The 133,484-nt window shown below is 48.5% G+C and overlaps 12 protein-coding genes, 2 long non-coding RNA genes and 2 other non-coding genes across 50 annotated transcripts; 11 read left to right on the top strand and 5 right to left on the bottom strand.

The window, feature by feature from the left end:
* Positions 1-433: 433 nt before the first annotated feature.
* On the bottom strand, positions 434-1,505 carry LOC119116760. The gene is made up of 3 exons (XR_005096349.1): positions 1,484-1,505; positions 954-972; positions 434-852 (listed from the first exon to the last, which is right to left on the bottom strand). It is a non-coding gene; the product is annotated as an uncharacterized LOC119116760 (long non-coding RNA).
* A 33,737-nt stretch (positions 1,506-35,242) lies between these two features.
* baz1a (bromodomain adjacent to zinc finger domain, 1A) lies at positions 35,243-51,968 on the top strand. Of its 8 annotated transcripts, XM_037242288.1 has the most exons (29): positions 35,243-35,667; positions 35,879-36,005; positions 39,723-40,001; positions 40,125-40,277; positions 40,631-40,732; positions 40,808-40,895; positions 40,956-41,072; positions 41,329-41,529; positions 42,955-43,050; positions 43,133-43,271; positions 43,360-43,491; positions 43,637-43,957; positions 44,021-44,186; positions 44,250-44,350; positions 44,526-44,656; positions 44,835-45,076; positions 45,383-45,603; positions 45,733-45,863; positions 45,938-46,053; positions 46,280-46,377; positions 47,052-47,219; positions 48,215-48,402; positions 48,484-48,665; positions 48,848-48,940; positions 49,715-49,848; positions 50,233-50,420; positions 50,491-50,578; positions 51,083-51,299; positions 51,601-51,968. In XM_037242288.1, the coding sequence occupies exons 2-28, from the start codon at positions 35,893-35,895 to the stop codon at positions 51,262-51,264; spliced, it is 4,170 nt and encodes a 1,389-aa protein (XP_037098183.1). In that variant the 5' UTR covers positions 35,243-35,667; positions 35,879-35,892; the 3' UTR covers positions 51,265-51,299; positions 51,601-51,968. The 8 variants fall into 8 exon arrangements, with proteins under 8 accessions (XP_037098183.1, XP_037098187.1, XP_037098186.1 ...); XM_037242292.1 differs by having other exon boundaries at positions 41,350-41,529; positions 51,083-51,968; XM_037242291.1 differs by having other exon boundaries at positions 42,967-43,050; positions 51,083-51,968.
* LOC119116756 lies at positions 49,964-57,100 on the bottom strand. 3 transcript variants are annotated; one of them, XR_005096345.1, is made up of 3 exons: positions 57,001-57,100; positions 50,569-50,631; positions 49,964-50,480 (listed from the first exon to the last, which is right to left on the bottom strand). It is a non-coding gene; the product is annotated as an uncharacterized LOC119116756 (long non-coding RNA). The 3 variants fall into 3 exon arrangements; XR_005096344.1 differs by having other exon boundaries at positions 49,964-50,631; XR_005096343.1 differs by lacking the exon at positions 57,001-57,100 and adding an exon at positions 54,468-54,588 and having other exon boundaries at positions 49,964-50,631.
* On the top strand, positions 52,826-56,536 carry LOC119116741 (cofilin-2). Its single transcript, XM_037242437.1, has 4 exons — positions 52,826-52,984; positions 54,501-54,811; positions 55,477-55,553; positions 55,788-56,536. The coding sequence occupies exons 1-4, from the start codon at positions 52,982-52,984 to the stop codon at positions 55,898-55,900; spliced, it is 504 nt and encodes a 167-aa protein (XP_037098332.1). The 5' UTR covers positions 52,826-52,981; the 3' UTR covers positions 55,901-56,536.
* Positions 57,101-66,018: 8,918 nt separating the features above from the next.
* Positions 66,019-68,587, bottom strand: LOC119116437 (cofilin-2-like). The gene is made up of 4 exons (XM_037241794.1): positions 68,302-68,587; positions 66,917-67,185; positions 66,332-66,408; positions 66,019-66,231 (listed from the first exon to the last, which is right to left on the bottom strand). Exons 1-4 carry the CDS (start codon positions 68,302-68,304, stop codon positions 66,128-66,130), a joined length of 453 nt encoding a protein of 150 aa, XP_037097689.1. The 5' UTR covers positions 68,305-68,587; the 3' UTR covers positions 66,019-66,127.
* Positions 68,588-71,408: 2,821 nt separating this feature from the next.
* snx6 (sorting nexin 6) lies at positions 71,409-76,260 on the top strand. 4 transcript variants are annotated; one of them, XM_037242004.1, is made up of 14 exons: positions 71,409-71,497; positions 71,655-71,705; positions 72,421-72,525; positions 72,600-72,710; positions 73,220-73,341; positions 73,552-73,675; positions 73,888-73,983; positions 74,053-74,158; positions 74,343-74,418; positions 74,494-74,533; positions 74,616-74,702; positions 74,782-74,941; positions 75,059-75,144; positions 75,207-76,260. In XM_037242004.1, exons 1-14 carry the CDS (start codon positions 71,492-71,494, stop codon positions 75,258-75,260), a joined length of 1,224 nt encoding a protein of 407 aa, XP_037097899.1. In that variant the 5' UTR covers positions 71,409-71,491; the 3' UTR covers positions 75,261-76,260. The 4 variants fall into 4 exon arrangements, with proteins under 4 accessions (XP_037097899.1, XP_037097901.1, XP_037097900.1 ...); XM_037242006.1 differs by having other exon boundaries at positions 71,411-71,497; positions 72,581-72,710; XM_037242005.1 differs by having other exon boundaries at positions 71,467-71,497; positions 71,658-71,705.
* A 334-nt stretch (positions 76,261-76,594) lies between these two features.
* On the top strand, positions 76,595-80,610 carry psma3 (proteasome 20S subunit alpha 3). Of its 2 annotated transcripts, none has more exons than XM_037242009.1 (11): positions 76,595-76,731; positions 78,307-78,389; positions 78,493-78,616; positions 78,699-78,800; positions 79,049-79,122; positions 79,190-79,262; positions 79,691-79,756; positions 79,846-79,892; positions 80,084-80,151; positions 80,358-80,422; positions 80,485-80,610. In XM_037242009.1, the coding sequence occupies exons 1-11, from the start codon at positions 76,711-76,713 to the stop codon at positions 80,527-80,529; spliced, it is 768 nt and encodes a 255-aa protein (XP_037097904.1). In that variant the 5' UTR covers positions 76,595-76,710; the 3' UTR covers positions 80,530-80,610. The 2 variants fall into 2 exon arrangements, with proteins under 2 accessions (XP_037097904.1, XP_037097905.1); XM_037242010.1 differs by lacking the exon at positions 76,595-76,731 and adding an exon at positions 77,463-77,569.
* LOC119116827 lies at positions 79,541-79,622 on the top strand. Its single transcript, XR_005096378.1, has one exon. It is a non-coding gene; the product is annotated as a small nucleolar RNA SNORD53/SNORD92 (small nucleolar RNA).
* On the top strand, positions 80,206-80,285 carry LOC119116828. The gene has a single exon (XR_005096379.1). It is a non-coding gene; the product is annotated as a small nucleolar RNA SNORD53/SNORD92 (small nucleolar RNA).
* Positions 80,611-81,753: 1,143 nt separating the features above from the next.
* On the top strand, positions 81,754-93,090 carry arid4a (AT rich interactive domain 4A (RBP1-like)). 4 transcript variants are annotated; one of them, XM_037241996.1, is made up of 25 exons: positions 81,754-81,876; positions 83,454-83,506; positions 83,599-83,709; positions 84,085-84,150; positions 84,220-84,310; positions 84,373-84,452; positions 84,829-84,923; positions 84,998-85,130; positions 85,205-85,284; positions 85,352-85,428; positions 85,500-85,681; positions 85,826-85,898; positions 85,975-86,069; positions 86,265-86,362; positions 86,439-86,634; positions 86,719-86,936; positions 87,018-87,179; positions 88,516-88,597; positions 88,662-88,881; positions 89,633-89,698; positions 89,877-91,130; positions 91,208-91,312; positions 91,531-91,680; positions 91,782-91,928; positions 91,995-93,090. In XM_037241996.1, exons 2-25 carry the CDS (start codon positions 83,501-83,503, stop codon positions 92,096-92,098), a joined length of 3,891 nt encoding a protein of 1,296 aa, XP_037097891.1. In that variant the 5' UTR covers positions 81,754-81,876; positions 83,454-83,500; the 3' UTR covers positions 92,099-93,090. The 4 variants fall into 4 exon arrangements, with proteins under 4 accessions (XP_037097891.1, XP_037097890.1, XP_037097888.1 ...); XM_037241995.1 differs by having other exon boundaries at positions 81,757-81,876; positions 88,516-88,591; positions 91,974-93,090; XM_037241993.1 differs by having other exon boundaries at positions 81,758-81,876; positions 91,974-93,090.
* A 126-nt stretch (positions 93,091-93,216) lies between these two features.
* Positions 93,217-95,143, bottom strand: timm9 (translocase of inner mitochondrial membrane 9 homolog). 4 transcript variants are annotated; one of them, XM_037242014.1, is made up of 4 exons: positions 94,669-94,730; positions 93,674-93,755; positions 93,511-93,606; positions 93,218-93,432 (listed from the first exon to the last, which is right to left on the bottom strand). In XM_037242014.1, exons 2-4 carry the CDS (start codon positions 93,710-93,712, stop codon positions 93,298-93,300), a joined length of 270 nt encoding a protein of 89 aa, XP_037097909.1. In that variant the 5' UTR covers positions 93,713-93,755; positions 94,669-94,730; the 3' UTR covers positions 93,218-93,297. The 4 variants fall into 4 exon arrangements, with proteins under 4 accessions (XP_037097906.1, XP_037097909.1, XP_037097908.1 ...); XM_037242013.1 differs by lacking the exon at positions 94,669-94,730 and adding an exon at positions 95,012-95,143 and having other exon boundaries at positions 93,219-93,432; XM_037242012.1 differs by lacking the exon at positions 94,669-94,730 and adding an exon at positions 94,062-94,430 and having other exon boundaries at positions 93,219-93,432.
* Positions 94,773-106,973, top strand: kiaa0586 (KIAA0586 ortholog). Of its 5 annotated transcripts, none has more exons than XM_037242000.1 (24): positions 94,774-95,261; positions 95,455-95,524; positions 95,606-95,771; positions 95,869-95,915; positions 96,028-96,097; positions 96,157-96,247; positions 96,533-96,611; positions 100,180-100,276; positions 100,679-100,836; positions 101,618-101,690; positions 101,917-102,042; positions 102,122-102,377; positions 102,448-102,719; positions 102,871-102,957; positions 103,140-103,327; positions 103,400-103,515; positions 103,595-103,951; positions 104,384-104,761; positions 104,827-104,861; positions 105,305-105,373; positions 105,432-105,507; positions 105,619-105,716; positions 105,801-105,834; positions 106,694-106,973. In XM_037242000.1, the coding sequence occupies exons 1-24, from the start codon at positions 95,024-95,026 to the stop codon at positions 106,741-106,743; spliced, it is 3,231 nt and encodes a 1,076-aa protein (XP_037097895.1). In that variant the 5' UTR covers positions 94,774-95,023; the 3' UTR covers positions 106,744-106,973. The 5 variants fall into 5 exon arrangements, with proteins under 5 accessions (XP_037097896.1, XP_037097895.1, XP_037097893.1 ...); XM_037241998.1 differs by having other exon boundaries at positions 102,871-103,035; XM_037241999.1 differs by lacking the exon at positions 105,305-105,373 and having other exon boundaries at positions 94,775-95,261; positions 102,871-103,035.
* Positions 96,650-99,845, top strand: irf2bpl (interferon regulatory factor 2 binding protein-like). The gene has a single exon (XM_037242003.1). The coding sequence runs from the start codon at positions 97,150-97,152 to the stop codon at positions 98,875-98,877; it is 1,728 nt and encodes a 575-aa protein (XP_037097898.1). The 5' UTR covers positions 96,650-97,149; the 3' UTR covers positions 98,878-99,845.
* A 4,721-nt stretch (positions 106,974-111,694) lies between the features above and the next one.
* On the top strand, positions 111,695-114,105 carry lgals3b (lectin, galactoside binding soluble 3b). 3 transcript variants are annotated; one of them, XM_037240732.1, is made up of 8 exons: positions 111,695-111,790; positions 112,189-112,222; positions 112,422-112,521; positions 112,598-112,717; positions 112,853-113,022; positions 113,110-113,198; positions 113,557-113,725; positions 113,882-114,105. In XM_037240732.1, the coding sequence occupies exons 2-8, from the start codon at positions 112,217-112,219 to the stop codon at positions 114,029-114,031; spliced, it is 804 nt and encodes a 267-aa protein (XP_037096627.1). In that variant the 5' UTR covers positions 111,695-111,790; positions 112,189-112,216; the 3' UTR covers positions 114,032-114,105. The 3 variants fall into 3 exon arrangements, with proteins under 3 accessions (XP_037096627.1, XP_037096625.1, XP_037096626.1); XM_037240730.1 differs by having other exon boundaries at positions 111,696-111,790; positions 112,598-113,022; XM_037240731.1 differs by lacking the exon at positions 111,695-111,790 and having other exon boundaries at positions 112,170-112,222; positions 112,598-113,022.
* Positions 114,106-114,682: 577 nt separating this feature from the next.
* Positions 114,683-124,763, top strand: fbxo34 (F-box protein 34). Of its 8 annotated transcripts, none has more exons than XM_037240721.1 (6): positions 114,704-115,052; positions 121,362-121,488; positions 123,171-123,306; positions 123,388-123,656; positions 123,811-123,996; positions 124,071-124,763. In XM_037240721.1, the coding sequence occupies exons 2-6, from the start codon at positions 121,405-121,407 to the stop codon at positions 124,110-124,112; spliced, it is 717 nt and encodes a 238-aa protein (XP_037096616.1). In that variant the 5' UTR covers positions 114,704-115,052; positions 121,362-121,404; the 3' UTR covers positions 124,113-124,763. The 8 variants fall into 8 exon arrangements, with proteins under 8 accessions (XP_037096613.1, XP_037096616.1, XP_037096614.1 ...); XM_037240720.1 differs by lacking the exon at positions 114,704-115,052 and adding an exon at positions 120,693-120,847; XM_037240722.1 differs by lacking the exon at positions 114,704-115,052 and adding an exon at positions 120,701-120,847 and having other exon boundaries at positions 121,334-121,488.
* Positions 117,512-120,479, bottom strand: jmjd7 (jumonji domain containing 7). 3 transcript variants are annotated; one of them, XM_037240728.1, is made up of 9 exons: positions 120,334-120,479; positions 119,528-119,681; positions 119,327-119,465; positions 118,897-119,011; positions 118,749-118,805; positions 118,587-118,682; positions 118,138-118,214; positions 117,906-118,065; positions 117,512-117,775 (listed from the first exon to the last, which is right to left on the bottom strand). In XM_037240728.1, the coding sequence occupies exons 1-9, from the start codon at positions 120,389-120,391 to the stop codon at positions 117,609-117,611; spliced, it is 1,023 nt and encodes a 340-aa protein (XP_037096623.1). In that variant the 5' UTR covers positions 120,392-120,479; the 3' UTR covers positions 117,512-117,608. The 3 variants fall into 3 exon arrangements, with proteins under 3 accessions (XP_037096623.1, XP_037096621.1, XP_037096622.1); XM_037240726.1 differs by having other exon boundaries at positions 117,906-118,214; XM_037240727.1 differs by having other exon boundaries at positions 117,906-118,214; positions 118,897-118,981.
* Positions 124,764-133,484: the final 8,721 nt, after the last annotated feature.

The raw sequence follows: 133,484 nt of genomic DNA, 5'->3' as shown, positions 1-133,484 counted from the left end.
TCAAGCAGCGCTAGAGAGACCGCGAGAGGGCATTGGCAGCAGCAGCAGCACTTGTCAATATTTCCCAGTCTGTCCCTTGTGAAAATGATCAACTACCCGCTGGTGAAGATGTGATGTTGCTTGGCCCCTGGACTCTTCTTCAACCGCAGATATCTGAAAAACATTTTAATAAAAATTGTTTTCACTATGATTAGATAATTTGTAACAGGTTGGAGAACAATAAATTACTTATGATATATATATTAATTACTAAGTGCGAAAAAAATACAAACCTGCTCTCTGGTAATGGAATGTAACTTTTCCAGCTCTGACCGGCATTTTAGTGCAAGTTCATCTGGGCTGAGTTTCATATTGCCAGAATCGTACAGCTGTGAGAGAGGTACAGGAAGCTTTCGCTTCACTGCCCTTGGCACAAAGTTGTCAGCAATAGTCAGGGACAATGCTCAAAATTGCTGGTCTTCCACCGCATTCAGACAAAGCCTTGTAAAAGGCAGCTTTCTGCTCTTCAGTTGGTGGAGGAACATTCAGCAGTTTTCTCGCAGCACTTTCCTCAGGAGTTGAAACTTCTGACTTTCGTTTCTGGGCTGGACGGGCAAAATCGATATTGCATCCTTCAGCATATTCTATGTGCGATGCTGATGGTTTCAGCCACTGACAAGGTAGTGATGTGCATGAAGTGGCCGTCTTCATACGTATTAATGTCTCCAGGGCGAACAGGGATGCTGCTGAATGTGAACATGTTTCACCCAATCCAGCCATGCAGGTACAGTGGCAGCACGGGATCTGACCATCTTTCGCTATTGCTACCCAAGGTCTGAGGGGAGGATCATTCATCCGTTGAGAGTGTTTTACCTGAAACAGATAATATGACATACCTTATATTATTATCAGTCCCTAATGTGGATATAATATACAAGGCTAGACCTCTTACTGTCCATTTATGCATATTTTACCTGGCATTTGGTAAATTTTCTCATGAATCATTCATTAAATTAGCTTGAAAATTTAAACCTGGTTCATTTTGAGCAAGAGACCAAAAGGAATTATCAAGCATGAATTCTAAAAAGTATTTTTGTAGAAATTGTTGCATAAGCTCTATATTGAATAGTTGGAAATTATGTAATGTTTTATTGTAGGAATTAATTTCTCAGATTTCAATATGATATTTTCCTTACCTTGGTCATGAGAAGAAATCGATTCTGTTTGGAATCTGCCATATCAGCCCATCATGCACAAAACCTGCTGTAAAATACTTGTAGGCGTCCAGACTCTTGTATGCCTTAAGGTCCTTTCCAGTGTACGGAGATGGTGAATCGACGAGGTAATTATAAATATCTGGATATGAGAGATCAGGCAGGTCGGCTGTTGCAAAATGCTCAGGTGATTTTAGCATGCTTCTCGGTAAAAGGTATGGATCCGTTGTGCCAACAAGGTTCAACTTCTCTCGGTAACGTTTCTTGGATTCTTCATCCAAATGCCCAACTTCATTGGATAGCAAATCAGCCATAATTCGGATGAAATCGGTGAAAATGTAGCGCAGAAATCAAACTGAATCTGTACGAACACGTAGGAACGAGCTGACCGGTTGACCGCCAAGATGGCGGCATAACACAAAATCACGTGATAAAACCACGTGACTGCAAAGCCTCTATTGGCAGAGCGGAGAAGTGCGCACCCTTGGCATCCGTAGCTGTGTGAATGAATGTGGGAGAAATACCGGCTGGGTCTGGGACCAAGAGTGCCGAAGAGAATGAAGCGCGCAGACCACGTTATTTGGGCATTGATCAGATTAGGAGTGTGTGTGGGTTGCGGAGTTCCACCGGCTGACCGCTGGGCGTTAGCCTCTTAGAGATACTCTTTGGGCAACTTACCGCGGGTGAACTGGTGCGCTGCGGTCATACCCAAGTCGACACGGTTCGATTCCGATTGTCGAGGCGCACTGTAAAGCATACACACCTGTCAAAGTCTGATGAAATTTACGGCTTGCAGCAGACCGCAATTGGCAGAGCGGAGGAGTGCGCAGCCGGTAGAAATTGGAAAATGTGGGAAAAGAGGCCTCAGGGGGTTTAATATTGGTATACCATGTAAGAAAAGTAATTTGTGTGCACACTAAAGTTAGAAATCTGCAGTATAAGGGGGAAAAACAATGCGCTTTTAGAGAAACAGACGAAGTGCACAGGGCATGTTTGTAAGTGCGCATGCGCACGGGAAACAGCCGCTGTCATGACCAGATTGCATAGAAGCGGTTGGAAAGAATTGAAACGGGGATCCGATTTGGATCCCTTTTTGTGCTGTTCCCTATGTGTTTGTGCTAATCTCTGTGAGATATGTATGTCAGTCTGTTGTCATTCTGTTGTGAGTGCTCAGGGGATCCCCATGTGTGTGTGCTTGTGCGTTTGCGTCGGCGTGTGTGTGTGTTCTGTGAGTCACAACGGCACTGAAGGCGGATGAAGGCTGCAACAGAGTGTGGTCTCCAATCGTCATGGACTCCATGCCATTGGATCCCGGCCCCTTTCTGCCAAGGACCGTGTGGTGGCTGCAGGCGCATCAGTCTCCCCACGCTAAAAGACGTCACGCGCAGGCGTCCTCCTGAAGGGAACCTATTCCATTTTACATCCTGGACAACAAAGTCCTGTGGCGATCAGGAAGTGGTAACGGGGGCAGGACAGTGAGGTCTGGCAGCCCCTAGCCACAACCTGGCACACAGGCGGTGGGTGTTAGATTCAGTCGTTAAGTTCTTGGACTGAGGCAGAAGAGCTTCTCGGCAGCTGCACCCATGACTGAGCAGCCCTATTCAGGATCCACTCTGCTCACCCCATTAGGGGAGGGGGTTAGAAAAGGTACCCTAAACATAGCCTGCCTCACAAAATCCTGTCTGGAATACCGCATCCAGAGGTATTACCACCACGCGGTCAGAAACAAAAACATGTACACATTGGAGCCTGGAACGTGCGGACCCTAACGGACAACCCAGCGATCGACCTGAAAGGCAAACTGCCATCATCGCCAGAGAGCTAAGGAAGTTCCAGATCGATATCGCAGCACTCTCCGAGGCCCGACTGGCAGATGAAGGGCAGCTGAAGGAGGAAAAAGGTGGATATACTTTCTTTTGGAAAGGAAAGCCTGCAACTGAGCCAAGAATTCACGGTGTGGGTTTTGCTATCAAGAACCGCCTCATAAACCACCTCCATGAACTCCCTGTGGGCATTAACGAGCGCTTAATGACCATACGCCTGATGCTTGCCAACAATCAGATGGCCATGGTCATTAGTGCCTATGCACCAACACTTGATGCACAGGACAAAGTGAAGGAGGCCTTCTACGCTGACCTAGACAAAGTCCTATCGGAGGTCCCCAAGGAGGATAAGCTAATCCTGCTTGGAAACTTCAACGCCAGAGTGGGACGAAACCACCACCTATGGAGGGGTACGATGGGGACAGAAGGGGTTGGAAACAAAAACTCTAATGGCACATTACTACTAACCAAGTGCTCAGAACACAACCTGGTCATCACCAACACACTTTTCCGTCAAAAAAACAAGTTCAAAACATCTTGGATGCATCCTCGCTCCAAACTGTGGCATCTCATCGACTATGTCATTGTCCGCTCTAAAGACCGCCGCGATGTCCTAAACACCAGAGCAATGACCAGTGCAGACGACTGCTGGACCGACCATCTCCTCATTCGTTCAATCATGTCCATCCGCCTAATGCGGAAAAGACGGATGCAGAAAAAACAGTGCCGGCCAAGAATTAACATCGAGCTGTTGAATGACACCGCCTACCAACAACAGCTGCAGGAGGCTCTTAGTGTAGCGCTGCCCAACCACTATCCAGAGGATATTGAAACACACTGGAGCACACTTTCGACTACCATAATGAACACTTGCAAAAAAATCCTCGGTCACAAAAAGCGGACGCATCAAGACTGGTTTGATGAGAATGACACTGAGATCCAGCAGCTAATTAACAACAAGCGGCAAGCTTTCATCACCTGGCGAAATGACATCCACTGCAAGGTGAAAAGAGTAGCCCATGCCAAAGCAAAGGCAGCCGTCCAAACACAGGTTAGGAAACTGAAGAACCAATGGTGGACAAAGAAGGCTCTGGAGATCGAGCAGCTTGCTGACTCCGGAGACACGAGAGGCTTCTTTGATGCCACAAGAGCGGTGTATGGTCCCAGCCACCACTGCCTAACCCCCCTTCACTCTAAGGATGGCCTGCTGCTGAAGGACAAGGAGGCAATTGCAAACAGGTGGAAAGAACACTACGAGGACCTCTTAGGGACACTATACCTGAGATGGAGGCTCTTGATCAACTACCACAACAGCCCACAGCTGAAAGCATGGGAGAGCCACCCAGCCTGAACGAGCTGCAGGATGCCATTAGGAAGATGAGGAACAACAAGGCTGCTGGGCCCGATGGAATTCCAGCAGAGGTCTTGAAGAAAGGCGGACCCGACCTTCTCAAGCACATCCATGCCCTGCTTCTTAAGATCTGGGAAGAAGAGGAAATCCCTGCGCAGCTCAGAGATGCCTTAATCGTCTCCGTATTCAAGAAAGGAGACAAGGCAGACTGCGGGAATTACCGTAGCATTTCTCTCCTCTCCACCATAGGGAAAGCCCTCGCTCGGGTTCTGGCCAACAGACTCACCCCCCTGTCAGAAAGCATCCTTCCTGAGTCTCAGAGTGGATTTCGCCCAAGTAGAGGCACCACAGATATGGTTTTCATTGCTCGACAACTGCAAGAAAAATGCCGGGAACAAAATCAACCACTATACATGGCCTTCATAGACCTCACCAAGGCCTTCAACTCAGTTTGCAGCAAACCTGACGAAGTGTCACATAAACCTTAAAACTTGGGAAGACAAGGCCACAGACAGGACGACGTGAAGAAATCTTGTCCGTGACAGCGCCGCTCAATATAACGTTGACCTCCACCATGCTGCTCAAGACAAAAGGCAGACGCAGAAAGGAGAGAGCCTCCACCAAGCAGGCCCAACCCAAACCCACCACTATTACATTCCCCTGTCCACACTGCACCAGCGTTATCGGGTCCAGGATCGGCCTCTTCGCCCACCTGAAGACCCACAAAGACCAGGAAGGAGGACTGTCATACTCGACTTCGAGTGACCGCCGATGATGATGATGGTGTGTGTGTGTGTGTGGAATAAGGTGGAAGTGGAGAATTTTTGAGCGGGGAGGGGACCGAGTAGGGAGCCCACGCTCGCTCCGGGGTGCGTGCCTGTGGGACGGGGGTGCTGAGTGCGCGCGGGAGGGGCCGGCGGAATGATAGCGTGGGTCTGGCCAGCCCGCGTTGTCAACATTGATGAGCCAGGCCCCCCTGCATTCGTTCAGGCTGCCCGCCCCGGGAATACGAACTGAGGAGTGGAGAGAGGCTGGGCCGGGTCCCCCGGAATAGGTCGAAATCGCGTGAAACTAACACCAACGGTAGATGACCAAATGCTGCTGGGCAAATAATGCATGAACCACATTGAATGGGTATTTTTGAAACTGCAACAGTACTAATGGTTAACAGTTTGCCAATAAGTGGGAGAGGGGCATGCTTGCACTAACTGTTACAATACTGATATATGTGTATTTGTGTGTGTCTTAAGTAGAAAGTTAAGCCACGACACCAATAATTTACGGCAGGAAGCCACAAAGGTGGCCTGGGACAGGGACCTTTGTGGCATGAGATAGAGGAAGGAAGTGAAGAAAAGGGGGGTCACTCGTAATTAATGAGGGACCCTGTCGGGAGCGGTCAACACCCCGCTAGGCCATCTGGCAACTGACATGGAGATGAGACATTACATTTGTAGAAGCGTTCCAATACTCAAATAGACATAGAGACAGACGCGTTAAAGAAATTAAACCAGTTAGTAATTGATTAAGACAAAATAAGTGAGAAGGAAGGAGTATTTGTTGATTGGGATTAAATTAGGGGTTACAGTAGGTCAATAGTTTGTGGTCAACAATGCATTACATAGAAAAAAGCGGAGGAGAGTTCAATGAGGAGATATTGGGAGTGGTCGGTTGGTCCTTTTTTAATACCCTTTAATTGGTTTCCTGGTGTAGATAGGTGAGCAACACGAGAGATTTAGAGGTTCAACACAAAGACATTTAAAAGAAAATAACATTTTTGATTTGGACAATTGCAGGCTAACAGGAGCATGAGAAAGAACAGCTGAGAAGCGGGATCAAATGGGATCGGGGAGATTGGAAATTCACAACACCATATTCTAAGTCACATTTTTGAGCAAGCATGACACAGGTAATAACGTTTGAGAGGTCGAGACGTAGATCAGGGCTAGATTTGGAACGCAGGCGCTTGATGAGTTAATTTTGAATACAGATTCAAGATTCAAGAGTTTTTATTCGCCATGTTTGAGCGTGCCAAACAAGGAATTTGACTTCGGTAAAACACACCTCTGTTCAACATTTAGGTGACTAACAACACTCAGGACATGTGAATAATGGCAAAAACAGTGTAGACAAATTCAAAAAGGTGTGAAGAGCAGGATGTTATTGCACAGTAATGACTCTGAGACTCTATGAGTGGTGTGAGTTCATCAGAGCAACAGCCTGGGGGAAGAAGCTGTCTCTGTGTCTGCTGGTTTTGGCGTACCGAGCTCTATAACGCCGTCCGGAGGGGAGTACCGTTTTTTTTCCATGTATAATGCGCAAAATTTAACTAATTTATTGTCCTAAAATCTGGGGTGCGCATTATACATGGGTACAAATTTTTTTAAATCTTTTTTTTTTTAATTGTTTTTTTTTTTTTTTTTTTTTTTTTAAGAAAATCATGGTACAACAAAACCAACAACAGGACTGACCGACAACAGTGTGTTTGTACTGTGCTCTGGTCATTTCGTCAAAGAAGGGATAATAGTCCTCTTCTCTTCTTGACTGACAATGAATGTGATAGTTTAATACAATCAGCAAATAACAAAATGCGTATTACAGGTAATATTTTATTTCACAACACTTTGCCTTGTTCCTTTCGTCTCTGCTGTTCACTTCAAACACGCTCCATACGAACGCAATGCTCTCGTATCAGACGCTTGCTCGATCACCTGCTCGTTTGCTGTCACAATGTACCCTACACAAATCCGAAACATTTGTTGCGGCTCCGAGTCACGACGAGGGGCAAGTTTTGGTTTCCAAGGGTGTTTTTATTCCTCTTCAACGTCTCTCCCATACAGAGCCGCCTTTTTCACATGTCCGCACGTCACTTTCCTCTCTTTTCATCTGATCGCGGTGGTGCCTTTACGGGCAGTCGGAGAAATCAACGGCAACAAAAAAAATACATCCAGCCTAGTTAAGACCATACCAAAGACTATAAAAATGGGACCCATTGCCTCCCTGCGTGTGTGACGATCATTGGGACTTAAAAAAAATAATAATTTAAAAAAAATAATAATAATAATTGGGTGCGTATTATACATGGGTACAGGCTTTTTTCCAGCATCAACATGCCATTTTTAGGGTGCGTATTATACATGGGGGCGCATTATACACGGAAGAAAACGGTATCCAACTTTCTGACCACCCAACCTCCACTATGGTGCAACGAACTTCTATCGTATTGAGTAGGTACATTGAGTGACCTAGCTTCCTCTTGACTGAATCCACTTTAGTCCAATATTTATCTAACTCAACTTGTACTTCTTAAGCCTGACGAGCCAAAATATCAGATCTCGCTCTTGTTTCCTACCGTTTTAGCCTATTTGTTTTATCCAAACCTGTTCAATCTCCGATTATGATGCTTTTCTCTGTAGCTCTCACATTATTCAATTTTTTATCAAATCTCCTCAGTTATGTCAAACTCGGTGCACAAGGAAGCTCCCGTCCACTTTGACCCAAGCTCCACCAAGTTTGGTCACGCCTCAGCAAGGAGTGCGATTTGGTTGTCGGACACTTCATGTCTCATGTGTCTTTTGCAGCACCTCACCCTCTCAAGTTGGTGTTCTTTTGTTGTTGCTTCAGAGCCAACCCATCCATCACTCTCGAATGAGTCCATTTTTTTTTTTTAATGAGTCCATTTTCAGCATTGTGAGTTCCTCCGCTTCTCAATGTCTTTTCTCGTCTCCAAGGATGTTGTCCTTCCTCCAGAGAGTCGGACAGGTACAAGTCTTGGATAGATAGGAGGTTGATTCCAATTATCTTTTCTGCAGTCCTGATTGTCCGTTGTAGTCTGTGCTTGTCTTGTTTGGAGGCCGATCCAAACCAGACAGTGATGGAGGTGCAGAGGACAGACTGGATGATGGCAGTGTAGAAGGTCTTCAGAAGCTCTCGCGGCAGGTTGAACTTCTTGAGCTGTCTCAGGAAGTACAGCCTCTGCTGGGCCTTCTTCCGGACAGAGTCTATGTGGCCGGTCCATTTCAGGTCCCGGGAGATTGTGGTTCCCAGGAACTTGAAGGTGTCTGCGGAGAGAATAGTATTACTGCGGATAGTGAGGGGTAAAAGTGGTGAAGGGTCACGCCTGAAGTCTACTGTCATCTCCACGGTCTTGAGCGGGTTCAACTCCAGGTGGTTTTGGCTGCACCAATGGACCAGCCGCTCTACTTCCTGTCTGTACACAGTCTCATCACCGTCCTGGATCAGTCCGATGAGAGTGGTGTCGTCTGCATACTTCAGGAGCTTCACAGGAGAGTCACCTGAGGAGAAATCGTTGGTGTAGAGAGAGAAGAGCAGAGGGGAGAGGACGCACCCCTGAGGGGCTCCAGTATTGGTGGTCCGGGTGTCAGATGTGATGTCCCTCAGCCTCACACGCTGTCTCCTGTTGGTCAGGAAGCTGGTGATCCACTGACAGGTGGAGGCAGGCACCGCAAGCTGAATGAGCTTCTGTTGGAGGATGTCAGGAGCGATGGTGTTGAACGCCGAGCTGAAGTCCACGAACAGGATCCTGGCGTACGTTCCTGGGGTGTCCAGGTGGTGCAGGATGTAGTGCAGTCCCGTGTTGACCGCATCATCCACCGACCTGTTTGCCCGGTAGGCAAACTGGAGGGGGTCAAGCAGGGGGCCCGTGACATCCTGTTCAGCACTAACCTCTCGAAAGATTTCATGACCACAGATGTCAGTGCGACAGGTCTATAGTCATTCAAACCTGTGATGGCGGACTTCTTGGCCACTGGAACAATGGTGGAGCTCTTGAAGCACGAGGGCACCTCACACAGCTCCAGAGAACGGTTGAAGATCCGTGCAAAGGTGGGCGCCAGCTGCTCAGCGCAGACTTTCAAGCAGGAAGGTGACACGCCGTCTGGGCCCGGTGCCTTCCTGGTCTTTTGTCTCCGGAACATCTGGCGCACTTCCTCCTCGCGGATCTGGAGTGCGGGCGCGGCCTCTGCAAGAGAGAGAGTGGGTGACAACGTTGATAGAGGTGTGGGCAGAGCAGTTGTGGGGAGAGGTGAGTATGTAGATTGTGCTGCAGGAAGTCCCGTTGTGTGTGAGGACCGATCAAACCTGCAGTAGAACCTGTTTAGCTGGTTAGCAAGCCTTGGGCTCTCCACAGGACGGGGGGTTCGTTTCTTGAAGCCCGTGATGCTCTGCAGACCTTTCCACACTGTTGAGGGATCAGGATTGGCAGAGTCTCTTCAGGCTCTCCCCGTAACACCTCCTGGCTTTCCTGACCTCTCGGTTCAGTGTGTTTCTGGTCTGCTTGAACAGGTCGCGGTCGCCGCTCCTGTAGGCCTCCTCCTTGACTTTGCGCAGCCACCTGAGGTTCGGTGAAAACCAAGGTTTGTCATTGTTGTACGTGCAGAAGGTCTTAGTCTGCACACACAGATCCTCACAAAAACTGATGTATGATGTGACAGTGTCAGTGAGTTCATGCAGGTCTGAAGTTGCAGCTTCGAAAACTCCCCAATCGGTGCAGTCAAAGCAGGCTTGGAGGTCCTGCCTTGACTCCACTGTCCACTTCCTCACAGTCCTCACCACAGGCTTAGAAGTTTTTAGTTTCTGCCTGTAGGCCGGGATCAGATGAACTAGACAGTGGTCCGAGAGTCCTAAAGCTGCACGAGCCACAGAGTAGTATGCATCCTTAATCACGGTGTAGCAGTGGTCCAGAGTCTGTGCCCCTCTGGTGGGACACGTTACGTGCTGTCTGTATCTGGGGAGTTCGTGTGCGAGGTTCGCCCTGTTAAGATCACCCAGAACAATGATTAGTGAGTTTGGTAGAAGTTTCTCCATGTCTGTTACCTGGTCAGCCAGCATCTGCGTGGCTTCACTCGCACGTGCGTGTGGTGGAATGTAAACAGCCGCCATGACGATCGAGGAGAACTCCCGTGGTGAATAGAACGGCCGGCAGTTTATGAAAAGTGTTTCTAGGAGAGGGCTGCAAAACTCTTTCAACACCGTGACATCAGTACACCAACGTTCATTAATGTAGAAACAGAGACCACCTCCCTTTGATTTTCCGGAGAGCTCCGCGCTGCGATCTGCCCGCGTTAGCCGAAACCCCGCTAACTCCACGGCGTGGTGGGGGGTTCGTTCGCTGAGCCACGTTTCAACAAAGCACAGCGCGGCGGATCTGCTGAAGTCCGTGTTCCTAGAAGTGAGGAGCAGCAGTTCGTCCATCTTGTTCGCCAGGGAGCGGACATTCGCCAGATGAATTGACGGTAGGGCAGAACGGAACCCCTCTCTGCCTCAGCTTTCCGAGAGCTCCGGCTCATTTTCCGCGCCGTCGTCGTCGCGCTAGCTTGTATAGCACCGCCGCTCCGGCTAGAATCTCCGACAAACAGTCTGAATCAGAGAGAACAGGAGAGAAAATACCAGAAGACTGTCCGATGTTTAACAGCGCTTCTCTGGTAAAAGTGATCCGGGATGGACAGCAGAGGACACAGAAAACACACAAAATAAGACAAAGAAACAGAGAGCGACTCACCGTGGCTGCCATCCGCGGCGCCATCATATGACGTCAGCTTACTTACGTTAGGGCTTTTACTTACTTGTCCCCTGGTTCGTTGCACTGCCGGATCCCGTCAATCCACCTCTGTCAGACGAAGGCAGACCTAAGATGCTGGCCCAGCGAAGAATGTCCTTCCCAGGTCTTTCTTTACCAGGTCCGGCTAATGGACCCTGGCCTGTCGACGGTGTACAGCGTGTCGTCCTCCGTCGGCCAGATGGCGGGTATGAGAGGATCCCGGGTTTCGGCACCAAAATGTTAGAGTGGTGCTCACTCTAACTTATTTTTGCAAGAACCACACGGGAGACAGTATGCCCTTTTTAAGCATTTGCAAATGGAGAGCCATTCGTCGCTGTGCGTACAGCAATGATCGAATGAGGTCTGACTCAGGCCTCTTGCAAGAGCATATTTATTGAGAACAAGCAGGGTGGGGGTGACATTGGACATGTTCGGTGGTCACCTCAGCAACTGGTTAATCAGTGCGGAGGGTCCCAGCTCATTGTTTTACAAGGTCGTGGAAACAGAAACTAGTGGAGCATTTTAGATGACTAACTAAGCAAGAATGTTTCCACACCATTTGGAAAGTTTCAACAACCGAATGGTTAAACCTTTCAGAGTCAAGGAAAGGTAAAAGGTTTAAACAAAGTTAATAATTCTAGTCTACATTCCAACATAATCATACGATCAAGATAATCTGTAAACCCTAACACTGTCTCAGTGGAATGATTAGCTCTAAAACCAGACTGAAAAGATTCATATCTATTATTGGCGACCATGTAATCAACAAGCTGCTGCGCTACTACTTTTTCAAGAAGTTTTGCTATGAATGGGAGGTTTGAAACTGGCCTATAATTACTGAGACAGTCCGGGTCAAGATTTGGTCGCTTAAGTAATGATTTAATGATAGCAGTTTTAAAGGCTGTTGGCACTATCCCAGAGGAGACAGACAGATTAATTATATTTAAGACGGACGGTCCTAAAATTTGAAATAATTCTTTAAGTAGTTTGGCTGGAAGCGGGTTGAGTAAACATGTTGTTTAGCCGCACTAACCAATTGTGTAAGCCTTTCAAGGGACACGCTTTTAAAATTTGAGAGGGTTATTGCATGATCGTCTCGCGGTCTCGACTGAGCGATTGGAATGGTCATCTTGATCTCATCCCGAATGGATTCAATCTTTCGAGCGAAAAATTTCATGAACTCGTCAGCTGAGTGGAAGGAGCTACCGGGGGTCGGCTGGCGTAGTGTTAGCTTTGCCACTGTATCAAATCGGTATTTAGGATTGTTTTTATTGAGATTAATGACTTGCGAAAAATAACGAGTTTTTGCTAAGATAAGCGTATCTTTATATTTCAGGAGGCTGTCACGCCATGCCTGATGGAAAACCTCAAGTTTGGTTAAACGCCATTTGCGCTCATGCTTTCAACATCATTGCTTAAGCGTACCTGTTTCATCTGTGAACCACAGAGTAGGCAATCTACGGCGAGTTTTCAGACGTAGCGGCGCCACAGAGTCGATGGCATTTAACAATGTCGCATTGAATTCATCCATCCATCCATCCATTTTCTGAACCGCTTAGTCCCCACGGGGGTCGCGGGAGTGCTGGAGCCTATCCCAGCCGTCAACGGGCAGTAGGCGGGGGACACCCTGAACCGGTTGCCAGCCGATCGCAGGGCACACAGAGACAAACAACCATTCGCACTCGCACTCACACCTAGGGACAATTTGGAGTCTTCAATCGGCCTACCAAGCATGTTTTTGGGATGTGGGAGGAAACCGGAGTGCCCGGAGAAAACCCACGCGGGCCCGGGGAGAACATGCAAACTCCACACAGGGAGGGCCGGAGGTGGAATCGAACCCGCACCCTCCTAACTGTGAGGCGGACGTGCTACCCAGTGCGCCACCGAGCCGCCGCATTGAATTCATTTGTAAGATTATCAATAGAGCCGATATATGCGGGAAATATGGCAGTTGCCGGTGACAGTAACTCAGATAGCGCAGTTGCAGTCATGGAGTTAATATTACGGCTGCTATAATTCTGATTGCTCTCTTGTCTTTGACAAAGAACTAAAATTTCTAATTTTATTAAGTAATGATCAGACAAAACAGTAGTGTATGGCAGTACTGTTATATTTGAGGGTGCCAGTCCTCGGGATAATACCAGATCTAAGGTATTTCCATTCTTATGCGTTGCTGCCTGTACGGCTTGCGTAAAACCAAACGTATCAGTTAAAGTCTGAAACGCCGACGTAAGTGGCTCTGACGGTAAATTCATGTGGATATTGAAATTGCCCATGATTATTATATTATCCGCATTTGTCACTAGATCAGCCACAAATTCTGAAAATTCCTCCAGGAAGTCAGAGTAAGCCCCGGGTGGACGGTAAATAACAGCAAGATAAAATGACACGTAAAGCGGTAGATCGGACAGTGAGAAATTCAAATGTTTTAAATACGTTAATCGAACGAGACCTAAATCTAAGATCGGAATTTGAGATGAGGGCGACACCCCCACCCTTTTTTCGAGGACGCACCACATGCGAGCTCACAAAATTTGGAGGCGAGGCCTCATTAAGCGGCAGCAGTTCATTAGGTTTTAACCAGGTCTCGCAAAAACCAAAAATTTTTGGATTATGTTCCGTGATGAGGTCATTAACGAGAACTGCTTTCGTATGAAGCGATCTAATATTCATAAAACCGAGTTTAAGTGTAATCGGTCGATCAGGGTTCGTATCTATCGAAGGATTTTTAAACAAAATGCGAGTAAGATTGTGTTCTCTCGGCCTGACATCACCTCTCAAATGTTTATTAGCGCGGTGGGACAATACGACCGTGGGAATTTGATAGTAAAGGTTAGGAAAGTGTGTTCACGTGTACTGTAGCACTATTCAAACTGTGACGCTCTGGTCGACACAAGGAGCTATGTGCATGCTGGAAGTCTAGCCTAGCGCTAGTTAACTTTAACTTAACAGACTCCAAACCCATCCTAACAGGTGGTCTAGTCACCTGTGCCCCGGCCTGCTCTAAAGTGACCTGTCATGAGTGGCTCAAACAGTAATCTATATTCCTAGAAAGAGTGAAGGCGCCTTCACGGTTAGTATGAAGGCCGTCCTTCCTCAGCAGGTCGGGGCGGCCCCAGAAGGAAGACCAGTTATCTAATAAAATACAGTCCCTGCTTTTTACAGAACCCAGCCATCCATTGATTAAGGGAGACCAATCTACTAAACCTCTCATCAGTGCCTCTCCCAGGCAGGGGGCCAGAGACAAATACTCAATGCCGACTCTTTCTGGCGAGATCACAAGTCCTCGCTATGTTTTCTTTGTGATCTCTGATTGCCTCATCCTAACATCATTGGCGCCGACGTGTATCACTATGTCCGAGTAGCTAGTGTTGTTGGAACTACGCTGTTGACTAGGCCTATTGCGAGTCAGCTCCCTAAGATTAGCTTCTATGTCGGGTGCTCTGCCCCCAGGAATACACATTACCGTGGCTGGATTTTTAAGCGTGATATTTCGGGTAATGGAGTCATCTATGACCAAGGTGCGAGGGCCAGTAGACCTAGATGACTTTGGACGGCTATGCGTCTTACCTGGCTCATCGCGATTAGCAAGCCGCTTGGGGCTAATGCTAACTGGGCTAGCGGGCTGACTACAGTCTGCGTCTGTGTCCGCCACATCTACTGTTATCGCACTATTCTGCTCTAGCTGGCGGACACGTCCCTCTAGCAGGAACAACCTCTCTAAGATAAGGGTGCAGTTGTTGCACGAAGCCGTACAAACCTCTTGATCTGCAGCCATACTTTGCGTGTCCGATGATCGACGGTAGACAAACGGCCACGAAGCCTCCGCTGAGAGCCAGACAGCGATATGGATGAAATGGCAGGGAAATGGCAAGTCTCCTGCTACTATAAAGGCTGCCTCTGGATGTAGGTTCTGGTGTTTGCTGATGGTAGCATGTAGCTCCTTCATAGCTTGCTTAGCGTTAGCATCAGGGGCTATGTAGCATGCAATGACTACAGTTGCTGTGAATTCCCTGGGCTGGTAGAAGGGTCTACATTTCACAACGAGATATTCTGCAGAACAGTGACTCTCAATTGTGGAACTGTCTGAACACCAAGCCTTATTAATAAAAGGTAAAAAAAAAGGTAAAGACCCAATAATTGTCACACACACATCTGGGTGTGGTGAAATTTGTCTCTGCATTTAACCCATTCCCGAAGGGAGCAGCAGTGAGCAGCAGTGAGCAGCAGTGAGCAGCAGCGGAGCCGCGCCCGGTGAAGGAATAGGGAAAAAAGACACAAAACCCGCCTAGCCACAATACCAGATACGCTCACATCTCTTTGGATAAAGTATACAAGCAGACAAGTATATTCATGGAATCAACCAATAAAGCAGACATAACTAGACATTCTTTGATACAAGATAATAACAGAGGTTGCTACAACTTTATGATTCAATATGTATTTCTGTGCACTGCAAAATAAATGTATTTTGATATGTTGCTTACATAGCTTAATGACCCTTAAGGAACTGTGTAATGCATGCCTGATGTTTGTTCTCTAAATCATGGACACGGCCAGAGTCGTCTTGACCGTACAGTACTTGATTATATCTTGTGTTTTGATTAAACGTCATATGTCGCCTAATGCGAGACGCCAGCTTTTAGATTACTACTGAACGCTCTGCACAGAGGGAAATGTTTTGCCTAACAGAAAAGATATGGTGGAAAGCATGATTAAACTAAGAATATAATGATGTGAGCAAAGACATGAACTAACTTTGCATAGTCAGGGAACAGTAATAGATTAATGATGTTACAGCCAAAAAGCTCACATTAATTCGTACAAAATGACAAAAGTGAAAGAATGAGGTACGACAGCATATGTGCAAGAATGGAGGAGAATGTTTACAGGAAGGTCACTCGGAGATAAAAAACCAGCTGGTGCCAGAAGGAGACAGCCAAGGACTCGGCCAAAGATGATCACCAAGGCCGAAAGACGGGATGGAAGACCACAGCCCCCACACACACACCGAATCGTCCAGACCAGCACCCACTCCGATGGAATCAAACTCTACTGCGAACTCGCCCCACCCCAACGACTCATCACCCATCAAACGCGCCCCACACCGGCATGAGCAACTGAATATAAGCAGACCAAAGAACCTTGAACGTTGCCTTTTCTGAATGGAGACTTTCTGCTCTTGAAAGGCCCAGCGCTGTATTGTACTTTCCTGAAAACAGAGCTTTCTTAACAAGAATTATGATTGAACTCAACCAACCTGTGTAAGTCTAATTTCTGCTTCAGTGTCTTTGCATTTTCCTAAATCTGAAGAAATTAAACGAGCACGCAGTGAGTGAATTGGATAACAGGTGATTGGCAATGGCTTTTGCCGTGAGGCGCAGATAGCGCTCCCTAAATTGTGGACCAAAATCCAACAAATGGTGACCATCCGACGTGATTTCTTCAGAAGGGAAAGTGCATGCTCCAGGAAGGATTCTTCCATCTCCGCTCTTGCTCAACAATATTGCAGTCCGATCAACACAAAAGGTAAGGGGGAACTTTTTTTTTATAAAAATCTCCCAGTTCAGCAATGTTGTGGAGTGAAAGCGGAGTAAAATTAAAATTAAAAATTAATAATTTTAGCTCTGTGTTCAGGAATTGTGGTTGTATGTATATACTACATTTATGCTTGTATGGGAACTGGTGAAAAAGTGACGTTATGTGGAAAATAAAAGGAGAAAGGTGGTGAGGACTTCGTCTGATCAGCGAAGGAAACTCACACCGTGGAACTTGTGGGATGCCAATGGCTATCATATGGGCACCGAGTGGCCTCAATAGTAGACGCTTAGGGACTTTGTACTGTTGCCTAAGGTCAGGGTCGATTGGATCGGCCAGGCCACCAATACGAGTCGGGGACTCGTGAAAAAAAAAAAAAAAAAAAAAAAAAACAGGTGAAGGCATCGCTGATATAGCAGGACAGATGCCTGGCGACCTCAATAGTGCGACCTTAGAGACTTATATTGTTGTCTAGGGCGAAGGGTAACTGGGTTAACCAGGTCGCTACATAATTGTTGAAGTGTGACTATGATGATGTTGTGTGGAAAGCAGGCTTGGCTGTCAGATGGGACAGCGACGCAGCTGGAGAAGTGAGTGATTAGTTGTGGTGGTGCTGTTCATGGGGTGGAAGTGATGATTTGTGGTTCATGAAGAACAATAAGTTGATTTGTATAAAATTGTTGATTTTTATTTGTCATGTGAGTTGGAGTCAGAAAAATGGCTTAAAAATAATTTGATAAAGAATATATATATAATTAGCATGAAGGTTGTATCCCATTGTGTGGTGGGGTTAAACTGTAACCATTTTTGTTTTCAAAAGGGTGCGGCTCTAAAGTTTGGGCCAAACGGTCAGGTGCATAAATGCATATTTTGGACAGAGGTGGGGGGTTGCATTGTGCGACGTGGTGGTGGCGAGGCTCTCCACACTTCGGTTGCCCCCCCCCTTGTCATCAACTGGGAAGATTGTTATGTCTATGTTGTGGGCCCGTCTGTTATCTATGTTTGTCTTTGTGTATCAGTTTGTTATAAATGATGGAATTGGGCTAAAATGTTGCACGAAGATGGTGTGCTAGACAATGGTTTATCACATTTGCATTGTTAAAAGTAAAAATTAGAAATTATAGAATAATCTGAGGGTTGTGGGCAGAAACTGGTCCAATGAGGAGAGTGCCCAGCCCTCATAAAAAATGTGAGAGTAAAAGAGAACATACATTGTAGAATTGGATAAAATTAAATCATGATTGCAGATGTTAAATGTAGGAGGAATTATTGATTGGTTATGACATAAGTCAAAGATTTGAATCACTTAGAGTAAATAAACAACAAAATAAAAACGACATTGCAAGGGGGCACTTTTTATTAAAAGAACACCAAGTAAAGTATTAAGCAGGGGGCATTCGTGATTGGGATTAAATTAAGGATAAAATTAGGTCAATGATGAGAAATCAATGGTGCTCTGCACAAAAAGGCAAAAATTTTAATGAGGAAATATTTGGAGTACTTGGGTTTATTTTGTTTATTGTTATGTTTTCTTTGTGTTCTTGGGTTAGGGTTCAGGTGTTCCTTGTTATTCTCTTACCGCCTGCATTGTAAATGTTTTCTTTATGCAGATAGGTTAACAGGCTAGGAATTTAGTGAGGAGATAATTGATCAATTGATGGGGGTTAATAATTGTCCAAATTCTCGTCACATGTTTTGAGGGACCACAGCAACAACATTATAGTTGGAGGCCATTATTTAGTACGTGATGACAGTGTCTAGATAAATAGACTGTTTTATCAAAAAATGTGAGAGTGAAGGAGGAGGTTTGATATGTAATCTGGCATTTGGGTGCCACTTTTAAGAGTCTGTGCAGGAGCATAGATTGTTTTTGTTTGTTCTTAAAGATATATTTAACAGTTTATCTTGGTGCAGTAAGGATATAGCAATTTTGAAAGACTTAAAATTAAAAGCAAAATTACATTTTAATTCTGACATATGCCAGCTAACATGAGGATGGCAAATAAATAAATGAATAAATACTAGCTCAAATGTGGCATGTGTTTTAAATTGGGCGATAAGACATTCACTTTCAAGCACTATCATTTAGCGCTGCTGACAACAATAACATATGAGATGGTAAATCAAGGAGGAGTGTCATATTTGGAACACAGGCACTGTATGACCTATAGATTGAACAATAACATTCACCGCATATACAACCATGTTGGTAGATTGTTAAATTACATTACAGTTTAATACAAAGGATTTCGGAACTTTATTTGATGATAAACACTGGAACGAGGAGTTTAGCTGTGTTAATGGGTCGGGTGGATGGATTACTCAGAAAAAAAAAAAAAAAAAGAGAAAAGAAAAAGCATTTGATAAGGGCGGCTTGATAGTAAGATGATGAGTGTGCGCAACTGGTAGGAGACAAAATGTTAAGAGGAAGATTTGGGGTGTAAGGAACAAATACTACACAGGAAGACTGATAACACGAAGATAGTTTTGTGAAATTTGTGTCCCAGTGTGTTCTGCCCTAGCGTGTGGCACAAGTCCTGAACTGAGTCCTCGTACTCCACTGGCTGTCTCAAAATCAACAGAGGACTGTCCCTGGTCATGAGACACCTTTGACCTTTGGGAGAACAACGGGAACTATTATCATGCTTGAAGGGGGCAAGCACAGCTCTTCACAGGACGAGAACCATACAGTTGGTGGAATACACACAGTTGCAGATCAAAAAGAGAATGGACTGAAAGAACAAAGACAAGATGGACGCATTTGAGAATGGCGGACAATCCAGCCCTGAGTCATCATCATGAGAATCTAAGAGGAGAGGCTGCTAAAGACTTGCACGAGGCACATGAAGTCAAACTGGACACATTGATAAAGACTGCTGAAGCATTACAAAGTTGGTGGAGTATGGGACAAAAGGGATGGAAGTGTGTTTGGGTGCTGGGGCGGACATAACTGAGGAGTTTTGATAAAAGAGGGAATAATAAGGCTGCTTATTGACATTGAAACGGGGATAAAAAACAAAATACATCGATATGGACAGTGAAGATGCACTAATAATAACAAATCATACGACAGCGTGATCAGAAACTTTGCAAAGTGTACATTGATCGATAGAAATTAAATCATTTGAATCATAAATTTCTATATGTAACATAGCATTTCGAAGACATGATGAATCTAATTGAAATAATGAAATTTTATAATTGGACCGGTGAAAATTTGGATTCGGGCAACAGAAGGCTGAATTGCTAAACTTAATTGACCTTTATCAAAACGACAGAATTTAATTACACATCAATTGCGACTGATTTATAGGATGCATATTTGAGCTTGAAGGGGCCATAAGAAAGTTGGAATTCTGGATAGTCAGCAAAATAGTAATACAGGGCACTACTTAATTAAAAAAGAATACAGTAGGGTTTTTAAACAACAATTACAGTGACATGACCCTTGCGACAATTGATTTAAATGGCAATTTATAATAGGTACTTGGGGTTAGGATTAACAATCCATCCATCCATCCATTACTGGTGCGGCTTGTCCTTACGAGGGTCACGGAGGATTAACAATAATAATTAGAATTTGTCATTTCTGTAGAAATTGCGTGTGAAGGCGTAGAGGCTGAATAAAAATTCGGGGAATGCTACAAGATTGTGTTTAAATTTGGAACGTGTTGAAGTGGTCAGAAAATGGATGAAAATAGAGAAAGTATTCTGTAAAATTGGGCGTGAATTTTAAAGTTGAAAATTTGAAATTCATCAAAAGTGGAAAGTTGTGGAATAGGTAGCCATAAAATGAACGGTTCAAAAATTGAAATGGGTTGAGTCAGTGAGAAAATTAATTAGAAATTATAAGGGAAAAAAGGAAATTTTGCAAAATGTTACCGCAATGTTGAAAGTGAAAATGTGAAATTTTAATCTAGAAAGAAGGTGAATTGGAGGAATTATGTGGAAGAAAATGAGAAATATTGAATGTGCCATGAAGAATGAATGGTGAAATATTGGCTTAAAATTTGTAAATTTTTCAAAAAAACGTAAATATTTAGAATGTGTTAAAAGTGTTAAAAGTGGAATGAAGTGAATCCGATGAATTTGTAGAAGTAGTTAAGCTAAAAAATAAATAAATAAATAAATAAATAAAAAAAGAGGCAGAAGAATGCAGAAGAAGTTGAATAATAATAAAGTCAAGGCAAGTCAAGTTTATTTACGTATATAGCCCACAAGCAAGTCTCAAAGGGCTTCAAATGTACAAAAATTGACAATTTAAAGTACAGGAACAATAAGTGTGAAGGCCACAATGATGATCATGACAGTAAAAATATTTCTAATTGGTTTTGATAGGTACAAAGGGGGAACGTGGAAGAAGGTTTTCAAAATTTGTGATTTAGCGTGACTCCATTATCAAGAGTAAGCATTTCTTTTTGATTCTAAGAATTGGCATCTACAAAAATGAGAACGATAATCTTCAAGGTGATAGTGTAAGTGGCAGGAAGAAGCTGTGTATATTGTTTTTTAAACATTATTTTTAGTATCATTATTTTTTAGGAGGGTCAGTAATGCTTGTGAGGAGATGAATGAAGGAACTAGGTAACAGTAAAAGGGAGTGCTCTATAATTTTTTGGTTCTTTGCCAGAGGTAGTTATTTGGAGGGATGAATTTAAACTGAAAGCAAAATGGAACTGTTTAGTGGAAGAAATATGGGAAGGTGGAAATATTGAGGTTACAGCTCAACACGAAGTGTCAAATAGTCTAAGTGTGAGATGTGAGCAAACTAAATGGGGAGTTAAATCATGTTCCAGCATGCTGCATGTTGGCAAACGATGAGAGGACAGGAGACCAGACAATTAGATATTAATTTTGGATTTAAAATAAAAAAGGGAAATTTTAATTGAGGAGAAAATTTTGCGTAGGGATGGTTCCTTTTACAATTTAATATTTATGTGTGTGTTGGGGGATGACAGTTTGTCTGAAATGGTGTATGAATGTTAAGTCTGTGCTTATGGTGTTTGTGTATTGTGAATGGTCAACATGATTCAAAGTTGGGGTGATGTGATCACAGCAGAGGATAACATTCCTCTCACCTGAAAAATATAAAGATACTACAGATTTGAAAAAGCAAGATTGGTCGGGGCTAATTTTGGAATAAATATGGGTTTAGGATTACTCTGGGGCACCATTGACAACAAAAGACTTCAATGGAGAAGGCCCCATTCAAGATTATGACCAGACGTGACTATACCAGCATTGACAATCAAGACTCTGAGTCAAGACAGTGTATGACAACAACTCTGGACTTACCTGATAGTGTGACGAAATGTACGTGACGGAATTTGTGATGACTTGCTTTGTTTTGATGTTTTACCTAATTGTATTGCAGCCTCTAACAGCAACCCAGGGAGCAGATTGTGCTTTATTTGTTAAACTCGTGTTTACTTTGCAGGTTGTCAACTGCAGTCTTGGAGAATTTTGTGTCATGTCTGTGAACATGCATTAACAACTAACCCCTTACTTTTCATAATGAGTTTGTAAATGTGATCGTTTTCAGGACAGGCTCGGCAGGCTCCAGTTTTCAATTTCATACGTTTGACATGCGCCCGTGTGTGGATTCTTTTTTGTTTAGCATTATGAATTTTATTTCTTGGTATTATGGATGTTTATTGTCCGGAGAGCTGCATGCACAGCTACAGGAGGGTGATGGCTTTTGTTCATACAGCCATGTGAGATGCTGCCAGTCGAGTTTCAGGGACTGAGAATTGGTGATTCCAGGCCAGGATGGCATCTGGAGGTACACCGAAGTCCAGCTGGCGATGGGTATGTTACCATGGAAATTGTTATTTTTACTTTTAACCATAGTGCCACATTTTTTAGAATGTGTCAAAAGGGGAAAAAAAAAATAAAATAAATAAATAAAATAAAAATTAAAAAAAAAAAATTGAAAATAATAAAAAAACAAAGGGGGGAATTGTGAGATTTTAAGTGTTTTCAGAATTGAGTCTTCAACATGCGAGACGGAGGAGAAGAAGCAGCTTGGCAGAAATGAAGTGAATGGGAGACAACATCGTGAAATGGAGCCAAAGCCTGGTAACAAGTGTGGAGAGTTTTAAAATAGCTTATAATAAATTGTTGACCTTTCAAAACAGGATCACATAGGTGGGAGAGTATTAAATGTAAAAAAATTGGAACAATAACATACAGACTCCAAACGAATTTGGAACAGGTGGATAACTTATGAACGTTAAAGTTTGAATAACACATTATTCACGTGATTCATTTGCAGGATAAACAATGGAAGGGATTGATAAATTGAACACATTTAAGATGACTGCAGGAGTATTATGGCGAAAACAAATAGATTCAACAAAAGTTTTTCCCTATAAAATGGTGGCGTTTGGTTTGAAGTACATAGTCGCTTCAAAGGAGGAAAAGCATGAATTAAGATACGTGATTGATCAATGATTAAATGTTAGTCAAACAACAGATTGAATAAATTACGATGACTATGCTTTGAAAAGGCTATCCCTTATACCAGGGGTGTCAAATTTTTTCCCTGGCCGCATTGTAGTCATAGCTTCTTTTGGAGGGCGGTTATGACTGTCACCCCAAATAAATGTATGAGCACCTCATATTATATACAGTAAAAGCTACAAAATAAACTAACAAGTAATTCGTTTTCAAATCAGACAAGTAAAAAACTGGTCTACTATTTAAAAATAAAATATTATTAAAAGTGAAGACAATTTGCAATTCGAGTAATGACATGAATATGAAGCACAATTTGTCTTCGCGGGCCACATAAAATGATGTGCCTGGCTGCATCTGGCCCCCGGGCCTTGAGTTTGACACCTGTGCCTTATACAAAGGTAAAGAAGGATTAGAATTTGATAGAACAGATATGGACATTCACATATTCCAATAGAGTTTCAACTGCTTGCAATACTATTACAAATTAATTAACACTTGTGAGTGAATGCGGGATTGATTGATTGATTGATTGATTGATTGACTGACTGATTGACTGAATGACCGAGTGACAGAATGACCGAGACCAAATGACTGAGTGACCGAATGGGCGATCGTTCGATGTCTGTCTGTCTATGTGCATGTATGGATGTATGTATGTATTTCGTTATTTGTTTATGTATTTTTCTCTCACGTTTTCGTTTTCATCTTCCACTTCTTTCGGGAATCTTCTCGCTTTTTAAGAATCTCCCCTGCCATCTCTCCTTGATAGTTCCATGCTGTCACTGGAATGTCGTCTAGGCCAATTGCCTTTCCCCTCTCCATCTTTTACAAATGTCTGGGTATGAATTTTATCTATATTTATTTTTCTCGCTCATTGGCGGCCCCACAGAGGGACTTGAAGCGGCTCCACAGAGGGACGTGGTGGGCCGACAGAGGGAGTACGAACACATATGGGTTTTTGGTGACCTCAGTTTAACTGAGGTCAACAGAGGGTGTGAAGGAATAGGGAAAAAAGACACAAAACCCGCCTAGCCACAATACCAGATACGCTCACATCTCTTTGGATAAAGTATACAAGCAGACAAGTATATTCATGGAATCAACCAATAAAGCAGACATAACTAGACATTCTTTGATACAAGATAATAACAGAGGTTGCTACAACTTTATGATTCAATATGTATTTCTGTGCACTGCAAAATAAATGTATTTTGATATGTTGCTTACATAGCTTAATGACCCTTAAGGAACTGTGTAATGCATGCCTGATGTTTGTTCTCTAAATCATGGACACGGCCAGAGTCGTCTTGACCGTACAGTACTTGATTATATCTTGTGTTTTGATTAAATGTCATATGTCGCCTAATGCGAGACGCCAGCTTTTAGATTACTACTGAACGCTCTGCACAGAGGGAAATGTTTTGCCTAACAGAAAAGATATGGTGGAAAGCATGATTAAACTAAGAATATAATGATGTGAGCAAAGACATGAACTAACTTTGCATAGTCAGGGAACAGTAATAGATTAATGATGTTACAGCCAAAAAGCTCACATTAATTCGTACAAAATGACAAAAGTGAAAGAATGAGGTACGACAGCATATGTGCAAGAATGGAGGAGAATGTTTACAGGAAGGTCACTCGGAGATAAAAAACCAGCTGGTGCCAGAAGGAGACAGCCAAGGACTCGGCCAAAGATGATCACCAAGGCCGAAAGACGGGATGGAAGACCACAGCCCCCACACACACACCGAATCGTCCATACCAGCACCCACTCCGATGGAATCAAACTCTACTGCGAACTCGCCCCACCCCAACGACTCATCACCCATCAAACGCGCCCCACACCGGCATGAGCAACTGAATATAAGCAGACCAAAGAACCTTGAACGTTGCCTTTTCTGAATGGAGACTTTCTGCTCTTGAAAGGCCCAGCACTGTATTGTACTTTCCTGAAAACAGAGCTTTCTTAACAAGAATTATGATTGAACTCAACCAACCTGTGTAAGTCTAATTTCTGCTTCAGTGTCTTTGCATTTTCCTAAATCTGAAGAAATTAAACGAGCACGCAGTGAGTGAATTGGATAACAGGTGATTGGCAATGGCTTTTGCCGTGAGGCGCAGATAGCGCTCCCTAAATTGTGGACCAAAATCCAACACCGGGAATCATTTGGTAATCTAACCCCCCAATTCCAACCCTTAATGCTGAGTGCCAAGCAGGGAGGCAATGGGTCCCATTTTTATAGTCTTTGGTATGACCCGGCCGGGGTTTGAACCCACAACCTTCCAATCTCAGGGCGGACACTCTACCACTAGGCCACTGAGCTGGCTGACGCACAAGCCTCCATCGCGAGTTTTCCCGGAGTCGCCAGTTCTGTCGGCCCTATGCAGGTTGCGGCCTGCTAGCTCAACAGCGCTGTCGGGGATAGCGCTACGGAGCCATGATTCTGTGAAAATCATGACGTTGCAGTCCTTAATCCATCTCTTGGTGTAAATCCACAGCCGCAGTTCATCCATTTTGTCCACCAGAGAACAAACATTGGCGAGGAGTAAGCAGACATCTTTTTCCTTTTCCCTCTTTTTCAGACTCCAAGCCTGGAGAAAAGAGGCGCATCTGTATTAAAAACTGACCGGACTCCACAAGGTACAGATTGAGTTTTGCTATATTCTTGATTGTAGAAGTACCGTATTTTCCGCCCTAAAAGGCGCACCGGGTTATAAGGCGCACCTTCAATGAACGGCCCATTTTAAAACTTTGTCCATATATAAGGCGCACCGGATTATAAGGCGCATAAAATAGAAGCTATACTGCATCAAACTGAGGTTGACTAGGGTTGCGGTATGCATCCACTAGCCAATAACCAACGAGCCCTCTGTAAACAATCGCGTTTCTCAAACGATCTCCTATAAAATGATCAGAACTGACTAAAGTTCGATCTAACGCATTGGTACTACTTACCTATGTTTCCCTTCCATATCGATCCGTAGATTTACTCGAAACATTAACAGAGCAGCCTATTTTGACATGAAATAGCCTGGTACGTATAGCAGCTATCGCAATAGCATTAGCCATCCGCAAAGTCTCACGAGCCTCAGCTCGCAATCTCCCATGAGCCTCAGCAAAGTGTAAACAATCGCGTTTCTCAAACGATCTCCTATAAAATGATCGGAACTGACTAAAGTTCGATCTAACGCATTGGTACTACTTACCTATGTTTCCCTTCCATATCGATCCGTAGATTTACTCGAAACATTAACAGAGCAGCCTATTTTGACATGAAATAGCCTGGTACGTATAGCAGCTATCGCAATAGCATTAGCCATCCGCAAAGTCTCACGAGCCTCAGCTCGCAATCTCCCATGAGCCTCAGCGAAGTGTAAACAATCGCGTTTCTCAAACGATCTCCTATAAAATGATCGGAACTGACTAAAGTTCGATCTAACGCATTGGTACTACTTACCTATGTTTCCCTTCCATATCGATCCGTAGATTTACTCGAAACATTAACAGAGCAGCCTATTTTGACATGAAATAGCCTGGTACGTATAGCAGCTATCGCAATAGCATTAGCCATCCGCAAAGTCTCACGAGCCTCAGCTCGCAATCTCCCATGAGCCTCAGCAAAGTGTAAACAATCGCGTTTCTCAAACGATCTCCTATAAAATGATCGGAACTGACTAAAGTTCGATCTAACGCATTGGTACTACTTACCTATGTTTCCCTTCCATATCGATCCGTAGATTTACTCGAAACATTAACAGAGCAGCCTATTTTGACATGAAATAGCCTGGTACGTATAGCAGCTATCGCAATAGCATTAGCCATCCGCAAAGTCTCACGAGCCTCAGCTCGCAATCTCCCATGAGCCTCAGCAAAGTGTAAACAATCGCGTTTCTCAAACGATCTCCTATAAAATGATCGGAACTGACTAAAGTTCGATCTAACGCATTGGTACTACTTACCTATGTACTACTTACCTTCCATATCGATCCGTAGATTTACTCGAAACATTAACAGAGCAGCCTATTTTGACATGAAATAGCCTCGCGGGTACAACAGCTATTCGGTGACGCCCCCTGACTACAGTTGCCGTAATGCTGGGAAGCGATGCGACCTTGTAATTTACTAGTCGTACTAAAACGTACTGAAACATTTTGGCAGAGCACTGTGTACAACCAGTATGGATCAACAAATTCATCAGTTGAGCCATATATAAGGCGCACTGGCCTATAAGGCGTACTGTCGGCTTTTGAGAAAATTTTAGGTTTTTAGGTGCGCCTTTTAGGGCGGAAAATACGGTAATCACAACTGCCTTGCGTTATCTTTGGAAATTGAGCTGTTATTGGTGGTTTGAATATACTTATGTATGCTTATCTACTGTCGAGCATATGCAAAAAGCGTATGTCGTAATTGCAATCTTCAATATGAAACTTGCATTTATGACATGTCATTGCCTTGACTTTCACACTCCGGAAACCGGGGCGGATGTCAAAGTGCAAAATAAAACCCAGGTTTACCCTGTACATTTTCATCATTTGGATAACAATTTGTAGAACAAGCAATTTTATCAGTACTATTTTAAAATAATGTGATTGGATATGTACAACAGCCAAATTAATTTGCACCACATTCAAAGGCACAGACAGAATGCCATCGGGTTTTTTTTTCAAACAGGGCAAAGTTTATCATTGGACAATGGTTCATTTGAATCTTGCAGCTAACATTTGCTTCATTCTTCAACGGCTAGGGAGTGAGTGTGAAACACCCATGATAGGGAAAAGTAAGTTTTTTTTTTGTAGGCATTAGTCATAGCAGAGGTCATAGCTGCAGTAATTTAAGTGGGTATTTTATTTCTATTTCTCTTTATTCTCAGAGTTTCTGAAGGTCATCGTGGAGCCCCTTCTGGCAATCCCTGGGCTGAGGAGCCTCAACTCTCGTTCAGAATGCAGGGAGGAGAATCTTCCGCGGATCCGCGGATTTCCGTGTTTTTTTCCGTCGGGAGTATCATTTTCGTGAATCGTGTAGATCCGTTGAGAAAAATTTTTTTACATGGGGGAGGCTGTCACTGTCAAAGTCACTGTTTGTTGCGACAAAAGCCGCCTTATTTTGAGTGCTGAATGTGAACATGTTTCACCCAATCCAGCCATGCAGGTACAGTGGCAGCACAGCAGGATCTGACCATCTTTCGCTATTGCTACCCAAGGTCTGAGGGGAGGATCATTCATCCGTTGAGTGTTTTACCTGAAACAGATAATATGACATACCTTATATTATTATCAGTCCCTAATTTGGATATAATATACAAGCCTAGACCTCTTACTGTCCATTTATGCATATTTTACCTGCCATTTGGTAAGTTTTCTCATGAATCATTCATTTTTGAACAAGAGGCCTTTTGTAATAAAAAAAAGCTTAACAATGTGAGTTTTCATTAGAATCACTAAAGTAGTTTTTTCACAATCACACTGTTACTTCCACGTGCGTGCTTTTTCCTTACCTTGGTCATGAGAAGAAATCGATTCTTGTTTAGGATCTGCCATATCAGCCCATCATGCACAAAACCTGCTGTAAAATACTTGTAGGCATCCAGACACTTGTATGCCTTAAGGTCCTTTTCAGTGTACGGAGATGGTGAATCGACGAGGTAATTATAAATATCTGGATATGAGAGTTCAGGCAGGTCGGCTGTTGCAAAATGCTCGGGCGATTTTAGCATGCTTCTCGGTAAAAGGTACGGATCCGTTGTGCCAACAAGGTTCAACTTCTCTCTGTAACGTTTCTTGGATTCTTCATCCAAATGCCCAACTTCGTTGGATAGCAAATCAGCCATAATTCGGATGAAATCGGTGAAAATGTAGCGCAGAAATCAAACAATCTATACAAACACGTAGGAACGAGCTGACGAGTTGACCGCCAAGATGGCGGCATAACACAAAATCACGTGATAAAACCACGTGACTGCAAAGCCTCTATAGACAAACAAAAACGAAAACGAATGAAAGCTACAAAAGACACTTTTCTGGTAGACCAGGATAGTGACACTTTTTACCAAAATGCAGGCAGAGGACAGAAAGGCCAGAGAGGGCGAGCAATGTCTAACAGAGGAGGCTTTAGAGGCCGAGGGAGAGGAGTTGTGCAACCTCCAATAGAATGCTGGAATTGCGGAGAAAACGGTCACATGGCACGTGACTGCACAAATTAACAAAGACAGTTATGGCTAGGCCAAAACCAAATCAAATCAGGTTTCCATGTAATGAAGTGGGAACCTGGCTGCCAAAATTAAAGAGAAATTAGCTTAAATATACAGGAGATATTTGTGTTAAAAGGATAAAGTAAGATAAAGAAACACTGAAGTTAAAATTGGCTAAATAAATGGAAAAGAATTACGAATAGCTTCTAAAAGTAAAATAAAGAATAAATCTGACAAGTAAGACGAGCAAAAAGTTGTTCTTAGTGGGATCTATGTGGTCTTATACGTATGTTGTGCGTCATCCTTTTGTGTTGGTGTGTGTGCGTGTGCGCGCAGAGGATCCTCATGAATGTTGTGTGTATGAGTGTGAGTGCGATGTGGGTCCTATGGAAGAAATCAGTAATGGAGAATGTTCAGGAGGCTGTTGAGCGATAATAGGGAAATTGAGAAGTAGACGATGATGTGTTTAAGTTGGTTGGAGAAACTAAGATGAGCAGTGTGTGGAAGTAGAGAAAATAAGACGTGTGTGGCAGAAAGTGACTAGAACGGTGGTTTGATAGGATGAGAATAAGAGACAGCAAATGTTGTGTAGAAGACAGTGAAAGATGTCGAATGTGAACATGATGAAGGGGGCAACAGCAAAGTTGGCCTGCCCTTTGAGAAGGTGAGACTGATAAGCGTGCCTGCGTTCGCGCGTAGTCGCGGGGCGGGGCTGTGCGCTTGGGCCTTTGCTATGCTCGTGTGGGCGGTGGGCCGGCATCATGGTTGTTGCAGGAAATGGCCAGCCTGTGACCAATCAACATTGATGCTGCGCCCCCCCCCCTCGCACGAGGGGTGCTATGGCTGCGGGCGAAGCAGGGAAAGTGTGAGTTTCTCAGAGTATGTTTGAATATTTGTAACAGGGTGATGCTTAAGGAAGATGTGACAATATTTGCATGAAGGATAATAGACACTGATGAGAAAAAAGTATAACCAAAAACGTCAAAACAGAGGATGATGTTGGCGCAGCGTTGTTTGTTGGTATTGTTTGTGAGCTGTGGCTGCTGTTTTTGTGTTGTCTGTGTGCTGTCAGTGTTATGTGTTAAAATTGGCTAATGTAGGTGCACAAAAGAATTTGCTAGACTGTAGTCTATCTGATTTGCACCGCAAAACAAAAGCAATTTTGTGAAAATAAGAAGAAAAGAAAGGCAAGCAATTTTTTGGTGGGCAGAAACTGGTCCACACTGCATTAATGCCTAGCCCTGATGAAACAAAATTTGAGAGATGGAAAGAACTTGCTTTCTGGAATTGGATGAAGCGAAATTATTAAATAACAACATTTCAAAGCTAAATTTAGAAGAAATAGTCGATTGGTTGTGTCAAGACTACACAAGTTTTTACATTTGAGAATAAGAGAGTGATTGAGTTAGTTAATGTTAAGAAACAACAACAATTGACTATTATATTAATTTACTGGCGGTTATTTTGTTGGTTTTTATCTTTTTATCTTGATTGGTTTGACACCTTGAGGGAGAAAAGATTAGGATGTGGAACACGGGTTGAGACAACCAGTTACACACGCAAAGCATGTGTGCACTGGGACACTGAGAAGCATTTTGAAAGGTGTGTCAAATTAAATGAAGATGAAATCATATGTAGTAATACAACACTTTACTACATATGGATGCTCTAAATCAGTGGTTCCCAAAGTGGGCGGTACCGCCCCCCTGGGGGCGGTGGAAAGATCTGGGGGGGCGGTGAGGAAGAAAGGGGCGGTAGGGGGGCGGCAGTCGATTTGTACACAACACGCCGCTCTGGCCCAGTCAGATCCGACAGCATAGACTACAAAAGCAAAAGCTCAGGTTTGTAATTTCAAGCTTGTAATGTTCAGAATTTTATCTTATAATAAAAACCGCATTCTGGCGGTCAACATCATCTTGAGTTCAAGTCAACATGAAATTGGGGACTCGCCAGAACGCGCCGTGTTGTGTTGTGTTGTGTTGAGCTGGTTAGGGCAGTGGTCCCCAACCACCGGGCCGCGGACCGGTACCGGGCCGCCAAGCCGCACAGAATTTTTTTTTTTATCGACGATCAATTAATTCAGGTCAAGACACTCGTCCCGGTCACGTGACATGTTTCCCCAGTCGAGCCCGCAAAGCTAATATGTGGCGACAGGCTAACTAACCAGGCAGTGAAGCATTCAAAACTGCTTCAACACATGGAGACCAAGCATCCTGCAATAAAAGACAAACCTTAAATCACTTCGGGTGTCATTGTCTCCGATTACGTCTAGATGGGACCGGCTCGTTTCTGAGAAACAAACTCAGTGCTCCCACTAATTCAACGTAATGGTAATGATATTATAAATGTATTATTTATTTATTTATTTATATAAATGTATTATTTATTTATATAAATGCCGGTCCTTTGGGGGGGGGGGGGCGCTAGGAATTCACTGGGAAGCCAAAGGGGGCGCCAGCCTGCAAAAGTTTGGGAACCACTGCTCTAAATCATACAATTGAGTAAAATAAAACATACATTTTGATTTTCATTCAAATTGCTAAGATTCTTGTGATAAACGATGAGAGAATGATTGAAAAGAAACTACAAGAAACTACAAGAAACTACAACTAAGCTAGTTGTGGAAGCAGTCCAATTGCCACGAAAAATAGCTATATGCACGTGTGCAGGGCACACATGAGACTGATAAGGTGCCAAGAGGTAACAAGCTTGCGGACGGAACCGCATAGCTGTAGTGCAAAAGACGCTTCAAATTTTGTACACACAAGAAGCAGATTAAATTACTGAAACGTTTTTAAAAATGTGCAGCGACAAAGTCCATAGACTGAAATTCGATTATGGACGAGAAGAGGGGCAAGAGTGGAGAATGGTATCTATAAATGACCAGAAGACTGACCTATCCTACAAAAAACCTATACAAGTGGGCAGCAATATTGAGCCATGGTTGTGTGTCGCATGGCTCAAGAGGGGGGATAATGGGGCAGTTCAGTCAGCTTTATACAACATATGAATTGATTCATATTCAAAACATTTATAAAACAAAATTTTTGTAGAGTTTAACATGTGCTAAACACAATCCACAGGGTTATAATGCCTGGTCATAATAGATGCATTCTCAAAATGGTTTGAATTGGCTTCAACAAAAACACTGAATGCCTTAACAGTGGCAAAAAACGTTATGTAAAGAAATAATGCCGAGATATGAGATTTCAGAAATTAATTCTCATGACAGGACATAAAGTGTGAAAATGTCCATGGAAAAAACTGGAAGATCATGGACAAAATGTTTAGACCCGGTCAAACTGTTCATAAATATTACAATTACTGTGGGTTTAACCCCGTATAAAATTGTTTGGGCGACAATATAGATTACCATGTTTTGGAACCAAGTGGGAAACTAAGGATGATTAAAATTTGGTAGAAATAAAAAAGAAAAAAAAGGAAACAATGTTGTTTAAAAGATCAATTTGACCTTTGCAGGATGATCTGCTGTGTCGGATCTGGACTGCAATGAAAATATGATGTTTATATGTGTACTTTGTCAACAACCACTGTAGATGTTAAAGAATGGGATGATTATATCTAAAATTAATGTGGATATTTTGTTTCAGGTAACTATAAGAGTTACTGAAAAACGAAACAATTGATTGCTAATGGCAAAACAAGCTGTAAAGACAAGAAGCAAAAATTGAATATGTCATATGTATGGATTTGCAACCGATTCTTTATGTTGTATCGTTGCCATTGACCAAAGATTGTGTGAAATCTGTCACATCTACTGATTGTGAAATGTGTGACAGAGCATTCTATATAGTAATATCCATTGAAAAAAGAAAAAAGAAGCCATTGCTTTCAGAGAATGTAGTCAAGCTAAATTGTATATGTATCAACATGCCAAGATCTGGGAAAAAGCTGGAAAAACAAACAAACAAAATGTCTTTAAATTTGAGAGGCGACGATGATCTGACTGAAATTGATGCAATCAGAGTCCCCAGAGGAGTTCCTGATTAATAAGAATTAATTGCAGGATGGGAGTCTTCCATTTGCTGGTGGTGTACGATGAACAAAAACGTCGACATGATAAATTACAACCATTGCAACATGCAGAAATTGCGCAAACGGACACAAGCGGGACTTGAGGCAGTGCACGGACAGCTAGCCACGCCTTCCCTAATGTCAATCCAGAACCCCAATGCTCTTGTTATGTTGGTGTCTGAGAAAGGAAGGGTCTGCGCAATGTTCAGAGAACAATGCTGCACCTTCATCCAGAACGACACCGCCCCTGATGGGAGCCTGACGAAGGCGATTGCAAGCTTGCAATCCCTCAAAACGAGGATGAAAGAGCACAACAAGTGGATGACTGCTTTTGGGAAGTATAAAGCCCTTGTGTCCTCAATTACTGCTATACTCACCTTGTGTGGTTGTTGTTGTATTCCATGTCTCCGTGCTCTGTTTAATCGTCTCATCACTACAGCAATATCGCCCATGGAAGACAAGATGGCCGGGGTATGCCTCTAATGTCTGAACGCCAGCATGTTGATGATAACGATGATGATGATGGAATTTTTGCACTTGGGTCTACAGACTTCTTCCCAGATCTGGGTGTTTCCGAATGATAATATCGCAACGTTTATCCTTTCTTGGTGTAAACTTATTTGTGCTCATACTTGTGATCCTACGGCTGAAAATCTTTTTGAAGTGGCCGGTTTTAGGTGATAAGATGGTCTCTGAGAACTTATGATAATCAGGAGGGAATTGTTAGAAAAATGTATATATATGTTATTATGCGTTCTCTAATCAATGCTTTACCGCAATATTACTGCAATATATGCTTGCTGTTTGGCCTTGCTGTTTTTATGATGTACCACAGAAGAGAAAAGGTACGGCTGGGCCAGGAGAGAGGTCAGACAGGACGCAGCTGATAACTCAGCAAAAAGAAGACATCTACCGAGACAGTTCCTTCTTAACAAAGACCGCTTTGTTAGACAACATGCCTCATTGCTGTCTTGCACTTCAGATGAACCTACAAGTGACCATCAAAGTCTGGGTTTTCCAAGCTATCTTGATCGTTAGATTATGTTTGTGCGTATCCAGTAATTAATAACCTAGCTTGTCTCATCCTACACAAGGTCGTAAAACCTCCCTTGCTAGAGCTCAAGGACTTTCTCTTCTCAACTCAAACTCCTTTTTCTCACGTTCTTATTATTTTGCTTACGAGGCAAAGCCCACGTGCTCCCCCCCCCCCCCTTCCTTTAGGGGCTTTCGTCTCATAATTGTGGGCAGGGCAAATCCAAATAAAAAGAGCGGGAGTGTACACAGATATTTAGTGTTGTGAGATTGTTGTAAACTATCTGTACTGCACTCCTCGCGAGAAAAGACTTGATATTCTGTCTCACTTGTGGTTTGTTTGCTGATGCTCTTCTCTTAATAGTTGTTCAGTCAGCGATTTAAACCTGACACTATGTCATCACCATATATAAAAATGTCTAGTTATGCCTGCTTTATTGGTTTGGTTTTAGCCGGGTAGCATATAGACAAAATGCTCGCAGAAATATGTGTCATATGTGTAGACATTAGAGCCAAAGATATTTTAACCGGTTTTCATTCAGAGAAGACTACACTTAAGCATTTTATTAATGTTCTACTGCTCTTGGGAAAGTTCCATATTCACAAAGCAAAGGTTAGTAATTTGTCTCCACTTCTCACTATTTCTTTGTTTGAGCTGAAGTAATATGTCCGTGTTTTGACTCGTTTCTAACAAGAAAAGTGTGCGTACATTGTTATTTTTAGAAAAAAGTCTTTGATGTGTCCTTATACCAAATTGAATCCGTCTTTGAATCTTATATTTTGTGCTGCTTTGACGAATTTATCCTTTGATCTGTTTGATATGTTCATTCTACAAAAGAAAACTTGAATGTTTGTATAAAGTTTGCAAAACGAAAAACGGAGCGGCTCGACCATTGCACCCAGCCATTCTCGGTGTGTTGCGTTCAGGAAACTCACTTCAGCTCGGAGGGCGGGCCACTTTTTAAATGAACGATGTTCATTCAACTGTATCCAATCGGCACACGGATGACTTTTCGATGTATGAAAAGTGACAGTTACGTAACCATTAGATTAGAATTCCAGTCGAACAATGATGGACATTTTCAAATTTGACGAGATTTCAAGCACAGTTCAGAAGGCACCCTCGTTAGTACCTTGAAGGTGGCGTGCCGGTGGTGGAAGGTCTTGAAAATAGTTGAACTAAAGCGTGACAAATCGTGCCGTCAGTAGTGTTTCTGATTTCATTCAAAGAGACATTTGGGCGTCACAGAACGGGCCACTCGACGATGCCTAGCATTAGCACAGAGACTTTTCCGCGTTTTGTTCCGGTACGTAAAGTAGACAAAAACTTAGTCAACAAGCCCCCAGTGAGGAAGCCCGCTCTACCCGGGACAGTTTGTTGTTCCGCCTCGCGGATTACTTGGCGTTGCCACAAACGCACGCAGACACACAAAATCGACGAGGGGGCACAACGTAACCGAACCTTCGCTGTTATACTGAGCCCGAACAGGTGAGTCCGGTGGCGCGGAGTTCGATTGGGTCAACCTTAAACAAGAGCCGAGCGGCAGGCTCGCTTCCACGCGGCCGCTCTGCGCGTCTATACAAAAGAGCCGACGAGGAGCTCCTCGGAGCCCCAGATGAGACCTCACCGGGTCCGCCTCGACTTCCGTTGTGAGTTGGACTGTGCAGCACGCTCCCCCTCCTATTTTTCTTGTTTCCAGAGCGGCCACCCGAGATGCCGCTTCTTCACAGGAAAGCCTTCGTCCGCCAGGAGCCTCCGGCCGACTTGCGTCCCGACGAGGAGGTCTTCCTTTGCCGCATCACCCATGAAATCTTCCGCAGCTACGAGTGAGTCTGACCTGGCCGGCTGGCTGGTCCGCCAGCGCCACGGCTGTCGTTATTCACGGACACCAATATCACCTGAACCCGGCGTCGTGACGTCACGGCACGTTGGTCCGGTCCTCCTCACGAGCTCACTATAAACTCCCACACAAAGTACTTGAGTCACAACCATTTGTGTTTCTATCGAAGCAGTGGCAGGTGTATCGTTAGCAGAGTTAGCTCGACGCTTAGCTGTCACTTGTTAGCTACTTTTAGCCGCTAACTGCTAACAGGCCAAGCACGTTGGATACGTTCCCTTCTTAAAGGGCAAGAGCACGCTGACTTCATTCGATTTTAGCACCGTGAGCGAGTGGATTAAAGATTCAAGAATTTTTATTAGCCATGTTTGAGCGTGCTAAACAAGGAATTTGACTTCGGTACATCTCAGCCTCTGTTCAACATTTGGGTGACTAACAACACTCAGGACATGGGCGAAAATTGACAAATATTCTCAAACATCCCCTGATCTTAAACTCCCAGGAGGGCAAGGAAAAACTCAATACTCCTACTAGGGGAAATGTGAAACCTTGAGAAGAGACCACAAATGGGAGGATCCCTCTTCTAGGATGACCAGGCTGCAATGGATGCAGAGTGGACACATAGTACACATAATAAAGACAATTCAAAAAAGGCATCGAGAGCAGGATGTTATTGCACAGCAATGACTCTGAGATTCTAAGAGTGGTGTGAGTTCATCAGAGCGACAGCCTGGAGGAAGAAGCTGTCTCTGTGTCTGCTGGATTTGGCGTACAGAGCTCTGTAACGCCGTCCGGAGGGGAGTAGTTCAAACAGACTGCAACCTGGGTGAGAAGGGACTGTAGAGATGTTACTTGCACGTTTCCTGGTCCTGGACAGGTACAAGTCCTGGATAGATGGGAGGTTGATCCCAATGATCTTTTCTGCAGTCCTGATTGTCCGTTGCTTTCTGTGCTTGTCTTGTTTGGAGGCCGATCCAAACCAGACAGTGATGGAGGTGCAGAGGATAGACTGGTTGATGGCAGTATAGAAGGTCTTCAGCAGCTCCCGTGGCAGGTTGAACTTCCTGAGTTCTCTCAGAAAGTACAGCCTCTGCAGGGCCTTCTTCCGGACAGATTCTATGTGGCTGGTCAATTTAAGGTCCCGAGAGATTGTGGATCCCAGGAACTTGAAGGTGTCTGTGGAGAGAATAGTATTACTGCGGATAGTGAGGGGTGAAGGGTCTCGCCTGAAATCCATTGTCATCTCCATGGTCTTGAGCGGGTTCAGCTCCAGCTCAGCTCTTGATTGTGCTGCAGGAGGTCCTGTTGTGTGGGTGACTGTTCAAACCTGCAGTAAAACCTTTTTAGCTGGTTTGCAAGCCTTGGGTTCTCCACAGGATGAGGGGTTGGTTTCTTGAAGCCCGTGATGCTCTGCAGACCTTTCCACACTGTTGAGGGATCAGGATTGGCAGAGAGGTGTCTCTCAAGGCTCTCCCCGTAACATCTTGGCTTTCCTGACCTCTCGGTTCAGTGTGTTCCTGGTCTACTTGAACAGGTCCCGGTCGCCACTCCTGTAGGCCTCCTCCTTAGCTTTGCGCAGCCTCCTGAGGTTCGGTGTAAACCAAGGTTTGTCGTTGTACGTGCAGAAGGTCTTAGTCTGCACACACAGATCCTCACAAAAACTGATGTATGATGTGTCAGTGAGTTCATGCAAGTCTGAAGTTGCAGCTTCAAAAACTCCCCAATCGGTGCAGTCTTGGAGGTCCTGCTTTGACTCCACTGTTCACTTCCTCACAGTCCTCACCACAGGCTTAGAAGTTTTTAATTTCTGCCTGTAGGTCGGGATCAGATGAACTAGACCAAGGGTGGGCAAACTTTTTGAGCTCGCGAGCTACTTTTGAAATGACCAAGTCACAAAGATCTACCCACTAAAAAAAAAAAATATTTTGTGTGTGTGTGTGTGTGTGCTTGTGTGTTAGGGGTGTAACGATTCATCGATACACATCGATTAATCGATATAATGCTCTACGATTTATTGGCATCGATGCTAAACGTAAACATCGATTTATATCGCCGTGTTTGACCTCGGACATTAGACGCGACTTTATTTTGAAATCCAGTTCATTGTTGCTTGCTTCCTCTTTCCGGGAGCAGTACGCGACGTGTTGTGTTGTGAGCAGAGCAGGCACGTGAAAGGGGAGCCGACAACTACGCGGCTACTGGGCTGGTGCTATGGCTAGTGTCCAAGAAGACGAGGAAATTCGCTCCCCTTTGGGCTTCAAGTCATTCGTTTGGAAGCACTTTGGATTCCAAAGAAAAGATGGCTCAACGGACAATTAAAATTATTGTAAATAAATAGTTCAGTAATGCACTTTAAAGTTAATGGTATTACAAAAAAAGAAAGAATATTCATTTTTCTTTACTTATATGAGAAAAAATATAGGAATTTGATAAAGTTCAGTGTTAAAATAAGCACTTTGTATACTACAATACTCTTGTAATTTCCTAAATAAAGAGTTAGCAGTACCTTGTTGATTTTGCGTATGAATTGTTATAAATCAGGATATTGTTCTATATTTTTTATTATAGGAGCACTATATCGTGATGTATCGTGAATGAATCCCAGCAGGCTTTAAGATATCGGCAAATATCGTATCGTGGTTCTTTGTATCGATATGATATCGTATCGTGACAAAACCCGCGATTTACACCCCTAGTATGTATGTGTATATATATATATATATATATATATATATATATGTATGTGTGTGTGTGTGTATGTGTATGTGTGTGTGTATATATATATATATATATATATATATATAATATATGTATGTATGTGTGTGTATATATAATGTATGTGTGTATGTATATATATATATATATATATATGTGTGTTTGTGTTGTGTTGTTAGCGCCGTTGTTTGTACACGCGTCAAGTGCGGAAAAAAAAAAATAATTATCACGCGATCGACCAATAGTGGCTTGGCGATCGACCGGTCGATCGCGATCGACGTATTGCGCACCCCTGAACTGGACAGTGGTCCGAGAGTCTGTTGGATTTTGGTCCACAATTTGGGAAGCGCGCTATCCGCGCCTCATGGCAAAAGCCATAGCCAATCACCTGTTATCCAATTTACTCACCGCATGCTCGTTTTATTTCTTCAGTTATAGGAAGAGGCTAAGACACCGAAACGAAATTTAGACTTACACAGGTTGGTTGAGTTCAATCACAATTCTTGTTAAGAAAGCTCTGTTTTCAGGAAAGTACAATACAGTGTTCCTTGAAGTGAGAAGCAGCAGTTCGTCCATCTTGTTCGCCAGGGAGCGGACATTTGCCAGATGAATTGATGGTAGGGGAGAACGGAACCCTCTCTGCCTCAGCTTTACGAGGGCTCCGGCGCATTTGCCACGCCGCCGCCTTCGACATGCTAGCTTGTATAGCACCGCCGCTCCGGCTAAAATCTCCGTCAAACAGTCTGGATCAGAGAAAACTGGAGAGAAAATACAAGGAGAAGACTGTCCGATGTTTAACAGTTCTTCTCTGGTAAAAGTGATCCGGGATGGACAGCAGAAGACACAGAAAACACAAAATAAGACAAAGTAGCAGAGAGTGTCTCACCGAGGCGGCCGTCCGCGGCACCATCATGAATGGACACTCGTGGTCCTCATTTGATGGCTACAGAGAAACTTCGGCTCCCTAAATCTGTCGCCATCTTGCCCTCAGTGAATTTTTCGAGAGGACCATCCTTTGCAACAGCCTGGTGTGGAGCTGTTCCTTGACAGGCCGAGCGGGTCTCACCTACCTGGAGGCAGTGGAGAGCGAGCGACGGGCTAAGCAGAGCCTTCAGAACTTTCCGCACTCACTGGTGCGGCCACTGCTGCACCTGGCAGCACTTGGCCGTCGCAGCCGCCTGAGCGAGCTCTGCGAGGATGTCTACAGCTTTGCCAAAGACCGCTTCTTCCCCGGTGAGACGGTGGACGTCAGCGGACGCGACGAGGCCAGGTAGGACGCAGTCGCTTGAATGTCTCCTGCAAAGCAGCACGGTTCGCCTCTTGGCAGGCAACCACTCATCGGAGCTCACAATGCTCTACACACACAAAATGCACACGTTTGTGTGTGTTTTAGGCATATGTGCGAAATCCTTCAGGTCCACTCGTCACATTCCAGCACAAACGGAGCATCAACCGTTAACGGACATAATAAGTCATCCACCAGCAACGTCATCGTCATCAGTGACAGCGATGATGACGAAGCCGCCGCCTTTCAGAGTCCCAGCAGGTTCGAGTTTGTTAGCCTGTCAAGTCCCAAATTGGAGTTGTCTGACTCGTTCTCACCACCGGTGCGCTTGAGAAACCACAACATGAATGTGATCGCTGGGCTCTTGTAACGCTAAACAAAAAAAAAATCACTGATGCCAAAATAGTTTGTACCCATTTTATTGGCCCACTGATCAAATCAGAACTGCTACTGAAATGCTCAGCTCCATTGTTCTCTAAATACCCACCTGAGCCGAGCCTTAATTTTTCTGCTGACTCACTAGATTCAAACGGGAGTTGAAAAATTACTGCCATGCATTTGCGGGCCACATAAAATTATTCTGTGGCACGTCATATAACCGTGTGTGTAAACAGAAAAAGGAAGAGGCCTCTGAGTCCATCGGCGTTCAAGTACGAGGTAAGGATCATGACTGAGGAGCACAGCGAGCCGTTTGTCGTCAGAGCCAATCAGATCAGGTGCGCCCCACCCCACCCGCCCTCCTGTTCCCATATTTGAGCAAAGGTTTGATGCGGCACCTTTGTTGCGTTCAGTCGCAGGAAAAACGTGATGTCGCGCGAGCGCCTGAAGCTGCTGCTCAAGCAGCACTGCGAGCCAGCCGACGGGATGGTTCGGCTCAAGGTAAGGAGCCCCCCAACAACGCGTCACTTCCTCTCATGTAACTTTCTCTGCCTCCGCCAGGCATCCAGCGTGGTCAAGTACCGGTTGGCCGAGCAGAACCTTTCCCACTTCTTCCCGGATGAGCCTCCCCGGTTTCCCTGCAGCATCAAGAATGAGGCGGGCTGCTTGCCGGCACAGGTGCGAGCAAGTTTTAGCGCAGGCCATACTAAGGGCAGCCCGCCTCGCGAGACAAAGCCACGAACAACGGCCTCGCTACTAACACGATAAATTAAAATATTTGCGGCTTTGTGTAGTCCTCCGCGAAAGTGGACCAATTATCTTTACAAAAAATGCAAGTAAGGCCGGGGTCTGTTTTTACATCAAACATGAATGACGATTCGGACGAAAATCCATCGGTGTCCGAATGTTTTCACCTGAGCGTACTAAACGTCAGGCCGGCACGTGGTTGCTGAAGGCGACGGCAGCGGAGAATCTGAAGCTGCTGCAGCAGGAGGAGGAGATGATGCCCAAGGCCGGGCTGAAGACGGCCCAGGAGGAGGCGGCCAAGTTGAAGGAAGAGCAGAGGCAGCGCTTTGAGCAGGACAAGCAGAAGAGAAGAGAGGAGAAGGAGCGCCGCAAGCAGGAGAAGGATCTGGTGAGTCTTCCCCAAACAATTGAAATCCTCAACTCAAAATATCTTTTATTTTACTGGTTCTTTTATCACAAACAAATTATTCAGCTTTCATTACCTGACATGTTTCGGCTATCACTTCCGCCTTCATCAGAGTGATTGACTTGACTTGACTCTAATGAAGGCGGAAGTGATAGCCGAAACATGTCAGGTCATGAAACCTAAATAATTTGTTTGTGATAAAAGAACCAGTAAAAGAATTGACAATTGAAAACAAGCTAACTATCAAAATATCTTTGCCGCTTGACTTTGTATTTTTCTTTTTGAATAAATCTATAGTCGGGATTTATTTTGTACCATCGTATTAAATTCATCGTAATTGTCAGGTCTAAGTACCATCAGACATTAAACCACACGCTGGAAGGAAGAGGAGAAGACAACCAGAAGAGGTTTACTCGCGAGGAGAACGATAGAGAAAGGAAACTCAGTTACAATCTCCATCAATTCTGAGTCCTTACTTCACGTGCTCGTCTTTTTAATGTTTTGGTTGCCCTGGTTACAGAAGCGTTGCTACACTAAAGGGAGGGGAGATTGTGTCTGTAGCAATGCTGATTAGCTAAGGAATGTAGTGTGGTGTGAATTAGCACTACATTGTCGGCCCGTGGCCCCCGCAGAATTTGTCCTCTTTCCTCAACCAGCTGTCTTCCCCCATGGTTGGCTGACTCGTCCTCGAGTGTGATCAGATAACTTGAATTGCTGCTTTGCTGTGGAACAATGCAACTAAAACTTTGCTAACTTTATCTACTTGGTAAATTAACACACAATAATAATGAGTAACTTGTCCTAAACACTTCAACACACATTAAGTAAATGTGAGGTAACTGGTATGCAGTTCCTTAAACAAACATTGAGTAAATATGGGATAACTTGTATGCAACTACTTCAAACTGTATATAACACTTAACAAAGAAAAACAGTTCTGATCAACAACAATCTATGAACCAAACCTACAGTTAACTAAAAGGAATGAAGTTTCTTTGAACCAAATAAGAACATTTCGCCTATGCAAATAAGCTCTGCTCATTGTTAGTGAAGGCCTCTTACAGGAACAAAAACACACAGACAACATAAGGACAGGAAGGATACATATGGCTGACAGGGATCAAAAGACATCCCTGTCACTAAAGAGGAAGAACCTAGATAAAAGGAAAGTCATAAACTCGTAAAGACAAGGCCTCCAGGTCTGGCAGGCCAAGGCTTCACTTAAATTATTCCAATAGTAATTCATCGTATTGAATTCCAATTCAAAAGCATTGAAAATTGTTTTACATGATGAAAAAACAACCTGAGTTACGAATTAAAATTCACATTAAATAATAAAAGGCGAGGAATGATATTTCCTATTTCCATGTGGCAAAACTTGAAATATGTCTGACTTGGGCTTTGCAGGAGCGTGAAAAGCTGAAGGAGGAGAAAAAGAAATACGTGGAGAGGCTGAAACTGTGGAACAAACCCAGAGAAGACATGGAGTGTGAAGACCTGAAGGTTAGCGATGCATCGGCGGGCCCTCAGCCGCCGCAGTCAGCGCCGCTAGAGTACCGTCAGCTTCTCATTTCCCCCCTCGCAGGATCTGCCCGCTCCCACGCCCGTTAGGACTCGTCTGCCGGCCGAGCTCTTCGGGAAAGCCCTGATGGTCCTGGAGTTCTTGCGGGCCTTCGGCGAGGACTTTGGCCTCAAGGACGAATTCCCAGAAGGAGTCACTCTGGGTAGGAGCCTAAAGTTTTGGCTGCAATTCTTGTCGTGTCTTGAAATTGCTCCTGCGATACCTCACTCTCTCTTTGGCTCCATTTGCAGAGGTTCTGGAGGAGGCTCTCGTGGGTTCTGATCCGGAAGGTCCTCTGTGTGAGATGCTCTTCTTTTTTATCACGGCCATCTTTCAGGCTCTGGATGAGGAGCGAGAGGATGCGGCCAAAGATGCGCAAGAAGGTGAGCCCCTCCCCCTTAGTACCTTGATGAGTTCATGCAGTGGTTTTGTTTCTGCTTCTCGCCACCTGCCTAATTCTCGTTACATCTTGACGTAACAATGTGTGGCAGACATTGAGCAAGATGTTGCGTGTGCACGCATTTGCAGATCAGTCGGAAGCTCAGGACGACGATTCGGATCGGGTGGCGTCAGCCGCGAGTGCCGACGTGACCTCGGCTGCCGCCTGGTCTCAGCTCCACCTGGGCTGCGGCCTGCACGAGGTGGACCTGGACAGCTGCACGCTTTCGGAAATCCTACGCCTTCACATCCTAGCGTCCGGCGCCGATTGTAACCACGGCAACCCCAAGTTCCGCTACCAGAGGCAGGGCGGCTTCACGTCCACAGACGACCCCTGCGTGGAGCTCTGCTCAGCCCGGCCGGCGCTGATGACAAAGCTGGCGCGCACAGCCGTCTACGATCTGACGGCGGGTGAGCTCCCGGCTTCTTTTCTCACAAAGCCTTCGGAAGCCAACCCGCATTGCGTTTGTACAGGCGAGAAACTGAGCATCCTGCAAGCCTTGACGGGCAAGCTGCTGACTTTGGCGTCCAGCAGAGATCTGATCGAGGAATGCGTGGAGGAGCAACGCATCGCCAGGCAAGAGCTGAGGGAGCTCCGGACCGAGCGGCACCGCAGGGAGAGAGAAGAGGCGGCGCGCAGGTACGCGCTTGGCCGACCTACTAGCGGCAACCCTGTGTGACCGCTGCATGTGGCCTCCTGCAGGGTGCGCCTCCGCAAAGAGGAGCGTCTGCGCGAGCAAGAGCAGCGCCTTAAGATGAAAGATGGGATGACGGAAGCGTCGGGCCACCCCAAGAACACAAAAGGTTGTGCTGCTGGCAAATATGGCCCACGTCAAATCCCACAAGTTAAATGTTTTTGTTTGTTTTGGCCCCAAAATTTTAAATGAGCTTGAATCGGATGCCATTTGAGCTACGGAAACGTTTTTCCAAGAATGACCTCGACAATTTAACTGAAAGGTCTGAAATGTTGACACCAAAGGTGACTCATCCGAGGACACGTCTCTCTCCTCAGCCGAAGTCAAAGAATTGCTACCGACCGCTGACCCCAAAGCTCCAACAGACCCCCCTGGCGCGCTGACGGCGGAGGAACTGGAGGCGGAGCAGGAGAAGGTGAGCCCACGCCGATTTGGTGACGGGGCCGTGAAGCCGCGCAGCCGCCACTCGTGTCCAAAGTAGGGCCTGACTGATCCGGCGCGCTCAGATGACCACTTGAAGAACAAATCTGGTTGTGTTGTGCTAAAAAGCCGTTTGCGGTCGGTTTCATGTGCGTCTGGGCCTCCTGCCGCAGGTACGCGAGCTGCACGAGCGCATCCAGAAGGCGGCAGCCTGCACCAGCCTGCACCCGCTGGGCCGGGATCGCCTTTACCGACGCTACTGGTTCCTCCCCTCGGCCTCGGCGCTCTTTGTGGAGGAGGACGGATTTGGCCTGACTGAGGACATGCTGCGGCCCCACCCTAAAGCCGCCCCGGACCCTGCCGCCACTGACTTGGAGGACGGCCAGCGTGTCCAGCAGGAGCCTGCGGAGGGAAGGTTGGTTGCAAGTCACTCAGAAACTAATGCTTGAAATCATTTGGACCCAAAAGATTCCAGGGAAGTCGGCTTTTTTGCCATCCTCACATCAATTCATTGAAAAAGGTAATTGAGAGATGATTGGTCATTAAAGGAATCGTTAGCCGCAATGGAAAGTTTGGTTAACCTGTCACAGTTAAGTAAAATCATTTTGAGGTCGTATGAGAGGAACATAAAATAATTTTATTTTATTTCCTTCCACACCGATCGGGTTTGGGTTTGGTTCTGGTTCTGGTCCAGAATGGCGCTTCTTTCTTGTCCCGGCAGTGTCGGCTCGAGTCCAGCGCCCCTGCACTGCTGCGGCCCGCCGGTCAACCGTCCCAACCAGTGGTTCTTCTACAGCTCGGTGGAGGAGTTGGACCAGCTGATGGACGCACTGAACCCACGAGGCCATCGCGAAAGTGGCCTGAAGGAGGCGCTACAGCAGGAGCGTGAGCGTCTGCAGGAGGTTCTGCAGGCCTGCCAGCGCAGCAAGTACACTTGCACCGGTACCAATCTTCCCCCTATTTTTGGGGCCGGGACCTCCCTCCCCTCTTGGGATCTCTCTGGAGCACGACTATGGCCATGCCTCCTGGCGCACTTCATCTCCTCATAGCGTTCATGTCGCCTCCGTCCAGACGATCCCGAGTCATCCCGATCTGTCCCGGAATGCACCGCTGCGGCCGAGACCCTCATGGAGGGGCGCCTGAGAGACCTGCTGCTGGACATCGAAGACCGCATCCACCAGGGAACGCTGGGAACGCTCAAGGTAAAAGCGCTCGCGCCACCGTATCATCGGGTGCAGATGTCATATCCACGCTGGCCCCACCGACTCTTTTGCAGGTTATGGGCCGACGCAAGTGGCGGGCGGCACTGAAGACGGGAAACTACCGGCTGCTGAGTCCTGATGGAAGCGAAGCCCCGACAGAGGACTTGACTCGCCTGAACGCCGGACACGGGTACGAGGACGACTATAGGAACTTGTATGACCCATGATGACGAAAACAGACACAGAACGATGTCGATGACACTCAAATAGAAGCAAACAGGCGTGAAGACAAAGAAAACAGAGTGACAGGTGTGAAATTGCAGACAGATAAGTTTGAAGATGGACAAATAAACTCGGACGACAACAGTGACCGATGTAAGAGGGGTGCAAATGTTGACAGGTATGCGTGTGTGCAGGCTGCCAGCAGACAAGATGGTGGCGGTGAGAAGTCTAGCTCGGGCGCTGGGACACGTGGAGCGCGGCATCGAAAGGCGCTTCCTCAAAGCTCCGCTAGGTAGGTACGCCCCTCCCCAACTCATTGGCTACATTCAGCGGCTACCGCTTGGAGGACGCGAGTGGGCATAGAGAAAGACGGACTCGCACGAGACGTCAAGCATCTATAAGGCATCAAGCCAGATGCCTACAAAGACCGCTCAGAGATGTTATTCAATAAGATGCTTCCAAGAGTTGGAGAACGTCAGACCGCAAAAGGCAGACAGCCGACCGATTGACGCAAAGACGTACAAATGGACGCGGCAGAATCATTTTCACAAGAGAACGAATGTTTAGAAGACGTAGACGATGTGGAATAAATGCAGGGAGCTAAGCTAATGCTAAGCTAACACGCAGCTGACACCGCCACCGCAGGTGAGGACGAGTCCAAGAAAGAGCAGAAGAGCAAAAAAGGCAAGAAGAATGAGCAGTATATCAGCGATGGTACGATTGGCAAAAGGCTGTCCTCGTGATCGCCTGAGCAATGCTTAACCCCCCCCCCCCCTTTCCATTCTCTCATTAGCGTTCACCCTTTCACGCTCAGTTAACTTTTTAGTTGTCACTGTCTTTCCCTTGTTTGTGTCCCTCATTCTTTTTTTTCTTTTTTGCTCTTTCTCTCCCTCCCTGTCTTGCCCTTTTATTTGTTTTCTTTTATTTGTCTCACTGACTACATTTTATTTCTCTTTTTCTCCTAAGACAGCGTCAGTGACAGCAGTCGTGCTGCCAAGTCTGTGCTGGAGTGCTGGAGGGAGTCTCTGCTGTCGTCTTCCAGTCTGTCGCAGGTCATTGGTCCCGCCTTCCTCTGCTTTTGGATGGCTCCGTTTGAATCATTTGTGTGTGTGTGTGTGTGTGTGTGTGTGTGTGTGTGTGTGTGTGTGTGTGTGTGTGTGTGTGTGTGTGTGTGTGTGTGTGTGTGTGTGTGTGTGTGTGTGTGTGTGTGTGTGTGTGTGTGTGTGTGTGTGTGTGTGTGTGTGTGTGTGTGTGTGTTGTGTGTGTGTGTGTGTGTGTGTGTGTGTGTGTGTGTGTGTGTGTGTGTGTGTGTGTGTGTGTGTGTGTGTGTGTGTGTGTGTGTGTGTGTGTGTGTGTGTGTGTGTGTGTGTGTGTGTGTGTGTGTGTGTGTGTGTGTGTGTGTGTGTGTGTGTGTGTGTGTGTGTGTGTGTGTGTGTGTGTGTGTGTGTGTGTGTGTGTGTGTGTGTGTGTGTGTGTGTGTGTGTGTGTGTGTGTGTGTGTGTGTGTGTGTGTGTGTGTGTGTGTGTGTGTGTGTGTGTGTGTGTGTGTGTGTGTGTGTGTGTGTGTGTGTGTGTGTGTGTGTGTGTGTGTGTGTGTGTGTGTGTGTGTGTGTGTGTGTGTGTGTGTGTGTGTGTGTGTGTGTGTGTGTGTGTGTGTGTGTGTGTGTGTGTGTGTGTGTGTGCTTGTGTGTGTGTGTGTGTGTGCTTGTGTGTGTGTGTGTGTGTGCGTGTGTGCTTGTGTGCTTGTGTGCGTGTGCTTGTGTGCGTGTGCTTGTGTGCGTGTGCTTGTGTGCGTGTGCTTGTGTGCGTGTGCTTGTGTGCGCGTGCTTGTGTGCGCGTGCTTGTGTGCGCGTGCTTGTGTGCGCGTGCTTGTGTGCGCGTGCTTGTGTGCGCGTGTTTGTGCGCGTGTTTGTGCGCGTGCTTGTGTGTTTGTGCGCGTGCTTGTGTGTTTGTGCGCGTGCTTGTGTGTTTGTGCGCGTGCTTGTGTGTTTGTGCGCGTGCTTGTGTGTTTGTGCGCGTGCTTGTGTGTTTGTGCGCGTGCTTGTGTGTTTGTGCGCGTGCTTGTGTGTTTGTGCGCGTGCTTGTGTGTTTGTGCGCGTGCTTGTGTGTTTGTGCGCGTGCTTGTGTGTTTGTGCGCACGCGTACGCCTACAGGTTTTTGTTCATTTAGCCATCCTGGAGAGAAGTGTGCGGTGGTCTCGCTCGGTCCTGAACGCCCGCTGCCGCGTGTGCCGCCGCAAGGGCGATGCCAACAACATGCTCCTGTGCGACGCGTGTGACCGCGGCCACCACACGCGCTGCCTCCGACCACGCCTCAAGGTGTACGCTGGCAGAGCCCGGCGCAGGCGGCTTGCGTGCAGCAACTTACGTGCGTCAGCTCACTGCTGCTCTGCTCACTAGAGCGTTCCAGAGGGCGAATGGTTCTGTCCCGACTGCCGGCCCAAGAAGAGGTCCGGCCGCCTTCCTTCGCGACGGCGGTCTTTGCTGGACCGTGACAGAGATGAGAAAGAGGAGACGATGTCTGAGGAAGAGTCCGAGGACCAAGAGGAGTCGGAAGAGGAAGAGCCCGATTTTGTTGTGAGGCGAGTCTTGCGCTATTCTGACATTGGCTCTGCCACTGCACTTTGCAAGTTTGAGCTGCTCTTGACAACCTTGATGTCGTTAGCCGACCTGATTATAGTCCGTTCCCGTCTGCGGCTGTGAACGGTCATTGACGCCTTTTCGTGTGAGCCGCTTTTCAAAATGGCAAATGTTTGCTTTTCAGTACCAGGAAGAGTCAGGCTGCGACCCCCAAAGGCAGGAGCACTCAGGCCACGTCCAAAAGTCAGCAATTCACCACGTCAAATGGGAAATCCAAGTACGTAATGCCATAGCTCAGGAGCGGCCGTTGGTGGCATATTATTTTTACATGCATGTATACAGAGCGGTCCTGGCTACTTTGGCGCCCTGAGCGAACCCCCCCTCCACCACCACCCTCATCCCGTTCCAAAACAAAAAACTTTTTGCAAACACCGTCCGGTCCGTCAAACAACCTTAACTTAACATTGATCACGTCACGTATGCGTGCATCAGGTAATGCAGCCATAACGTAGTGCGTGCACTGTTTTTTTAAATTATTTTTTTGAGGAAAATTTTCACATAACCCAATTCATTACATGTGAATAGGTATTATTATTTTTATAAATGAAATACAATTTATTTGGAAGCAGTTGTGTGGCCTTGGAATCCCTCGCCCCCTTTTCTTTTCCTCTCCGGCCTCTGCTGTCCCCCACCGGTTACCCGCCTCTTGCCTGCTCGAGAGAGGTGGGGAGGGAGGGGAGGGGCGGAGTGAGAGGAGAGGGCTGCTCTTCTCACACGCATGCACGCACGCACGAACCCCGACCTGACACGACTCTCAGCAGCAAATTGACATCACGTGACAATAAGGGCGACCCAGTGCCCACTGAACAGACTTGAGATGGAACTGAATGAGCTAGAAAACTGGTGATTTTTTGTTTGTTTTTTTCTCTTGGGAGCGCTTGTGCGCCCACGTGGATTGCGCCCTGGGCGGTTGCCCATATTGCCCATAGCAAAAACCGGCCCTGCATGTATATTTATAGTACTTTTTTTCGACATAAAATTCCACTCTTAGGTTGTCGGGCAAAAAGGGTGCGTCGCTTCTGTTCAGGGCCGGTGCGTCGGGCGGCAAGGCCCCGCCCCCGTCCGGCAGCAAGAACGACAGTGGCGCCAGAAGGTCGTCGGGGCGCAAGAGAGCGCCCACCCCAGGTACGCTTGCCAAGATGACCTTGCTCAAAGTGAGGCAAAGACGCTCGCATCCTCAGCACTTCCCACACTTACGCAAATTCTCACGGAGCTGATGTTTGCCTGTAAGAATGCAAAATGGCCGACACATCCCTTGGGTGTATTGTAGCAACATCTGTCAGGGTTCAGTCAAGGTCGCAAATTTCATTTTGGACATGACATTACAAGTCAAAACATTTTTTCTAGTCGTATCATTAAAATGAATGAATTCATTGAGCTGTATCATTCTATTTGGCATCGCTGATCACGTGATCTGAGAATGAGCTGTTAGCATCGAATTAGTTCCCCCCTCATTCATTATTAATTCATAAAGACATTGCTTACGCTTGAACGTGCCTCCTCCCCCAGACGCTTTGCCGACTCCATCGGAACCTCGCAAGTTAGTCCGTCTAGCCGCCACCTCGTCCTCGAGTAGCCGCCGCTCGTCCGGGAGGAACCAAGGCGTCCACGAGCTGTCGGCGTGTGAGCTCCTAGTGGTGGAGCTTGTCCGCCACGATGACAGCTGGCCCTTCATGAAGCTGGTGACCCGCACACAGGTCCGCTCACCCGTTGGCCACCTCGCCGTCGCCACCACGCTACTTCCCGTCTCACTCTTCCTGTGCGCAGGTGCCCGACTACTATGACATCATCAGCAGACCCATCGCGCTCAGCATCATCCGAGAAAAAGTCAACAACTGCCAGTACCTCAACGCAGGTAATGCACCAACGGGACTCACTGGCGACTGCTTAGAATCGGGAAAAATGGGCCTGAAATGGAGAGAAGAACAAATTCATTTTCTTGCAGTGCGTTGCTTCTACCTGTCCTACATTTGCAACTTAAATCGAAAGGTTTTTTTTTCTTTCTTTTTTTGGCAGCTTTTGTGCTACCTATTTCTCCAACTAAAGGACAACAAATTGTCAAATGTTCTTCCTTTGTGTTAAGGCAGCAAAGAAACGTCATGATATTTTTTTCAAATTAAGCAGGTAATGAAACTATTAGCACATTTCTTTTTCTGGTTAAGATCGGAATTGGCACCGGCCACTCAGGCCAAGTGGCCAGTGATTCCGAGCTGATTGCTAACGGCACCCTCCCATTCGCGCACATTCTCATTGACTCCCTCTCGCTCATTCGCTAGACTCATCAGCTGTGTCATAGCACCGAGTCGGCCGCCATTTTGTTAGTCGATCTCATCCTTTGATTTGTTTCCGTCCCGCGCAGGTGACTTCATCTCTGACGTGGAACTGATGTTCTCCAACTGCCTCCAGTACAATGCTCGCCACACCAACGAAGCCAAGGCGGGAGTGCGCCTGCAACAGTTTTTCCGCGCCCAGCTCAGCAAGTTGGGCCTCTCAGAGCATGCCCCAACCCAAGCGCCGGCCACCAAGCGAGCTCACCTCTGAGCTTGTCACTATTTCACACACGTCGCAATCTTGAGGTGACTCGTTGACCACATTTCATGGGACTGCAGGGGTCAGAGGTCATCGTGAATTGACCAGTTTGTAGAGCATTATCCCGTCCCGCCGCTGGCCTTGTTACAACTACTGACCTCTGACCTGCTGATGTTCAGCGTGTGACTACTTGTGGTGCTTGACTCGAATCTTTTTGCACTGAAAGCAAACGCACGCGCTCATCTTTTGCGTTTCTCAGGGACAACAACGAAAAAGTAGTGATTTTCTTGCTGGCTACCAAATAATATTCTCATTTCTGTTGCTCATTCCGCATTGTTTTTCTCCCAGAAACGCCACTAATGTTGCATGCTGGAAATCAGGTGTGTCATCGTTAAAAAAAGTCCACACACTCACTGGGGGGAAAAAAGAAAAACATTTTCATTTTGTCTTTGTGATCATAAAACTTACCAAGATTGTTTTGGTTCAGAGTTTGATTTATGTTCTTTGGAAAACATCCCACTGCTTAGCTTAGCTTAGCATTGTTCATGTGTTCAACCCCTTTTGTTGTGGACTTTTGCCAGTGTGTTTTTGGAGTGCAGGTCGATGTTATTGTTTTGCCTCCTTATTTATTTCTGACTGAAAGATGACATTGCTGCTGTCACCACTTTGTGCAGCCTGCTTGTTATGGAAAATAAAGTGTTTTATATCATAACGTATTTCTTATTTTGTTTACAGTGGTGGCTTTTAGCGGAGTGTTCCAACCCACGCTGGGACAGGTACAATGGGGCGGCACGGGGACGCAGTGGTTAGCACGTCTGCCTCACAGTTAGGGAGGTGTGGGTTCGATTTCACCTCCAGCCCTCCTGTGTGGAGTTTGCATGTTCTCCCCGTGCCTGTGTGGGTTTTATCCGCACACTCCGGTTTCCTCCCACAACCCCAAAACATGCATGGTAGGCTGATTGAGCACTCCAAATTACCCGTAAGTGTTGAGTGCGAGTGCGGATGGTTGTTAGTCTCTGTGCGCCCTGCTAATGGCTTGGCTCAGGGTGTCCCTCGCCTACTGCCCGATGACTACTGGGATAGCGCTTTAGCACGCCCGTGACCCCCGAGGGGACAAGCGGTACAGAAAATGGATGGATGGATGGGACTTTAAATGTACAGAAGGAATTATGTTTATTAACTTCAGTTATAAATTATTTTGAAGGGATATTAATCATACTTCTGTCCTTGATTTTCACTGCACTTAAATTGAAGTGGAAATATAGCCGCCAACAAAGTCACCTGACCACCCAACAAATTGTGTTGATTTATTTCACTTTCCAATTACCGGTCATAAACGCCTTGTTTATTTTCGCATGGCTGCGTCACTTCCGTCGTTTACTTTCCGTCTGTGGCTGGTGAACGGCTGACATTTGTTTTGATTTTGGCGTCTGATCACACCAACCCTCACGCGAGAACGGCGCCGGTCACGTGCACGTAGAGGCCATACGAGCACTGATTGGAATTATCGCCTCATTAATATTCACTGACCAATCTTCGTTTGTTGAGTTGTAGCCCCGCCCCTTCCGAACCCTGGCAGGTTTCCTCTTCCCCCTCATGCCCTCCCCCTTCCCGGCCTGCCCTCCCCAACCCTCCTTCTCGGCTGTCCACCCTTTTGCTAGTCGCTACCTTCCGCCCTTTTACCGAAGCCTTGTGACGGCGTAACGAAGCCGAAAAAGTCCGGGACAGAATGGTAAGAGCCGGCCTTTCGACGGGATCGGCGGCTGCGCTCGGCCTCCCGGCTTCCCACATGAAGCGTGCGTGATGCGTGCGTGTGTATGTGTGTGCGTGTAGCTGATTGGCGGCCAGCGTGATGTTAGCCAGCATGGCCGCCGACGCCGCTCCACTTAGTGAATACTGGACCGAACACCACTCGGGTGGTCGGCCCGGTGCCTGAGAGAGACCGGCGCCGCTTAATTTCGGCCAGCTATGCTGGTGGCCTTTAGCGGCGTGCTCCGACCCACGCCGGGACTGGGACCGTTATGCCTCGGGGCGGCCATTTTAGCGTCGCAGCGCTAGCAGCCACGCCGGGCCAAGAATGTCCAGGTATCAAATGAATGCTGGAAAAGTCCCACCTTCAACACAAATCCCGTTATGGTAACGTTGAGTAGTCCGACTACTCAAGTGTGCACGAGAAGCTCTAAATCACAGCCGTCAAACTCAAGGCCCGGGGGCCAGATACGGCCCGCCACATCATTTTATGTGGCCCGCGAAGACAAATTGTGCATCAAATTCGTGTCATTACTAGAATTGCAAATTATCTTCACTTTTAATATCTTTTTTTTTTTTTTAATATTTGACCAGTTTTTACTCATCTGATTTGAAAACGAGTTATTTGTCAGTTTGTTTTGTAGCGTTTACTGTATATAATGAGGTGCTCATACATTTATTTGGGTTGACAGTCACAATGGCCCTCCGAAAGAAGCTATGACTACAATGCGGCCCGTGAAACAAATGAGTTTGACACCCCTGCTCTAAATAGTACACTCAGTCAACTTGAAAATCATAGAAAGGGGATTTATTTAATCATTTTCAGGCCGGGGCTCTTCCTGCCCCTGACACCAGGCAAAGCCAGTGCTGAGGGTCCGGTGGGCCTGACCCAGTCCGGCATAGCGCCAAAGTCCAGTTCAGACCACAGCCGGCTGATGTAAAGCTAACAATCCCTCCGGTCCGGAACCGACCAGGAACCTGCTTAAAGCCACTGTGGTCCAGTGAAGTGGTTTAGAAATGCACTTCTATCGAACGTTTGTTGCAGTTTTAGATGCTGGAGATGTTTTTATAACATCATTGACTGAGACATTGACTTGCAAATTAGTTCATATTGTTATCATCATTGCCATATTAATATATCAACACCGCCGTTTGATTACATTGTTGTTTTGGGCCATTGAAATGGTTCCAAATGGAACCTGAACCATCAAATTTGTCTTTTTTTTTTTTTTTCCAACAACACTTTTGTTGTAAGACAGCATCTGCATTTAATCAGCAAAACTCAAACCAATGCTGGTTATTTTGAGGAGGGCCACCACCAACTGAATATGATTTTCTTGCGCAGTTGTGACAGTCTTAATTGTATCTAGTTTTTACTGCCTTCTTGTGGCGCCTCCAAGAAGTGTGTGCATGGAAGCAAAGCAATGACTTCTTGACGTTCTCAAGTTGCATCATTGCAATCGTACTTGCGGGGTAACGTGGCGCACGTGTGTCCCCAGGCATCAGGTGTGACGGTGAATGACGAGGTCATCAAGGTGTTCAACGACATGAAGGTGCGCAAGTCGCACAGGTCGCCGGATGAGGTGAAGCAGCGTAAGAAGGCGGTGCTCTTCTGCCTCAGCGACGACCGCAAGAAGATCATCGTGGAGGAGAACAAACAGATCCTGGTGGGCGACATCGGCGAGACGGTGGACGACCCCTACGCCTGCTTCGTCAAGCTCCTCCCGCTCGACGACTGCCGATATGGACTCTATGACGCCACCTACGAGACAAAGGAGTCCAAGAAGGAGGATCTGGTCTTCATATTCTGGTGCGTGCATGCGTGCGGTGTCCTTGTACTAATTGTGCCCGCGGCCTCCCCGCTTGGCGCTCGGTTTTCTTTTCCTGCTTAGGTCCACGTGGTGGTGACTTGAGCAGAACTTTGTCAGAAGCATGTTTACTGCGCATCATAATCTGTTTGACTTAAGTCGCACTTAAATGACTTTCGTGGCGTCCACTGTGACGTCAGTAAAATGTGGACTCCGGAAGAGAACCTGTTTGGCTCAAACCTTAACAACTTAAACGGAAGCGCATTGGAACTATAGTGAGTTCAGTAGAACCTCATTAGAAGCACTTTGGCTTCATTGGAGCCTCCTCAAATCCATTTTGCTGTTTGAGATGCCTAATTGGAACCCCTTTCATAGAAGAAACAGATTGGAACCAAAGAAGGACTTCTGTGATCATGTCATCAGAACCACTTTGTCCCTCAAAGAAGCTCATTCGAACCATTTTGGATTCCCTAGAACCACTTTGACATGAGTAGAACCGATTTGAAGACAGTAGAAGCTCCCGAACAACTTCATGGGAATGTGGTTAGAACCACTTTAAGTTGAGCAGAACCCATGCGCGAACAGGCTAATTTGGTTAGTACTCTGACGCGGCAGCGGAATCGCTTGGCCTACGCGCGACCTCACTCCCTCCTGGTTTCCCTCACAGGGCCCCCGAGGGTGCGCCCCTCAAGAGCAAGATGATCTACGCCAGCTCCAAAGACGCCATCAAGAAAAAGTTTACAGGTGAGCATCCCCTGCCGTCCAACGGCAGCCTCGTCGGCTGTGCTCAAAGTCGCGTTTGTGGCAACGAAAGAGAAATGGCCACCAGTTGAGCATTGGCCTCACAAGTTAACACAGAGAAATGGCCGACACCAGGAAAGGGATGGCGCTCTCTCGCGTTGACAACGTCACCGCCTCGCGATGCCGCTTTCATGTTGATGACGTTGGCCTAGTGGGTTGACAATTCCCCCCTCGCAGGCATCAAGCACGAATGGCAGGTGAACGGGCTGGACGACATCCAGGACCGCAGCACACTGGCCGAGAAGCTGGGCGGCAACGTGGTGGTGTCCCTGGAAGGGCAGCCGCTGTGATATCGCGGACGCCCAGCCAACCCGCCGTGCCATCCGGAGCCAACCCCACCCCCCTCCCGATCCCACCAGAACACCACCACTTGCCGTGTGTGGCCATGTCACGAAGGAGTCGGCGTCTCTCTGCTTCGTTTTCCCTCCATCTTTTTTCTTTTCTTTTTTTTTGTTTGTTTTTGTTCCCTGAATGAAGGAGATGTCAGTAACTTAAAATATGCAAAACCCTCTCACTTTTTTGCCACATGAATCGCTGACCTGTCAGGAAAAGTCGTCTCCGAGTTTTGCCAAAAAAGACCTCTGCCTCCCACTGTGAGGCATTTTTTTTTTTAACGTGACTAATTTATTCTGGTCGCCGCGTGGCTCCTCTATGCATCACAGCAACGTTAGCGTAAGCTCTCTCCTGGCCGCCTTACATTTTGCTTTGAATGTAACCGCCACCACATGTTGTTCGAGTGCACTTTGATTTTGGAAGCGTAACACTATGGAAAGCAGATCCGAAACCCCCCCCCTTCCCCAATCGGGTCCCGGTGAGAGACGGAGCAGCGATGACTAGAACGCGGCGACAACATCCGCAGCCTTACAGTGGAACCTTGTTTGTGAGCTCACAGGAAGCCACACTGCAATAAAAGCTTGTGGCCCTGCCTCCCGTCTCGTCTGTGTCTCAGTCACGCGCGGAGGCTTCACAAAAAGCTTGCAAGGAGCGTCTGGACTCCACCATGACTTTAGTACATCCTCTATGGAACTACTTTAGATTCAAGCAGATCGATGTTAAAATCGGTTTTGGCAGTACCGTACAAGGACAACTTCACCTTTATCAATTTAATGCCAGTCGAATCTCATTAGGACCTCTGACATCTCATTTGGACTCTGACTTCAGTAGAATCATGACGGCTTGAGAGTCGTAGCCTGTTCTTCTATTGCCACCCAATTAGAACAGCCTGACGTTTTTTTGTCTCGAGAGTAGGGCATCTCCGTGAAAAAGAGAACGTCTGGTCACCCTAGCTAAACTGCATTTGAACCACCAGAACTGTAACAGAAATGTCATCGAGACCAATTGAACGAAAGTAGAGCAGCATTGTGTGTTGTGATCAGAACCTCGTTCGGACCTCTTTTGTGTGACGAGATCCCCTTTAGAGTCAACGTGAAGGTCCTGCCAACAGCTTCCTGCGTGAGTGGAGTCACTTCCTGCGAGGTGCGCATTCTTGCCCTTAAATGGCGCGGCAGGAGTGTACCGAGAATGTGATCCTGTTTCTATTTGCGTCGCGGTGACGGCCCAAGCTCGGCTCAGCATTTCACGCCGACTCCGCCTCGAAGCTCAACGCCGTTTGCATGAGTCAAACCTCACAAATGGCATCATTAGCTTAGCTTACCATTTTTTTCCATGTATAATGCGCCCCCATGTATAATACGCACCCTAAAAATGGCATGTTGATGCTGGAAAAAAGCCTGTACACATGTATAATACGCACCCAAATTTTGACTCCTACTTAAGTCCGTAAACGTAAAATTATTTCAGAAAAAAGATCATCTTTGGGAACAACCGGATGTTATTCTGCCCGTCAGTATCACTGCGCATGCGCTAGCAAACTCAATAGCGAAGAAATGTTTCGGATTTGTGTAGGGTACATTGTGACAGCAAACGAGCAGGTGATCGAGCAAGCGTCTGATACGAGAGCATTGTGTTCGTATGGAGCGCGTTTGAAGTGAACAGCAGAGAAGAAAGCGCATCTGTAATGGCGACCTCCGTATGATATCCGGATAAAAAAAAAAATTGTACCCATGTATAATGCGCACCCCAGATTTTAGGACAATAAATTAGTTCAATTTTGCGCATTATACATGGGAAGAAATTTGCATCTAGGACCCCTTCAAGCCATCGCAGAAGACACGAGCCTGCAAACCTTTATTTTGGAGTTAAATGGTGGCTGAGTGACGTCATCGCTATAAATGAAATGTGTAATATCTACGAAACCGTAGCAACACAAACAAAACATTTTGCTGCATAAACCAGCACAAACAAAGCACAAACAAACGGTACCATTTTGGGTCCATTTGGAGGAAAATGGGCTGGGTGACGTCATCGCTATAAAATAAATGTGTAATATCGACGAAACGGAAGCAGCACAAACGAAAATTTTTGCTGCACAAACGAAGCACAAACGAACGGTACCATTTTGGGTCCATTTGGAGGATAATGGGGGGCTGGGTGACCGCTATAAAATAAATGTGTAATATCTACGAAACGGAAGCAGCACAAACGAATTTTTTTGCTGCACAAACGAACGGTACCATTTTGGGTCCGTTTGGAGTAAAATGGGGGGCTGGGTGACGTCATCGCTATAAAATAAATGTGTAATATCTACGAAACCGAAGCAGCACAAACGAAGGTTTTTGCGGCACAAACTAGCACTAACGAAGCACAAACGAACGGTACCATTTTGGGTTCATTTTGAGCAGATGGGGGGCTGGGTGAACTCTGGATGACCTATAAAATAATCTTTCATAACTAAAAAACCATAGCAGCACAAACGAAAATTTTTGCTGCACAAACCAGCACAAACGAAGCACAAACGAAACAGACTATTTTCCTTAAATTTTGCGTGGGGTGGGGGGCCAGCTTCAGGCAGGTCACAACACCTGTTAGTAGCTCTAGTACTGGAGCTGGAATGTAATGTTTAACTGCAATTCCGTTGTTCCACCAGCAGGTGGCAATGTAACAAACAGTTGAATACCGTCGCTGCAAATCTTTTTTTTTTTAACTGCTGAATATATTCAAACTATTTCTGACAGATAACGTAGGGTCGTTAAGTCCTATTTTCACAAAGTTAGTGAACTACATGAAGTTTGCAGCATCTTCTTTTCTAGAACAAATTTTGTTTCATTGTTTGTACTGTTTCGGTCCCCTTGAGCCCTGAGGTTGTTCCGTTATTTTCATATGGAAAAAATGACATTGATGAAGGATGGAGTCACTTCCTATGTTTCAACCAGCATCATCGCCAACATTCGTACCCCACAGGGATGCGTGCTCAGCCCCATCCTCTACACAGAGGCGTAGCCAAGCCGGGGCGAGCCGGGGCGGCGCCCCGGTTAGGACTCCCTGCGCCCCGGTTGAAAAAAAAAAAAAAAAAAAAAAAAAAAAAAAATCAAGCTTTTTCGATTCTTCATTTTCTTGCCGTTTTTTTCTTTCGGTCATGCGCGAATGTGCTTGCGCTATTCTATGTGCGCGATGTTATCCATTCACCGTTTGCCTCCCGGACCCGGATGTTGTTTTAGCGATCAGCGAACGTCGTGGGTGATGTTCGATTTTTTTTCCTGTGGGCGTGCGCCCCTACTGGAAAAATTCCTGGCTACGCCTCTGCCTCTACACCAGGGGTCACCAACACGTTGCCCGCGGGCACCAGGTCGCCCGTGAGGACCGCATGAGTCGCCCGCAGGACTGTTCTAAAATTAGCTCAAATAGCGGCACTTGTCAGTGAGCTGCATCTATTTATTTTAGTCAAACCTCGGTTTTCGAACGTCCTGGTTCTCGAATGTAGTGAATGGTCTTTGTTGCTTCGCTGGTCTCCAAAAAACACTCGGTGGACGATGGCTGGCCCAGAGAAGGAAGCACTCCAGTGACACACGGCTGATTGGGAAAAGATTTTATTCAACCGATGTCAGAGTGATGTCTCTCCAAAAGTTCGAGTGGCCCCAAAAGCAAAGATGTTCGCAGCCCCTCCTTTTTCCTTCTCTCTCTCTCTCTCTGTGAGGCCCCACATCTTTTGTACCTCGTAAGACAACAGCTGCGGTTCGAGTCTCAGTCTACTGGTTGCTTTCAATGCCCCTAAAAGGGCATGAACAAGGGTCTTCCTGGTCACGGACAAATGGCCCTTCCATATTCTAAGTACCTACACATTACTGAAACTAAAGCTTCTCTGTACCGCAAAAATAGCTTATGGTAGTTTCACTGCTGCTAGTTTATCACCCAAGGGAACATACAAACACGCATAGAATCCAAATTTTACTACACGAACAAATCGGAATTCGAACAAAAAATTCGAGATTTTTTGCTTCGGTTGTCGAACAAAATTCGGAGGTCGAACCTCGCGAGATGAGCCGGGAGGACCCGAGAAAGCGCGGCCCGGATGCCGACTGACTCCGTTGTTATTGTATTTTCGTTACTTTGAGGATTGTATTAACCCCTAATCATGCCTCCAAAGAAAGCAAGTGGGAGCAGTAAAGCCATCCTAAAACACAAAGACGCTCTTAAAGCAATGCGACAGTGAGCGCCCTGCGGTTGCGCGATTGGACCAAATTAAGCTCCCTGCGCACTGAGGTCCACTTAAATTTTGGAAAGTACATCAGGACTTTAAAAATATTTTCTAAATTTTAGCGACGGCTCTGTCACAATAATGCGACCAGCGCGGTGCAGTTGTGCGGTCGGCGACGCGCTACTGTTGCGCGTTCGGCGGTGCGCTGCAGTTGCGCCATTGGACAAATATGCGCAAATGAAAAAATGCTTAAAAAAGGCGGGGGGTTTTTGTCTTGAAACGGATTAAGTTTTTTTCCATTATTTGTAATGTGAAAAATAGATTCGGAATTCGACCGATTTGCGTCTCGAACGGATTGTGGTAAAAAAAAAAACAAGGTTTGACTGTATTTTTGCTATTCTTGTTAAAATCACACTTACATGTGAACTGGAAATGACAATAATAACACAGTGAAAGCCAAACTGAGCAAATTGGCTATTTCAGAAGTCTGTGTCAAAGTGGTAACCCTTTGCCTTAATCAGTACCCAGAAAGTAGCTCTCGGTTTAAGAAAGGTTGGTGACCCCTGCTCTACAGAGGGAGGTGGACAGCCTAGTGTCATCGTGTGAAGAAAACAACCTCACCCTCAACACGGACAAGACGAAGGAGATGATAGTGGACATGAGGAAGAAAAGGGGACCTCACCAGCCACTTTTCATCCGATAGCTTGAAGCTGAGAGGGTGAGCAGCTTCAAATACCTGGGTGTCCATCTCAGTGATGACCTCACCTGGACACTCAACACCACACAGCTGGTCAAAAAGGCTCAACAGCAGCTGTATTTCCTGAGGAGGCTGAGGAAGTTTGGAATGTCCCCCAAGAGCCTCAGCAACTTCTACAGCTGCTGCATCCAGAGCATCATGACCAGCTGCATCTCCGTGTGGTACGGCAGCTGTACCACTGCGGACCGCAAGCAACTGCAGAAAGTGGTGAGGACGGCAGAGAAAATCACCCAGACTCCGCTGCCCTCCCTGCAGAGTATCCACCACCGTAGGGTCCACAGGAGAGCGGCCTCCATCCTTAAAGACCCCACCCAGCCCCAACATGGACTGTTCACACTTCTCCCCTCAGGCCGGAGGTACAGAAGTGTAAAATGTAAAACCTCCCTGTCACGAACGGAGTGTAGAAATGGAGCAGGGCGACCAAGTGCAGCTGGGACCAGGGTTTATTGCAGCAAACTCAAAAGACAGGAACCAAACAACCTCGTGGCAGTGACACATGCATTGTCCACAATGCTCCGACATAGAGTGGCACACAAACAGAACTCAAATACAACACAGGCAACAAGAGGCAGGTGCGTGTGATTACACTAATCAAGGGCACACAGGAAGGGAGGGGCGAGCACACAGACACAGAAACGATGAGAACCTATACACATCACAAGACTGGGGACGAGACATGACAGAACCCCCCCCCACAAGGGACGGCTCCCGACGTCCCAAAAACCCAACCCCCCACGGCGGCACGCGGGGGGAGCGCACTAGTCCAGACAACCCTACTGGTTTTCGAAATAGCTTGAACCGCGCACGGCGGCGACTGGGGAAACAACAGCACTCGGGCGGCGACTTGAGGCACAGAACCGCACTCTGGCGGCGACTTGGGGCACAGAACTGCACTCTGCGGCATCCAGGGGCCCAGGGCCACACTCGCGGCACACACTGGGGACCTGAACCGAAATCGGCAGCAACTTGGGGGACAGAACTGCACTCAGGCGGCGACTTGGGGCACAGAACCGCACTCGGGCGGCGACTTGGGGCACAGAACCGCACTCGGGCGGCGACTTGGGGGACAGAACTGCACTCTGCGGCATCCAGGGGCCCAGGGCCACACTCGCGGCACACACTGGGGACCTGAACCGAAATCGGCAGCAACTTGGGGGACAGAACTGCACGCAGCGGCGGTCAAAACCCAGGGCCACAATCGCGGCCTGACGCGCAATCGGCAGCAACTTGGGGGACAGAACTGGACGCAGCGGCGGTCAGGGGCCCAGGGCCACCATCGCGGCACACACCGGGGGCCTGACGCGCAATCGGCAGCAACTCGGGGGACAGAACCGCACTCTGGCAGCGACAGAACCGCAATCGGCGGCAACCCGGGGATAACAGAACCGCGCTCGGACGGCCACTCACACAAACCCGCGCTCGGGCGGCCACTCATACAAACCCGCGCTCGGACGGCCACACACACAAACCCGCACGGCCACACACACAAACCCGCACGGCCACACACACACACACACACACACACACACAAACCCGCACGGCCACACACACACACAAACCCGCACGGCCACACACACACACAAACCCGCACGGCCACACACACACACAAACCCGCACGGCCACACACACACACAAACCCGCACGGCCGGCCACACACACACGCACGGCCGGCCACACACACACACACACACGGCCGGCCACACACACACACACACAAACCCGCACGGCCACACACACACACACACAAACCCGCACGGCCACACACACACACACACAAACCCGCACGGCCACACACACACACACAAACCCGCACGGCCACACACACACACACACAAACCCGCACGGCCACACACACACACACACACACAACCCGCACGGCCACACACACACACACACAAACCCGCACGGCCACACACACACACACACAAACCCGCACGGCCACACACACACACACACAAACCCGCACGGCCACACACACACACACACAAACCCGCACGGCCACACACACACACACACACAAACCCGCACGGCCACACACACACACACACACAAACCCGCACGGCCACACACACACACACACAAACCCGCACGGCCACACACACACACACACACACAAACCCGCACGGCCACACACACACACACACACACAAACCCGCACGGCCACACACACACACACACACACAAACCCGCACGGCCACACACACACACACACACACAAACCCGCACGGCCACACACACACACACACACACAAACCCGCACGGCCACACACACACACACACAAACCCGCACGGCCACACACACACACACACACACAAACCCGCACGGCCACACACACACACACACACACACAAACCCGCACGGCCACACACACACACACACAAACCCGCACGGCCACACACACACACACACAAACCCGCACGGCCACACACACACACACACACACACACACACACACACACACACAAACCCGCACGGCCACACACACACACACACACACACACACACACAAACCCGCACGGCCACACACACACACACACACACACACACACAAACCCGCACACACACACACACACACACACACAAACCCGCACGGCCACACACACACACACACAAACCCGCACGGCCACACACACACAAACCCGCACGGCCACACACACACACACACACACAAACCCGCACGGCCACACACACACACACACAACCCGCACGGCCACACACACACACACACACAAACCCGCACGGCCACACACCACACCCACGCCACACACACAAACCCGCACGGCCACACACACACAAACCCGCACGGCCACACACACACAAACCCGCACGGCCACACACACACAAACCCGCACGGCCACACACACACTAACCCGCACGGCCACACACACACTAACCCGCACGGCCACACACACACTAACCCGCACGGCCACACACACACTAACCCGCACGGCCACACACACACTAACCCGCACGGCCACACACACACAAACCCGCACGGCCACACACACACAAACCCGCACGGCCACACACACACACACACAAACCCGCACGGCCACACACACACACACACAAACCCGCACGGCCACACACACACACACACACAAACCCGCACGGCCACACACACACACACACACACACACACACACACAAACCCGCACGGCCACACACACACAAACCCGCACGGCCACACACACACACACACAAACCCGCACGGCCACACACACAAACCCGCACTCGGGCGGCTACTCATACAAACCCGCACTCGGGCGGCTAAAAAAAAAAAAAAGTCCTCGCCGCAATCAGCGGCACTCGAAAGTCCGGACCGCGATCAGCGGCATTCGTAAGGCGGAGCCGTGGCAGCAGCAAGAGCCACCACGCGCCGCAGCAGTGGGAGTGGGGCCAGGGACGATCGCGGGTCCGGCGCAGCTGGCTTGGAGTCGGGCGACGTCAAAGGGCCCTGCGACGCTGGGGTGGAGCCCGATGGCGACCGCGAGTCTGATGACGCCGGGAGGCACTCCGATGGCGGCCGCGTGTCCGGCGTCGCGGCAGCGAAGTCCGATGACTCTCGCAGCCGATGGCGCCGGGAGGCACTCCGATGGCGGCCGCGTGTCCGGCGTCGCGGCAGCGGAGTCCGATGGCGACAGCGGAGCCGATCGCGCTGGAACCTGCTCGGACGATGGGCGTGGATCGGGCGTCGCAGTGGGAGCTGATGGTAGAGGGAGGTCCAAGCGCTGGTCGCTGTAGTGGTCGGAGCATTCTGTCACGAACGGAGTGTAGAAATGGAGCAGGGCGACCAAGTGCAGCTTGGACCAGGGTTTATTGCAGCAAACTCAAAAGACAGGAGCCAAACAACCTCGTGGCAGTAACACATGCATTGTCCACAATGCTCCGACATCGAGTGGCACACAAACAGAACTCAAATACAACACAGGCAACAAGAGGCAGGTGAGTGTGATTACACTAATCAACAGGAAGGGAGGGGCGAGCACACAGACACAGAAACGATGACAACCTATACACGTCACAAGACTGGGGACGAGACATGACACTCCCGTTTCAAAAATTCTTTCTTTCCCACGGCCATTAGACAAACAGCTGACCAGATCACTACCTCAGTCACTGATCTGCACTTTATACTGTACATTGTTTACACTTACTTTGTTTTGCACTGCATTCTCCCCTGTTTAACAGTACATTCACTATAACTCTCACAACTGTTGCACAATGCCATTTTTGCACTCGCCCTATACTGCACATCCCTCACCTTAGTAGTTGTATATATTGTGTATATATTGTGGTTTTTATATTTTGTGTTTTTACATTTTTTAATTTTCTTTTAATCTTCCTTACCTTGTCTGGCATTTTAACGGACAGCGAAAGAGTTTCATTGTACAAAGAAAAAGTGCTTTCCTTTTGTAGACATGACAATAAACGCTTTGAATCTTGAATCTTGAATCAAGCAGAACCTGGAACGTCTCGACAAGGTTTTCGATTTATAGATTTGTTTGGCCAGTTGTGCATTAATAGTCAATCAGAGCAAAGAGGGGTGATAAATATTGACCAATTAGATTCCTCACAGAAAGCACTATCATAATGGGCTAACACAAAAAAATGAGATTCAAAGAGTGTGGAGAAATGAAGTTTTAGACGAGCCAATTTAACTTCCGGAAGCCTTTGTTGACCTTGCAGGACAATGGGAGTGAAAGAGTGTGTTGTGAGTAGCAACACGAAGCCAGCTGACCCCAGCTGACTCCAGTTGACCTGGCCACAAATTGCATCTTGCAAAGACCCTTGCTGTGAGTACACGTCCTTGATGATTTATAAATGATCTGCAAGTCAGCAATTAAGAAAAGCACATGTGTATTATTGCGTCTCCATTTATTGAACAAGCCACATGTTCTTTTTGTTTTTTTCAATGTTTAATGTGAATGCAGGGGCTGGCTTGAAGGCATTTTGAGTACTGGCCCCTCCCTCTCTGGTCAAGATTCAATGTTAGTTGAGGGATTTAATTTAGTACTGTCAATAGAAACCTGAGAAAAGTGAATTCGGAGAATTATCTTGTGTGTGGGGGGGCTCATCTCTGGCCACATTGTCTATGTGGAAAAATGAGGCGGGATGCGTCGCCACAGGTTTTTATTGAAGGGTGGCTTCTTGCATGTCACAAACAAGGTTCCACTTTAGGGGTGCACAACTTGCGGTCGGGGCTCGTGTCGGGCTGATTGACATCACACCTGCCTCCCCTCCACAATCACAGCCCCTTTCAGCTTGCAGGCAAGATCTTTCCAGTCGCCAGCCTCCGCCTTGTCAGTTAGACTCCACTCGTTCGACACTGAGGAGGAGACGCAACCGTGACATCATCATCATCACATTTGACAACACGCAGCAGTGTCCAGAACGGTTTCGTGATCAGCGGCGCTGCTGTCACTCACGTTCCAACTCTTTCTTGATGTAGCTTTTGGAGCTGGCATGAACCATCTTGCGTGAGATGGGAGCGGACTCGGGAGCCCTGCACACAAAGCAAACAGGAAGTGACTTTGCTTCTGTCACTGAAGCGTCATCACCTTTGGACGTGGACATGTCGCAGAAGTGCAAGGATTCGTTTAAAGTGGATGCTCGCGATTTCACGTGGAACCCAACGCTGATCTGCCGCTCAAGGCGATTTAAAAGAGGCTCGACTGGAATTGAGGTTCTAAGGCGGTCGTATGGGAGTCAAAGTGGTTCTGCTCGAGTCATTTCAGCGCCATTGACGTTCTGCCAGAGTCAAAGTGATTCTCAGGAGCTTCTGTGGCAGTCAAAGCGGCTCTGCCAAATCCTTTTGCTTCCAACGAGGTTCAGAAGTGGAAGCCTGCTCAGTCTTGCACTGACCCATTAGCTAGGGCAGCATCTATTCATTTGAAGTGAGCCTCAAACATGCGAGAAGAACCAAAACGGGAGTGGGAAGCCTCGGCTGCAAGCTGTTGACACAGACGCCGTTTAGTTAGCATTAGCACGCGCGCCCGCATGCGAACACCCACCAAGAGATGAAAACCAGCTGCGTCTTGTCCCCGGAATCGTTGGTCACGTAGGACACGTCGAACACGATGTATCGGCAATCGTCTTCCGGGAGCATTTTGACAAATGTGCCGTAGGGGTCCTCCTGATTCCACTTCACTTGGTTCTCCGTGTCCACGATGATGGACTTCCTGTCGTCGCTTATGCGAAAGAACGCCACCTTGAGGGTCTTCTTGAACTTGATGTCATCATACAAAACGGCCACCTCCTTAGCCACATTCACACCTGAGGTCTGTTGGCGACACGGGCACCGGTCAATGTGCAGCCCACAGACACGGCCGCGGAACAGCGTATGACAGTTCCGAGGACGGACCAAAACCCGCTCCCGTCGGCTTGCGTGTGTAACAAGGCGTGTAACGATTCCGGGGATGGATGAAAACCCGCCTGTCGTTTTTTCCCGCGGTTTGTCAGCAAAACATCTGGCATTTAATGTTTGCCACGACCTCTTTCTTACGACTTGCCAGTCGGGACTTCCTACTTGACTGAAGAGTTCTTGATCAAGCTCCGTTTTACATTTTGACAGCGATGTATGTCTTTTAAAAAATGGCTAGCTTCGACTGAATGGAGAAGCTACGCTAGCTGGTTCCAGGCTCATCTCTCATCGTTCCGCACGAGTCATTGTACTTTCATATATTTCATATACTTGCCTTTTGTCTCATTTGTTTCAATTTGTCAAGCTTGTTAACAACACACTTCTCTGGCTGTGTCCAATTTTTAAGACATTTTCATTTTCACCTCAGTGGGACTTTAACAGAGTTAGTCCATTTTCAACCTTTTTAATTGGTTCATGTTGCGTAGAAAGAACAGACAATGTGGGGACAGACTATTAATATCAACTTATGAAAACTGAGGAATTGACCATATTTGGGCATGCAGAGGTTCTGCCTGACAGTGACTGGGAGCTGGGAGTGGTCCGGGCATGTCCGGAGTTGTGCTAGCCTTGCTGCTAACATTCAACAGGCCACCTTCCGCCGCGGTTCCTTTGTTTGTTTTCAGATGCAAACCTGGCACCTCCAAAATCATCCGTCATCAGGTGCCCAAAGAATCTGAATCTTTGTTCAGCTGAACACGATGTGTTGTCAAAGACAGCGAGATCTTTACAAATGTGGAGTTCGCTCAATCATCTTCAAATTGAACAGCCAAAGATGTGAACATGCGACAAGAACAACATGAGCAGCTCCTCCATGTCGTGTGAGCAGCTGGGAGAACCAGTTCCGCCAAAGCTCTGCTAGCGCTTGGGTAGCGGGGAGCTAACGCTAACGAGCGAAACAAAAGTGGGCCCACGGGCTTCTTTTGCAAACTGAGTCAGCTGAGCAAGCAAGCGAGAGAGTAAAGGAGGCAAACGTACCATTTTGTCTGCTAGTTAGCGGGCAGTGACGGCACGTCTCGGGCGCGGGCTTGCTTCGGTCTCGACAAATGTGTTGCGCGATGTTGCTGCTTCAGGGAGTGGTTTTCTCTGTACAGCACAGCGAAACGGAATGACTCGCAGCGTGTCTTGACTGGAGAACGCCACACCTCTCGCCCAAACAGGTCAAACCGCTCTCAGTGACTCGCGAGGGGCCAACTGGCGGTGCTGCACAGCGCTGTGGGGGACGCCTGTCCCAGCTTGTCGACTTTGAGATTGCTCTCAAGCGCGTCAAGATAGAGCCTTGGGTTGTTGGCAAAAGAAACACTTTGGCGATGTCGGGCCCACTGAGGTCAAAGGGCGCTGCCAATTTCCTGCCAGTCGCCTCGCCCAAAATAAGGTTTCTTTGTCCTTGCAAATGAATCTTAGTCATGCCCGTTTGTTTTTTTTGTTCTGTCCGCTTACTTCTTTGTGGGTTCAATTTTGTTCCCATTTGCCTCCAAGGCAAACCTCGATTGGCTATCGTCTTTTGCTCTGCCATCGCATTTTTTTGTCTTCAGAGGAATTTGACTCAGAGGTCGAGTTTAGACAAAGAGCATGCAAGAACCTGCTTGTAGGAATTCCACTGGCGTGGTTCCTTGGTGTTATTGCGCTTTCCTGCCTCACTCCTGTTTTGTGCTGGGCTCCATGTTGAGCGTACTTGAGTGCTTTGAGGCTCTTCTCTCAACTTATTCACTCAGCTCTGAGGTTCCCTCCGGAATCTCCTTGATGATGGTCCTTCACTAACTTAGTGAAACAGTGCAAGTCTGTTTATATCTGTTTGTGCAATCGGTACCCTAAAACATATTGTTGCTGACAAAAGTTTTTCTCCGCACATGAGCCTCGTTGTTTTCAAGAATACACAGGTGAGCTTGCTGCGTTGCCAAGCAACAATTGGTCCTGAAGGACTGCGCAGATCAGCTGGCTGGAGTCTTCACAAAGATTTTCAACCAGTCCCTTACCGAGTCCACCGTCCCATCCTGTTTAAAATCCTCCACTATAGTCCCCCTGCCCAAGAAACGCCACATCACCAGCCTTAATGACTACCGGCCAGTCGCACTCACCCCGGTGGTGATGAAGTGCTTTGAAAAGCTGGTACGGGGTCACATCACATCACTCCTGTTCAGAGGTTTTGACCCCCACCAGTTTGCCTACAGGGCAAATAGATCCACAGAGGACGCAGTAGCTACAGCCCTCCACGCTGCACTGTCCCACCTGGAGCAGCCGGGAAGCTATGTGCGGATGCTCTTCGTGGACTTTAGCTCTGCTTTTAACACCATCCTCCCCCACAGACTGGTGGACATACTGGGGGGCCTGGGACTTCCACACAATACTTGCAGGTGGATTAAGACCTTCCTGACGGGTCGCAGCCAGAGGGTGAGAGTGGGCCGTCATACATCCACACCTCTCAGTCTTGGTACCGGCTCCCCACAGGGCTGCGTACTGAGCCCACTGCTTTACACGCTCTACACACATACATGCACCCCCGCCCACCGCAGCAACACCATCGTGAAATTTGCGGATGACACCACCGTGGTGGGGCTCATCTCAAAGGGGGATGAGTCTGCCTACAGGGACAAAGTGGTGCAGCTATCGGAGTGGTGCAGAGAGAACAATCTGCTCCTAAACACGGCTAAAACCCAAGAACTGGTCATTGATTTTAGGAGGAAAAATAAAACGGACATTCCACCAGTTATTATCAACGGGGTCTGTGTGGAGAGGGTGTCCTCCTTCCGTTACCTGGGAGTCCACATCGAGGAGGACTTCACCTGGAGCGTGAACACCTCTGAGCTGCTAAAAAAGGCCCAGCAGAGACTCTACTTCCTAAGGGTGCTGAGGAGGCACAGCATTACACAAAGACTGCTGGTGTCCTTCTATCGCTGCTCCATAGAGAGCACTTTAACATACTGTATATGTGTTTGGTACTCCAGCTGCACTGCTGCTCAGAGGAAAAAGCTCCAAGGGGTCATCAACACAGCACAGAAGATCATTGGTTGCCCTCTCCCCACACTGGAAGACCTACACAGAACCCGCTGTCTCAAAAAAACACAGAACATTCTGAAGGACAATTCCCACCCTGGCCACTCCCTTTTCGAACTGTTGCCATCAGGCAGACACTACAGATCAATTAGGTCAAGGACTAGCAGATTCGCCAACAGTTTTTACCCTACAGCGGTAGTCACATTGAATGCCGCTAAAAGAAAATGATTATGTCTGTGTATGTTCTTCTGTGGGTTTTTAGCTTGTATTTTTCAATCTTTTTATTCTATTTATTTTTTTATTTTCATGCACTGATCGGTTGGCACTTTTTAAATTTCGTTGTACATATGTGACAATGACAATAAAGATCTATTCTATTCTATTCTATATGAAGGCGGCGGGCCAAGTGCTGCGAGAATGATCTGTGTTTGCCTAATCTGGGGAAGGGGGCGGACTTGGGCTGAGAGGGGGGTAATGGTGGAAAGCTACAGGTTTTATGTGACTCTTGAAAACAATGGTGCGAAAAAACAATGGCGGGTGCTTACGCTCTTGCGAGTGGCAGACAAGACAAATTCTGATGACGCTTAAGTATATGGTGTTCCCATCGGTTCACGTCGCAGGCCAGTTCACCTTTTTTCGGGTTTGGCTGCGTGACGTTTGCAAGGCGAGCCCGTCGCCATCGGCACTTTGACGTCAATTTCAGTGTCAGTAGAGGCGGTGCCGCCTACTTGGATGGCACAAGAGTCAACGGGTGGAGAAACTTCACTCCGATTACACAGGCACACACGCGCACACACAAAGCAAAACTCGCCTTGACTTGCACTTAACGTTTGTGGATTTACGAGATTGTGGTTCTCGTGCATTCGTTATTTCTGTATTCACACAAATACCATTCCAGTGTAATTCCAGTGTTTTGTGAAAACATAGGACGAGCCTGCCTTTGAACTCAATATTTGATTTGAGCTGATACGTTGGATTTCATCCCTCTTAATCGCTTCTTACAAATGTCAATTTAGAATACCCAAAATACAGAATACAGTATTTAAAAAATACTTGTTTGCAATTTGAATATGGTTTCGACGAGAGGAGAGCACGTAAAGTGACGTCATGCGTTGGATGTTTTCAAAGGACGTCATGACGTCACACGTGTTCCTGTCTCCACCCGTTGGCAGCCATGATGGTAGGTTAGGATCGCCTCTTCTCTTTTCTTTTCTGTACTCTTTGCTCTTTCTGACTGCGTCGCGTCGGAAGGGACCAGACCGCGGCACCCCCGGCGGCAGTTCGGACGTGGGTGGTGTCCGCTCGCTTCAAATGACGCCTCTCTCGTTTGCTCGCAGCAGGAAGGACTGGACGACGGACCGGACTTCCTCTCCGAGGAGGACCGAGGAGTAAGTTGTCCTTTTTCGCTCTTCTTTTCTACGTCACCTCTCCTGTGCTGGAGCGCTGGAGCCCGGTTCGGCCCATGTTTCGGCTCTGGCACCTGCCCCGGCTGGTTTCAGCTGCGCCTGTTAGCATTAGCTCTCTGCTACGTCGGTTTTTTGGGAACGGGTTCTGCTAGCTGGTCACGTGATGGTCACGTGCACCTGTTTGGGTTTCACCGTAAGAGACTAAGCTAAAAAAGAATTTGGCACACGCACGTACACACCGTCATATGCGGGAATCGCACACAAGACAGGCAAGTGTACCCCTACACCATCAGCACTCCCGACGCAAAGCTAACATACTAACAGTTAGCAGCGTTGTTAGACGACGGTTCGCCAGTTCTTCACGCTTGGTAGTAGTAGCCTCAAAATTCGCTCTTCCGGTGCTAGGCTAGCACCATAACCAACATTAAAACCCAGTCGTTGGCAAGTGTGGCCAATGTCCAGTTTCTGACTGAAACTTACAATTCTACATGAATAAGGTCAAAACGTGACAAGAAACGAAAGGTTGCGCTCAACGGCCTAGTTGAGGCTTACCGATTGATTAAATATGCACCTAAACCCATGATTGGGTTCATTTAGTCGCGGGAGCCGAGCTGTCCTTGCCTCTGTGTAAATTTTTACCAGGCCAGGCTTAACCTGAGGGGGAAGTGCATGAATGTCTTTGTGCTTGCGTGCGCAGCCCAGGGCGGTCAGCGTCGACCTCCAGACAGACGCCACGCTGCAGGTGGACATCTCGGATGCCCTCAGCGAACGAGACAAGGTCAAGTTCACTGTGCACACCAAGGTGAGGTCACGGCCGGTCCGGTGGCGCAAGCTCGCTTCCCAGCGCTGGCTGTCAGCGTGCCGCTGTATCCGCAGAGCACGCTGCTCAACTTCAAGCAGAGTGAATTCTCGGTGGTCCGCCAGCATGAAGAATTCATCTGGCTGCACGACTCGTTCGTGGAGAACGAAGACTACGCTGGGTACATTGTGAGTCGTGCGCTCGCTTTGGCGACTCGCTTTTTCGCTTTCAACCCAGTGATACGTGGAGGAAGCGTCTAGAAAAATGTCTGAACCACAAATGGCGCACCTCCATGACGCACAATCGAGGTGGCTTGTGATGGGCTATAAGATGGTGGCAAAGCACTTTATTTGGTCTATTTGAAAGGGCTATGGCCTACCCGAATGAATCTCCGTCCGTCACATTGACCCAGTTCTTTGGCTTCGAGGTGGCGCCAAACAAAGTGAGAGCGCGCCTCGGCCTCAAAACCCGATCGTGCGTGGGAGCGACCCGGTGTTGCAAATACCGGCCGCGTTCATTGCCGAGCCTGAGTCGTACTCGGCGGCCGCGGCCTGCTGGTCCCCCACAAACGCAGTGCCGCCATCATACTCGCCCGTCAACGTTTCCGTTCAAGCGTTCCTTTACTGGCTCGAAAGGTCCCGCTGAAACGCGAGCTGTCGTCCTTGTCGGGAGCTGACTCGTGATGCGCTCGCTTCAGATCCCGCCCGCCCCGCCCAGACCCGATTTTGACGCCTCCAGAGAGAAGCTGCAAAAGTTGGGCGAGGGAGAGGGCTCCATGACCAAGGAGGAGTTCACCAAGATGAAGCAGGAACTTGAAGCGTGAGTCGTTTGCCCGGTCTCCGTCCCCTCATCAAAATGTCACTGTTTGTCTTGGGTGTATTTGGGAGTATCATTGCCCCATCCCCAATTGCTAGATGCGCATGGAAAGCAAAGTCTTGTTTGGATGGAGAGAGCAGTCGCCATGAATAAAAGTGTTATTGATTGACCCCCCCCCCCCCCCCCCCCCCCAACCACCCCACCCCTCCTAAGAGAGTACCTGGCCATCTTTAAGAAGACTGTGGCCATGCACGAGGTTTTTCTGTGTCGCGTAGCGGCGCACCCCATCCTCAGGAAGGACCTCAACTTCCACGTCTTCCTGGAATACAACCAGGACGTGAGTAGTCCGGCCATGTTTGATTCGATGTCGCTTGTTGGTCCCTGCGAGTGAGACCATTCATTGCACTAACGGGGCAAGTTTGTGTTCGTAGTGTTTTCTTACTACTCCGGGCAACGCTCATACCAAGACCGAAAAGTGAACATGCTGGCTCAATCTGCTTTCCTAACTGACATCCCTTCATTGATGACATTACTATCTTGTGATTGCAGCTGAGTGTGCGTGGTAAGAATAAGAAGGAGAAATTGGAGGACTTCTTCAAGAATGTGGTCAAGTCGGCCGACGGTGTCTTGGTGGCGGGCGTCAAGGTGAGACCGTGGCACCTGCTTTGACAGCCGGCCGCTAGTTTGACGCTCTCTGCTGGTGTTTGTCCGCAGGACGTGGATGACTTCTTTGAGCACGAGAAGACTTTTCTGTTGGAGTATCACAACAGAGTCAAAGACGCCTCGGCCAAATCCGACAGGATGATCCGCTCCCACAAGAGTAAGGCATCACTTGATGTGAATTGAGAGCAAATATGCAAAGATGAGACGTGCTGAGTAGACCAGGAAGTGCACGTATAGACAGGAAGTGCATTCACTCTGTGACAGGATGTTTGTAAAGTCAACGATTAAGACAAGACAGCAAGGCCCTCCCTCCGTGTCAAATTTGTTGCCTTTTTGTCCAGATGCTGCAGATGACATCAACCGAATGGCGTCGTCGCTGTACGCCTTGGGAACGCTGGACTCCACTGACCTGTGCAAGTAGGGAGGGAACTGCCTTGCCTTTGGGAACCGCAGCTGAGCTGATATTCATGCAGCTCTCTGCTTATCTTTCAGATTCTTCCTCAAAGTGTCCGAACTCTTTGAGAAGACCAGGGTACGTCACATGACTACTACCGGGCTGGACTGCAAGCCTGTCAACTTGTTACCCCCCCCCCCCCCTTCCTTCCTTTTGTCAGAAAATCGAAGCTCGTGTGGCCGCCGACGAGGACTTGAAGTTGGCCGACTTGTTGAAATACTACCTGAGGGAATCGCAGGCTGCAAAGGTCTCTCCGGCCTTCCTCGGGACAGTGCCTCTTGAACTCTTGATCATCAGTGATAATGTGAGCGTGTCGCCCCCCGCAGGACCTCCTGTACCGCCGCAGTCGAGCGCTGCTGGACTATGAGAACGCCAACAAGGCTCTGGACAAAGCTCGCGCCAAGAACCGCGACGTCCTGCAGGCGGACACCAGCCAGCAGCTGTGCTGCCGCAAGTTTGACAAGATCTCCGAGTCTGCCAAGCAAGGTCAGAACCTTCTCATCTGGTGTCCTCTTCATCTTTTTCCCATTCATCGTCTCCAGTTATGTCTCCTAGTCTCTCTTCGGCCCTCATTGTCTTGCTTCGTGGTTGTGTTGTACCCAGAGCTTATCGATTTTAAGACGAGGCGAGTGGCGGCATTCAGAAAGAACCTGGTGGAGCTGGCTGAGCTGGAGCTCAAACACGCTAAGGTAGTCAGTGAGCCTTGTCAGTGAGCCTGTTTATGAAGTCATCTTTGGCCTCTCTTTCTCAGGGGAACCTGCAGTTGTTGCAGAGTTGTCTGGGGGTCCTGAAAGGAAACACTTAGCCACGCCCCACTTGTCACAGCCACGCCCCCTGCAACTGGACAGCGCTCTTTGCATGGGGGTGTTGCGGGGCCCATGTCGGATGGACTACAAAAACTCTTGAAGGCTTCAAAAAAGCAAACAAGAACAAACAAACAGGAAAGCTTCATCACGATAACCACACACTTTCCTCTTCATCAACACGCACACACAAATGTTGTCCTTGGATCAGTCTAGTCCGATGTAGGTCTATCTGGATCAGTCTGGGACTGTCTAGCTCAATCTGGTCCAGGTCCTGGGGAGTTCACTGTGTGAAATCAGCATTAGTTAAATTCAGTCATGATGACTTTGGTCTGCTCAGAATCACTCCATCAGACTGGTTCAATTTGGTTCAGTGTGTCCAGTCTGGATCAGTCAAATTTCATCTGGTCCAGGTGCAAGTCCTGGTCTAATGTGGGTCAATCTGGATTACCGGTAGTAGTCTTCAATCTAGTCAGTCATTCTGGATCCATCTGATCCAGGTCCTGGTCCCTTCTGGGTCAACCTGGATCAGTCCGGTCCAGTCGAAATCACTCTGTAACGGTCTTGCTTAATCTGGATCAGGCCGGTCTCGCTGCGGCCGCTCAGTTTCCTGTCATCTAATTTAGATTAAGATAATTGGATGTTGGTGAACGTTTTGTTTTTGCAGCCTCCTACTGCTCGTGTGGTTCCTGTTCTTATGAAAACGAATGAAAGCCTTGTACAGGTTTGTATTCCAGTACATTCGAATGGCGGTTTACGGTCGTCTTTGTCATCTTCCTCTCTTAATTGTAGCTCTTTTTTGTTTGTGGGAGGAGCCTGAGTGTGTTTGCCTTAACATCATTCTTGTTGAGTTTGTTTCTCTTATTTGCATATGACTATAAACGAATGTTTTTCACACGTAACGTGACCAAAGCTTCCGTATCATCCAAGGTGGCGATAGAGTAAAAAAAGAAAGATGCCAGTCCAATAAACAAGCTGATTTGTTTTCACAGCAACTTTGAAGGTCTGTTAAAAATGTTTTTTATAAGTGACTGTGGAAAAGATTTGTTTGACCCTCTAACGCTTGAAGATGACTACAGAAATAATACCTGCATCTCACCTGCATATTTGTATTGGTATAATGCATAAAGCTTTAAAATCTGTATTGAGATAATACTCCTACTTTTTGTCTATCGCAAGCGCTCTGGAACACAAGCCCTCTGGTAAGCAAGGGACTACTTCGTTAGTTTAACTACTGCCTAAATGTATGTCGAATAAAATCACTCGTTTTAACCACGACTGCGGCGTTTCTTTATTGCTTATCAATTAAATAAACGGAGCTGACCTAAGAGGCTATTATTGTGAAGGCGGTTGCCGGAAGAGTTCTTACGAATACGACTAGCTTGTTAGTATAGCCAAACACCGCTTCATTGGCTTTTGCACTCTCATACTGGACCAACAGTAGGCGTCAAAATGAGTTCTATTGGGACCGGGGTAAGTCTTTTATCTTACTTGAAGCTTTTTATTTTCTAAACGTCACTTTTATTTTTCAAGAGTTGTCTAGGGAACTGTATTACGTTGAGAACGTCTGGCTGGCGAGTTAGCTATTGTTAACCTGCTGAGTCACTTCACCGTAGCGAGGCTGGCCTTGCGCCGCGATGCTAATCTGAAACCAAAAGCGATCAGAAATCTTGTGTTGTAGTTCGACCAAGTAGCGGTGATTAGCAGTCTCGCTCGTGCTATTAGTGGTTTACCGTGGTTCATTATTTTGTTCGTAAACGGTGATGCTTCACTGAGCGGGTTGGCCCATTGCAGCGATGCGTAAGCGCGTACGCCATATTGGATGTGTCCGGGATGGAAACCTAGGTTTGAAACTTTGTACTTTAATCACACGTTTACATTTTACAGCGTATTGCTGCCGCACCAGCAAAAGAATGGTTACTTTTCAGTCACATTGTGATGGATTTTACGTTGGGATTAATTTTACGTTATACCTTGATGACGCTCACTTGATCAGTGATCACGTGATCAACTTGATTTCCACATTAGAAAGAAAAACAACGTTTGGAAGTCACATTTTTATGACAAAACGTGAAGCTTAAATTATGAGTTTTAGGGCTTCAGGCTGTAGTTTGACTTTGTGCCACTTTATTTTGTTTTCATGCGTGGTAGCCCTTTAAGGGTTAGTGCGACTGTTTTACGACAGCTTGTCACGCGGGGGGGCACACAAGTGCAACATCTGTGGACTGGAGGACTTCACTCCACGTGTGCCTCCTACCGTGTACCTCACGCTGTCGACCCTCGTCAGATATTTGCAAAGTGTTCTCGCTTGGTGAGCACTATTAGTAAATATTTTGCTGTTGCATGTAGTGGAGTTATTTTGAGATCAGCAAATCCATCTTAAAAAGGACATCGCGAATAATGCTAACCGCTAATGAGCCGCCATGCTAATCTTACACATGTACTGTGTGTCGCTTATCCTGCGTGATATCAATTGGTACTTTATTTTTATTCCATTATGCAGCAATATATTTCACATACATGACAACAGAAAACCACACATTGACCTTACTACATTAGCAGTGGAGGATCAGTACAGGAATCCCTCGCTACATTTGATCGTTTACGTTTATCGCGGCTGTAGTACGTTGCGGATTTTTTTCCAAATTAAAAAAAATATATATAAAATTCAAAATGAACCTTCTAAATTGAGGAATTATGGCATGAAAGTTGCCCACACGCCACCAGAAGGCCGGGAGTGTCCACACAATTGCAGTACGTACACTTGTCCCTTTTATAAAAAAGGAACCAATTATCCGCGTTAAACGAGGGATTACTGTACTTCAAAACTTTTCAAATTCAATGATGAATGAAAATGATAAAGATCAATAAGGACTCCGTCTTTGCAATAAAACATAGCATTTATTGATTAATTGAAAATTGACACCGAACAAAAGATGAACATATTCCAGAATGTCCAAAGTAACCACATTATTTTGTCCCGTTGTTGGCGAGAAGTGAAATTGTAATTGCGATGTTGACGCATAGTCCCGCATGCATGTTTTCCAGTACGACCTGTCGGCATCCACCTTCTCTCCCGACGGCCGAGTCTTTCAGGTTGAGTACGCCATCAAGGCCGTGGAGAACAGCAGGTGACTGCGCTCGCCCTCCCGATGTGATCCGAGGGTCTGTCGTGCAAACGTAACAGAAATGCCAACTTTCACTTTGCTTTTTGTGCGGTGTGTTGGTGTCCAGCACAGCCATTGGAATCCGCTGTAAAGATGGCGTCGTGTTTGGCGTGGAGAAGTTGGTTTTGTCCAAACTCTACGAGGAGGGCTCCAACAAACGCATCTTCAACATTGACCGACATGTCGGCATGGTAAACACGTGTACACACACGCTCCTCATTCAAAGTAAGTGTCATTTTGAGTCTTCTTCAATATCTGATTGCCATCCCTCAGGCTGTGGCAGGCCTCCTGGCGGACGCCCGCTCGCTAGCTGAGGTGGCCCGCGATGAAGCGTCCAACTTCCGCACCAGCTACGGGCACGACATCCCCCTCAAGGTAAACTATGGCGAGCATAAGTCTCAAGTCAAACTGTTCCAATGAAGCAGTTTGTTTTTTCTTTCCAAATGGTATCTTTTTGCTGTTCGAAAATGGCATTTCACCACAATGCGGTGTCGCTTTAGAAAGACTTTATAGCTCGCTTTGCAGTAAGTTACTTCTTTGATGGCTCAAACGGGTAAACGCACAATGGACATAACCCACTAGGTAGGTGTGTTTCGGCTAACGACGCCTCCCATTGCCCGCAGCACCTGTCGGAGCGCGTGGCCATGTACGTGCACGCATACACGCTCTACAGCGCCGTGCGGCCCTTCGGCTGCAGGTGAGTTTGCCGCCTCGCCCATGCTGGGCGCCGCCGGGCTGACAGCTCTCGCCGGTGTCGTCCGCAGCTTCATCCTGGGCTCCCACGACAAAGACGATGGGCCACAGCTCTACATGGTCGACCCCTCGGGCGTCTCATACGTGAGTCCTCAACGTGGCTGCGCTTGCAAAGGAAAGTCTGGAATGAGTTACATGGGAATGTACGATGGAGTTTTGGAATAATTGAATGCAAAGGTCACAATTGCTGTCTTGGACATTTTGTTTTGTCATAAGCAAAATAATCTAAAAACGGCCAACACTTTGCCTTTTCAAGTGCTACTGAAACATGTCCTCAAAGTCCTCCTTATTGCATTTGACCTTATAAATTACTGCTTGATTCCCATGGAGACTCTCCATCCTTTGTTTGGAATTTTGCAACCGCGGTGTGATGATGCAGAGAAGGTTTCGCTCAACAAGCTGATATCACATGATGTCATCGATTTCTCTTGGCTGTCTGAACGTGCACGTGTGCACTTTGTGGGTTCATCGTCACCTCTTTGCTCTCAATAATCTTGTGTGCCTCATTTCAGGGTTACTGGGGCTGCGCCATTGGAAAAGCTAAACAAGCAGCCAAGACAGAAATTGAAAAACTGCAGGTGTGTGTTGTCGTCAAGACATTGTGTGGGTCATGTCACGTGTGTAGCCTGTGTGGTGCGGCCGTGATGTCATGTGGCGTGTGTTGCAGATGAAGGACATGACGTGCAGAGAGCTGGTCAAGGAGGTCGCCAAAATGTGAGTGGCTGCCTAATGACATAAGATCTGTCATGCTCTGAAGATGAGATAATTTTTTAGGGATTCAAGGAAATAAGCATTTTTTAAAAGATGTCAAATCATGTGGCCAAGACTGGTAAAAAATGTCATTAAAAAAGTAAACTCCGTGTTCTACTTTTTCATTGCATGGCTTTGTTTGTGTGTGTGTTCAGCATCTACATCGTTCACGACGAGGTGAAGGACAAAGCATTCGAGTTGGAACTCAGCTGGGTGGGAGAAAGTAAGAACATAAAGACTTCAAAGCTGCGTCTCGATCGCATCCGCTCCATCGTTAACGGGATGATGAGTGCCCAGAAGGTTTCGCTCATTGGACTGAATGCCTGTGATGTCACCTCCTCTTGGCTGTCTGACCACGCCCACCCGTAGTCCAGAGCCGAATGCCGCCGCTCACTATAGCGACTAAACCACCTCTTTCTTTCTCCTCAGTCACAAACGGTCGACACGTGCTCGTCCCCAAAGACATCAGGGAGGAAGCAGAGAAATATGCCAAGGTGACACGCATGCACACACACACTTTATACACTGCGTTCTAACACTACGTGACATCTTTCAGGATTCGCTGGAGGAGGAAGACGACTCGGATGAAGACAACATGTGAACCCACTGACTCTTTAGTTCCTGTTTGTTTTTCATGTTTCTTAGTTTTGCCTTAAAAATAAAAAATGTTTCCAGCCCGGTCCTCTGTGTCCCTCTGCATATTGATAGGTTAAAAGTGGGACGTCACACACAAATGACCATATATGGCTCGCTGTCAATGTTTTCTTGTTAGCTAAAGCATCCATTGTCTTTGTGAACGCGATAGAGCCACGAGCGTCTTTCACAAGCTCACAGGTTGTGCTTCAAAGTAACTTTTGTGTGATCAAACGCAAGTCTGGAGCTTTTCTTGCAGAGGCGCCGTGCAATAACGTGGATGAACGCACATATCCAAACACGTGAGCAAAAGACTCCACTTAGACTTGGCTGCTGGCACACGTGAAATTGGAACTACGAGAACCCAATCTCGGGAGCTTCAATCGCCCACAATTGGCACGACGGTGCTTCGGCATTGTTGTACTGTGGCAGACAGCTTCTGTGTTCTTGCTAAAGTCAACTCAAGTACATACACTTTTAGTGTTGACTTTGGGTTGGACATAAGTCTCGGGCACACGCACAAATTGGGGCCAAACGTCTCCTTTGGAAATGTGACGGGGTCGACGTGTCGTGACCAGAATTTGCTTAATGTTACGTTGCAACTGTGTATGTGTTGAGAAAAAGAACACATGACTTTCCCTCGGACAGTTGGCCTATGCCAGGGGTAGGCAATTCCGGTCCTAGAGGGCCGGTGGTGTCCTGCATGTTTTCTATGTCTCCCTGTTGCAATAGACCTGATCCAAATTATCAGGATTGTTATTCAGCTTCTGCAGACCTTGCCAATTATCTAACCATTCGAATCAGGTGTGTAGTAACAGGGGAACACTGAAAACATGCAGGTCACCGGCCCTCGAGGACCGGAATTGCTACTCCTGGCCTACGGAGTCCGTCGTATATCATCACCGTGAGCTCCATAACCAGAGCAAGCACGTACCGGGGTGTGGCTTTGGCCAGACAAGGAAGCTCGTTCAACCAATGGTGTCGCGCCTCCTTGCTTAGCACAAACAGCGGGGAACCAATGGCGGTCTCTAACGGCGAGCTTCTCCTCCCACGCTTCCTCTTATTGGGAAGTTGTGCAGCACATGTCGTCATTTCCCTTGTGGCGCCGCGTTCGTATCTACCAATGGCGAGAGCAGTTCAGTTCGGACCAATTAAAACCGTTGATTGCCTCGGCTAATCGCTTTGCTCGGTGGCGACCAGCGCCGCGCTCTCCGCCAATGGCCTGACGGGAAACACAGCTCCGGACTCGACAGCTTGTTGTTCGTGTATTGCGTCGCAAGCCGGGGCGAGAGGGAAGCAAGACGCTTCGTTGAACGTGAGTAGAGAATGTTGATTCTACGAGGCCAAAAATTGTCGCCGGCCCCTCACTCGCCGCTCCGGCGGACGTGAGGCGAGGCCGCGCGGGTATCAGATGTTTCCTTTCGTCGTGCTTACGAGCAGCAGCAGCCGCGAATTGAATGGCAGCCGCGGCTTGTTTTCGCACTAAAGAAATGCGAAAGCTTGTGTGTGTATGCGCGCGCGCGTGCCTTTTGTCAAACAACCGAATATAAAATAAAAACACGAAAAGCGACGGACTTTTATTCCTTGTCACATTTAATGACGTCATCGGCTATAAAGTTAGTTTCTTTTGCATTCACGAGACAGTGGACGTAAGCGAGACGCTTTAAATCTCCCGATAAAGTAGCTTTAGCACGTTAGCTCTAGATAGCCGGAGAGCGGCGGACGCAGCCACCGAGCACCACCGAGAGCGTCTAGTCGCGTCTAGCCGCGATCACTTTGTGGCCGTTACTCGACTGCCGCCCGTCGCTCGCTTATCGTCGCCCCAAGTTCGACCGTCGTTGTCAAACCGCTCGGGAGCGAGCGGGGAAAAAGAGCGGAGCGAGCTAAAGTTAGCCGCGCTAGCCGAGCTGACATGGCGACGTGACTAGCTGTGGAGCTCAGCTCAAAGCGGGAAGTCGAGTTCCCCGGCTCGGTCAGGGGCAACCCGCCTGGCTAGCTGGGCCAGTTGGCTCCCTCCAACGCATCCTAGCTCATTTTAGTGAAGGGGAGCTAACATATTTGTTCTGATCCAACCAGGAGCAGAGGGTGGGGGTGGGTCCTGACTCCGGAGATACTAGGCAGTTATGTCTGGCCACTTTCTCAGTCATCAAGGTCTCACCAGGAAACCGTATTCTTGTTGGGTTTAATGTCTTTTACTTGCCTCCCGTCAACTTTGGTGGATTGCCATCACCAGGTAGATTGAGGCCACTGGATGAAACGTCTTCAACAACCAAGAAGTGTCGGCTGCTAGCATCCGCAGCAACTTGAATCATCTTCTACTTAATGATGTCTGTATACATTCTCAGTCATCATTGTCTCTCTTAAGATGTGATGTCTTCAAGCTTGGAGCTTTCTTAACGTTGGTGACTGAGAATCGACACCGACATAACTGAAAGAAGATTTGTAGATTCAGCTTTGGAAGGTTCTGTTTAGTTACCCTGATAGCCAGTTAAGCACAGAAAAGCGGTCTACGGGTGACTGGTCTCTTCTTGGTTGTAAAACTTCAACAACCGAGGCCATTCCAGTTGTCTTGGTCCTCTGGTTTTTGAATCTTCTTCCCATTAGTTGTGTCCGTGTAGATTGTGTCATCGAGGCTTCAACAACCAAGAAACATCAACAACCAAGAAGAGTCCAGGTTGCTCTGTTACTCAGGTTACGGTCGTCCACCCAAGTTGAAGCCAACAAGAATCGCTTGCCGAGCTAGACAGAGACAACTGAGAATCTTACCGGACGCAATTAACTACAAGAAGATTCCAGATTCAAATGTTGCCGCTTTTGGTTAATTGTCATAGCATCATTTTGAGCTTATTTGCCTGCTTTTCAAATTGATCTCTTTTTCATCTTGTGTCCCAGCGATCAACAAAGCTCCCAAGGTGGACTTCCTCATCTAAGCGCATAAGATGAAGGTGAGATTTTTTACTTTTACGGCGATGTCATCAAAGTCTTGTCAAGCGTAATTTTTGGACTTGACGTTTGTGCGTGTGTTATGTTTTTGCAGGCAGCCGACGAGCCGGCCTACCTGACCGTGGGCACCGACGTGAGCGCCAAGTACAGGGGGGCCTTCTGCGAGGCCAAGATCAAGATTGTGAAGCGGCTGGTGAAGGTCAAGGTAACGTGGCAGTGCACCAGCTCTCAAAATGGTGACTCTCATTCATCTTTTCAGGCCCCCCCTCCCATCATGTTTTGGGAAGTTGAACAGTAGTTGTATCTAGTGAACGCGAAGCTCCACCAAATCCTCCGTTTCACCCCCGAAGGCAACTCCAGCGCATTTGCACGCTCATTTCCTTACAACAGAGTCCCTCAGTTTTGATATTGAGATGTAGATTTTGATGTTGTTTTATTGAGCACTTGGCGGTCAAATGATTCCCCACGCATATGACGACATCTGTGACATCATAGAGGGTTTGTCTTCTTTTGTTCGCTGAGCGATAAGCTCTCTTGAGAACGGAATTGGAATCAATCCCTTTTTTGCTCTTCTCTGCAGGTGACTCTGAAAGGGGAGAGCACCAGCCAGGTGGTCCACGATGACCAGGTCAAAGGCCCCCTCAGGGTGAGCAGCTTCGTCTCCTTGATGAGCACGTTGACGGCGAAGATGTGGTAACCGCGTGTGCGCCCGCAGGTGGGCTCCACGGTGGAGGTGAAGACAAACGAAGGCGCGTGCAGCGAGGCCGTCATCAGCAAGCTGACGGATGCCAGCCTCTACACCGTGGGTAAGTGCGCCTGCCTGTGCATACGCCAAAGTGTGTCGCCCACATGACGCCGTGTCTTTCAGTTTTTGACGACGGGGACGAGAAGACGCTGCGACGGTCGTCTTTGTGCCTGAAGGGTGAGCGGCACTTTGCCGAGAGCGAGGTGAGTTGGGGCTTTTCGCCTCCCATTCGAGTGTTTTGTGGTTCTTTTCCTTGTTCCTGGCTTTCGCCTTGCTCCCCTCCTCGTTGTTCTGGCCCGCCTTCTTGACTTGTTTTTTTTTTCTTCCCTTTTTATTGTCCTTTTCTTTTGCTGTTGTTCTCTTCCTTCTTGCTCTCTGATTTGGTCACCTAATTCTCTGCCGTTCCTCTCCATCACCTTGGTGTTCTCCTTTTTCTTATTTCTTTCACTGTTCTTGGTTGTTAGACTGCTTCTCCTCCTTCTTGTTTGCCTTCCACTTGATCCGGTTCTTGTTCTCCTCCTTTTGGCAACCCTCTGCTCCCCTCACCTCCTCATTTTTCTCTGTATTCTTCCTCCTCAGACCCTGGACCAGCTTCCTCTGACCAACCCGGAACACTTTGGCACTCCGGTCCTCGGGAAGAAGTCCAACCGCGGTCGTCGCTTCTCGCAGGCTGTGTGAGTCTTTGGGAGAACGTGTCCAGTTTTCTTTGGAGGGGAAGGGGAGTCACTGATTGCGTGGTGTCCCTCAGGGCGGGCGAGGAGAACGAGTCGTCGTCCAGCGAAGAAGACGAGGATGACCGCAGGAGGCTGAACGATGAATTGCTGGGGAAGGTCTGTAGCGTCAAGAAGGAGGAGCAGCCCGCCGCCTGGTTCCTGGCGCTGGTAAAGCTGCCGCCCGCGCAACAGGACACACCGGTCATGCCAACGTCTCCTGACGTGCGTGCGTGTGCGTCTAGGTGGTGTCGCCCAGCTGCAATGACGAGCTGGTGGTGAGGAAGGATCAGTGTCTGGTCAGGTCCTTCAGTGACTCCAAGTTGTGAGTTTGAGCGCATCTTGTCAATCGTTTGGACTGGCAACGTTGATATGCTTGTGGTTTCCTACAGCTGCACGGTTGCCAGGAGGAACGTGCACCCCCTCAATTCCATCAGCATCAACAAGTCGGAGCTCTCCAACACGCAAGGTCAGTGTGCTTTCCCTCCGTGGCACGCTGCGGCTGCTTCTCTTGACCCCTCCTCTTCCGCTCCTCTCCAGGTTTTGAAGCGGCTCAGATATTTGCCAGGCGCAGGGAGGTGCCAGAGGTTTGGAAGATGGACATGAGTCAGATCTTGGACTCGTCCACCAGTGACGAAGATGACGACAACGGGGAGGAGAAGGAGAGCGAGGACGACGACACGGACGAGGATGAGAAGAGGAAGAAGCTCCTCAAAGAGGAGGTCGGCGCCTGCCCTCTCTCACACTTTGACCGAATCGTTGCGCCTGTGGAAAGCCGTAAAATGTGGCATGCGGAGATGTGCGCAAGCGTGACACACGCTTACGTGTCCCCCACTTACGCGTCCCCCACTTACGCGCGCGTGCAGCCCGAGGAGGAGCCGGACCCGGAGGAGCGAGATCACTTCCTGCAGCAGCTCTACAAGTTCATGGAGGACCGAGGTGAGCCCAGCCGGGCCATTGACGGCCATCCGTCACGCGCACATGCCTTTTTTCTGATGCCAATGGTGTTCATCAGGCACGCCCATCAACAAGCCGCCAGTGTTGGGTTACAAGGACCTGAACCTGTTCAAGCTCTTCCGCCTGGTCTTCCAACACGGCGGCTGTCGTAAGGTGACGGGAACGCTGTGGCTGAATCAAGCTGTCTTGCGATGGCTGAAAGTAGAAAACTTGGTGCTGGCTAGCTGATGTTGACCTGAAATGCTGCAGAATTAATTCAAGTGTGCAATGTGGGACAAAGTTGCAATGCTTTCATTTTAAATCTTTGGTGTGATTTGTGAAGGAAAATGTGCCTGGTTTGTGTGTCAGATTGAGAGCGGCACGGTGTGGAAGCAGATCTACATGGACCTGGGCATTCCCATCCTCAACTCGGCGGCATCGTACAACGTCAAGACAGCGTACAAGAAGTATGCCTCTGCGCCCCCCGCCCCCACCCCCACAGCAACCACTCACTGCCCGCCCCACCCCGCCCACTCCTTACAGGTACCTTTTTGGCTTTGAGGAGTACTGCCGCTCTGCCTGCATCACCTTCAGGACTATACACCACAACAACCCGCGCTCGCCTAAGGCGCACGCCGTCTCCAGGATGGCCGCCAGGTCAGAGTTCAAGGAGGAGGACAAGGGCACCGAGTCTGACAGCGAAAGCGACGACCCCAAGGACAAACAGTTGTCGCCTAGGGTGAGTTGCACCCACTGCCGACAGCTTGTCGCAATATCCATTTGACTTTGGTGTATGGATGTGGAAATATATTGTCCCGTGCAGGGGAGTAGGCGAGGCGGTGCCAAGGCGGAAGCGCCCAACAAGGGAGGAGACGAGAACGGCGAGGAGCCCAGGGATGCACCGCGGCGCAGCAGCCGGCGTCTGGACGGCTCCGACAGGGGCTCTGACGATGACGAGGAGGAGGAAGAAGAGGAAGATCAGGATGAAGATGACGACCAAGATGACGAGGACGAAGAGCGAGCCAGGCGCCTAGGAGCCAGGTGGGGCTCCGAACGCATTTACACGAAAGATTATACAGTCTCCATTTTTTCTCACGTCTTTAATGAGGAAATTGTGTTCAGGAGCGAGGACGAAGGGGAAGGCGACGCCTTGACAGGGACCAAGGTGAGAGTGAAGTACGGCCGAGGAAAGACACAAAAGATCTACGAGGCTCACATCAAGAAGACGGATACAGACAACGGCGAACATTTCTACCTGGTGCACTATTACGGCTGGAACGTCAGGTGGGTGCGCCAAAGTGGGTTCGCTAAAGTGGCCACGCCATAGCTGCCACACAGGCGAGGCCTGTCACAATCAGACCTTCGCCCTTCTGGCTTGAATGTGCAGTCCCTAATAAAACCCACCTTAGCTTTTGCTACATATCCAGACCTTGGGGCTCAAAAGATGGAGAACAAAATTCTTCATAAGAATTGAAAGTTGATGCTATAGATCACAGCTGGCAAGCTCGAGGCCCGAGGGCCAGATACGGCCCGCCACATCATTTTATGTGGCGCGCGAAGACAAATTGTGCATCAAATTCGTGTCATTACTAGAATTGCAAATTGTCTTCACTTTGAATATCTTTTTTTTTTTAAATATTTGACCAGTTTTTACTCGTCTGATTTGAAAATTAGTTATTTGTCAGTTTGTTTTGTAGCTTTTACTGTATATGATATGAGGTGCTCATACATTTATTTGGGTTGACAGTCATAATGGCCCTCCGAAAGAAGCTATGAGTACAATGCGGCCCGTGAAAAAAATGAGTTTGACACCCCTGCTATAGATTGTTCCAATACCTTTGCCCGCTGTGGGCTGGCTCAAACCAAAGGTTCTGTGTCATAATTTTACACTTTATCTCCTCAAGGCTAGACTATTGTAACGCACTCCTCATCGGGATCCCTAGCAAGAGCCTCCAGAGGCTTCAGTACATCCAAAACAGCGCTGCTAGGATCCTGATGAGGGTGCGGAAAAGCGATCACATCACACCCATCCTCCGTTCTCTGCACTGGCTCCCCATCAAATTCCGAATTGATTATAAGATCGCCCTCCTCACTCACCATTGTGTCCTCGGACATGCTCCCCCATACCTCAAAGAACTCCTTGCCCCAAAACCTGCCACCCGAAGCCTCCGCTCATCCAATTCACACCTTCTCCACGTTCCGAAAACCAAGCTGCGCACCATGGGCGACCGGGCCTTCTGCCATACAGCCCCTACACTGTGGAACTCCCTCCACCCAAGAGCACCCCAATCCACTGACTCTTTCAAAACTGGACTTAAAACTCACCTCTTTACCTTAGCATTTCCGTAATTTCTCTCATATCCTGGTTGTCGTCCAGTTGTTTTATACTTGTCCTTGTTTTGTTTTCTTGTTTTTATCTGCCATGTAGCAATTTGAGATTCCTCCGAATATAAAGTGCGTTATAAATATAATTTATTATTATTATTATTATAATTCGTTTGAAGACATCTGGATGTAAAAGCCTGAACTCTTTTGATTCAAAACCCAAATGTCTTCTTTTGGAGGGGGTCGCATTTGACATATACCCACGCACTACACTAACCGGCGCGTTTCCTTGCAGGTATGACGAATGGGTGAAGGCCGACCGCATCATCTGGCCGGCCGAGAGAGGAACCCGCAAGAGAACCCGGAAGAAGGTGAAGGTGAGCCGCCACTTGCTGTCCGCGTCGCTCCAGCCTTCCTATGACCTCTCAACTTTGCTCCTAGAACAAAGAGGAGGTGGACAAGGAGGACGACAAGGCTCCGATGGCGGTGTTGATGGCCACGCCTCCGCCAACCAGACCCGTGGCGGCCAGGCGAGGTCGCCCCCATATCCGGACTGCGCCTGCCAATGTGCCGCCCGGTCGTAAGATGCCGAGCGGAGAGGGCAAGTCCAACCCCAAGAGCTCCCGCACAGACACGCCTCCCAACGCGGCCAACGGTGACAGTAAGCCACGCCCACGTCACACATGAAACACCGTTGGCAAGCCCTCTCTCGCCGCCATATTTTGTGAGGTGTAGCGAGCGCAAGTCTAGACTCTAGGCCAGGGGTGTCAAACTCATTTTTGTCGCGGGCCGCATTGTACTCATAGCTTCTTTCGGAGGGCCATTATGACTGTCAACCCAAATAAATGCTTGAGCACCTCATATACAGTAAAAGCTATAAAACAAACTATTATTCAAAGTGAAGACAATTTGCAATTCTAGTAATGACACACGAATTTGATGCACAATTTGTCTTCACGGGCCACATAAAATGATGTGGCGGGCCGTATCTGGCCCTTGGGCCGTGGGTTTGACACCTGTGCTCTAGGCGATAACGAGAATATATTCTCAGCCCAAGAGAATGCTATTCGCTTAGCAACGTCCCGCTCTTATTTGGAAAGACAAAAGGGGCACTGCCTGGGTAAAGTTTCCAAAGTCACAGGAACAGTTCATCGCATCAAACTCTCGAGAAGGCAACATGCACTGTCGCTGATGGCAACAGTAAAAAGTACATTTACAGTGACCAGAGTAACCCCGCAGTACGTGAGGAGAAATGCCCTTATGTACACTCTCGGCATGCTGCTTGAAGGTCAAACTTTGAAACAATGCAAACGCATTGAAAAACTTCTGAAGAATGAATGTTTAGCCTTTTTCCCAGTGCTGCAAATGTTTCATCTGTCATTTTTGCTCTTCTTTGTCCATTGTGTCTCTAGATGCGCCACGCTTCAGGAGGACCAGGAGGACTTCCGGGATGTATGACTCGGACCGCGCCTCAAACGGTGAGTGGCATGGTGTTGGTGGATATATGCAGACAAGTGAAAAAAAGTTAAAGTATTCATTTACTCTCGTCATTTTTTGTGTGAACTCTAAAAAGATTTATATCGCTTTGCTAACATGTTTTAGTTCACGCGCCTTCATGTCACCCTAACAGTCCCCTCATGTGCGCTCTCCCTGCAGAGGATTCTGGGAACTCAACGGTTGATAGCGAATCAGAAGAGCCACCTGAAAAGAAACTGTCGCCCTGGCGGGGCAGACCCGAAAATGTCGGGGAGGGGGAGGAGGCCGTGTCGGCAGGAAAGGAGGCGGAGTTGAGCGAGGTTGTTGTCCCGACAACGACTCGGCTGCCTGTCACGCCGTCCCGCTCCAGCACGCCACAGGAGGACGTTGCCCAGCTTGCAAGTCCCTCCGAAGACGAGGAGAACCCAGAAGACGAAGCGTTGGCAGTGAAGGACGAAGTGACAAATGAGCAGAAAACCGTTGTGGAGAAACTGCGCCCTGCCACTTCCCCAGGCAGGGCGTCCCCTCGGTATGACGAGCTGCACGACGCCACCCCTGCACCGTCCAAAGACTTCAAGACCCCGCCTTTGTCGCCAGCCATGCTCAAAGTTCACAACTCTGATAGGCTGCCTAAAATCTCCACCTCGCCATCTGCCATCAGTCCTGAAGCTCCACTGCCGCCTCCTCCAGCTCCTGCACCTCCTCCTCGAAGTGTCCCGAAGAGACCGGATGAACCCATGGTGGTCCTCCACTGCCTCCCCGCGCCGCGCCTCCACCCGGAGCACCCGACTTCAACTCCAACCACCGTGCCCTCAGACACTGACTCCGCCAGTGAGGAAGAGGAGGAAAAACCAGAGCTGAAGCTCTGCCCTGAAAGGAAGCAAGACGAGGTTACACCTGCCTCCCCCAAGTCTTTGGCGAGTCCCACCAAGGTAGGTGCCGGCGTGTCACCCAAGTCCCACCCGTCGCCCCTGCGTGGCGCCGAGGCGGAAAGGAGGAGCCATCGAGCTGTGAGGGCGAATGAGGTGCAAGAACAAGCAGATGAGGTTTCAAAGGAACAGCCCGAGAAGGAGCTCCGGACACCGCCCCAGGCCCAGGAGGCCCTCGGGCCCGCCCCAAACGAGGAGCCACAAATGGGTGCCGAGGCGTTACTTTGCCACGAAGTAGACCTAGACGACCCCGATGACAAGGACAAACCCACCCCTTCCTCGGAGCCCCTCCTCCTCATCGCCCGGGAGCAGCCACCAGCGCCCCATCACCCCTTCTTTCCCGAGCCCATCTCCTGCTGCACCCCCTGTCCGGAAGTACTCCGCCCAGCCAGTTTCGAGATGGAGGCAGAGACCAAGGTAGTGGTGGCTGTGGTGGCATCAGGCGCAGAGAAAGAGACAGATGCCCTGTCCAGTCTGGACCGCAATGTGACGCAAGAGGCCCGAGGTCGCTGTCGCTCGCCGCCTGGGCCCACTCATGTTGTGCGGATGTCCAGTAACCCTTGTCAACGTTCACTCCCTTAGGTCAGAAGCGTCTGGCAGAGTGTCAGACAAGCCCCGCCTCCAAGAAACACAAACGAAACCACAAGCGCAACAGTGGCACCCCCAAGACTGACAAGAACGGCACTGGTGAGTGTGTGCTCGTCTGTCTGTCCATCCTTGCCTGTCGTCATCCTTCCTGGCAATTTTGGCCGTCCCTCGTTGTCCACCCCCACCCTATCCATCCTCGTCCTCCCATGGCTCTGCTCCTCCATCTGTACTTGTTCTTGCTCATCCCTTGTCATTTTGTTGTTGTCACCGCCAATGCCATGATGTCACTTCCTGACATGACTCTGCTCCCTTTTTAGGTCACAGCAGCGACAGTGAGGACCAGTCACGTCTTTTGTCTCTGTCAAAGTCCAACAAGTCTCGCTGCACTGGGGCTGGGTCGCCACACGCCAAAGACAAACATAGCGCCACCTCCCCACAGCGAGCCTACAAGTGGACCTTCCAGCTCGGTAACACAAACACAAGCGATGCTCTTAGATGATCAAATGACGAGAAAACGATGCGTTGCTGTGGCGTTTGCACTCGTGACTATTTGCGCTCTCCCGGTCAGACGCTCTGGACAGCATGTCGAGCAGCGAGAGGATCTCTTTCCTGCAGGACAAGCTTCAGGAGATCCGGAAATACTACATGAGCCTCAAATCTGAGGTGGCGTCCATTGACAGACGTAGGAAGCGCCTAAAAAAGAAGGAGCGGGAAGGTAAGGCTCAGCGCCTCAACGCCTCAGCCACAAGTGCGCTCTTAGCGTGTTATCCATCCCCAACAGTGTCCAACACCACGGCGTCTCTGTCCTCGGGTTCCTCGGACACGGCCATGAGTCCATCCTCTGCCTCGCCCACTCAGAGCACCTTGGCTGTGGAGTGCAGGTGATGACACGCCTGCCCCAGACCCCCCTTCCCCAGGGACAGACGTTTGGATGCCTCCCGCCCGACTGACGTTCAGACGCAGCGGGAACACGACGGACCACAGAAAAAGACTGACTTCCTGTTAAGATGATTGGACAGCCACAGAGCACCCCCTGCACTTTCTGCCTTCCTTTATTCACTTCCTCCTTCTGTCAACTTCCTCTCTTCTTCCTGCCCTTATTTCTTCACTTTTTTAAAGTATTCACTTTTTGGATCCCCCCACATTTTCATTATTTCCTGATGGCATCCGCATACAATTTTTGTTCCCCCTTTTTTTTCCTTATTTCCTTCCTTTTCTGCTCTTATTTCATCACTTAAGTTCCTATCCCCCATCACTTTGTCTCTCCTCACTTCCTGCTTCGTTCTTCCTTTTTCCATCCTTTTCATCATTTTCTTCCTCCCTCTGTGTACCTTCAGCTCACCCGGGTTAGTGTGAACTTTTTTCTGAGCAGAGATCAAAGTTCAACCGAAGGTTCGGGGGGGGGGGGGGGGGGCAAAGCAGATGCTTATGCAATGAAATCTTTGACACAAAATTATGAAATCAAGTAAAACTATTTTTTATTTACTTTTCTATTAAATTAGAGCTTCTATTTTGGTAAGAAAAAGGAAAAAGTTGAATAAAGGTGTTTTGTTTTTGTGTTTGCATTGCAGTGAGGAAGTTTGAGTTAAAAATTAGGACTTTGAAAGTTTTATTTCTGACAGGACAAAAAAACAAAAGTTCTTCCTCGCCTCAACTTGACATTGTCAAACATTTTGTGGCCCGCTCACTTTTCATTTCTTCTCCACTTGCCATTTCCTGTTTTGCTCGCGGACTCTCCTGTACATAAGATGGAATGCGAAAATGTAAAGAATGATTTATAATATTTTTAAGAGAAGACTTTGTACACTTCTGTCAGCTGCCAAGGAGACACTTCCTGGATATGCAGCGCCGGTTTTTAATAAAGTTCTTAAATATCAGGCGTGTGCATGCACATGTGTGAGATGCGTGAGAGTGTGAGATGCGCAAGTGAGTGATGCGAGTCAGCAGCAGAGGGTGCGAAAGGAAAAAGGTGTGTGCGTGTGTGAAATGCAACATGCAACCACACTGATGACAGCACAGATTTATTCTTTTTCTACACATTACATAAAATACATGGAAGGCTTTTTGAGGGTATGGCGTCCGTCTCATCTGGGCTGTGCCAACAGACCGGCTTTGGCTGCCAGTGCCTCGTTTTGCTGGATGTGGTACTCCTGGAAGCGCATGGAGATCCGCTGCGTCATCTTCAGGTACTTCTGGAGACATGACTCTGAGCAGCTCGACTGAGAACCAAGGACAAGATGATAATGGAAATTCGAGACAATCACACGACAACAAAACAGCACCTGGCCGGCCAATACCTCTTCGGGGCGGACTTCCCGGCTGGTGAAGTCCTTAACGCAGTCCATGAAGCAGTTCTCAGTCAGCTTGTTGTATGTCCCGAGGAACTCTTTGAACTGAAATTGTCACAACATTAAAAAGCCATCTACGTTATTTTCTCATAAACAGGATGTGTTTGTTGACCTGTTTGATCTGATCTGACTCGGACACCTGAACCGTCATAATGGACGAAGGAATAACCAGCAGTGAGCCCTCTTCTTGCGAGCTACAAAAGAAGACATATTTCCAGATATTTATTTTTACTTTCACCATTTTCTAGAGTCTATTGGCCTAAGAAAATATTGTATTACAATAGTAAAATAGTGTATTTTGTCGACGGAGTAATCAGAGTTAAACGGAACAAGCACCAGCGTTGTGGCTAAAAGCTAGCTAAGTCAATTTTGCTTTCTATTCAATTAGCTGCAGATGCTAATTTATTCAGATCACGTCCTCTAAAAATAATGCAACTACGGCGATCTTCTGTATTGTGGCTTTACAGAAGACCACGAATTTGTCGTTCTTTCCTCCTCACCTGGTTTGAGTTTGCCGTGAAACGCTTCAAGTGGACTGAAGGACGAACGGACGGAGAGGAAATGTACATTCGAGTCCTTCAATAACGTTAATACAGAAATAAAACGTACAAAAAGCTGCAACGGCTGGGTGCTTTGCTTAACAATGGTGTGTATGCGTTTAAGTTTCCCGACACCCAATAGAATGTTCAAAAATTGAAGTTGTCAGTTGTCTCCCAAACGGCAAATCACGTGTACCAAAAAGATGGCCCGGGTACTACGATTGTAATACGAAATGCTTCCGCTTTTAATAAATGTCACATTGTGTGTAAGAGTAAAAACATTGATAGTATTATTTTACTGGTTCTTTTATCACAAACAATTATTTAGGTTTCATTACCTGACATGTTTCGGCTCACAAACAAATTATTTAGGTTTCATTACCTGACATGTTTCGGCTATCACATAGCTATCACATAGCCGAAACATGTCAGGTAATGAAACCTAAATAATTTGTTTGTGATAAAAGAACCAGTAAAATAATTGACAATTGAAAACAAGATGAACATAGTACAACCAACATTGATAGTACTTTCTCTAAACACTTTAAATAAATAAAAGATACGTCACAATTTTAGTCAATCAGAAAATTTTAGTCAATCCCTGTGTGAAATTCCAACATTCGTTTCACGTCACCGATGTTGATTATAGTGTGACATCCTGCTTCGTGAGCGGAAGCCGGAAGTCCACTTTCGAGCAACTCTCCACTCCTCCACCTTGGACCACACTTTTTTCATAACTTTTATAATACCAGCTGCTGCTTTCCCCTCAACGACACGCTTCAAAACTCCGCTCGTGCCATTTTATCGAAGCAAATGTGATTTTTAAGTTCATCGTCGTGCCACAGCTGATTCGTGAAACACTTTCAGCGGGAACTTTAAAGTCGGGTTAGCGGACGTTAGCCGCGTCCTACCTCGATTCGGCGATGAGCGTGTTGTTGTCACGCGTAGACGTGACCCGGAATCGATTGTCGGCCAGGACTAGTCCTGACGCTGGGCCGGCTCCCGGTGCGGTGCGTTTGACGACCCAGAAGACGAGGGGGGTGCACCAGCGAAGCTCCGGAGACGCAAAGCGAGGACGCAAGGCGCACAGAGGAGCTCTTTGTCGGACGCTGGCTGGCTCGCAACGCGGCGAGTGTGACGTCACACCCATGGACTTTTACGGTTGTTATAACTCGAGAGGTTCAACGGGGGGAGATGTCTTCCACATTATTCACCAACATAGGAACAATGTAGAATAGAAATTTGTTGCCTTTCCATTGCTATTTATTCCTTGTGAACGCACAGAAAATGTGCCGTTTGAAGTATTCTAATTATTCTCAAATGAAATGCTAAGGATAATATCCCCCCCTTCCAGGTCGTGACCTCCTGACCTCCCATTTTGAGGAAGGGTCTCGAGGGGTCGTGCTGGCGGCTCTCAAGCAGCGGTGAGCACTGAAGTGCTTTGCTTTTCTTCTCTGTCATGTTTTTCTTGTTTCTCTGATGTTTTACTGGATGCATTTCCTTAGGTCGCTCAGCTCTCATAGTGCCCCCCAGAAGCGGGAGGTGAAAGTTCAACTGTTAGACCCTCAGCAGAGCAGCAATAGTAACAGCTCCCTCAATGCGGCAGGTGCACACAAAAGGGCACAGTTGCTGTCTGCCAACCCAGGAGAAGACTTCAGCCGAAGCAAAGAGGTAAATGCCGCAGCTCTAATTGGGCAGGTACACATCATGTGACCTACGCAAACCAACAAATAAAACTGTGTGCGTGCGCGCGCGTTTGTGATTGTAGGGCTGCATGGTGGTGGGTGCGTGTCAACAGGTGGACAACATTGACAGGTATGCACCCTAAAATGTTGCTGTACATGCAGACACTGTGACTCGACAGCAACTTTACAGTGACTCGAGTGACATTTTCGCTTGTCATTTGATTGCGCGTGTTCTCGTGTAGGGAGGGCTGGGCCAGTGGGAGGGGCTTGAGCAGGATGGAGGTGCTGCACAATCACCAGTTAGAGCTCCAGGTGAGTAAGCTGCCCTTTTGTCCCACTGCTCGTTGCCTTTATTGTCGCTCTCCTCACAGAATCAGTTGCTGCAGTCGGCTCTCAGCATAGTCACTCGCTACACGCCCTCTGACCCTTCGCCGCCTGCCAATCAGCAGGGAGACCCCACTGGTACGTCCCACCACATGCACACTTTGTTGTTGTGATGTTTGCACTGACCAGCAGGTGCCAGTGATGCCTATGAAATGACTTGAGTTTGTGAAAAAAGGACACCAGTCAGGCATTCGTTCCCAGTAGTGGAATGACTGTTTGTCATGGAAACACACATGTTGCTATCTTTAGCTTCTCAGCATTTCAATATTTGGGGGGGATTCTTATAGTTCTTTGATGCTCTCTAGGCCCTCCCCCCAGGGGGACAGTCATGCTAATGTCTGTTTACGTGTTGTCTTGAATTAGCGGCCATTATCAACCCATCAGCGAAGACCAGCGTGGAGACCGACCTGGTTACCATGGCAACACACACCGACCACACCAGGTGTGTGTGCGTGCTTCTGTGTCTGTGTTTATGATTTGTCCTCTGAAGGGCATCCACTTCTGATTTTAAATTTAGCATCTATTTGCATACACATCTCCATGGCAACACATCGACATTTCTATTGTGTGTGTACGAGTGTGTGCGCGCAAGCATCCGTGCGCGCTGCTCTTTGTGTGCCTTTGTCTGAGTGTGTGCGCGCACGTTCAGGTTTGATGCGTGCAATATTTGGGTGCTGTTAACCCCAGTACCGATTTGTCTGTCTGTCACTCCTTGTTGGCATGGCGAGTGATGTCACTCATAGGCAAGTGCCATGGCAAGGGGTTGCGGTTGTCTGTGTGTGTGTGTGGGGGGGGGGGGGGTTCTTTGTGTTGGATTCCTCAGGCGATGCAGTGAAGCCCCGCCCTCTTCCCCCTCTGCAGCAGCCTTGTGAAAAAACAGATTTTTTCCCCCGCACTCTTGTGCTCTCGTCTCCCATTTTCCGCATGCGCTCGTTGGAGGCGGCAGGGAGGCAGGCAGGCAGGCGGCCCAGGGTCCGGTCATGTCCTCACCCCCGCTGCCGGCGCCGTCGTTGGCGCGCAGACAATCCTGTTACCTCTGCGACCTGCCCCGCATGTCCTGGGCCATGATCTGGGACTTCAGCGAACCTGTGTGCCGCGGCTGCGTCAACTACGAGGGTGCCGATCGGATCGAGTTTGCCATCGAGACTGCCCGGCACCTGAGGCGGACTCACGGCCTCCAGGAGCCCAAAAACGGGAAGGAGATCTTCAACCAGCATCTGGCGGACGGAGCAGCCAAGTCCCAGCAGCCCTCCTTACTGTACCCGGTGCTGAGTGCGGACACCCGAGTCAGGTTGGACTACCAAGGTAGGCTGCCCAATGGGCTCGGGGGACCGAACGGGTTCAAACAGGACGACGGACTGCCAGAGCTGAACCCAAACTCCAGGAGCAGGGGTCACGGCGGTCTGCCGTTGGCCCCGGGACTGGTTAACGTGACACCCAACCTGCTGCCCCAAACGCTGCTGAATGGACCGGGCGCGCAGAGCATGCCGAGCAGAACCGCACCGCAGGGCTCCACGCTGTGTCTGAGCGAACCTGCCGCAAAGCGACCGTCCTCTGTGTCAGGTGTGGAGCAGGACCCGGAGATGAAAGACAAGCAGAGGAACGCAGAGACGCTGAGTGAGCTGAGCGAAAGTCTTCGGAACCGGCAGGAGGAGTGGGCCAACAAGCCCAAGATGGTTCGAAACACCCTGCTCACTCTGTCCGGGTGCACCCCCTTTGAGGTCCGCTTCAAGAAGGATCACAGCCTGGTCGGGCGCGTATTCGCTTTCGACGCGGTGTCCAAACCCGGTGTTGACTACGAGCTGAAGATCTTTATTGAGTATCCGAGCGGTTCTGGTAACGTGTTCTCCAGCGCCTCGGGGGTGGCCAAGCAGATGTACCAGGACTGTATGAAGGACCTGGGCCGAGGTCTGTCCTCTGGGTTCAAGTACCTGGAGTATGAGAAGAAGCACGGTTCTGGTGACTGGCGGTTGCTTGGTGATTTGTTACCAGAACCTCTACGGGTCTTTAAGGACTGCTTGGGGGCGGACATGCTGCCGCAGCCCCACATCGACGGCACCCACCCGCCGCTGCCTACCTCCCTGCTGTCCTCCACCCAGGCCCAGGCCCCGAGCGGTTCCAGAGGCGGCTCCAGGAAGAGGAAGTCCTCTCCGGAACAGGATTCGGCCGAGAGTGCCCCGAAGCCGATGGAGGAGCAGCACAGGCAGTGGATCGCCAACCAAGCCGAAGCCCTCAAACTTCCCTACGGCGGCAACCCATTGGGTGCCCCCACTGGCCGCTCCACCCCGCGAGAATCCTCCGAGTCCCCAGTGGGTGCTCTAGTGTCCACAGCCGACACGTCGGTCCATTCTAGCAGCGGGTCCCCTTCCACCGCAGGCGGCCATAGGGGCCTCTCTTCTCGCAACGGAGACCCCAGGGGTGCTGAGCCAGCGACGGTGGCCACCAGCGGACCTTTGTGCTGCACACTGTGTCACGAGCGCCTGGAGGACACTCACTTTGTCCAGTGTCCGTCCGCCGCCCACCACAAGTTCTGCTTCCCGTGCTCCCGAGACAGCATCAAGGCCCAGGGCGCTGCCGCCGAGGTCTACTGTCCCAGTGGGGACAAGTGCCCTCTGGTGGGTTCCAGCGTCCCCTGGGCCTTCATGCAGGGAGAGATCGCCACCATCTTGGCAGGCGACGTCCAAGTCAAGAAGGAGAGAGACCCTTGAGGACGCACGCGGCCTTCGATCCGACTTCTTGCTATCCACCGGGAAAAGGACCTAGTCCTGCTTCCAAACACGCCAACAAAAAAAATTGCCTATAGAGGCAACAAGATGGCGCCAAAGCATTACGTTTACTTCAATTGATAAGGCTTTGACATGTGTAAAACCAGTTAATATGGGACGATTTCTTCAAATGATGTGGCAAAAGTTAAATTGCGACAGGGTCCTAAATTTACTACGACTTCCACTGCGTTAACGTTTCTCTCCCTTGTAATTGACAAAATTGGCCTAGATTCACGGCTTAATTTTTCTCTCCCGATCTCAAATCTGACACGATGCCGCGGCGCCACCTACGGGCACGTCTTTGTTATGACAGTTATGTCGAAGCTTGAATTCCCCGATGAATGGTGCAAGGGTTGAAAACGTACTTGATGAACATGCTCGTCGGTGGCAGTAAACGCCGCGATTCAAGTTGGCCAATAAAAATGTCCGCGGCAGTCAATGAGTTTAGCGAAGCAAAACTGTTCATGCCAGCTGTGACTCCTCTTAAGATCCCAGGCTAAACTTGGCACCTTCCTGGTCATACAAATTTCTTGGAGCAGTTAAGATGTAGCACTTCAATATATTAACCGCTACGTTTGGGTTTTCGTGGCACCTTGTAGCGTTTGGGCATTACGGCTTAATAAATTCCTGTGGGTTGCCTGTACAAGACGGGAACAAATCAGAAAAGTGTTTCTTCACAGGTGAACGTGGAAGACATTTTGGGGTTTTGTTTGACCTAGGTGACGAGGACGGCGGCTCGCAAACAGCAACTTGTTATTTTTGTAGTCTCCTTCGACCGATGGGACTCCTCAGTTGAGCTTTCTAGCAGCCTTTTTACGCATTTTCTACGTGTTGACGTCTGACTGTGTTCCCGTGGTGACATGTTGTGAATGTGCCTCGGCGCAGTGTCAATAAAGTCCACTTCCATCAGTCGTTTTTTCTGTGCTGTGATTCACAGCTGGGGGGGGGGGGGGTTATTCTCTTCTTGTCCGTGCTTCTTTTCTCCTCCATCAGCATACTCTGCTGTCGTTGCCACAGGAGACCGCAGCAGATGTGTCGCTTAGCAACACAGCCTTTCAGCCTCTTGCGGCAGCCGATTTATCCGCACTCTCACCCCTGACGCGCACATGTTCGACGATGCTCTCGGCATCACATAATATTTCACGTCCAAATGCGAACTTGATAGATTTTCGTTTAATGGAAGGAAGTAAAATTTGGTGAATGTTGTTTATTGACATTGCTGTCCGCCCTGGTCTTACCCCGCAGGGAGGAGCGCTGTGCCAAAGTTGTTTCCGTGGCAACCTATTCCAACGACAGTCCGGCAGCACTGGCCAATGAGGCGGCGGGGTCAGTGCGGGTGGAGGTGAGTATGCAGCAGGGGACGTGATGCGATTATTTCCAGGCGTCGCTGGGTGTCTTGATCAAAGATGGCGGCGTGCTTTTGTTTTTAATGACCATGACAACGGAAGGGGTTCAACCGATTTAGCAATTTCAAATGTCGTTGAAGATCTTTTCACGAATCATGACCCACTTTCGGAGACCTACTACTAATTTTGAAGCTTTTTGCGAATGAAAAAAAAGCAAGTTTGTTATGGTCGTTGTGACGCTAACGTTGTTGAGCGCAGCCATCAAGATTTGGCTGTAATTTCCGCGGTGGAAGCAGCACTTCAGCCGCCAGTTTGTAGCACATTGCGAGTATTTTTCCAAATGTTTCCGCGTGCTTCTCGTACGCCACGTGACTGAGTTTGTCGAGTGCTGAACGCAGAGTGAACCCGTTATGGCGTCCATGTTGGAGGAGGCTCGCCAGCTTCTCCGGCAGCTTCGGTGGCGGAAGAAAGTTCTGGACGAGAACCTGGAGTCTGTGGAGAGAGAGCGCGGCGGAGAGGTTCTGCACTGCCAGCTCAAGGCTCTTGTAGCTAACAGGTAGAAGAGCCTGCGCAACATAAAATTGTTTTGTCCTTCCAGGGAATTGGCCAAAAATGAGGCCCAATCAAATTTTAGCGACCCCTTTGAAGATTCTTAGAAGTAAAAAATCAACAAACAATGTCACAATGATGCCTGCCGGATTGGTGTCAGTTGGACCAACGGCAGAATTTATGATTCACACGACACTCCGGGGGCTGCACGGCGGTGTACTGGTTAGCATGTCCGCCTCATTGTTAGGAGGGTTCGATTCCACCTCCAGCCCTCCCTATATGGAGTTTGCATTGTTCTCCCTGTGCCTGCGTGGGTTTTCTCCTGCGCCCATCTTATTTTTTTGTTTTTTTGCCTTTTTATTTTGGCAGTCGGGCAGCTGGTTGGAGCACTGGTTTGCACATCCGCCTAACAGTTCGGAGGGTGCGGGTTTGATTCCACCTCCGGCCCTCCCTGTGTGGAGTTTGCAAGTTCGCCCCGTGCTTGCGTGGGTTTTCTCCAGGCACTCTGGTTTCCTCCCACATCCCAAAAACATGCTTGGTAGGCCAATTGAGCACTCCAAATTGCCCCTAGGTGTGAGTGCGGATGGTTGTTCATCTCTGTGTGCCCTGCGATTGGCTGGCAATCAGTTCAGGGTTTCCCCTGCCTACTGCCCGATTACTGCTGGGATAGGCTCCAGCATGCCCGTGACCCCCGTGGGGACAAGCGGTATAGAAAATGAATGGCTGACACTCCGGGTGGCTCGCCTGAGCCTGATGTGCCTTAATGTTTTGTTACGTGACCTTGGCAGCGAATCCAGTGAGCAGGCTCGCATCAAGAAGACGGTGGACGCATGGATACACCTGATTGGCAAAGACATACAGGTGAGCCCCGCTGGTCATGTGACCAGTGCAAGCACCTCCCACTTTCAGGTGACCTGGACTTTTTGTCAAATCATCACATTTGGCTTTTTTCAGCTCACCACAATTAATGAAGGAATAATTCCTAACGGAAATTGAACACTTTTTTCCTATCAATCGACAAAACAGTGACCCTATTCATCGATTATTAAACTGATAAAAAATAACGAAACTTTTCTGCCATATGCAGCCCAAGATCCAAGAGGAGGGGCCCAATAGCAGAAGCGTGGTGCCAGTAAACGGGCTCAGAGGAACAGGAAGTAAGAGGACAGCGACGGGGAGGGGACTCCGATGCCAGCAGGCCGCACCCAGACGGGTAGCTCACCCCCTCCTCGTGGTGTCGGGTCGGATCTGGCCACGCCCGTGAGTACTCACCTCCGCGCTCGTTGCCACAGGCACCGCCGTCAGACGAGTCGTACCTGACGCGCCTGTACGGGAGAGCGCCCCGCGCAGTCCCGACGCCAGGCCTCCAGAGGAGCCCGTCGCTTCACTTGAACTCGATGGGGGCACCCGCACAGAGGAAGCCACGCCTGCTGGCGGTGGACGGCGTGAAAGGGCAGACGTGTTGGCGGCCCCAGACTCGACAGTCCCCCCGCCTGACCTCTGCGGCACCCGCCAAGGCTCCTTCTGCCCCTATGGCCATCCCACTAGGTCAGTAGCACATTTTCCAATAGGAGATTTTACCTACAAATGTTTCAACATTATCTCGTTGTACTTGAAGCGCATCCAAGGATAGGCCCCTCCCCCAGGTGTCACAAGACTGTGACCTCACTTCCTGTGGAACACGCTGCACCGGAGCTCCCCAGCCCGGCCTGCCCCGCACCAGACTCCCCTGCCCTGTTGCACGCCACACCAGACCCACCCGCCCTGGAACACCACGCCACACCAGACCCACCCGTCCTGGATCCCCCCTCCCGACTAAGTTCTGGGCCCCTGGAGGAATGCGAGGAGCTTGTCGTGCAGTTGGGAAGTGCGCCAGTTGAAGGGCCTGATGTGAGTATGCACTTGAAAAGACGGGTGAGCTTAAGGGCGTTGCCATTTGGCAGTCACTGGCCAAAATCTCTTTCATCACTGAAGGAGCCTTGGAAATGAGCCGAGAACGGCTGTTAACATGTAAATGGCAGACTTCCTGTCTTGTCGCTAGGTAAAACAGGACTCACCCTTGCATCAAGAGCGAGTGGAGTCAGTGGAGGTTGAAGCTCACCCCGCTCCGTCAGTCACTGTGGAAACGGTGAGGAAAATTAGGGAGGAAGACTCGGATGTAGACGCCCGATTCCCCGGATCGGAATTCCTATCCGCCGCTGATGCGGTAATGACGACGTCTAACATGAACCATCCTCTGGCATCAAAGCGCTCTTCTGGCATTCGACGTCGCATCAAGCGTGCGATGTGACATTGTCCTTCCGGGGGCAGGAGGCTGTCGTGATGGAGGAGTGTCCGGTGGGCGAGGAAGTGCTCCATTTGGACAGCGGTCCGTCTCCTCTTCCAGTCGCATACCAGGGTCCGGTCTTTCCTCCCGAGAATTGCAGCGCCATCCCTCCCCACCTTCGCAGCTGCGCAGCTAGCCTGGAGGACGGCATGCTCAACCAAATGGCGCTCTGGTGAGACGCTGCCGAGTGCTCTGCTCTCATGCGAGCGCTCGCTCTCAAGATTGAGTCTTGCCTCGTATTCAGGTTGGAGCAGCAGCTGATGGCAAGAATCCTCTCTGAGCAGTACCCGCCTCCTCTCCCTGCCCGTGACCACAACGACCGGTCTGAAGCGGCACAGCCGAGTGTCACCTCGGACATTGGTGAGTGGAGACGCCTGGCGCAATGTGACCTTTCCACACCAGGCGGATGTTGAAGGTCAGTTGTACTCGCCTGGCGCAGTGGAGGCAGCCGGTGGGGGAGGTCTGCAGTTCTTCGTGGACGCCGGCATTCCGGTGGATTCTCCTTTGGTCAAAGAACTGGTTCACGAGGTTTTGGCTGAGATGGTGGAGCAGGTGCTGGCGCCCAGGGAGGCTCCAGTTCCAGGACCCGCCCAAAAGCCAAGACAAAATCCTGGTGCGGGGCTCGTTTCTTCCTTTCAGAAAAAAAGTGTTCCTGAGGTTCCGGCGGTTGTGACACCTCTACCAACGCCTCTGGCAAGTCCTGTTCCATCCATCCGGGAGCAACTCCCGCTCTCCACGCCCCCTGCATCTGAACCAATTGACCGTTCCGCACCGCCAGTCATCGCAGCCCCTCCAGGTTATACAGCATTAGCAGCATTAGCGATCAGGGCTAACCTTCATAATACTGTTTGCAAAACTTATGTACAAAGACAGATACTGTGTTTGGGAAAAAGACTGATGGAGGTTGGAACACTCTACAGTGGTGCCTTGAGATATGAGTTGAATTCATTCCCTGATGCACTTGTGTGTCCAAACATCTTTGAAATGAACGGAAATGTCCATGATTGCACTTGATAAGATGATAACAATTGAATCAACAGATCTTGCCTCATTTTGGCTTCAATTAACGTTGCGTTGGCAATATTGGTCACGGCTCACAAAACTCAAACGTTGGCTCGGTGGCTCGCATTTCAAGGCGCCACCATGTAGTGATTCGGTAGTCGGGAAGGCGGTCTCCGAACCAAATTATTTGTGGTTCTGTCTACCAATGTTTGGTTTGTGCCCTCAGAGCCCGTCGCCACACCCATCCCCAGCCCCGAAATTCTGCTTGCTGTCCATCAAGGCCCGAATGCGCCGTCCACGGGGGCGGCTAACCCGCTGTCTGACGAGGAGGAGGAGCACCCGGACGTGCGCTTGCAATCACTGCAAGAGCAAGAAAACCAAGAAGAAGAAGAGACCCTTCCCTCGGCTCCAGCACGCGTCACCTGTCCCGTAGCCCCTCCCCCGGCCGATCCAGATCCGCCCCTCGATCCTTCTGACGACACCACCGCCAGTGCCGCCAGTGACACAGACAGCAGCACAGTGATGGGAAGTGATTCGGGCCTCAAGCTGCTCTCGGAAGGAGAACTGCTCATTAGCTTCCACCGCCTGGATAGTACCACGACAGGTACCGCAGTGACTGAGCCAGCTTCACTTTGCGCCACCACCCAAACAAAATATTTTGTTTTGCAGAGGAGGCCAGTTCCTCGAGTTCTCTTCAAGACGTCGTGAGTACTCCCAAAATACTCATCTGCCTCTTTTTGTTTTTCTGTTTTTAATTCCTGTCAGCTCCTTTGATAACTTCCTGTTTAGCTCCTTCATCACTTCCTGTCTGCTTTAATTGACCACGTGGATTCTTCCTTTGGCAAGATGACAAACACTCATTTGCCCCTCGTATGGCAGCGGTCTCCCGTTGCTGTGTGAATTGCTCAATGTGAGGCTTTGAAAAGCGATTTGGTGTCGATAAAGCGCTTTCCAAGTGCAGTCCTTTTACCACCAATAAGGGGTTAGGCTATTTTGGGGGGGTGCATAAAGGTAGGCTGCTCCAAATGATCCATCGAATTCATTAATTTTCTTTCATTGAAAAAGAATGCCGAGCCAATGACGGCTCCGGCGATGGGGACATTCGCACACAGCCTCGGTCTCCATTCACTTGCTGTTCCCTTTCCAGGACCTTGACATCCCTAGTGAAGGGCAGGTCAAAGTCCACATGCACACGCTCCATGGAGAGAGATCGCTGGTAAAACATACACACACACACAAACACGACCTCCGACTTGCCGTCTTTTTCGGGGCAGGAGGAGGACCTAAGCTCGGGGGAGGTGACGCACTCGATCACACCTGAACTAGATGGCAAAGTGAATCACTCTGGAGGTGTGACAAAGACTCGCAGCAACATTATATATGACGTTATGGAAGTGACATCATCACAATGACACTTAAGGATCACGGCATTGAGGTAACGGTGATGTCATTGTTGATCAGACACCATGTTGGAGGCAACTAATGAGAGCAACGATGTCGACCCGACTCCGGTAGCCAGTCGGACGCTGACCTCTGACCTCCAGAGTGAACCCGCTCAGGTATCACGCACACTCGGAGCCGGACATTCGCACCCAGACCGGACAGAAAACAGTGCAGTGTTAAGTGCACGTGTGTTTTGACAGGTGATCCCGCTCAGAAGATCGAGCCCACCATCAGGTGAGAAACACGCTGCCAAGGCAACAAGCTCTGTCAACTCGGCACACGACCACCGGGTGGGGCAGAATGCCGGCGGTGCGCACTTCATTCATAGCTTGTGCGCATGCGTCTTCTGCCTCACCTCCTTCACGCGCGCGCGTAGAAGGCCTATTTTTGCACGTGATGCAGGTGTTGTGCCGAAAAATGCACCACCGCTGGAAAATGCACCCCCTGACGGGAATGCGCTTACGTAACTCATTTTGCTTCTTCCACCAAATACTGTTCCGTTAATAAACTCAGACATGTTATGTATAATCATTCCTGAAATGGAAAACTTGTTTGTGTGCTATGCAACTGTTAAATAAAGTTAAAAAAAGTAATAGCAAACTCAGCTGTTCTCTCGGCCCGTTGAAAGTATATAACAAGGAGAAATAATCAGTTTTCCTTCCAATTGGATGGATGGAAAATGCACCTCCACCATAACGCTACTTTTGGATAGCACACAAACAAGTTTTCCATTTTTAGAATGATTATATAGAACTGGTCTGAGTTTATTAATGAAACGCTGTTTGGTGGAAGAAGCGAAACGAGTGACGTAAGCGCGCTCCCGTCAGAGGGTGCATTTTCCGGCGGGGGTGCATTTTTCGGCACAACACCTGCTAACTTGTCCCTCAGACATCAGTGGAAAGCTTTGGTCTTTGCCCGAGCAAATGTGACCGGTGACAGCTGTTAATCACGCACATCTCCACTCTCCAAGTAATTGGAACTTGCGTGTTCGTCATGACGACAAGATGGCAACAAGATGCTGTGCTGTGCTGCGCTGCGCTGCGCTGCGCTGCATTACCATGGAGACATCGCAACGATGACATCTTTTGTGCAGGCCAACTGCAAGTCAGCACCTGGACCCCGGCGCCCCCCCCGAGAAGATGACGCACTCTTCAGTCGACGCTAGTGATTTCTTCTAAATGTAAATGGCAGGTTTTAGGACCCAACAACCAGCCTCTTCGGGACAGTCAGGGGAGGATTTGCGCTTTAAGAAGTAGTTTTCTTCCACAATCAATCAAAATGTGGATTTTTTATTATGGAATTATTTATTGACATTGTTCATTTTTCATTCCCACCGTTTCTTGTCAAAAGCAATAAAGCTTTTATCATTTGAGCGGGTGCGTCTTCGAATTTATGACGGCTGGCGTGGGGATACTTTACTGCGAAAGGTCGAACAAGAAACGCGCGCCCTTGTCCACAAAGAGGACGCGACGTGCGGGGGCGCGGTCTGCCGGACTCGCTGCAGGTCAGTCTGGACGCACGCTGCGTCCGCTAGCACGTAGCGTCGCCGGCAGCGCCTTTTAGGTTATGCACGACGCGAGGGAGCGTCTGCTGGTCGCCGAGTCTTGCCTGGCGGAGCTGGAGCAGCTGCGGCACCGGCAGGAGCTCGTGGTGCGCGGGGCGCTGCGGAGGGGCGACGAGAAATTTACGGAGGAGAGCGGCCAGCTCCTTGGGAACGAGCTGGTATGTGACGTCAGCACCCGCCTCAACGCGTCACCGGCTCGAATGTGCATGCCCCGAGGGCGTGTGCGTGGTGGAATTGGATGACCCGTCTGGTGATTGTCTATATATGCGCCCAAGCACCATTCCATTGTTTGCCCTGACATTGGCAACCAGTTCAGGGTGTACCTCGCTAGAAAATGAGTGCACAGGATGGATGGAGTTACAAGCTTTTTGTGTGTTTTCATTATTATTCCACGTCAGCGTTTAGACACGTCCCACTGCTGGAAGTAGACCTTTGTGTTGCTCACATGCGGTTGGATCAAGGATGCATAGCACAAATGTTTTCCACCCCGGGAGAGGGAGCGCTTCTGTGCAAGTGTATGGGTATGTGTGTGTCAGAGGAGGGATGCTGGGCTGGTGAGTCAGCTCCACAAGTTGAGCCGTCAGATCAGCGAGCTGCGATTAGACAGCGAGGCATCACGTGACCAAATGGAAACATCACATGACCAGCAGCAGGGCCGGTTCTAGGAATGCACATAAGAGGGGGCAGTCAGAAATGTGAAGGGGGCATGTTCTTTTTTTTTTTTTTACACATTTTTAACACTGTTAGTGTTTTCTTCACGCAGTTGTTAGCTGTGTGTCCAGATCTCAACCTGGAGAAGTGGATTGCACTCTGTCAGGCCTCTACACTAAGACCTGTCCAGCTTGGGTGTCCCACCTGAAGATTAAAGCTTCTGCTGGTATTGCTCTTAGGGTCACTGAGGCACGCAAACCCCCTGACCACAATAAGGTGGCAATCTCTCAGGGGGGGGAACATATAATATGAATGTTATATTAACTATTATTTGAGTTGTCGTTAATCATTAGTTATATCACGGGTCATTACGACGAGTTTGGTGGAGTTTTTACTGCTTCTTCCAACTCCTACCGCGCTGACTGTAACTTGACACTCTCTGGCTGCGTCTTGTCTCATTTGCATACTCACAGTGATTGGATGTTTACGAAGGGGCGCGGAGTCCTGACAGCAGGCTGTGTGAGGACACACACTGCACCGACATGAGAGAAGAGAGGGGGCTGATTAACGTGTGTTTCTATAAGCGGATTTTTCACTTCTAAAAGTTTGATTCGAGGGGGCAGGACATCTGTTTGCCCCTGCGTAGAGCCGGCACTGACCAGCAGGAAGTGGACAGCCGGGCCAGTTCAGGTCGGAGCAGCATATGTATGACAAGGGCGTGTCGTGTTGCTAAGCTGACGACTTGTGCACGTCAGGTTTCTATGAGTTGAGCGATGCGGCGTCCGTGTCCAACTCGTCCGACTTCATCTTCACCGAGTGTTTCTGTCGGATGGCCGACCCGGATACATTCCGCCCCAACAACCTACTCAGTGGCCTAGTGGTAGAGTGTCCGCCCTGAGACTGGAAGGTTGTAGGTTCAAACCCCGGCCGGGTCATACCAAAGACTATAAAAATGGGACCCATTGCCTCCCTGCTTGGCCCTCAGCATTAAGGGTTGGAATTGGGGGGTTAGATCGCCAAATGATTCCCGAGCGCGGCACCGCTGCTGCTCACTGCTCCACTCTCCCCCAGGGGATGGATCAAAATCACACGGGGATGGGTTAAATGCAGAGGACAAATTTCACCACACCCAGATGTGTGTGACGATCATTGGGACTTTAACTTAACTTAAACAACGGTATGCTTTTCTGACCCTGACTCCGTCCTCTCTTCTGATGCGTTTTGTGGTGCGCAGACCCAACAACAAGTTTTGTTGTGCTTTTCAGTTCAGGTTAGAGGTTGTCAATTGTGTTGTGCTGCTCGGAAGTAACCTGTACATTTAAATTTGCTCACAATATCATTCTCTAATGTCGCATCTTTCCAGACGAGAGCGGTGGCTGCTCCACATGTGATGCCTCACTTCCTGGTTCTGCCTGCGACTCCGGCCCCGCCCCTTCTAAGTACCGCAGTAACGTTTTGGTCCCGAAAGTGAGCGAGGTGGTTCGGTCCCCGCGTCCGGCCGCCTCCCTACAGATGGTGACCAAAAGCAAGGAATCGTCCACACCCATCGGCTCTTCTTCTATCGTACGGCAGAGCTGCCCTCGGCCCGCCCACAGCCCCTCTCAAAGACATCTGGACAACTACATCTACCGTTTGCTTCAGTGTCGAGCCAAGACCAACGCGGGCAGCCGCTGTAATGCTCCACGGCGCCAGCCTTTGCCCGTAACACAGAGCGTGTCCCACTCTGAGGTAATCGGAATGCTACGGGGCAGGGACAAATTCCCAAGACCAAACACAAAAACGGACGGCAGCCATGAGCCAAATCCGGTACTAGCCGCCCTCGCAAGGTCCCGATTACCAAACCCGGACGAAGCAGGGCAGCGACAGCAGAGTCATCGCAAGCACAACGCCGTAAGTAGTCGCCACTCCTACAGGGGCAGAGTGAAGTCCCATGGCGGGGGCTGGAAGACACGGGCGCCGGCCCCCTGACAGCCTGCAAGAGACCACCCCCGGTATCCACCCCAGATGTCCATCGCTGTGGAAACCACCACCGCATCACCAAGACCAAGCGGGGCAACTGCCGCTTGTCACGGGCGACCCCCGGCAGTTGGAGAAAGAGCGCCCGCCCTGGCAAGCACCTCACAGGAAGTGACTCGGAATATTCTACCAACTGCTCATCCAACCGCCCGAGACCCAGCGAGGAGAAGGCCAGGGCTGAAGGAGCCGGGCCCAGCACAAAGGTGGCGGGGCAGACTTTTGTCAAGATCAAAGCCTCTCGCCACCTGAAGAAGATCCTCCGCTTCCACTCAGGTTCACTCCTACTCATGAACACCATGTAAAGCCTGAAGCCGGGTGTTAGCTGGAGATGCTTCTTAAGGGCGGAGTGAGACCTAGCCAATTGGATTGGCCTGACAATTGCTTGTGAAGTTGTTGAGCCTAAAAAGGTGAACGTATTGTCGTATATTTTTATTCTGGTATCATGCAATGTATATTTCACTTCTAAGCCTAAGTGTGACCAGGTCACGCTCGTGTGGGATTTTATGGGGCCTGGTCCAGGAAGGCAGACTTCCTGGCACCAGGATGTATAGATACAGCGGTTGGCCATCTGTGTAGAATCAGCAAGGCAGGCTGGCGGGTCAGAGGTCATCCAGCAGCCGTCGTGAGGTGGGGGCGCGGGGTATAAGATTCGAGGGCGGGAAGACTTGGGGGGACTTGAGACTTTTGGCTGGAGAGAGACACTTCAATTCTGACATCGGTTGAATAAAATCTTTCCCCAATCAGCCGTGTGTCACTGAAGTTTTCCTTCCCCGAGCCAGCCACCTTTCCACCGCTTGCTTTTGAAGACCAGCTGACCACCAAAGAGAATTCACCACAGTATCCAATGTTTGCATTTTTTTGACAAACGGTGTGACATGTTAGCGAGTCCGCTGGGTGCCTACCCACGATTGTTGAATGCGTCTGTTGATGCTTTTTGGTGTCTGCAATGCACCTGAACGAAATCAAAATCAAAATAGTCACAGCTTTTTCCTGTTAGTATAGCTTAGCACAGTTAGCGTAAAAAAATGAAGACTGGGTGCGTTTATTCTACCAAATAAAACAGAACGTTGATCTCATAACCATTGGCTCGTCAGTTATCTATGTGACAATTGACACGTTACCATGGCAACCAATTAATTGCCATTTGGTTGAAATAGTCCCCTAGCAGCTTCTTTCGATCTTATGTTAGCTTTACTTAGCTCATCAGGCAGGTTCCATAACAAAATGGAGATTAGCAAAAAAAAAAGAAAAACACAAAGGTCACCTTGCCAGTTTTTTTCCACGATTGATAAGTTATCACGGCAACCAGGTAAACGCTAACTACAGTAACGTCTTTTGTTGACATTTTAATCATCAATCAAAAAAAATACATGCATACTTGATAACGTAACACGTGAGCACATGCTTAAGTCCCAATCGGAAGTACTTGAAGTACCTCTTTGCATTTTGATTTCAGTCCATCTCATGATTTGACATGTTATACCATATTAGCTTAGCACGTGGCCACCAATGTTACACGTGTGTGTTGAAGCTTTTTGGGTGCCTGAGCAAAATTGTGATATCAGCACCTTTTTTTTTTAACCACACAACTATTTTGTTGATGTTTTCATCATCAATCAATCCTTTTTGTTTTAGCCAACAAACACCCCAAATCTGTGCTAAGATTACAGCTCTGCTTACCTTTTGGCTTTGACTAACCATCTATCAATTGAGGTGTTTTCATCGACTTTACACAGAGAAGTCCCTCGCCTGACTTTTTGCATATACATATGCGTTGTGTGTGCATGGTGTTGTCACTATTGTGCATGTGTGTTTGCACGGGCGTGTCAATTCTATGCTGTCGTGGCAACAGACCATGGCAAGAATTTTCCTGAGGGTGTGGCCTGAATTTGCAAACAAGGTGAGGCTGGCCCACGCACTTGCATTTGCACACTAAGTCTGTGGCACTGCGCACCTCAGGTAAGATGAAGCTTGTCACTTTTATTGATTTTCTTTAAATTAGTATAAACTTGATCGATGAGTTACTAGAACGACCAGTGTATGATCTTGGTGGGAGATAGATGAAAGAAGAAAGTCGTCATTTTTTTTGCTCCAATATTTTTTTGGTGAGCTCTGTCACAGGGCTTTTCATTAGGGACACCATCCGGTCACATGTCGCCACTGCATTGCTCTGATCGCGGTTTGTAATCTTTTATCCAAGGTGTTGTCACTTGTAAACTTAGTGGCCTATGGTTCAGGTGGTGTACCTAATGATGTGTCTGTATGTGTGCTCATGAAAGAGATGAATTGACCATGAGTGAGTGTGACACAGACACATTTTTGTAAGTCACTCAAACCGGTCTGTATTCTTCTTCAAGTTGCCACTTGTCTACTTCAACACAGAAGATGAATGTAAGTGTTATCGTTTCTTCCCGGTCTATAGGAATGTGTGTGTGCGTGCGTGTGTGTGTGTGTGTGTGCGCGCGCGTGTGTGTGCTTGTGTTCATGGAAAACATTCTGGATGATGCACCACGCCCTCTTTGCAATGTGCTGCATTCACAGACACCTGCTGAAGGTGTGCGTTGCGTTGAATTTTTATTGTTGTCGTCAGCTATCTGACGCTCTTGAGGATAGCTCCTCCTCCGGGGCCGGCAGCCAATCAGTAGGAAGCGGGGCTTGGCCCCAACAACCCAACCAGTCTCAGTGGCCTGGTATGTTCTGGGGGTGGTTCAGGGAGCGGTCCAACTTTCATGACGAGTCTGCATAACATTTTTATGCTGTCACCAGGTGGGTCCACCAACCCCACCTGGGGTGGAGGGGCAAGTTTGTGGCCTGGACAGCAGCTCTCAGCCGGTGGCCAAAGCGGACCTCAATGGCCTGGACAGCAGCCCTCAGCTGGTGGCCAAGGTGGACCTCAGTGGCCTGGACAGCAGCCCTCAGCCGGTGGCCAAAGCGGACCTCAATGGCCTGGACAGCAGCCCTCAGCCGGTAGCCAAGGCGGACCTCAGTGGCCTGGACAGCAGCCTGTACCTGGTGGCCAAGGTGGATCTCAGTGGTCTGGACAGCAGCCTGTACCTGGTGGCCAAGGCGGATCTCAGTGGCCTGGACAGCAGCCTGTACCTGGCAGAGGAGGAGCTCAGTGGCCAACCCCCTCACCAGGGGCCGGGAACTGGCCCGCGCCATCGCCCGGAATAGAAGCTTTGGGTTCTCTGGTACGGCCAATAACGGTCCTGTGAACATGATGAGAGTGATGTCGCTGTGTGATACTAACACTAATGTGATTGATGTCGGTGTTACAGAAGGTCCCGTACAACCAAAAGCTTCCCAAAGGACTGAGAAGTGGAAGCGTTATTCACATCAAAGGAAATATCAATTCCAATGCTGATAGGTCAGTACGATGAGAATGATGATAGCCAGAAGCTCGCAACACTTGTGTGGTCCGTGTGTGGATTGGTATCAGCGAAGATGGTCCTGGCTCATCAACAGCTGAGGACGCAACCTTGCGGGTCACTGATGATGATGATGAGAATAAGGATGATGATAGTCGGTATTGTGATATACGTATATATGATGTCATGATAACAAAAGAATGACCAAGATGATGATAATGCAATGCAATCGCAGATGCTATGACGTTAAGAATTTGGATGCAAATAATGATCATGAAGACAAAAAGGATAACGACGTAGATAACAAACAATATGAAACGACACGAAGCACTAACGCAGGTGCGCTCTGTGTGATAGGGTGACGGTGGACCTGTCCACCGACAGGGATCTGATGTTCCACTTCAATCCCCGCTTCAACGAGAGCGGCAGGAAGGTGATCGTCAGGAACAGCAGAATTGGTGGCAGGTGGGGCAACGAGGAGAGGAACCTGTCGCGCTTCCCCTTCGCAGCCGGCCAGCCCTTTGAGGTGATGATGATGATGAAGGATGATGATGAAGGATGATGATGATGGTGATGAGAACGACACTAACAATAAGCTGTGTATATTTTGGGGGTGTATGTGTGAATGTGCGTGTGTGTGTGTGTGCGCGTGCGTCTGTGTGCGCGCGTGTGCGTGTTTCAGATGAAGATCGAGTGCACATCGAGTATGTTCAAGGTCTCTGTTCAAGGCTCCCACTTGTTGGAATTCAAACTCCGCGGTGGAAACCCGAGTCAGATCCGAAGTTTGGACATCTATAACGACTTGTCGCTATCGCATGTTAGCATCCAGTGACCTCTCACTTGACGGCCTCTGAACGCAGGCGTCTCCTTGAGTCAGACAATTAAAGTCAACTTCGACACCGCTTATTTCTCAGTTTTTGTTTGAAATAAAAACGAGAAAGGGCACAAGCAAGGAAGGATGAGGGGAAGAAAACAAGGGGTGGGAAGGAGGAAAGGAAAAAATGAAACAAAGTAGAAAGAAAATGCAGAGAAAGAAAAAAGGAGACGAGGAGACAAAGAATGTACTTCACTCAGAAAAAAGCAAATACACCAGAAAAATAAGTGCATGTTCTTTATCCCTTTCTTTACATTTTTAATGTTTAATAAAATTATTTGTTAAATAATGAGCTGAGTTTTACGTTCCTAAATGTAAGCCGCTTTTCTTAATTGGTTTACAAAGACAGTCAAAATCCATCCATCCAACCACTTGTCCCCACGGGTGTCGCGGGCTTGCTGGAGCCTAACTCAGCTGTCATGGGGCAGCCAATTGCAGGGCACACAGAGACAAACAAACATCCGCACTCGCATCTAGGGGCAATTTGAGTACTCAAGCAGCCTACCAAGCATGTCTTTGGGATGTGGGAGGAAACCGGAGTGCCTGGAGAAAACCCACGCAAGCACGGGGAGAACTTACAAACTCCACACAGGGAGGGCCGGAGGTGAAATCGAACTCGCACCCTCTGAACTGGCGGACGCGCTAACGGTAACCAGTGCTCCACCGAGCCGCCCGACAGCCAAAATAAAAAGGCGAAAAACAAAATAAGAAGATAGGCGCAGGTACGTGCAGTCTTCTTCAGGACAGACGATCTTTGCCCGTCCGATGACGTCACGGCGCCGCTGCTCTAGCTGGACGTAAAACCCAACGCGAAGACCGACGTCAGCTCTCGTTTGTCGTTAGTGTGCGTGCGCGCGCGCGCCCACTTGGCGCTAGTGCACTTTTCAAGATTTTTATGAGACGACAACGCGCGAGGACGTCGCGAGGTCACCGAAGGTCGTTTGCTGTCGACGGACAATCAAGCGACGATCGGGATCAGGTGAGTCGGGCTGCCTCTTGGCCTCCTTCGCCGCTTAGCCTAGCTTGCGATGCTAACAAACGTTGCCCACACTGAGGGTCTTCAGCTCCGGATGCGATTCTGCCAGCCAGCCAACCATTCAGGCAATGTAGGCAGGCGGGTGGCCGGCCAGGTAGATAAATGTGACGCTCGCAAGCGTCCCCAGCACGTAGCGTGTCAGCTGCCATTGGAGCTTGCACAACCCGGAAATGTGCACGGCTCTTCAGCGATCCTTTCGACTCTTTTAAATTCGACTTGATCGTTTTGCGTATATGTACATGTCTAGACGAAGGAAGGAGGGGGCCAAGGAAAGAAGGGGAAGGGAGAAAGAAGAATCCTTCCTTCTGTGGATGAAGGAAAGAAAGTTGGGAAGAAGGAAGGGGGTAAAGCACTGATGAAAAGTTGGAAAGGAACGGATTGGAGAAATGAAGGATAGATGGTAAGTGGGTATAGAATGAAGGAAAACAAGGAAGTAAAGATAAGAGGAAGAAAAAGAATGGATATGGGAAGGGAAGGTGACGAGAAGGGAAAAGGGAAGAATGCAAGAGAGAAAATAAGGATTGAAAATGTCGTGAGGACGAGCTTTTTGTTTATTTGATTTGAACTTTGCTCATGTTGCAATGTGTCGCTTCCTGCCCATGGCCAAATGTCCCTCTTGAACATGGACGCCCGCAGCACCCGCGAACGAGGCCTCGTCACCTTGCCACCAGCCGCTGGTACCTCCTTTTAGCGTAAGCCAATCAAGGCGCCGCCTGGAGGTAAAGCCTGCCCGCCTCTTGGCTGCCGTCGCGGTGCCACATGGACACCACATCAAGTTAATGTCCGCTTCCTGTCTCCAGACGGGCCATGCACGTCAAGCAGCTGCGTTCCGGGCTGTGCGTGGACGTGTCAGGGTTCCGCGCGCCTCCCCGCAACGGCCGTTGCCCCCTTAGTGCCATCCCAGGCAACACGCTTAGTACACGAGCCAGCCCACCACCGCTACATTGTCCGGCCAAAGATGATCCCGACGCCCTGCTGGATGTGTGCGCCGTCATCAAGCCGGGCCACGTCCGTGAGAAGATTGCCCTCTTCGCTTTGGACCCGGGTTCATTATGCGCAAACCGCGCCCCCTCGACGCGGCCAGCGAAGGTGAAGGGCAGCTGGCGGGAAAATAACGACGGCAAGCGACGAAGGCGGTCCGCCGCTACTAGAACCCTCCGGCGGGACTCGGGTAGCCTGCCTGGAAACAGGCTGCCCGCCGATGCCTCCACCCCAAGTTTGGAGCAGAAGGTGTCAGTGGGTGCCATAGTTGCGTTCCTGGAGGAGCGCCGCAGCGGCACCGGGTTCGCCGTCACCCGAACGCCGCCCCTCCCGGAGGACACTGAGAGCGTGCGTGTATCGGACGTGGTCGCCAAGCTCGAGTGTCTGCAGCGTCGCAACGAGGGTGGCGTGTCCACAAGCCCGAGGCTGTGGGCGGGGCACGTGCAGCTCACCGTCTGTCCCGCTCCATCCTCGCCATCGTTCGATGCTTGGGACAGCGACCCGATCGAACGCTCCCGGTCACCTTCTTCAGCTGGCATCGCGCTTCCGCCGCCTTCGCTGGAGGAGACGGAGCCCCTTCCCGGGTTGTTGTTTCTGTCCACGCCTTGGCCGGCGCCACCCTCCATCCTTTCGGACGAGGCGGCGGCAGCGGAGCAGACGCGGGCATCGGATGACTTTGCGGAGATGAGACGGCGGCTGAGCGAGCTCCTGGAGCCGCCGGCCACTCTGGCCACACTGCCGCAGGATGTGCTGGTGGGCATCTTTGTGCTGCTGCCCACCCGCAGCCTAGCGGCCCTCAAGTGCACGTGTCGCTACTTCAAGCTGGTCATCGAGAACTACGGTGTCCGTCCCGCCGATTCCCTGTGGGTGGCAGACCCCCGTTACCGCAACGACCCCTGCAAGAAGTGCAAGCGGCGCTACGGGCGCGGTGACGTGTCGTTGTGCCGCTGGCACCACAAGCCGTACTGCCAGGCGCTGCCCTTCGGGCCTGGCTTCTGGCTGTGCTGCCACCGCCTACGCAGGGACGCCCTCGGTTGCAATGTGGGGCTCCACGACAACCGCTGGGTGCCCACCTTACACAGCTGAGCTGCATGGCAAAGCTTTTAACTTTTTTTTTTTTTTCCTTGAACTTGCTCGTGGTCGACCTGTCACATCCCGTTTGTTGGCTGAGGAAGGAGTCTCAGACAGATCTCGATTTGTGTTCACGTGTATATAATATTGCATTTTAAGAAAGCCTAGGAAATGCTATAATAAAAAGACATTTTTAAAAATTGAGTGTTTTAATTCAGAGCTTTTTTTCACTTCTTTGCCCTTGTATTTTGTTTGAATTAAACAAACCTCTGGCTCTGGGCCATTTTAAAGTGCCGCATCTGTCCAACCTGCGTAAATGTATTTATTTTATTTTTTTAACAGAAGACCCGTTTTGAAGCGCAGTGTAAGATTTCTTTTAAAAGAATGAAAGTATCTGCATAATACATTGACAATTTCCGATGTAACTTTAATATTAAGTAATTATCTTTAATCAGCGTTCAGATTGTGAGGGGACTCCTGGTGCTCTCGTGTGGTTTTGCGGTGTAATGCGGCCTGGCGGTCATCTCGGTGTTGGGAGGTGATGGTTGTGATGTCGTCCAGGAGCGAGAAGTAGTTATACTTGATGTCAAAGTCCATGTCGTACCAGAAGTTCACTGGGGGTGGGTTAGGGGTTCGATTGCAATCTTACAACTCAAACACTTTCAACTCATTTGAAAACATGTGACACAAATTCCTTGCGCGCTTTGACCTGCTTCTGCTTGTGTCCTCATATCCGCATCCTACCTGCGATGCAGCCGTGCGACTGTCTCACGTGGTGGAACCACAAGGACGGCAGGTAGAGCATCTCTCCCGCCTTCACGCTGCAGTGTAGCGGCTGCACTCGCGCGTACGAGGGGTAGCGCTCCAGGTCTGGATCCAGCGGGTCTACGGGGATCCACGGCAGCTGGCCGCAGCGGCGGGCCAAAGTGTCAGAGAGATTGCGGGAGCCAGCGAGCCACCCAGCGCCCGAACGCACCTTTTCACCATCGCTCTGGTCCACCACCTCAAAGTCACCGTCTTCCTTCTGCCGGTAAACCGCAGGCTGGTATAGGCCTGGCAGCGCATGGTTACCATGGTTACCGCACCCTGGCGCCATACGTACTGCATTCTATGGAATGTCGCTATGTAAAGGCGTCAGGGCTGTGATTTGTCAATGTGGTCACCGTAAGCATTGTTACTATGGTTGTTAGGCAGTTGTAATGGTTGTTTGGAGAGTTGTTGCCAAAAGGCCTGCTACTATGGTTACTATGTTTACTGTCATCACGTTTACTTGTCACCATGGTTACCACAAGGCTTGTGACTTGTTTTAGTCACGACTGTTACTATGGTTACCGTAAGGGCAGATGCCTTTTGTTATGATGATTAGCGGAGCCAATGTTAGTAAGGTTGCTAAGGTCAAGGTTGTTACTAGGGTTCTATGGTTACCATACGGGACGAAGGGTCTGTCGGTGGGCGGCAGCAGGATGAAGTCCTTCTGTCCAGAGATGACGCAGTAAATGTTCTCATAAGGATCTTTGTGCACTAAAAGGGGAATCGGAACACTTTGTTTTGCTGAAAAAGTCAGGCGATGCAGCGAGCGGATCTTACGGGAGGTGATCGCGTCGGCCTCTCCGAGCCAGAAGTTGACAGCGTCTGGCGACTTTCCTGAACAAATGACAAAAGAATGATGTACATGCGAGGTTCCTCAAATAGCAGGGCGGCGCTAGCGAGCGCGCTGGCTGGCCAGCCGGCTCACCCATGGCTGTGCTCATCCAGCCGATGTGCGCTTCCATGTCAGCCGTCAGCTCAGGAAGCTCCTCCAGCAGGTTGGAGCACTGCTTCTGGATGTAGAACACGCCACGCTGCTTCACCTGACCGCACACAAAAGTTTATGTGCTGAAGTGTACGGCTTAGTTTGCAATCAACTCTTTAGGCTCTCCTCTTTTAGTTGATAACGCAACGCAACCGAACTGTGATTTGTTTCCTAAGAACCATTTTTTTCTTTCATTTTTTATTTCAACTTATACCATCGCCTTGTTGAGGTAAAAAGACGACAACGTATCATTGGCTCTGGAAGGTTCAGAATGTTTAAAGGCAGTCAGTTTGGGCTTTTGTAGGAGATTGTGGTCTTTCACGTCGGCTCTTTGGGCCGCGGTGTTGAGCAAGCACAACGTGCTGTCATGTACCTTTCCTTGGATGATGTCGAGCACGGAGGAAAAGCACATACGTCGTTCCTCGGGCGTCACGAATCGATCGTCTTTGATGGCGTCGGCGTAACCGTTGGGGGTCACTGCCACGCTGATGACCTTGGAGCCCACCTTCTCCCTGCAAACAGAAAGCGGGAAGTCTATGCTCGGCCCAGGTGTCCTATCTTCCTCCTTACCTACCTCAGGTACGCGGGCGTCCACCTGGACAGAGCCGGCCAATGACTGAAGGCGTTTCGTATGATGCACGGCTTGTTGGGAGCGATCCACTGGCGGTAAAAGTGAAGCGGCTCGGGTGGGCCGTCCACATACGGCACCGATTTGTTCAAATACAAATCTGCAACGTTAAATCCAGCTACATGACGAGGAGTAATAATAGCAGTGCTACCAGTAATGCAGATACAATAGTAGCGTAATCTGGGCGATTAGGTAGGTAGTCGTAGCACAGCACTGTTTTGTTACAGCCTAAGCTATCGTGAAAGCGCGATATGAATAAAGATGTCTCGTATTGTATAGATACTTTGCAGTATTAATATTGCAAGTGCTTAGGTGCAGCGTAGCTATAAAAATGTATATAAAGTTTATATTTATACGTACATTACTACGCTACTGATAGTACTGGTCTAATATGCAGAAGTAGTATAGTTCTAGTATAAGGAGTAGTACTACCATTAATACTTGTGCAAGTCATAGTAATGAGTAATAATAGTACCAATAGTAGATGTATTACTACTCTATAAACAGTATTAATGCTACTTTGATTAAGTACTATTATGAATAGTAACGCAAAAAAGTAGTAATGGGAGTCCTATGAGTAGTGTAAGTTTAATGTTATATAAATATAAATAGCATGAGTTCAAGCCGTGAAAGTATCAATACAAGTCGTAGTAGTAGTAGCATTGGCGTATGAGTCGTAGTAGTATAAATATTAGGCTTAGTAAGTACACTACAAGTAGAAGCAGCAGTTTACACAGTTTATACTGTAGTACCGTGAGCCTCTAATGCGAAATGAGCGAGTCGTTCCTTCACGGCGTCCATGTCAACCATTGCATCAAAATCACGTTTTAATGCTCGGCCGCTTCGTCCATGCTGCTTAGTTTACACCCACTGCGCATGCGCACTGCGTCTTCGTCGTCGGACGCCTTGTGGTATGTCTTCCCCTGCTGGCCAGACACTGAACTGTAAATCTAGTTACGTCACTGACCTTTTTCATGAATATCATTGTAATTAAATATTTTTGCATGAAAAAATATAAATTTCAGTGTGTTGTAAATGATTGTACAAAGCAAAAACTGAGCTATGATGAAGTTTTTTGCTTGAAGACATGCATAAACAAGCTTTTTATTGCGCGTGCGTTCAGTGACGTCACATCCGGGTATTTTCTGTTGCTGTGTGGCTCTCACAATTAAAAAAAAAAAAAAAAAAAGATTTTACCGCACAGTAAACCTTTTAATCGATTCAAAGTTGTTTTACGAGAACAGCGCAGCATTTCGTCACTGTGACGTAAGTGAGCCGCCTAGCTGAGTGTGGAATTCTGCTAGCGTTCAGCATGCTAATGGATGTTGCTTATTTTAGCTTAGCTTCATCATCATTCATTGCCGCTACACACCCATACGACAAAGTGGACCGAACCTTCGGCTCAAGTAGTTCGTGTTCTCGTCGCCTTTTACGACCACTGATAATGACTAAAGTAGGTGAAAGTCATAGTGAGCTATTTAGCGACAGGCTCATGTCATCTTGAATACCGATGAGCCTCTGATTGACAGCTTGAGGTCCACAACGAAGTTCGGTTCAATACTTGATTACTTTGAGATTACGGTGTCACGTGAGCTATGGATATTTTATTATGAAATCGATGCTGTAATTGACATAGACCTGACGTTTTTTTGTATCTCACACACATGCACACCGTCATATGCGGGAATCAAACTCATGGTGCCTGCACACAAGACAGGCGAGTGTACCAATACACCATCCGCCATCCCCTAGGCCTAGACTGATTGACGTTGATGTGCAGGACACTGCCGCAGTGACGGACACAGTTTGGACCTTCAGTCCGGATGGGGAATAGTGCTCTCAAGTCCCATCTGGAGACCTCCCAGAAGACAGGAGTATTCCAGCTCACTGGAAAAGGACTTCCAGCGGTGAGACATGTCTGGTACCATGTGGGTCCTATATGCTTATTTTGGTACCATTTTTGTCATACGCAACACGTTGCCCGCGGTCACCAGGTCGCCCGTGAGGACCGCATGAGTCGCCCGCAGGACTGTTCTAAAATTAGCTCAAATATCGGCACTAGTCAGTGAGCTGCATCTATTTATTTTACAGTCAAACCTCGGTTTTCGAACGTCCTGGTTCTCGAACAAATCGGAATTCGAACAAAAAATTCGAGATTTTTTGCTTCAGTTGTCAAACAAAATTCGGAAGTCGAACCTCGCGAGATGAGCCGGGAGGACCCGAGAAAACCCGACCGCGCGGCCCGGAGACCGACTGACTCCGTTATTGTATTTTCGTTACTTTGAGGATTGTATTAACCCCTAATCATGCCTCCAAAGAAAGCAAGTGGGAGCAGTAAAGCCATCCTAAAACACAAAGACGCTCTTAAAGAAATGCGACAGTGAGCGCCCGGCGCTCTGCGGTTGCGCGATTGGACCAAATTAAGCTCCCTGCGCACTGAGGTCCACTTAAATTTTGGAAAGTACATCAGGACTTTAAAAATATTTTCTAAATTTTAGCGACGGCTCTGTCACAATAATGCGACCAGCGCGGTGCAGTTGCGCGGTCGGCGACGCGCTACTGTTGCGCGTTCGGCGGTGCGCTGCAGTTGCGCGATGGGACAAAATTAAGCTCCCTGCGCACTTAGGTCGACTTAAATTTTGCAAAGTACATCAGGACTTTAAAAATATTTTCTAAATTTCAGCGATGGCTCTGTCACAATAATGCGACCAGCGCGGTGCAGTTGCGCGGTGGGCGACACGTTACGGTTGCGCGTTCGGCGGTGCGCTGCAGTTGCGCGATCGGACAAATATGCGCAAATGAAAAAATGCTTAAAAAAGGCGGGGTTTTTTTTGTCTTGAAACGGATTAATTCATTTTCCATTATTTGTAATGAGAAAAATTGATTCGGAATTCGACCGATTCGCTTCTCCAACCGCCTTCTGGAACGGATTGTGGTCAAAAACCAAGGTTTGACTGTATTTTTGCTATTCTTGTTAAAATCACACTTACATGTGAACTGGAAATGACAATAATAACACAGTGAAAGCCAAATTGAGCAAATTGGCTATTTCAGAAGTCTGTGTCAAACTGGTAGCCCTTTGCCTTAATCAGTACCCAGGAAGTAGCTCTCGGTTTAAGAAAGATTGGTGACCCCTGTCATACAATCTGCATTTTCCAGTGTCACGTGATTTCTACTGTGTGCCTACACATAAGTTCTTAGGCTCAGTAAGTTCTTTTATGTGGGTGGTGGGGTTCTCACTCTATATAGTCAGCAGGTGGGTCTCACTTTATATAGTCAGCAGGTATCATCTGGGTCCTATAACCAGCTTGTCTTATGTGAGTTCAGTATGTATGTTCTGGCAACACATGGGTACTGGTGACAGCACATTCCAGTGCCATGTGAGGTAAACAATCAGCATGTTCTGTCTGGGTGCCATGTGGATTCTCGAGTCAGCATGGTCTGATTCTATGTGGGTTCTCTAGTAATTGTACTTGTTCCTTGCGGTGTCTATAGTCAACATGTTAATGACTTAACTGAGGCCCAAGCCAAGTATCGGTGCTGCTAGCTTCTGCTAACAGGTTCTGATATGAGACTTTGTGGCCTTCAGTTTCCTGAGGAATTGCAGCGGCTTACAGCAAACCTTCGGACCGTGGACCTGTCTGACAACAAATTGGAGTCACTTCCTCCTTCTATTGGAAGCTATGCGCAGCTCCGGAGTTTGACCCTCAACTCAAACAGGCTGGGTGAGTTCAAACATTCAGGATGAAACGGTCAGTGTACTGGAACTCTTCAACACTTTTGTGGTGTTGCTTATTGCTCCTCAGGTGGACTCCCCGCTGAGATTGGGAAGCTGAAGAAACTGGAGACTCTTAGTCTCAGTTCTAACCGGATCCAGCAGCTGCCACTCACCATGGATCAGCTAAAGTCCCTGCGGACCCTCATTCTGGCTGGGAACTGCATCTCGGAGTTCCCCACCGGACTAGGAGCCCTGAGACACCTGGATCTGCTGGACCTTTCCAGGAACCAGCTTCAGAGTGTTCCCCCAGAGGTGTCAGAATTGCAGGTCATTGAGATCAACCTCAACCAGAACCAGGTACCAAACAATTAAGCCAGTCCAAAAAAAAGAACCTGAGCTTGGAACAAAGTTATTAGATTGGCCCAGTAAGAATGAGATCAGTCCAATGAGCCACCAAACCGGTAAAACAGAGCTGTGTTCAGAATGAGGAAGTTGTGCCTGTTTGTTCCAGATCTCGCTGCTGTCTGCGGATGTGTCTCGGTGTCCTCGCCTCAAAGTTCTACGTGTGGAGGAGAACTGTTTGGACCTGGCCGCCATCCCGCTGTCCATCCTGAATGAATCACAAGTGTCTCTCTTCTCGGTTGAAGGAAACCTCTTTGAGGTCAAGTGTCTGCAAGACATGGAGGGCTACGACAAGGTGAGGAGGTTCGGAACGTGCCGCAACGGACCAAGTCTCTTCTTCTTAAATTTCCCCATGTCTTTCCTCCGCAGTACATGGAGCGTTTCACCGCCACCAAGAAGAAGTTTTCCTGAAGACCACCACCACCACCTCGTCCTCCTCTTTCTCTTCTGGGGACGCAAAGTGGGAAGTAGTAGTAGAAGAAGAAGCCAAGAGACGATTCCAGTGTGTTCCCCAACAATTAGCGCAGCTTGTGTCTGGCCAGCCCTGACTGGGAGTACTTGGTGACCCTGTTGTGGACCTGGCTTGGCCACCCAGAGGAACAAAGAGGAACTGCAAACTGTTCTGAGACACAAAGGCTTATTGCACTGCTGGCGGCACTGTCACTTTTTTTTATAAACAAAACCATTGAAGTTTCCACGGCAATGCACTTGCTAATAAGCTGCATGTTATCTCACCCGGATGCAGGAAAACAGTGATGAAAACTTCCAGTGATGTTATTGTGTCAGCCATGTTGTTTGCATAATAGTTAGTTGCTTGCCGTTAGCCTTCTTGGAGCTAGATAAACTTCTGTTCATTATCACACGACTAACAAATAAACTTCAAGCATACCCATAAACACATGTTGAATCTGCCAAGGACACTGCTGCACTATTTTCACTAATGCCGCGGGCCTCTAAAAAGCACTTGATTTTGCTTGAGAAAATATGAAGTCCAATTCTTTCTCTTTGTAATTTAATTCGCATTAACTAACGATTGCTGATTGAACTAAAATGTAAAGTGTAGCCTATTGTTGATAATCTTACCCGGTCAGGTGATGACCCCAACTAATGGTCGCTGTCTGGATTCTACACCAACTGACCAGGACAAGATCTGAGGTGGACCATGTCCTCAAGGGTGCTGTCATGATGACTGAAGGTGTCTTCCTAAATGGACTTCTACCCTTCTTTATTTTAGATTGTTTTGTATTACGTTGCCTTTTAAATATTTAAAAGGCAACGTAATACAAAACAACATATGGTGCCCACTCGGCATCTGGTCCTCCCATCTGCCGTCCCTTGGGATTTCTTATTTTTCCCTTGCTCAGGTTTTTGGAGTTTTTTCTTACGCACCTAGGGCTCAAAATTGTTAATATTAATCAACTGGGGGCATGTCAAGTCAAGTTAAGTTTATTTGTATAGCCCTAAATCACAAGCAGTCTCAAAGGGCTTCACATAGACAAAAATTGACAATTATTCTCAAAGCATCCCCTGATCTTAAGCTCCCAAAATGTGAAGGCCAAAATAAATTTGACAAGACTTGACATATCAATAAAAATAATGGAACACAACATTTTTACCTTAAGATCAGGGTGAGGATGGGGCGACATTGGGGTGTTTTTGTCCCAATTTTGAGAAAAATTCCCCAACCAAAATCTTAATGGTATACAGCAGTGGTCCCCAACATTTTTTGCGCCACGGACCGGTTACGTGTCAGAAATATTTTCGCGGACCGGCCTTTATATAAATAATACATTTATAGCAATAAATAATACATTTATCATAAATATATAAATACGATGAAATAAAATGATACGACTGGCATAAAAACAAGTATAAACGACATGAAAATAAAACTCACCATTCCGTTGAATTAGTGGGAGCACTGAGCTTGTTTCTCAGAAACGAGCCGGCGTCATCGGAGACAATGACACCCGAAGTGGTTAAGGTTTATTTAATACAGGATGCTTGGGCTCCATGTGCCCAAGCACTTTTGAAGGCTTCATTGCCTCGTTAGCTAGCCTGCCGCCGCCACATATTATGCAGAGTGGGCTTACTTGGCGCGTCAGTCACCTGTGGCGATAAATCCATATTTTAAGTAGGACTTTCTTTTAAATGCAGCTTTCCTTTTCTTAGAAGTCGGAGCCTCTTCTTCTTCCGTCTCCTCATTGGGCTTTTTTCCTTTTCCAAAGAAGCTTTCCAAACATCTCTGTTTCTTGCTCATTTTTGCTAGCTTCGCGGGCTCGACTGGGGGGACGAGCTTCTTGACCTGAATTAACCTGTGTCAAGAGACACTGCTGCACCGACGGATGTAATTTGGAGAGAGGGTTAAGGTTACACATTTTTAAAATTTTTCAGAATAAATTTCTACTAATTTTTGCTAGCTTTGCGGGCTCGACTGGGGGAAACCTGTCACGTGACCGAGACGAGCGTCTTGACCTGAAACCTGCTCACTGTCGCATTGCTTTAGGAGCGTCTTTGTGTTTTAGGATGGCTTTACTGCTCCCACTTGCTTCCTTTGGAGGCATGATTAGAGTTGATGCAATCCTCAGAGTAACGAGAATGTAATAACGAACGGAGTCAGTTGGCATGCGGGTCCTCTCGGCTCATCTCGCGAGGTTCGACAACCGAATTTCGTACGACATCCGAAGCAAAGCAATCTCGAATTTTTTGTTCGAATACCTATTTGTTCGAGAACCGGGACGTTCGAAAACCAAGGCTCCACTGTATCCTATCTCAAAATATTAGAATATCATGAAAAAGTATACTAGTAGGGTATTCAACTAATCACTTGAATCATCTAATTAACTCGAAGCACCTGCAAGGGTTTCCTGAGCCTTAAAAAACACTCAGCTTGGTTCAGTAAACTAAATCAGGGGTCTCCAACCCCCAGTCCGCGGACCAGTACCGGTCCGTGGGTCACTTAGTACCGGGCCGCCAAGCCGCACAGAATTTATTTTATTTTTTTTATCGATGATCAATTAATTCAGGTCAAGACGCTCGTCCCAGTCACGTGACAGGTTTCCCCCAGTCGAGCCCGCAAAGCTAGCAAAAATGAGTAAGAAATTATTCTGAAAAATGTAAAAAATGTGTAACCCTAACCTTATCTCCCAATTACATCCGTCGGTGCAGCTGTGTCTCTTGACACAGGTTAATTCAGGTCAAGAAGCTCGTCCCCCCAGTCGAGCCCGCGAAGCTAGCAAAAATGAGCAAGAAACAGAGATGTTTGGAAAGCTTCTTCGGAAAAGGAAAAAAGCCCAATGAGGAGACGGAAGAAGAAGAGGCTCCGACTTCTAAGAAAAGGAAAGCTGCATTTAAAAGAAAGTCCTACTTAAAATATGGATTTATCGCCACAGGTGACTGACGCGCCAAGTAAGCCCACTCTGCATAATATGTGGCGGCGGCAGGCTAGCTAACGAGGCAATGAAGCCTTCAAAAGTGCTTGGGCACATGGAGCCCAAGCATCCTGTATTAAAAGACAAACCTTAACCACTTCGGGTGTCATTGTCTCCGATTACGCCGGCTCGTTTCTGAGAAACAAGCTCAGTGCTCCCACTAATTCAACGGAATGGTGAGTTTTATTTTCATATCGTTTATACTTGTTTTTATGCCAGTCGTATCATTTTATTTCATCGTATTTATATATTTATGATAAATGTATTATTTATTTATATAAATGTATTATTTATTTATCTAAAGGCCGGTCCTGCTGTCCAGAGGACCAGCATTGACACCCTCCATCAGGAGGGTAAGACACAAAAAGAAATTTCTCAAAGAGCAAGCTGTTCACAGAGGGCAGTTTCAAAGCACACCCACAAAAAGTCTGTTGGAAGGGGGAAATGTGGAAGGAAACGCTGCACAACCAAGAGAGATAACCACAGCCTTAACAGCATTGTGAAGAAGAGTCGCTTCCAGAATTTGGGGGAGCTTCAAAGACAGTAGACTGAAGCTGGAGTCCAGGTATCAAAAGCCACTGTTCACAGACGTGTCCGGGAAATTGGCTACAATTATTATTCCTTATTCCCATGGTCAAGCCACTTCTGAACTCAAGACAATGGAAGAAGCGTCTGACTTGGGCTATGGAAAAAAGCACTGGACAGTTCCAGAGTGGTACAAAGTCCTCTTTTCAGACGAAAGCAAGTTTTGTACTTCATTTGGAAGTCAAGGCGCCAGAGTCTGGAGAAAGGCTGGAGGAGCTAAATCCAAGTTGCTTGAAATCCAGTGTGAAGTTCCCACAGTCAGCGATGGTTTGGGGAGCCATGTCAGCTGCTGGTGTTGGTCCACTGTGTTTCATCAAGTCCAGAGTAAATGCAGATTTTAGAGCACTACGTGCTTCCGTCTGCTGAAAAGCTCTATGGAGATGATGATTTCATTTTCCAGCATGATCTGGCATCTGCCTACAGTGCCAAAACCACCAGTAAATGGTGTACTGACCATGGCATTACTGTCCTCGATTGGCCTACCAATTCCCCTGACCTGAACCCCATAGAGAATTTGTGGGGTATTGTGAAGAAGAAGCTGAAAGACACCAGACCCAACAATGCAAATGAGCTAAAGGCCGCTATTGAAGCATCCTGGGCATCCATAACACCTCAGCAATGCCACAGGCCTCCATGCCACCCCACATTGGTTGCAGTAATCCATGCAAAAGGATTCCCAACCAAGTACTGAGTGCATTAATGGACATTTTCAAATGTTTGATTTTGTTTTGCTGTTATAAATCTTTTTTTTTTTACTTGGTCTGAGGAAATATTCAAATATTTTGAGATAGGATATTTGAGTTTTCTTAAGCTGTATGCCATATTCAGCAATATTAAAACAATAAAAGGCTTGCAATATTTCAGTTGATTAGTAATGACTCCAGAATGTATGACATTTTTGTTTTTTAATTGCATTACAGAAAATAAAGAACTTTATCACAATATTCAAATTTTCTGAGACAGTCCTGTATGTACAGCAGGAGTCACCAACACGTTGCCCGCGGGCACCAGGTCGCCCGTGAGGACCGCATGAGTCGCCCGCAGGACTGTTCTAAAATTAGCTCAAATAGCGGCACTTGTCAGTGAGCTGCATCTATTTATTTTACAGTCGAACCTCGGTTTTCGAACGTCCTGGTTCTCGAACAAATCGGAATTCGAACAAAAAATTCGAGATTTTTTGCTTCGGTTGTCGAACAAAATTCGGAGGTCGAACCTCGCGAGATGAGCCGGGAGGACCCGAGAAAACCCGACCGCGCGGCCCGGATGCCGACTGACTCCGTTGTTATTGTATTTTCGTTACTTTGAGGATTGTATTAACCCCTAATCATGCCTCCAAAGAAAGTAAGTGGGAGTAGTAAAGCCATCCTAAAACACAAAGGCGCTCTTAAAGCAATGCGACAGTGAGCGCCCGGCGCCCTGCGGTTGCGCGATTGGACCAAATTAAGCTCCCTGCGCACTGAGGTCCACTTAAATTTTGGAAAGTACATCAGGAATATTTAAAAATATTTTCTAGATTTTAGCGACGGCTCTGTCACAATAATGCGACCAGCGCGGTGCAGTTGCGCGGTCGGCGACGCGGTACTGTTGCACGTTCGGCGGTGCGCTGCAGTTGCGCGATCGGACAAAATTAAGCTCCCTGCGCACTTAGGTCGACTCAAATTTTGGAAAGTACTTCAGGACTTTACCCCTCCGTGAGTCGTCACCTTATTGTGGTGGAGAGGTTTGCGTGCCCCTATGATCCTAGGAGCCATGTTGTCTGGGGCTTCATGCCCCTGGTAGGGTCACCCATGGCAAACGGGTCCTAGGTGAGGGGCCAGACAAAGCACGGCTCACACTAGCCCCTTACTATGATGAATAACATAAATGGATTTCGTTTTCCCTCGCCCGGACGCGGGTCACCGGGGCCCCCCTCTGGAGCCAGGCCTGGAGGCGGGGCTCGAAGGCGAGCGTCTGGTGGCCGGGCCTTCGCCCATGGGGCCCGGCCGGGCACAGCCCGAAAAGGAAACGTGGGTCCCCCTTCCCATGGGCCTGTGGGAGGGGCCAAAGGGGTCGGGTGCAGTGTAAGCTGGGCGGCGGCCAAAGGCAGGGACCTTGGCGGTCTGATCCCCGGCTGCAGAAGCTGGCTCTTGGGACATGGAATGTCACCTCTCTGGCTGGAAAGGAGCCCGAGCTGGTGTGCGAGGCAGAAAAGTCCCGACTAGACATAGTCGGACTTGCCTCCACGCACAGTTTGGGTTCCGGTACAAGCCCTCTCGAGAGGGGCTGGACTCTCTTCCACTCTGGAGTTGCCCACGGTGAAAGGGGTCGAGCAGGTGTGGGTATACTTATTGCCCCCCCGGCTGGGCGCCTACACATTGGGGTTCTCCCCGGTGAACGAGAGGGTAGCCTCCCTCCGCCTTCAGGTGGGGGGACGGGTCCTGACTGTTGTTTGTGTCTATGCACCAAACGGCAGCTCAGAGTACCCACCCTTCTTGGGGTCCCTGGAGGAAGTGCTGGAGAGCGCTCCTTCTGGGGACTCCATCGTTCTACTGGGTGACTTCAATGCTCACGTGGGCAATGACAGTGAGACCTGGAAGGGCGTGATTGGGAGGAACGGCCCCCCCGATCTGAACCCGAGCGGTGTTCTATTATTGGACTTCTGTGCTCGACACGGATTTTCTATAATGAACACCATGTTCAAACATAAGGGTGTCCATGTGTGCACTTGGCACCAGGACACCCTAGGCCGCAGTTCGATGATCGACTTTGTAGTCGTGTCATCGGATTTGCGGCCGCATGTTTTGGACACTCGGGCGAAGAGAGGGGTGGAGCTGTCAACTGATCACCACCTGGTGGTGGGTTGGCTCCGATGGTGGGGGAAGATGCCCGTCCGACCTGGCAGACCCAAACGCTCTGTGAGGGTCTGCTGGGAACGTCTGGCAGAATCCCCTGTCGGGAAGAGCTTCAACTCCCACCTCCGGCAGAGCTTTTCCCACGTCCCGGGGGAGGCGGCGGACATTGAGTCCGAGTGGACCTTGTTCCGCGCCTCCATTGTTGAGGCGGCCGACCGGAGCTGTGACCGTAAGGTCATTGGTGCCTGTCGTGGCGGCAATCCTCGAACCCGCTGGTGGACACCGGCGGTAAGGGATGCCGTCAAGCTGAAGAAGGAGTCCTATCGGGCCGTTTTGGCCTGCGGGACTCCGGAGGCAGCTGACAGGTACCGGATGGCCAAGCGGAACGCGGCTTCGGCGGTTGCTGAGGCAAAAACCCGGGCGTGGGAGGAGTTTGGCGAGGCCATGGAGAATGACTTCTGGACGGCTTCGAGGAAATTCTGGTCCACCATCCGGCGTCTCAGGAGGGGGAAGCAGTGCAACGTCAACACTGTCAGTGGGGATGGCGCGCTGCTGACCTCGACTCGGGACGTCGTGTGTTGGTGGGGAGAATACTTCGAAGACACCCTCAATTCCACCTACACGCCTTCCATTGTGGAATCAGGGCCTGGGGACTCTGAGGCGGACTCTCCAATCTCTGGGGTCGAAGCCACTGAGGTAGTTAAAAAACCCCTCGGTGGCAAGGCCCCGGGGGTGGATGAGATCCGCCCGGAGTTCTTAAGGGCTCTGGATGTTGTGGGGCTGTCATGGCTGACACGCCTCTACAACATTGCGTGGACATCGGGGACATTGCCTCTGGATTGGCAGACTGGGGTGGTGGTTCCCCTCTTTAAGAAGAGGGACCGGAGGGTGTGTTCCAATTACAGGGGAATTACACTCCTCAGCCTCCCTGGTAAGGTCTATTCAGGGGTGCTGGAGAGGAGGGTCCGTCGGGAGGTCGAACCTCGGATTCAGGAGGAGCAGTGTGGCTTTCGTCCTGGCCGTGGAACAGTGGACCAGCTCTTCACCCTCAGCAGGATCCTCGAGGGTGCATGGGAGTTCGCCCAACCAGTCCACATGTGTTTTGTGGACTTGGAGAAGGCGTTCGACCGTGTCTCTCGGGAGGTTCTGTGGGGGGTGCTTCGGGAGTACGGGGTACCGAGCCAACTGATAAGGGCGGTTCGGTCCCTGTATCATCGATGCTAGAGTTTGGTCCGCATTTCCGGCAGTAAGTCGGATTCGTTCCCAGTGAGGGTTGGACTCCGCCAAGGTTGCCCTTTGTCACCGATTCTGTTCATAATTTTTATGGACAGAATTTTTAGGCGCAGCCGAGGCGTTGAGGGGGTCCGGTTTGGGGACGTCAGCATCGCGTCTCTGCTTTTTGCAGACGACGTGGTGCTGTTGGCTTCTTCAGGCCGTGATCTCCAGCTCTCACTGGAGCGGTTCGCAGCCGAGTGTGAAGCGGTCGGGATGAGGGTCAGCACCTCCAAATCCGAGTCCATGGTCCTCGATCGGAAAATTGTGGAATGCCCTCTCCGGATCGGGGATGAGATCCTGCCCCGAGTGGAGGAGTTTAAGTATCTTGGGGTCTTGTTCACGAGTGAGGGGAGGATGGAGCGCGAGATCGACAGGCGGATCGGTGCAGCGTCGGCAGTAATGCGGACTCTGTACCAGTCCGTCGTGGTAAAGAGAGAGCTGAGCCAAAAGGCAAAGCTCTCAATTTACCGGTCGATTTACGCTCCTACCCTCACCTATGGTCACGAGCTATGGGTCGTGACCGAAAGAACGAGATCCCGGATACAAGCGGCCGAAATGAGTTTTCTCCGCAGGATGTCCGGGTTCTCCCTTAAAGATAGGATGAGAAGCTCGGTCATCCGGGATTGACTCGGAGTAGAGTCGCTACTCCTCCACGTTGAGAGGAGCCAGATGAGGTGGCTTGGGCATCTCATCAGGATGCCTCCTGGACGCCTCCCTAGGGAGGTGTTCCGGGCATGTCCCACCGGTAGGAGACCGCGGGGACGACCAGGACGCGCTGGAGAGACTATGTCTCTCAGCTGGCCTGGGAACGCCTTGGGATCCCCCGGGATGAGCTGGATGAAGTGGCTGGGGAGAGGGAAGTCTGGGAGTCCCTCCTGAAGCTGCTGCCCCCACGACCCGACCCCGGATAAGCGGAAGAAGATGGATGGATGGATCAGGATTTTCTAAATTTCAGCGACGGCTCTGTCACAATAATGCGACCAGCGCGGTGCAGTTGCGCGGTGGGCGACACGTTACGGTTGCGCGTTCGGCGGTGCGCTGCAGTTGCGCGATCGGACAAATATGCGCAAATGAAAAAATGCTTAAAAAAGGCGGGATTTTTTTGTCTTGAAACGAATTTAAAAAAAATTAAATTTTTTGTAATGGGAAAAATAGATTCGGAATTCGACCGATTCGCTTCTCGAACCGCCTTCTGGAACGGATTGTGGTCAAAAACCAAGGTTTGACTGTATTTTTGCTATTCTTGTTAAAATCACACTTACATGTGAACTGGAAATGACAATAATAACACAGTGAAAGCAAAATTCAACAAATTGGCTATTTCAGAAGTCTGTGTCAAACTGGTAGCCCTTTGCCTTAATCCAGGGGTGTCAAACTCGTTTTTTTCGTGGGCCGCATTGTAGTCATAGCTTCTTTTGGAGGGCCATTATGAAATGTATGAGCACCTCATATTATATACAGTAAAAGCTACAAAACAAACTGACAAATAACTCGTTTTCAAATCAGACGAGTAAAAACTGGTCAAATATTTAAAAAAAAAAGATGTTAAAAGTGAAGACAATTTGCAATTCTAGTAATGACACACGAATTTGATGCACAATTTGTCTTCGCGGGCCACATAAAATGATGTGGCGGGCCGGGCCGTATGTGGCCCCCGGGCC

The sequence above is a fragment of the Syngnathus acus genome, chromosome 22 (genome assembly GCF_901709675.1).
Source record: "Syngnathus acus chromosome 22, fSynAcu1.2, whole genome shotgun sequence".
In the NCBI taxonomy this organism is placed as follows: domain Eukaryota; kingdom Metazoa; phylum Chordata; class Actinopteri; order Syngnathiformes; family Syngnathidae; genus Syngnathus; species Syngnathus acus.
This window is presented reverse-complemented; position numbering and strand designations above follow the sequence as displayed.

What these genes read in the sequence shown, in the direction of transcription:
- LOC119116437 (XM_037241794.1), bottom strand. An exon ending in CAGCTGGTTTTCATCTCTTG is followed by an intron (nt 66,409 to 66,916) that starts GTGGGTGTTCGC and finishes CTTTGTGTGCAG; the next exon opens with GGCTCCCGAGTCCGCTCCCA. An exon ending in CATCAAGAAAGAGTTGGAAC is followed by an intron (nt 66,232 to 66,331) that starts GTGAGTGACAGC and finishes TCTCCTCCTCAG; the next exon opens with TGTCGAACGAGTGGAGTCTA.
- jmjd7 (XM_037240726.1), bottom strand. Translation starts at nt 120,391, where the DNA reads ATGGTTGACATGGACGCCGTGAAGGAACGACTCGCTCATTTCGCATTA. An exon ending in TTTCGCATTAGAGGCTCACG is followed by an intron (nt 119,682 to 120,333) that starts GTACTACAGTAT and finishes TTAACGTTGCAG; the next exon opens with ATTTGTATTTGAACAAATCG. An exon ending in CTGGATGAGCACAGCCATGG is followed by an intron (nt 118,806 to 118,896) that starts GTGAGCCGGCTG and finishes TCATTTGTTCAG; the next exon opens with GAAAGTCGCCAGACGCTGTC.
- snx6 (XM_037242004.1), top strand. An exon ending in TCCTGGAATACAACCAGGAC is followed by an intron (nt 73,676 to 73,887) that starts GTGAGTAGTCCG and finishes TTGTGATTGCAG; the next exon opens with CTGAGTGTGCGTGGTAAGAA. An exon ending in GACTCCACTGACCTGTGCAA is followed by an intron (nt 74,419 to 74,493) that starts GTAGGGAGGGAA and finishes CTTATCTTTCAG; the next exon opens with ATTCTTCCTCAAAGTGTCCG.
- lgals3b (XM_037240730.1), top strand. An exon ending in TAGAAGCTTTGGGTTCTCTG is followed by an intron (nt 113,023 to 113,109) that starts GTACGGCCAATA and finishes TCGGTGTTACAG; the next exon opens with AAGGTCCCGTACAACCAAAA. An exon ending in ATCAATTCCAATGCTGATAG is followed by an intron (nt 113,199 to 113,556) that starts GTCAGTACGATG and finishes TCTGTGTGATAG; the next exon opens with GGTGACGGTGGACCTGTCCA.
- fbxo34 (XM_037240718.1), top strand. Translation starts at nt 114,969, where the DNA reads ATGAGACGACAACGCGCGAGGACGTCGCGAGGTCACCGAAGGTCGTTT. An exon ending in CAAGCGACGATCGGGATCAG is followed by an intron (nt 115,053 to 115,745) that starts GTGAGTCGGGCT and finishes GGACGCCCGCAG; the next exon opens with CACCCGCGAACGAGGCCTCG. An exon ending in CGCTGGTACCTCCTTTTAGC is followed by an intron (nt 115,802 to 115,909) that starts GTAAGCCAATCA and finishes TCCTGTCTCCAG; the next exon opens with ACGGGCCATGCACGTCAAGC.
- kiaa0586 (XM_037241998.1), top strand. Translation starts at nt 95,024, where the DNA reads ATGAGCGTGTTGTTGTCACGCGTAGACGTGACCCGGAATCGATTGTCG. An exon ending in AAGGCTCTTGTAGCTAACAG is followed by an intron (nt 100,837 to 101,617) that starts GTAGAAGAGCCT and finishes TGACCTTGGCAG; the next exon opens with CGAATCCAGTGAGCAGGCTC. An exon ending in TCCATGGAGAGAGATCGCTG is followed by an intron (nt 105,374 to 105,431) that starts GTAAAACATACA and finishes TTTTCGGGGCAG; the next exon opens with GAGGAGGACCTAAGCTCGGG.
- baz1a (XM_037242288.1), top strand. Translation starts at nt 35,893, where the DNA reads ATGCCGCTTCTTCACAGGAAAGCCTTCGTCCGCCAGGAGCCTCCGGCC. An exon ending in TGGAGTGTGAAGACCTGAAG is followed by an intron (nt 43,051 to 43,132) that starts GTTAGCGATGCA and finishes CCCCCCTCGCAG; the next exon opens with GATCTGCCCGCTCCCACGCC. An exon ending in CTTCCTCAAAGCTCCGCTAG is followed by an intron (nt 46,378 to 47,051) that starts GTAGGTACGCCC and finishes TTTTCTCCTAAG; the next exon opens with ACAGCGTCAGTGACAGCAGT.
- arid4a (XM_037241993.1), top strand. An exon ending in CTCGGACCGCGCCTCAAACG is followed by an intron (nt 89,699 to 89,876) that starts GTGAGTGGCATG and finishes CTCTCCCTGCAG; the next exon opens with AGGATTCTGGGAACTCAACG. An exon ending in GACTGACAAGAACGGCACTG is followed by an intron (nt 91,313 to 91,530) that starts GTGAGTGTGTGC and finishes CTCCCTTTTTAG; the next exon opens with GTCACAGCAGCGACAGTGAG.
- timm9 (XM_037242011.1), bottom strand. Translation starts at nt 94,130, where the DNA reads ATGTACATTTCCTCTCCGTCCGTTCGTCCTTCAGTCCACTTGAAGCGT. An exon ending in TCACGGCAAACTCAAACCAG is followed by an intron (nt 93,607 to 94,061) that starts GTGAGGAGGAAA and finishes TGACAATTTCAG; the next exon opens with TTCAAAGAGTTCCTCGGGAC. An exon ending in GGGAAGTCCGCCCCGAAGAG is followed by an intron (nt 93,433 to 93,510) that starts GTATTGGCCGGC and finishes CTTGGTTCTCAG; the next exon opens with TCGAGCTGCTCAGAGTCATG.
- psma3 (XM_037242009.1), top strand. Translation starts at nt 76,711, where the DNA reads ATGAGTTCTATTGGGACCGGG. An exon ending in ACCCCTCGGGCGTCTCATAC is followed by an intron (nt 79,263 to 79,690) that starts GTGAGTCCTCAA and finishes GCCTCATTTCAG; the next exon opens with GGTTACTGGGGCTGCGCCAT. An exon ending in ACTCAGCTGGGTGGGAGAAA is followed by an intron (nt 80,152 to 80,357) that starts GTAAGAACATAA and finishes CTTTCTCCTCAG; the next exon opens with TCACAAACGGTCGACACGTG.
- LOC119116741 (XM_037242437.1), top strand. An exon ending in GATCTGGTCTTCATATTCTG is followed by an intron (nt 54,812 to 55,476) that starts GTGCGTGCATGC and finishes TTTCCCTCACAG; the next exon opens with GGCCCCCGAGGGTGCGCCCC. An exon ending in CATCAAGAAAAAGTTTACAG is followed by an intron (nt 55,554 to 55,787) that starts GTGAGCATCCCC and finishes CCCCCCTCGCAG; the next exon opens with GCATCAAGCACGAATGGCAG.
- irf2bpl (XM_037242003.1), top strand. Translation starts at nt 97,150, where the DNA reads ATGTCCTCACCCCCGCTGCCGGCGCCGTCGTTGGCGCGCAGACAATCC.